This window comes from Gigantopelta aegis, chromosome 10 (assembly GCF_016097555.1).
Source record: "Gigantopelta aegis isolate Gae_Host chromosome 10, Gae_host_genome, whole genome shotgun sequence".
NCBI lineage: Eukaryota > Metazoa > Mollusca > Gastropoda > Neomphalida > Peltospiridae > Gigantopelta > Gigantopelta aegis.
Genome location: NC_054708.1, coordinates 66,394,453 through 66,538,631, shown reverse-complemented (window position 1 = coordinate 66,538,631; position 144,179 = coordinate 66,394,453). Strand labels below are relative to the sequence as shown.

At 37.5% G+C, this 144,179-nt stretch overlaps 4 protein-coding genes and 1 long non-coding RNA gene across 9 annotated transcripts in view; 1 reads left to right on the top strand and 4 right to left on the bottom strand.

The window, feature by feature from the left end:
• Positions 1 to 27,540: 27,540 nt before the first annotated feature.
• On the bottom strand, positions 27,541 to 63,030 carry LOC121384159. Its single transcript, XM_041514415.1, has 7 exons — positions 62,913 to 63,030; positions 58,596 to 58,650; positions 57,924 to 58,092; positions 50,443 to 50,654; positions 37,343 to 37,600; positions 34,019 to 34,210; positions 27,541 to 27,890 (listed from the first exon to the last, which is right to left on the bottom strand). Exons 1-7 carry the CDS (start codon positions 62,931 to 62,933, stop codon positions 27,607 to 27,609), a joined length of 1,191 nt encoding a protein of 396 aa, XP_041370349.1. The 5' UTR covers positions 62,934 to 63,030; the 3' UTR covers positions 27,541 to 27,606.
• Positions 63,031 to 70,143: 7,113 nt separating this feature from the next.
• LOC121384002 lies at positions 70,144 to 79,293 on the bottom strand. The gene is made up of 2 exons (XR_005959324.1): positions 78,489 to 79,293; positions 70,144 to 72,491 (listed from the first exon to the last, which is right to left on the bottom strand). It is a non-coding gene; the product is annotated as an uncharacterized LOC121384002 (long non-coding RNA).
• Positions 79,294 to 79,412: 119 nt separating this feature from the next.
• Positions 79,413 to 110,846, bottom strand: LOC121384024 (pyridine nucleotide-disulfide oxidoreductase domain-containing protein 2-like). Its single transcript, XM_041514166.1, has 16 exons — positions 110,679 to 110,846; positions 108,165 to 108,184; positions 106,930 to 107,023; positions 106,333 to 106,406; positions 101,844 to 101,999; positions 100,811 to 100,964; positions 100,018 to 100,079; positions 99,446 to 99,543; positions 98,705 to 98,846; positions 96,061 to 96,195; positions 95,468 to 95,540; positions 89,861 to 90,017; positions 88,560 to 88,714; positions 85,482 to 85,588; positions 81,755 to 81,875; positions 79,413 to 81,233 (listed from the first exon to the last, which is right to left on the bottom strand). The coding sequence occupies exons 1-16, from the start codon at positions 110,815 to 110,817 to the stop codon at positions 81,160 to 81,162; spliced, it is 1,761 nt and encodes a 586-aa protein (XP_041370100.1). The 5' UTR covers positions 110,818 to 110,846; the 3' UTR covers positions 79,413 to 81,159.
• An 8,806-nt stretch (positions 110,847 to 119,652) lies between these two features.
• Positions 119,653 to 129,197, top strand: LOC121383333 (V-type proton ATPase subunit e 1-like). Its single transcript, XM_041513296.1, has 4 exons — positions 119,653 to 119,785; positions 124,364 to 124,411; positions 124,834 to 124,929; positions 127,949 to 129,197. Coding segments are annotated over exons 1-4 (252 nt in total). The 5' UTR covers positions 119,653 to 119,678; the 3' UTR covers positions 127,950 to 129,197.
• Positions 129,198 to 135,453: 6,256 nt separating this feature from the next.
• The window catches only part of LOC121383315, a 41,159-nt gene continuing 32,433 nt past the window's right edge, over positions 135,454 to 144,179 (bottom strand). For all 5 annotated transcript variants that reach the window (XM_041513264.1, XM_041513266.1, XM_041513265.1 and 2 more), the window contains 4 exons: positions 143,593 to 143,795; positions 138,013 to 138,181; positions 137,172 to 137,300; positions 135,454 to 136,630 (listed from right to left, as the gene is read on the bottom strand). In XM_041513264.1, the coding sequence (XP_041369198.1) occupies positions 136,152 to 136,630; positions 137,172 to 137,300; positions 138,013 to 138,181; positions 143,593 to 143,795 (980 nt within the window). In that variant the 3' untranslated portion in view covers positions 135,454 to 136,151. The remainder of the gene's footprint in view (positions 136,631 to 137,171; positions 137,301 to 138,012; positions 138,182 to 143,592; positions 143,796 to 144,179) is intronic.

Sequence of the window (144,179 nt, the reverse complement as noted above, 5' to 3'; positions counted from 1 at the left end):
ACATATTCTAGATCTTGTTCTGGATCTTGTCCGTAATTTTAATGACTATAACACCTAACTAGAATCAGAGGTATTACATTTTGCTATACAGAACTATTTATCACTCAAACGAAGTGTGCATTTGCGATCAAACCTACATTACAATTACAGCTTGTAACGGGTGTTTATTATTCATGTACATACGTATGCCATGACCTGTTTCAACAATCCAATGCTTTACATTAAAATTAATGAATTCATGTTCTTTTTTTCTACATCGTTTTTAAGTTCCAAAATCGGCATCTCAAGCTGACGGGCGCGAAATAACGCGCCCCTAAACTGAACAAATCACGGTTGTATATATTTTTTTAACTTGCCATTTTAATTCTTTATTGAATCCCAACGCCACAAACCTTTCCATTCTGTTCACAATGAACTTCCTAGAATACTTTTTATAATTGTAACACGATTGGTTGGTTATCTTTACACTTAGCCAATCAGCTAGGAGTTCACTTATTATTAAAGGGATATACCCTAGTTTTTAAACACATGTTTTACTATTAGAGCCGTTTTTGATATTGAAGTCATACTTTACTTAGATTTTATTGTTTAGATTATCCATTTCCCTACATTCGAAGTGGGTTTGCCAGAGTTCGACAAATCCGCTAGCCCGACGCCCGTGGCTAGTGGTTTTTAAGTTCGGGCTAGTGAGAACCGCAAAACCACTAGCCCACAGGGCTAGTGGTTTCCACACCCCTCCTTATCGCTCGATCGTGGGTTTTTGTGGTTTTTCTCTCGACTGAAATTTCGTTTAATAAATTTGATTGTGACGTTTGTCATCGAATAATATCAACAACGCAATCAGTATATAATGATAATCCACTTGAACTAGGTCTGCAAACTGCAGTAACATGCTATCTCTACATCGCCACAGTTACAGCATGCATTGTATACTTTTCCCTTTCAAGTTTCTGGCACAGGAAATAAGTTTAATGACATGCGTGTTTTGATTGGTTGGACACGTCACGTGGTAGTTAATCTCGCACATATGAACTTGGAAATCTCGCACTTAAGAACTTGGAAATCACCAATTGCGACGACAGGTTAATCTCAATCAAGTAAACCCCGGTCATGCTTTGAATTTCAGTGTTTGTTTTATTTACCTGTTGTTTTCTAATTTTACACTTCGCTGACATGTGGTTATCGGCAATCAGGAAAACAATTTACTTTAATGGTAACGCACATGCAATGACTCTGCTTGACCTATTTGTGTATCGGTCTGGATAATGCGTCACAGCTGCCGATACAAGATGATACCTTTTTTGTTCATCAATTAACAACGGATTAGATGTCGCCGTTATATTATGTTACGGTTTGGTCATCCTAGTGTTTTTAATATCACAAAATGCATTTCTAATATTTTTTAAAAACGCACGTGCGTCTGAGAAGTAACAGTTATGGAGTACAGTTTTAATCTATTTTTAAGAGGGTATTTCACCATTTCAAAGTCACAGACTCATGTTTCACTCAATTGTAACTTTACACTGTCATCTTTTTGATCACGTACAGACAAAATAATAGGTGCGTTGTCCAATAATTCTATAATGTGTATAATGTTTATACATGTTAATATTACAGAAAATGTGTACACCAACAAAAACAAAAACAATTTAGTAAAGAAGGTTTTGTTTTTGTTAATAGCATAGCGACGTACTCCGGATATTTCTACTTTCTGTTATACGATACAGCCACGTGATTTAACCTTGGTAGAGTCAGATTTCTAGTACATGTAATCGGTTGACGGGCACCTGAAACAAACACACCGATTTAATTTCAACTCAGTAATTCAAATTTACCGAGTGTAAAGCATATACATTTTAAAATTAAATTTACATTAGGGTGGTTTTGTTGTTTGTTTGTTTGTTTGTTTATTTAAAAAATTTTTTAATGGGTTGCTATTATTCGAGTTAGTAGTATAATAAATGACGTGTTAACTACAGTACACCGATAATCAAAGTTAATCCTGTTTGTAAAAATATATATTTATAAATATATATATTTATAAAAAAGATATATTTGGGTAGAAAACAATAGATGTTGACATTTTCTCTGTTATGACATTATTATTATTATTTAAAATAGGGAATTTGCAGGCTCATAACATGTATATTATGATATGTGATAACCCTGTGCCATGTGGTTGTTACACTTTTACATTCGGTTCACAGGTTTGTGTCCATGGAGAAATCATATCATTCTGCGATGAAAACTAAAATTATTGTACTTGTTTTAAATATACCGGACTTGGTGGCGTCGTGGTTAGGCCATCAGTCTACAGGGTGGTAGGTACTGGGTTCGGATCCCAGTCGAGGCATGGGATTTTTAATCCAGATATCGACTTCAAACCCTGAGTGAGTGCTCCGCAAGGCTCAGTGGGTAGGTGTAAAACCACTTGCACCGACCAGTGATCCATAATTGATAATTGGTTCAACAAAGGCCATGGTTTGTGCTATCCTGCCTGTGGGAAGCGCAAATAAAATAGCCCTTGCTGCCTGTCGTACAAGAGTAGCCTATATGGCGACAGCGGGTTTCCTCTAAAAACCAGTGTCAGAATGACCATATGTTTGACGTCTAATAGCCGATGATAAGATAAAAAAATCAATGTGCTCTAGTGGCGTCGTTAAATAAAACAAACTTTGTTTTAAATAAAACAGAATAAGCACAAACAAATCAGTTTCAATTCCTTATTCATAAATAGTCAACAGATTATCATGATTCAGAATTTTAATGCAACATGACATGCATATAATACATAAGAAATCGATAAATGTTGTGTTCATGGTGTTTCTTTTCCTTGTGTAAGATTGCAATGGCCCATTCCTTCATCTTTGAGAACAACCATCATATTAGTTAAATTAGGATATTTATTTTGAAAACACAAAACATTAACCCTTAAGATATTTAATTTAGAAATCATTACTCCTCAAACTTAATCATGTTCATGGGTGCAATTTCTCTCGGTCTCTTGAGGGGTGCGATTTTCCCCTCCTCTCCTTCACCACCACCCCCACCCTCGTAAGCATTCTGTGGAGTACGATTTTTAGCACTCCTGGGTTTTTCAAAAACGAACGTCTGAAGTTACTTTGCAAATTAAAAAAACCCATGTTTCTAACGAAAAACAGAAAAAGAAATATTCTATCTTTAAATAGCCTAGTTTGTCGTTTTAAATGTATCATTTTCACACACAGCTATGCGTTTTCTGAGGTATGATGAATAGATATAAAAATCTACTACTCACGTTGTAGATGCGTCAGAACTCTGTCACAAGTAAAATGGCATGATTGATGACGTTGAAGAAAAATCGCTTTTCTTAAAATCGGTGATACCAACTGGAATCTCCTGGGGAGTGAAACAGAACAATGCGTTTACCAGGTCAGGATATGAAATGACATGCAAAGGTCTGCTGAGTAACTTAACAAACGTCCACATGGGAAAAACGCCTATAGTTTAAAACAACAAACGTCATGGTCAAATCAGCTGGCATACAAGTAATTAGATGCAAGTAATGCAGAGCTCACTATTGACAGCCCCCTCCCCACCCACCCCCACCCACCCCCCACCCCATAAAAAAGCAAATAGCAACAACCAAAATCATTTATTAATGCAGAATAATAGATCACGCCTACTGCATACTTTAAACGTGATAACCCATACTTTCTACTATCTTTAAAAAAAAGAGGAGATTTAATTGATACAAAAATATATTATAAAAAAACACTGCTGAAGTACATAATGAATCTCATTACGTTTTAAATTAGCAGCAACATGCAGAAGAATTATGAACTTAAAAAAGATGTTCAACAAAATCCCCAACTACATGGAAGACTGCTTACGTAGCATGTCGTACCGAGACCAATAGACAAATGCTGGTAAATTTTAACAAAATTGATCGATATTAACTAGCGGTATTGTGTACAGATCTAGCTGTAAACATCATACAAAAGAAGTCCAGAGCTTAAAGGCAATCAGTCACAGATTTAGTGGGCCTTATTTCTCTAAATATGGATTATAAATGACAATTACATTAATTTGAAATACCAAACCTCGCTATTGTATTACCCAAAACATTTTGAATGAACCACGATTGGAATATTAATGAGGTTATATATACGACAGCCGTGTGAAGTACCTTTGAATTTTATATACAGTGCACGACCGCCGTGTAGGCCTATAAAGACTTTAAAATAATTTAAAATATATTATTTCTTGACACCCCCCCTCCCCCCAAAAAAAAACAAAAACAAAAAACAACAACAAAAAACAAAAAACAAACAAAACAAACAAAACAACAACAACAACAAAACAACAACAACAACAACAAAACCCCAAAACAAACAAACAAATAACCGGCGAATACGCTGAAATAAATAATAAATAGTTGGAATATAAACTCACGATTTTTGTTTATTATTATTATTATTTGTTTTATTAAAAAAACATTTGGTTTATTTTTATTTTTATTTTTTTATTTTTTTTCTATTATTATTTGGGGTTTTTTTTACTGAGCTATCGTACACAGTACCACTGCGGGCGCGTGTGCAGTAATTTTAGCAAGGGTGGGGCGGGGGTGGGTGGGTCTAGACAGGTGAGCAACATTTACAGGGGGTGACACACTCCCACGGACAATTATCGGGGGGAAAAACAGAAAACAAAATTTGCTTAAGCAATTGATTGAGCAAGCGATTATTATTTATTTATTTATTTATTTTTTATTGGGGGGGGGGGGTTGGGGGAGGAGGGGGAGCGAGGGTTATTTTGTTTGTTAATTTGTTGTTGTTTTGTTGTTGTTGTTTGTTAGTTTTGTTTTGTTTGGGTTTTTCTTTTCTTTTTTGACAGAGCTCCGTACACTGTACCATTGCAGACGCGTGTTCAGGGATTTTAGCATGGTGAGGGGGTCTACACGGAGGCGAGCGAAGTTTACGGTAAGGAGTCGAGATATGTTCCCCGAAAAATGTATCACAAAAAATGCATTTCTTGTGCAAGGAGATGGGTATGTGCCTGCACCAACAAAAAACATTGTGGCACAATCACTTTTGCTTAATACACAACATAATGTCCTGCGTTACTATAAAACGAAGCCTTGTCTATTTGTTTACTAGTACATTGATTACAATGTAGTGTCAATAAAATTTACCTCATTGACCACTTAATGTACATCTAATTTGCAGTTATCGAATTTCGAACGTAAAAATATGGCTTGTGCCCCTCCCATATATACATTATCTGCAGGTATTTAGAAAATATTATAGAAAGGTTTCTCAACTATACCGTTACTATACAAATAGAGACTGGTCCGTAGTTGGTGTGTATTTATTTCTTTTTCAGATAATCTCTCAGCAGCTGATAATTTTATTATTTATATTCATTCATTCATTCATTCATTCATTCATTCATCATAATAATAATAATAATTATTATTATTATTATTATTATTATATTATTAGTAGTAGTAGTAGTAGTAGTAGTAGTAGTAGTAGTAGTAGTAGTAGTAGTAATATCGACTGTGGTTGCATCCATCAAACACATTGTAAATTTTTAATTTCAAAGCGCCATATCCAAAAATGTCTTTCCGGTTGAAACACTGGGTAGGTGTCTATGGAAAACGTATACAAAAGGGCCCGCTAGATTCATATTCAACCCCCATTCCCCTGTTTGTACTTAGTATGTATTCCTCCTGTTCCAGGTGGTTCCGTAATATGGATCAATCAAATACTTATTTACCGCCTATATACATGTTTGCTGTGTTGATAGGCAGCCCTCGTTAGCGGAGGCCATATACACGGCCGTTGTTTTTATAGCCACTTCGTATATAAACACCGTCTAGTTCACAGTATTCTTTAAAAATGTAATAATTCCTATCCCAAGCCAGCTGTAGTTACCCATGGGGCTATGGCATATCTTATATAATAATAAATTTCATAAAGTGAAAAATGAATGCGGTGTTTATATTTTTCCGCATACAACAAACGATAAATTTACCTAACTAGTCGGGATCGTCGCCGTTTAAAATGCTTCTGTTGCCAAAATAAATTACTGTATACGGTTATTATCATTCAGTACATGTTTATACAATTTTTTTATAACTTATTTTCATTGTTTTTCTTTCGATTTACCAAACGTCGCAGAGGACGGTCAAGAGTTCTCGTTTCACGAGCGTGGCAAATCGTTTTGACACTGCGGGTATTCGGGGGTTGCCTATCACGTGACTACAAAAATACTACGTCACACCTCTTCGCTCTGAATAGCCGTCGACATAATTTCAATTATTTTTACAAAATACCAGTAATAAGTGGGTTATGGTAGTTATGTAAATGGTTAAATAAAGTACTTTTAGCAACAAATCAAATGTATATATATTTTCAGATAATACTTTGTTAAATCATTAATTAGGTCAACCATCCGTGACAGAGCACCTTTAACGATGGTGAATAATACAATAGTTTAAGCTACTCGATACACACCATCAGGCGTGTGGTGCTAACATGTTTTCGCTGACTGACCACGAACACACTGATAATTAGTGGAATATGAAACGACATGGTAATAGACAAAGACTGATTTATTTATTTATTTTTATTAGTTATTAATGGAATATAAGCTTCCTGCTACTAACGTCGGGTCATTCTGACTTCCATGTTATTTTATTCTACTTATTGTACATAATATTATGTTGAAATCGTCTTGAAAATGTATGACACATCATCATCTCCTATTAAAGGGACATACCCAAGTTTTTAAACACTAAGACATATTTTTGACTCTTGTAGCCGTTGTTGATAACTGAAATCATACTTTACTTAGATTGTTATGGTTTAGATTATCAGTTTCCGTACATTTGAAGTGTTTTTGGTAATCCTGGTGTTTTAATATCACAAAATGCATTTCTCATATTTTTAAAAACGAACGTGCGTTTCAGAAATAACAGTTATGGAGTCGAGTGTTAGTCTATTTTTATACGGTATTTCACTATTTCAAAGTCACAAACTCATGTTCCACTCATTTGTAACTTTATCCAAATGTGTTACAGGTTTGTAGACTAACTAAACTTAGTGGTAATTCTCACGGGTTGAAACTAGGGTCTGTCCCTTTAAAGCGGCATTGTATACGCATAATATCCACCACGGAATGAGTCGAAGTCGCCTTTCGTCAGTTTGCGTAAAATAGCTAATGAAGTCAAAGTGTAAAAAAGAAAGAAAATACAGTCGGTTTTTTTTATATTATTATTTTTTTATTACGCGTACCTCACGTGTCTTCATTTTAATATTCTGTGTACAAAGCTAAATTCTGATAATAAGAAAGTAGTTTTATTCCATGTTTTGTGAGAGAGTATGGCAAAAATTAGTTATACTAAGCGAAAAATAGACGCCGGAATGTCCCACTTTCGTACCAAGTTTTTAACTGATGCCGTAATGTGAACTCGCGAAATACTGCTATGGTGTATATACGTTGATGTCAGCAAACAAATTAGCCAATAAACGCCTTAATTACTAGAGTTGGGCCGTATACCGCATATGTCGTTCGGTAACATTATCATGTCAATACCGATTTACCGTACCGAACAAATGTCAAAATTCAAACATTTTAGTATTGAAAAATGTTATCCGCCATTTATTAAAATACTAACAGTATATCTGACGAACGCAGAATACTAGTAGCTCAGTAGAAAAGAGACGAAGACCTTGTGTACGGAATTTAATTTGATTTAGATGAAATTGGCGGGTGAGACTTAACTCGGACATGCATTTAAAGCAGAGTATACCGAAAATATCGCTCGATATCGGTACTGTACTGATACCGAGGTAAATCACCCCCAAAATACCGATACCGATACAGGAACCTGAATTTTCAATACCGCCCAGCTCTATCGGTTTCAGATTCTAGTAAATGACAACTCCGATATATGTCGAATGTCGCTTATTTGATTGGAACAATTCAATTTGAAAACGAGGCTGGGTAACGGTGATGAACATGTTTTGAGGTACACGTTAGTCGGAGTTTCGCTACTAGCTCGGTTTCTTTCCTTACTGCTTGTGTGTTTGTCTCTCTCTAATATGACCCTATTCATATCAAGGAAATGAAGGTTATATTTGCCGTGGTAATATTAACACATCACATGCAACACAGGAATTACAGAGGTGTGCGGTTGTGTTGGTCTACTTATCACATTTTATTCTACATGAAATAACCTAAGGTAGCAGTATACAGTTAGCTCCCTTGTGTACCCGTCCCTTGTGTGTCCTCGTGCGCGCAAAGAGTTCGCTTGTTGGTTTTGCACAGATCCATTATTTGGAATAGGAAGTAAATTCTTAACCTTAGTGAACGCCAACGAGTTCTTTTTAAAAATGACAACTGGTTTGTCGCCGGCAGTAATGAGGTAATGAGGCTTGGTATTCATACACCGGGTTTTCCTTGTGACAAAAATGGGGCGCGATAATTTTGGGTAATTTTCAAACAAGATAATTTTGTGAAAAATTTAATAGCTAAACCTTTTTGGAAATGAGGGTTTTTGTAATGTTTGATGAGCAAAGTTTCCATAAATATATGCGTGATATCCGCCAACTCCCGCTTGGGTGTGGTTTGTATGAGTGAAAATTGTCAACAATGCACCCAAAATCATGCAGTTTGGACACATTATGATGAAAGTAACACAAATATTTAACTAAAAATATTTAAAATAAGTCCTCTTTATAATTATGACCTTTTTAGTAATTTCCTCGAGACTTAAAATATCTGTATCTTTCTTTATTTGTAAACCATTGGTGGTCTGGTATGTATAAATCTTAACTGAAGATTCACAAATAACTGTGGTCTGCTACCTAATTGCATTAAAATCTGCCATAACCCTTGCTGCTAATCGAAAAGAGTAGCCCATGAAGTGGCGATAGCGGGTTTCCTCTCTCAATGTCTGTGTGGTCCTTAGGCATATGTCTGACGCCATATAACCGTAAATAAAATGTGCTGAGTGCGTCGTTAAATAAACCACTTCTTTCTTTTTTTCCTATAAAAATCGACGTCATACCACGGGGGAAAAAATGAAAATGTTGACGCGCGAGACCAGATATTTATTTTGTTTGGCCTTATGTGAACAATCTATTGTCACCTGCATTCAAGATCAATCAATCCTTTATTCAGGATATTTAAGCTATTTAAAAATACCGAAATAAGAGTATTGCAGGTTTCACCGTGAGCCGTTTTCAGTTTTGGCTCCCTGACTATAATAGTCGAATAGGTCTGAGGGTATTTTTGAATACCCTGATATATGTTGTTTATGGAATGGAGGTTCTTAGTTGCCAAATCTATTCAAAAGAGAGAGAGTGTGTGTGTGTGTGAGAGAGAGAGAGAGAGAGAGTGTGTGTGTGTGTGTGTGTGAGAGAAAGAGAGAGAGAGAGAGAGAGAGAGAGAGAGAGAGAGAGAGAGAGAGAGAGAGAGAGAGAGAGTTAAAGTTGCAACGTCGAGATTTGTTTGATATTTATTTCTTTTTTCAGCCAGTGCACAACGACTGGTATATCGAAGGTATGCGCTATGATGTCTGTGGGATGGTGCAAATAAAAGATCCCTTGCCACTAATGGAAAAATGTAGCGAGTTTTCTCTAAAATTATATATTAAATTATCAAAGGTTTGACATGGAATAGCCAATGACTAATAAATCAATATTCTCTAAAACAAAATAAATTGTTTGTATTATTAGTTAGGTATTTAGAATACACTATGCTCCTTATGTTTCGTATTATCGTATGCTATTCTGCGCCATCTTGTGAATAAGTTATATAAAGTTTGTTTTGTTTAACGACATCACAAGAACACATTGGTTTATTAATCATCGGCTATGGGGTGTCAAACATATGGTAATTTTGACAGAAATAGAGAGGAAACCCGCTACATTTTTCCATTAGTAGCAAGGGATCTTTTATATGCACCATCCCACAGACAGGATAGCATACAACACGGCCTTTGATATACCAGTCGTACCTTTGAATAAAGCCAGTTGACGAGAACCGTTCATAACACAGGATTTTATTTATATTTTGGTATTAGTAAATGATGTTATAACATGGTGAGATGAGATTGTGAGTTTATTAAAATTGTAGTTGTGTTTGTATTTTGTATTAGTAAATGATGTTTTAATATGGCGAGGCAATATTATAGCCTTATAGTGTGTAGGTGTGGGTGCCCGCAGAGTGTATTTGAAAATGGGGGCGGGGATGGGTCGAATATCTAGATGTTAATCAATGTATTTGTGGGACCGAACCTGTTATTTGGGGGATGCTTCGCAAAGAAAACTTTGAATTTCAGATGTTAAAATAGGACATTTGAAGCCTTCTGAACAGAGGAACAAGGGAACGTGGGTGGTATGCCATGACTTCCGTGGTCCCCTGCCCCGCAACTCGTGCTATAGGCGTCCTTTGTAACGCTGCTCAATACTGGAGGTGCCCTTTTAATATATTGCAGCTGATCAGTATTAAATGTAGTAATAGAACATGAAGCAAAACTATTTAATAATATTTAATTTTAGTTAGTTTAAGGAAATAATTATTTTATGTTTACAGATTTATATTGTAACTTTATTACTAATGTTAGTGAAGGTGTTACTTTTTAAACAATGTTCTAATTTACGTCCTGTTGAACTATGCGACTTACGGGCTAATTTTATTTAGCCATTCAACAATCGCTATAATTTAATTAGACACGCCCGTCGTCTGACTATAGGATACACCGCGGGTAAAATCAAAGGGACCGACATCAAAGCGTGGTGCAATAATCGATATAATACTGTTAGTAGGACATTGTATAAAGGTCGAACCGAGTTCGGAACTCCCGCAAAAACAATCCCATATCATCCGAGTTCTGAATAATGTATACGTTTTAAAACGATGTAATACACTCGTTGTGGAAACTGTTGTTAGGGGGTTCTATCTAAAGTGATGTTGTTCAAACGTACAGCTTGATTTGCAGACATAATCAAGCCTTCAGGACCCGTCAATACAAATTTGTATTACAATTTATATATATATATATATATATATATATATATATATATATATATATATATATATATATATATATATATACAATGTGCTTTAATACATAATGACAAACAAGTCTGTTTTCACCTGTTTTCATTTCCATTTGCCCATCGATCCTTACCTAGCTACGGTATCAGCTAAATCATGTAGCATTTAATTCCCAGGCCATGCCCAGGTATGGTGCTTATAAAACATTTAGAGTCTTATAGAGTGACACACTAATGTCATAACAACGCCATACACATTATTGTATGTATCTGACATAATTAAAGGTTGAGTCTGGACTTTAAACGTTTTATAAGCACGGGCCCAGAGCTGTACCGAACCACATATTTTAACTACGATAAATTACTTTCCTACTTTTAATTACCTTTATATTTCCACAAAATTTTATTCAGACAGAAATCGAGAAAAAATAATTCCAACAACACATATGCCTAAACACTATCATGTAACATGCCACCTATATTGACTTCGGTGAAATCTTCTAGGACAAAAAAACATGTAGGCTGTTATTTTTCTTTTGTTATGTTGGTATAAATACTCCTACTGGCAACAGCTTGCTGCTGGATGGGGGGGGGGGGGGGGGGGGGGGGGGGGGGGGGGGGGGGGGGGGGGGGGGGGGGGGGGGGGGGGGGGGGCATTTTCTATTATATCAGTTGGTAGAGCGCTGGTCTCTCGCACAGAGAGTCCGTGTTTCGAATCCCCTCAGTGGAGGTTGTTTTATCTGTTACACTGGTTGTTTTGTCCACCACAAAGGCACGTTAGCTCTAAAGGCAAAAATCGTGATAGTTGTGTAAATAGTTACACTATTTTCATCATGAAAATCAGGCGAACTTTAATAGTGAAAATGAATCCACTGGACTAATTTCGGGAAATGTATTGTTACTTTGAGCAGTAACTGCTCATCAGTTATAATTACAGATAACATGCTGGGAAACGAATGAAAGGTGTAAAATAAAAATAGCATTATTACAATCAAAGGAGAATATAATAGAACATGTAAGTCACAATGACATAGGTTTCACTTTTTGTTAATACTTTCAATACGTATTTACCTAAATTACACACATTTTTTAAATGTTATTTGTACTTAGCAACTTAACAACTTAGCAACTTTGCAATTTGAATAGAGATGGACGCACTGTGACGGTACATGCTCTTAATTTCTTTTCGCCTGTGGCGATATTAATTGTTTTAGAGGACCGTGTGCAGTTCCAAATGCACTTAGCCCAGATGGGCAATGTGTTACATAATACCTTCGCGCGACCGTGCATTTCAATATGCACTTAGTCCAGCTGTGGAGGCCATGTGGCCAGTAGTTACGTAATACCTCTGCGAGTGCGGTTTTTACAACCGTGATTTTGACGAATGGCAACAGCCAGTCTGACGATCAGAGAAAGATATGCCGGCGTGGTGGCTGTGGAAAATCCACATGATAAGATTCAACACCGCCTTGTGCCCCCAGGCGATATTCGCTGTCTCTGAGAGTTTTGAATAAATAGCTAGGGTTTTGGAGATATCGGGGGGGGGGGGGGGGGGGGGGGGGGGGGGGGGGGCATAAGGAAGGCTCTAGGGGATCGCTGTCCGTCCGGACTGGTAAATAATTTTTATTTCTGCTCTGTGTATAACCTTGATGTGATTGATGTGACTTTAAATATTTTAATACTGTATTATACCAATATTATTTAGACGGTGCTGCCGGTCATCTGACGCAGTAATCTGTAGGCTCACTGTCCTAAATAATTATAAAAAGCTTAGCCAGTCATCCTAGAGGACCTAGGTAAACTGTAGGTTATTGTCTTTATTGTGATAGGTACCAGTATTAATTCTATATTACAAGGTTATTGAATGAGTAGTTAGGGTTAATTAAAAATTAACCAGTTAGGAATAGAGTTGTAATTCCTTTATTAATTAAGTTCCCCTGGAAGCGTTTCTCCATTATCACACGTGTGTGTGTTAGCGTTTCTCAATTATCACACGTTATTGAACGAGTATTCAGGGTTAATTAAAAATTAACCAGTTAGGAATAGAGTTGTAATTCCTTTATTAATTAAGTTCTCCTGGAAGCGTTTCTCAATTATCACACGTGAGGGTGTTGTGTCACGGTGAAGTGATTAGCAGATTGTGTAAACTAGACACCTAGAGATTAACTAATTAAGTGATCAGTTCTGGGTTGTTATTATTGTTGTTATTAATTAACTACTGCGGCAGTACATTTGTCAGCGTAGGTTAATACAGATTCCAAAGTGTATTGTGTTTTTGTTGTGTTTTCTAGTGAACTAAACATGCTATAATAATATATACTTTATATAAGATCTTATCTCTGATCATACCTAGACGAGCCACAGCGGGTATAACTGCCTGTTACAGAGAGATCTAATAGATATACAGTTAGGAGAGATATTTGGATAATCGTGTTTCATCCAGTTACGGGTATTATAGGATCCCCGTGACACGCACCCTATACATTTTTTTGTAATAAATAAATCATTAAAACATTGACAACCATAATACACAATAAAACTCATCCTCACACTCCCCTAGTTCACAACATATTCAAATTCTATTACGTCTATCAATATTAATATGTTATTATAACGACCAACTTCAATAGCTAAGCTATGTGAAAATAATCGAATTCTTGTTATCCGCCTTTTATATAAATCTGAAATAGATTTCATAACGTATTTCAGTAAAGTCATATCCTTTACTACAAATTAATAAAGATAAGAACATTATGTCGATATTTGTAATATATATGCTTGTAACATTTTGCTTTCACTAATCTATATATATATATATATATATATATATATATATATATATATATATATATATATATATATATATATATATATATATATATACGTTTCTGCCATAACATGGGCAAATAGAAGTTTCCACTTGCTAATGAATCCTGGTTTAACAAAAATCATAAATTCTTAGGAAGTACAATAATTGTTTGATATGAGTTTCCCAGTTATTATGCTTTTCACATTTAGACCCGAGTTCACCACAGGCGGTATGCAATATACAATTATTTCTATTAAGTAATTTGAATCAGTATTTTAACATACTATACTTGCGTACATAGGATATGGGAGTAGTATCACATGCACTCTGGGTTCATTTTTTTTAATGTGTACTTGGTTGACATAGTGTGTGTGTGTGTGGGGGGGGGGGGGGGGGCGACTTGGGGGTCCTCACACCTCTGGCCCAAAATACAATCACTTTACACAATTTAAGAGCATGCGTTACATGATTTAGTCACATAACGGTCTGCCATTTAATTTTATATTATAGTAATAGTAAGGCAATGCATTTATAAATATTCAGTGTAAAACAAGTTCACCATCCATTCTCAATCTAAATATATAGTATAAGAATTGGGATAAATTCAGTAAAAAAAATTCGTTTTGAGATGACATGAGATTAATGAAGATAATTGTTAATGGTAGACCAGGATTTACTTTCACAAAGGGTAAAATGTACATATATGTACCTGGGGTGACTCAGTACTCACCCCACCTGTGTCTAGCTGGGGGTGAATCAGTACTCACCCCACCTGTGTGTAGCTGGGGGTGAATCAGTACTCGGGGTGACCGCGTACACTATGGATAAAAAATTCCAGTATTAAAAGGGGGTAAAAATGTTTTTATTGTACATGCCCTGAACATGGCCCTGTGGCCCTGAGTGTGGCCCTCGTATGACCCTGTGGCCCTGAGTATGGCCCTGTGGCCCTGAGTATGGTCCTGCGGCCCTACATGTGGCCCTGAATATGACCCTGTGGCCCTGAGCGTGACCCTGTGGCCCTGAATGTGGCCCTGAGTGCGGCCTTGAATGTGTCCCTGTGCTCCTGAGTGTGGCCCTGAGTATGGTCCTGTGGCCCTGAGTGACCCTGAGTGTGGCCCTGAGTATGGCCCTGAGTGCGCCTGAGTGTGGCCATGTGGCCCTGAGCTTGGCCCTGAGTGCCCCTGAGTGTGGCCATGTGCCCCCAAGTGTGGCCCTGAGTGTGGCCCTGTGGCCCTGAGAATGGCCATGTGACCCCGAGTGGTTCTGAGTGTAGCCTTGTCGGCATGTTGAACGCGGGAACTTCAGTAGCTGACGTTGCAAAGGCGTTGGGTTGCCGTTTATAATCTGCGGACACAAATACAACAAACAGGCACCACGGCTGATCGCCCCCGACCGGGTAGACCACGTGTGACGTCACATCCAAATTATTATGTTACGTCACATCCGCAACCGTTTCATGACAGCTACAGCAACCAGTAATGAACTTTGCAGATGTTGGGTGTCCGCGCAAACGATCCGAAATCGGCTGAGAACCATCTACCTCCACGCACGGCGCCCATATGTTGGACCCATTTTGACCCAATTTCATCGACGTCAACGTCAACTGTGGGCACAACGCCACTTTCGATGGAGTCAGAGGGAATGGAATAGAGTCGTGTTTAGCGATTTATCAAGATTCACACTGCGATTTGCCGATGGCAGGCAGAGGGTTTGGAGACGACGTGGTGAACGTCATGCTCAATGTTGTGTCAGTGAAGTTGACAGATTCGCAGGCGGAAGTGTAATGGTTTGGGGTGCTTTCTGTGGAAATGGACGTCTCGACTTCTTGTCATCCGTGGCAACCTCAGCGCTGCTGCAGATCGTGACCAGGTGCTGGCCCAGGAACATGTGTCCTTCATGGCAGCTCAAGGTCCAGACTTGATCTTTCAACAGGACAACACCAGACCCCACACGTCCATCTTGACAAGGGATTACCCGAGGAACGCGGGCATCAATGTTATGGATTGGCCTTCATGGTCGCCCGACCTGAATCCCACCGAGCACGTCTGTGACGTGTTGGGAAGACGCCTGCGCACTCTTAGGAACCCTCCACAGACTTTGCATGAACTTGGTGCCTCATTAGTGGAACAATACAAGAGGTGGCCATGTGGTGGGTTGGAATATATACACACAAAAAACCTGAAACACCATATATAAGAAACATAAAATTGCCTCACATATGGCATTAAACATGGCTTCGAGATGTCAAGTTTGATCTTTAAATATTTTTAAAAACTTTGTTTCATTTATTATATTGTGTTTCTTAATAGTTTATTGTAATTTAGAAACAGGTATCACTGTAACACATATCATTAGAATGTTATAGGAGCTATTTTACAAATATATATATATATAAAATAATGTTATAAATGAACTTATCTGTATTATGACTGTCTGAGGTTTGAGAATCAATGTACGAATAATATGTAACAAAAACACACCGAGAATGTGAATAACGATTGCTAATTCGAGACAAAACACTTATGTTTTGTTATTAAAACTGTATTTTCCTAATTTTTGCAATAGAGTATGTGTCTATATCAACTTGATGTTTTGCGTCGCTTAGTCAAGACACACACACAGCGTCATCGAAATCCCTGACTTAATCTTAGTTATCCTATATGATGACATTGGGTTTTCCGTCTATAACTGCTTGAAGCCTGACAACTATTGATCATTCTTTGTGTTTGAGGAATCGCTAAACTAACCAACTGTGTCAATGCTATTATGTACTGTTATTATTATTATTATTATTATTATTATTATTATTTTTTTTTTTTTTAATAATCCTTAATTTTGTTTTTGTTAATATTACCCTTACATTTTTTCAGCACTAACTTTGAGGACATGTCAGATATATGGATGTGTGTAAAGCATTTTTTTAAATCTATACGTGAGTATATAGAACATAAATTATTAACGTGACCATTAAATAATGCTTTGGAAAATAAATCTGCCTTAGCGTGATTTAATTACTGCATAAATGTTAAGATCAACTGTTGTTTGTGCAATCTAGAGGCCAAATCATTGACATGGCCAAAAGAGACGGCAGAGTCGAAGGGACGTTAACGGCAAAATGTATACAGTAATGTATACAAGACCCGTGAAGATTTATCACTTTAACAAGATTTCATAGGTTATTAGTTTTATATATAACATGTAACTATAGATCTTAGGTATCTTTTGGATATTCACCGTATTAATGGACTTACAATAAGCATTTGATTGAACGACGTTTTAATACTCGCTTGAGAGAAAATACTGATGCAGGATGAACTTAATGCATCAATTGTCTACACGTTTTTTTTGGCTTTTAGTTTTCAATCTTCCATTAATTACATGCTTTTTTAAAAACATTTTAAGTAGCTGTTTATTAATTTAAACATACATTTTTAAGTTTAGTGACAGTGCAGCTACACTAGTTGCATCAACGTCCTCGCATGGGGGATGGGGAGTCCCCATACAAAGAAAACACGTGAGTACATGTATATCTAATAATCAAACATTACACACACACACACACACACACACACACACACACACACACACACACACACACACACACACACACACACACACACACACACATTTGTTTTTTAGGAAGATGATGAAGAAGTTTAAAAACAAAAACAAGAGAGAGAAAGAAAAAAAAAACAAGAAAGAAAAATAAGAACAAACAAAGAAACAAGAAAGAAGGGAACAAGGAAAAAAGGGAACAAGATCAAAAACAAAACAAAACAAAAAAGAAGAAGAAGAAGAAGAAAGAAAGAAGGAAGGAACAATAAAAGAGAGAAAATCCAGTTTGGTGACCAGTTGTAAGCACTGTATTTACTACGTACATATTGTGACAAAATCTCCACGTCGTTGTTACGCGACTGTGGTGATATACATGGTGTTGTGTGATTCGTGTCGAGCGGTCGCCACTGTAACTTATAAACTCTTTCCCCTTATTCTGTATTATTTGTCTCTTTCCTGTACTATATATCTTTAATCTGCATCTCTTTCTTGTACATTACTTCTCTTCTCTAATCTCTATTCCTTTCCTGTACTATATCTCTTTAATCTGTATCCCTTTCCTGCACATTACTTCTCTACGCTAATCTATATTTCTTTCCTGTACTATATCTCTTTAATCCGTACTATGTATTTCTTTCCTGTACATGACCTCTCTACTCTAATATCTATATTTCTTTCATGTACTATATCTCTTTAATCTGTTTACTTACAGTGACCTTAATTCACAACACAGGTTGTCAACAGAAAATAATGTAATAAATTTGAGAAATGTATTCTCAAATTGGTAGATAGGAGGCACACAAAGTGCAAGATAAATAAAGAGTAATTATTACAGTAACTGTCCTGTAATATGAAGAAATTAAATGAAAGAAGAACAAAGTCAGGTAGAGTTAAACTCAAGAAATGTATCCTCGTAAATAATTAATAATATTAACAACAGCAGTATAATAGTCAAAATATAGCCAATATATTAACTACACAAAATACATCGATTTAGTATAAAGAATTAAATTATGATTTCATTAATAAACGTTCTAATACCTTATATAGTTCATTTATTTATATTTATTTACACAACACCCCGTCACTCAGTTCGTCAACCGTCACTACGTCAAGGAGAGGGGCGTAACTTTAACGTGAACCTAACGCTGTGAAAATCTGTAATCTATATCTGTAATCTTCAAATACGTTTTATCTGTTCTATGTGTATGTGCTGTATCTGTGTGATAATATTTCTGTATTTCTTTATTTGCTGTTACCTTTGGAGCTCTAGTTTTTATTTCTTTACAATCTGTATGGTCCGAGAGACTGAACGCCAACCGTCATGACGTCGCGCTTTTTATACCCCGTACCAACCCCTTATTTAGGCAAAAAGGTCGGATAAAAATAGGAATATTCCATATACGGTAAAGAAGGTCATGTTATAAATATCGCATACTATATAACGTAAATAATGTCAAGTTAAAAATAGCACTAAGTCGTAAATGCCGGAAATTAGTAATTAATAAATACAACAAACTAATATTTAAGAAAACCACTATTTTTCTAATAACTACTATATACTAGCATATTTAAATAATATCCTAAATTATCTAAACAATAGTCCGTTTACAACCTAATTAATATAGCAACAGGCTGAAAATCGTTCATATGTAAAGTTCAAACATGGCGGCTTCCATGCAAATAAAATTGTGCTATTTTCACAGCTTCAACTGGCTAGAAATGGAAAACACGGTAACGACAGGTAGTGACTGATACATCATTTGATTACATAAAAATTCTATAATATTTCTTAAATAGTAAGAGTAATAATGACAAAGAATATTTTAATATTTTCCTTAAAAGCGATCTCTGAGCCGCTAGTCGGCGGTCCGTTAAATAACCGCAAAGGCCCGCAGTGGAGACTTCGTCATAAAACAACAACATTAATAATTACTAAACGTCCACATTTTGTTACAATATATCTAAGCACATATACTGTTATCTAAAATATCACATTACCAGTGAGTGTTTTTTTTTTTTTTTTTAAATAAGTGTATTTACTATTTTCAGGGGAAGAAAAATGAGACAACCCCTGCCACTACGGTCAACAAGAATGGCCTGCAAGGCCATAACGAAACATTTACGTAGTGTACATAACTTGCTGGAAGCTATTGACAAATGTTTACCTTTGTAGACATTTGCCAATTGCTTCCATATATATATATATATATATATATATATATATATATATATATATATATATATATATATATTTGTACATGTTTTGTATTTAATCAGTAAAAAAACACCCTAGATTAGGGTAAATTATTTATACAGTATGATGAAGTTTGTTTGTTTAACGACACCACTGGAACACATCGATTAATAATCAAAAGTTATTGGACGTCAGACGCATGGTTATTTTGAAACGGTGTCTCAGAAGAAACCCACTGTCACGGCGTTTTATCTTCTGTATCTAGATATTAAACATGGTGTCAGAGAACGGTATTAAAAAAACAAAAAAATCCAACGCCAAACTAATGAAAAGCATGGCAGGTATAAACAGCAACTATAATTGGCCGGTAATGAACTGGTACACGACTGATCTAGGAAAGGAATAGGAGCGATTCTACCAACATTGTGAGTTCGTTTTTGGTGGTCCACTAAGCACGTGCTCTGAAAAATAAAGGATCTGCAATTTAATGAACTTTGTGGGCGATAAAGGACGAGAAATGTACCTTACCTTTCAATGGGACATAGTGGAACTTCGGCAAAGTGAAAATATACGAGAAGTTAGTAAACAAGATGTTCTCGATACAGTGGCCGAAACATTTACGATAAACCAATTCTATCAGCAGAAGCATGTCAGTTACTAAAGTTGGTACAACGAGTACATAGACTTGATCCTGATGGTGCTAAAAGTTTGCAAACATATCTCAACTTGGAAAAAGCAACCAGACAGATGCCAGGAACATACTCGATCAAAATAGATCCAACAATAAAACCAGAAGTCCATGGTCCTAGAAGATAGGCAGCAGCACTCCTGCCACTAGTCAAAGATAAGCTTCGTGAGATGGAGACTGAGGGTCATCTGATGAAAGTTACCCAACCAACGGACCAGGCCAACTCGATGTTTGTGTTATGTCGTGAAAACAAAATCCGGATCTACTTTGATCCCAATGACCTGAACAAAGCTGTGCAACGAGACCATTACCCAATTCTGACAGTTGAGGAAATAGTAGCCAAACTGCCTGACTGTAAAGTTTTCAGTGTTCTAGATGCTAAAAATGGCTATTTACAGATGACACTTGACTATGAATTTAGTCTGCTGACCACAATGAATACTCCAGTTGGTCGTTTTCGAACTATGGATGAAATGCTTGAAGGCACTGAACATGCATATGCAGTAATGGATGACATTCTGATAGCAGGACGTGATGTTTCTCACCATGACGATGTTCTAAGAAGAGTCCTTGAAAAGAGTGCTAGTTATAACTTGAAACTAAACTTTAACAAGATCAAGGTCCGTAAGAGTGAAGTACCCTATGTGGGTCACATTGTGTCGGTGAATCGTCTGCGTCCAGACCCAGCTAGTTATAACTTGAAACTAAACTTTAACAAGATCAAGGTCCGTGAGAGTGAAGTACCCTATGTGGGTCACATTGTGTCGGTGAATGGTCTGCGTCCAGACCCAGCTAGTTATAACTTGAAACTAAACTTTAACAAGATCAAGGTCCGTGAGAGTGAAGTACCCTATGTGGGTCACATTGTGTCGGTGAATGGTCTGCGTCCAGACCCAGCGAAAGTAAAGATGGTGCAGGAAATGCCAACTCCACAAACAAATGAGGACGTGAGATGCTTCCTTGGTTTCGTGCAGTATCTCTCCAAATTTCTACCGATATTGTCAGTAATTGAAGAACCATTAAGGTCACTGACCAGAACAGATGTTCTGTTCCACTGGGATAAACCGTGAGGCTGTTCAAAGACTTAAAGACATTTGCTGTGAGGTACCAGTATTGGCCTTTTGTGATGATCACAAGGATGTTGTGATTCAGTGTGACTCGAGCAAAAATGTAGTTGGTGCAGTCCTAATGCAAGATGGTAAGCCAGTAGCTTATGTTTCTAGGACGTTGAGTAAATCAGAGTACAACTGGGAACCCATAGAGAAAGAGATGCTACCAACTGTATTCAGCACTGAGAAGTTTCGGGAATACATCCTTGGAAACGAAACTGTAGTACAAACTGACCATAAGCCGTTAGAGACTATAATGCGCAAGCCTCTGATGTCTGCTCCTCTTTGTCTTCAGACAATGATTCTAAAAGTAAAAGAATATGATCTAAAGGTGGAATATATTCTAGGAAAGACACAATTATTGCTGATACTCTCAGCAGAGCTAGTCTTGATAAAACGCCACCGGGAGATGACACGGAACTAAAGGTGAACATGCTACAAAGGTTGTCAGTGTCACAGTCCAGATATGTTGAATTTCAAGAAAAAACTGCCAATGAACTCCATGAGCTGTATGCAATAATCCAGTCAGGATAGCCAGACACTAAAGAACAGGTACCACATGTTGTTAAGATAATTTTGGGATACACGAGATGAATTAGTAGTGCTTGGTGGTGTGATATACAGAGGGATGGGAATAGTAGAGCCACCAATGCGAACAGCTACGTTAAACCTGATTCACTAAACACATATGAGGATTGTGAAAACGAAACAAAGAGCAAGAGAAATCTTATACTGGCCAAGCATGACAGCTCAGATGTAGGAAAAGGTCTCAGATTGTGTAATTTGTCATGACTATGCTGCAGCTTAACATAAAGAACCATTGATTCTGAGCCAAGCATCAGACTTACCTTGGGGTTGAAGTTGCGTCGGACACTTTTACATTCAATGGAGGCAATTACCTTATTTCCATTGACAATTACTCCAAGTACAATAGAGTCATACAGCTCAATGACATGTCCGCACATGAAATTATTGAATGCCTTAAAGAACATTTCAGTCGTCAGGGAATTCCTGAGAAGCTGATCACGGATTGTGGTTTGCAGTATACTAGTGCCGAATACCAAACATTTGCCAAAAAACTACGACTTTAAACATGTTTTGGTTAGTCCAAAACACACTTATGCAAATGGAAAAAGCCGAAGTAGCAGTGAAAATTGTCAAGTCACTGAAAGAATGAAGACAGGCATAAAGCTCTTCTTACCTACAGAACAACTCCGCTTCCAACCATGAACTTATCGCCATCACAGATGTGTATGGCCCGAAGGTTAAGAACAAACTTGCCAATGTCTCATAACCTGTTACAACCGGAAGTAAACAATCCAAACAAAGTGAAAAAAATATTACAGTTTAACAAAACCAAGCAGAAATGTAATTATGACAAGAAATGTGTCAACGAGTTACCTCCCCTAAAACAGGTGATCCTGTGAGAATGAGATCGAAACCTTGATCTCGCGAATGGAAATCAGCAGTTGTAATTTGACATCACACAACTCCGCTTTCATATGTTGTGGACACAGGAACACAAAAACTCAGACGTTTGGAATGAATGAATGAATGAATGATGAATGAATATTTAACGAAACCCCAGCACGAAAAATACATCGGCTATTGGGTGTCAAACCAGACGTTTGGATTCAGAGTTATCCAACAAAACAAGTGTGTTACACAAACAATCATACAGACCACAATCACATGCAAACGTATGTCTCCAGAACTCAGCAGTAAACAAGATTGATTGATTGTAAGATGTCACCTGAAAGATCTTCATCTGACCGTCATCAAGTAGAGTCTGCAAAACCCTCCATTGCAGACTGTGAACGGCCCTATATCACCAGAACGGATACGATACCCAAGAAACGAAGTCTTTAGTGATTCTTCGTATGGAATTTAGTTGTGGGAAAGAAGCAGAGACAGCCATTTCATATTTAGTTTAGTTTTGTCTAGTTAAACCATTATCAAGAAGATACCTGGACTTTAAATGCTAAGTAACATAGTTTGAGTTTTATATAAGGATGAGTACAAACATATTCTAAATTCTGAAGTTTAAATAATAATTTCATTAAAGTGGAGTGACTTAGAGAGACATTTAATACTAGCTATACTTTAGACTATAAGATACTTTAAATAACATCTGTAGCTCAGACTTTGAAATATTCTAATCACTAAATATTATATTTTAAAAAATTGACTTGTGAAATATGTTTTTAAGGGTAAAAGAAAGGGGATGTTATGCACTGGACTATATGTTAAATAGATAGGGGATCTTTAAGAGTTTATACGTATATAATGACGTCACAACTACGTAATAAAAACCTGGGCATCCATTGTAACTAATAACGATGTTTTATCTTCTGTATCTAGATATTTTAATTAAAATTTTGGTCTGCATTAATAATAATTTGTCCATCCAGAAACAATATTCAATTTTTGTTACTTTAGTGTATTGTACAATATTCAGTAATAACAAATACTAACTCTGTCCATCCATATTAAGGTTTTTGTGCTCTGTTTTTTTCCTGCCAAATTATTATATTATGTAACGTTATAATTATTGCCACCATGTTTCAACTGTACAAACATTGTGTACGCCTATAAACAGAGGTTTTTGACTAATAAACAATACAATAGATATTAAACAAATACAATGTATGAAAATCCATCAATCATTAGCAGACAGCCATTCACAAACTAGTATACAGCTATCACCAAAACTCTTTTGCTGATTGATGTTGACATAATTAAACCCTGTGTAAATATATATTCAACCATCGTTACAGTGCAGTGGAAACCAGGAGCGATTTTAACGACCATCATTCACTATTGATATCCGTCAGTTATATTATTTCGAATACCGCGAAACAAATCATTAAAACTTAATGAGCTTACTACTTTATGCCACGTTATCGGTTTCTGAAATTGTTATTGTTGATTGCGGTAGCGTTCAAAGCGCCTGTTAATTACGAACCACTGACTTTCGGAAACGCCTAGAATTATCCACTGTTTGAACTGTGTTTTATGAGGGCATGTCATTACAACCGTTTAATGTCTAGTGAGCTTCGGCTTGTGCATGTTAAGATTTGTCTATGAGTGGCAGTCCTTCCACAGGAAAAGTAGGAAGTATATATATATATATATATATATATATATATATATATATATATATATATATATATATATATATATATATATATATATTGTCTTGTCTTGGGAAGTGACAGTTGTTCTACAGCCGAACCGGCCTCGGTGGCGTCGTGGTTAGGCCATCGGTCAACAGGCTGGTAGGTACTGGGTTCGGATACCAGTCGAGGCATAGGATTTTTAATCCAGATACCAACTCTAAACCCTGAGTGAGTGCTCCGCAAGGCTCAATGGGTAGGTGTAAACCACTTGCACCGACCAGTGATCCATAACTGGTTTAACAAAGGCCATGGTTTGTGCTATCCTGCCTGTGGGAAGCGCAAATAAAAGATCCCTTGCTGCTAATCGGAAAGAGTAGCCCATGAAGTGGCGACAGCGGGTTTCCTCTCAAAATCTGTGTGGTCCTTAACGCCATATAACCGAAAATAAAATGTGTTGAGTGCGTCGTTAAATAAAACATTTCTTTCTTTCTACAGCCGAAACAACTGACAGTTAACTTTGGGTGGACACAACCTTGTTATACAGACATTTTGACTGCTTTGAGGAAAGATACGATATTGAATGTGTTAATGATTTTGTTGTTAAAGATTAAGCCTATCTTATCTATACTATAGCTCTTATTTCTATATATTGTTTAAAATGTTTCTATTTGAACAAACTGAATTTCGCTATATAAATAAATTACTCGATCACGCCGATTCGTACATGACCGTTACAAGGATAAAAAAAGGCTATTTATGTGTGACACAAGGGTCGAATATTAAAAGTGGTTGAAATAGTATATCAGGTGTGCCATTTCATATGTGACACTGTATAATCTATGATGAAAAACTGCAGCAATAATGGAAGTATACGAAGACAAGAATTTAACACTAAATGAACTCAAACATTTTCATATTTTATTTCCACTTATAAGGACATTTTTGTTTATGCTTTTAAAGTTAAGATAATTAAATAAACAACATAGAGATAAAAAAAATCAAAAAATCGTTGAGCCATGTCAAAATGTTCATTGTTGAACATTTCCATAATAATAAAAAAATTACAATGTGACTTCAAAATGTTTGTGACACAAAATAGTTAGGCAAGCTGAACTATATTGTTCTAGTTTCCTAAATAATACAGATCATTTTGAACAAATGACCAAAAATATGACTCAGTATCGCTTAAAACACCACGTTAATCACCTAATATGTTAAATAGTTGTATATTGTTACACTCGTGACATATCAAGTTAATTCCGTATGCCCATTTCATTGCTTGGTTGTTAAATTATGATATGGCACGCCTTGGTTAGACAGTAGTACGCAAATAGAATACACAGAAATATTGTGGTATAAAGCTACATGTAACAATAAGAATATAATTAGGTCAAATATGTCAAGTTTGCATGCATATAAATGAACAATGCAGTCTTCGCATTAAGAACAATGAAGCGACATCTGAACTGAACTGAACTGAACTGAACATTTATTTCTCTCAGGCCGTAATCCACGGCATATGAGGAACAATATATAATACAACAATTCACACTTTTTAACAAGATGACAGAGTAAAACTATTCACATAAGTATATCTACATAAAACGAACATGGGAATATAATTATAAATAATTGGTTTGGGTTTGCATACACAATAATAATACAATAAAGCTATGAGCCGGAGGGCTTGAAAGTATTCATAATATGTTTACAAAATATTGCAAGTTTTCGGAGGACACCAGTTTTTTTACAATTAAATAATTCGTGAAATTTATATGTGTTTGGTTTGGATCGATAATATTTCGGTATATATTGAAGTCTGAATTGGTTAAAATATGGGCATGTAAAAATATAATGGAATTCATCTCCGATGTCGTTAGTGTTGCATAAAAAACACAATCTATCATGTAATGGTTTACGTATCCATCTACCTGTCTCTATTGGAAGATTGTGGTTTGATACTCTAAAACGTAACAATGGGCACCAATGTTTTTTTTTCTAATAAATTTAAATAATTTTCGAATGCTATACTGCTTTTAAATATTTTGTAACAAGATGCTTTCGATGAAGTGTCAATATGACTGTACCATGTTTGCAAAAATTGATCTATGAGTTTTGTTGAAATAAACATTTTCAACAATGAAGCACTATTAATACGCTCACAATGTGACCACCATATGTATGTGCAGCGTAAAACCAGAACTGGTCGTCATGTCTACGGTTTGTGTTGGCAATTGTGTTTGTACGGATGCCAACACTCCGATAACAATGTAAGGGATCCTATCCAACAAATAAAAACACATTTCGGCCCCAAGAACTGTGAGTTTTCGGACACTCGACCCTACCTAGAAAAACGAGGGCCGTCCCCATACTGTATGTATTATGTTTTTCTCGATTTTATTTTATTAATGAGGTGAGAAAAGTCCAAATATACTATTTTATCTGGATCCGTAGGAGTGAATATAGTAGAACAAAAGAGCCGAACTACCCTGCCTAATTGTTTTTATATGCTCCTGGAGACACAAATTAATTATGCTTTATTGTTAAAAATACTAATATTCAAAGAATCGGTGGCAATGTTTAAGACTACTACACCAAATATTCTCTCTATGTATGTCTGTCAGTTTCTGTTTCTCTGTCTGTCTCTTTATATCTCTCCCTCTCCTCCCCCATCTCTCTCTCCCTCCCCTTCTCTCTCTCTGTCTGTCTCTCTCTCTCTCTCTCTCTCTCTCTCTCTCTCTCTCTCTCTCTCTCTCTCTCTCTCTCTCTCTCTCTCTCTCTCTCTCTCTCTCTCTCACAGTTAACATCTGCATGTATGCCAAGAACAGCATGCCTGAACCTTAACAGAATTTGAGTATGAAGAAAGGACAGTGGAAAAACATTAGATATCTTGAGAATTATTTACACTGTCACTTTCATTATCAACAGCATTACAGATATCGAAAATTGAAAACAACATAACAATTTAATTTCACCCCCCCCCCCCCCCCCCCCCCCCTTACCACCCCAACTCACTCCAAGTAACCTGTCTACACCCAAGCATCCAAAACTTCAACAAATAAAAATCTTCTTGATGTCTTATTTGTTTACATCTTTTATAAATCTATCACTGTGGATGATCGACTGAAATAACTCCACCAGATTACTACAGTCCAGAATGACAAGTATGACGAAACACAACGCTATATTTCCGCAGCCAAATGTGCCAAGCATAACAGCGCTAGGTCGGCTATCCTTTGCTGACGTCAACTTCCGGCGGTGCGACGAAAGGTTGGCTTTGTTCAGAATTAGTTCACTGGCGTATCCGGTGCCTGATGTGTCATTAATACCTCTGACTGAAATTGTGTTGTTGCACAGGCATTCTGAAAATATAGTGATCATTATGTCATAATACAAGATATGACACCCCAGCATATATATATATATATATATATATATATATATATATATATATATATATATATATATATATATATATATATATATATATATATGTATATATATATATATATATATATATATAGTATATATATATATATATATATATATATATATATATATATATATATATATATATATGTGTGTGTGCGTGTGTGTGTGTGTGTGTGTGTGTGTGTGTGTGTGTGTGTGTGTAACAAATACTATATAAAACATCACCACCACCAGTTCAGTTTAATGACATTTTTTCAGTATTTTTACCTTTTTTAAATTAACAATAAGATGACATACGTCATCCTGAAATCATCGAGACAAACAGATTAATTATACATTCTCATTTCTATTAATATCATTTCATCATTATGTTCAGGATCTGTAGTAGATACAAAAGTAGTCGAAAATTAGCAGGTTGATGCATAGACAAACATAAAACCGCTAACTGAACATATTGAAATTACAACGTCACATTTCAAGCAGAAAAAAGTAATAATTATTGTGCATTTCTTAGCAATGTCTTTAAATTACTATAATGACAAGATTATTGAAATGTCTAACATTATATATATATAACATTGTTTCAATGTACATAAATACAAAGTAGTGCCACTGTATTACATTGCACATTTGTAATGTTTCTAAGTGATTAAGATATGCATACATTAAATAAAGTGTTCTCATTAAGTCCATATGGTGTTTCAGTTCGTATTTCGTGTATCCAAAATGTTTCCCTTACTAGGCGGTGAGGGTCATCATTACTGACTAACTGTTTAGTTGGGGTAAAAGAAAAGTTTGATATGTAATGACAATTTGTATTAAAGTGTGTATTAATTAATGTAGATGTACAGGGATATAAACTGATGTCGCTACGATGTGCACTAATTCGTAAAGACAGCTTACAAGATCTATATATTGCATACCACTTCTTTTTTTGCAAGCGATAAGATAACATACATTTGAAAAACAGAATGTCATAGTATGTTTTATGAGATAAACCCTTCCAGTTTGACTACTTTTAAAGTTTTTTTGTTTTTTTCTTCAAGGAATTTATAATTTTTACATTTACGTTTGCCACATTTTAATGCAGAGTGATTTTTATACATATCATTAGCTTGTAGTTTAGAATGGCCAAGCATGTCTTTACGATTGAGAAGTCTTGTAAACAAGAATTGGTTTGCTTTGGGTTTATTTGACTGTTTCAGAAGTCTCCAATACCTATGTACTGTGTGACCAATATTTGTTAGAAATGGGTTGTATGTTACGATGAAAGGTATTATAGGGTTTTTTTGTTCACAAGTAGATGCAGGTGATTCTGTAATAATATTGACTTGTGGATATTTGTATATAATTATTGTTTTATATTAATGCATTGGTTTTATTTGTTTTCATGTAATTAATTATTTTATTTCCATAAACAGGTAATGAATTACAACAGATTGTGTACCTTTAATTATTTTATTCTTAATGACAAGTTGATTTACTATTTTCAGGTATCTTGGCTTGTTACAAATTGCACAAGCATGTATGACACTTGCACAACTTAGTAACAATAGCACTATCACCCATGCGCCGCGCCAGTCCTATTGTTTCCAGCTTGGGTACAGTGTAAGCTGATGTGGTTTAAGTGTTATTATCTGAAATGATAGCTTATTACAGTTCACTGTTTCCTTAAATACTGGTGTACGTCTGGTATTGTGGTCCACATTATAGTTTGCTCTTCTGGAGTTAATACTTCATTTTTGGCTCAATTTATTGGAAGATATTTCTAGAGAAGATTTAAGGTTAGTTATAGTTAGGTTATTTATTGTTTGGCTACACTATAATAACATATACTTTAATGTAAATGTAATTGACTAAATCATGCTTTACAACAAGTAATTATTATATATTTCTGTATAACGTTATAAACTGTACAGCGTAATATTAATTCTTATTAATTCAGTAATTTGATTAATCTATATCTAAATATGTGATAAACATAATTTAGTATGAATGCAGTGTGTATGTTTGTGGTGATGAACACTTTAGAGATTGTTGTATTTTATTATATATTTTATGAAACATAACGTGTCTGCGTGGTTATTTATTATTGTAATTCTTTTATGCAGATACGTCAATCCTTTTAAGTGTGACCAGTTCCATTTGCCCTGGTGTCACATACTTGGTATGTAATATATTTGTATATGTATTTTTATAATATAATTCTTATTTCAGGACATGTATGTATTTCACATGATTGATAATATCTTGTGTATTGTAATTTGTGATAATGGAGACACATGTTAAATCATTATTTGGACATGTGAGTGATAATGTATATTATGTATGTATGTATTATAACTATGTCTGTTGTAATCATAAGACATATTTTGTATTATGCATTAATTACTTTAATATGTCATGTCATGTTAAATACTATTATTTAAATGATTGAATGTTATATATTGCGTATCCTGAGATTTATATATGTATAATGAATGTATTGTTATATTGTATTTTAATTATATTGTTACAGGGATATAAAAATGGAAACTTGTCAGCCATTAAAGTGCCTTTAACCCAAAACAATGCAGTTGTCATTTCTTCCAAAACGATGATGCTACTACATTTGGAGCCGACGTAGGGACTAACAACGGGCTGACAGATGGTTTGGATGGAGTGTTGACAGTACAGGATTGACCTTCACCCCTCTACAGAATGACGTCCTAACATGAGTATCCTTGACATTTGTGATCTTGACTTTTCGTGAACATTTTAAAGGAATTCCACTTGGACATTATTGTGTGCTGCAGTGTTGACTTTTCTATGGACTTGTGTCATTTGTGAGTTTTATTTTTGTATTTTATGTGATCATGTGATTAGTATTTATTGAGCTCTCAGATAAATTATATATTTTTATTTTGCGCAATATTCAAGTATTTTGATACATTTGGACTATATTACTTAGCACGGGCATAATTGTTGATTATATTATTTTTTTGTATTTTTCATTTTCTTTGGTCTTTTGATTATTGTCTTGGCTTTATTTTATTTTCAATAATTTTTGTTTTGTTTTGTTTTGTTGTTTTTTCTTGTGTATATTTACAATGCCGGCTATAATACCTTAACAAATGTTTAACGATGTGTTCATCTGAGCAGATGTGTTGAATGTTTACTAAGATAAAAACAGTAAAAACTATGTAAGTTTAAACTTAAACAGTTTAGGTTGTAAGATCTATAGTTGTTTCAGTGGTATTAGTTGCTGGTTATTTTCTCTTTGGTCTTTCTTATTCCTTTCATTTTTCTTTTCTAAATTTTATATGCACATGCAATACTAACCATGTAATTCATTGTTTATTTGCAGCATATTCCAGTTTACTCGTTGTTTGTTTCAGTGTCATACACAGGATAAAACGGGCTGAATATATTTAGTTACTTGTATTCTGGTGTGATATATCATATTTCTTTACATAATTTTTCATTTTAATTTTTATGAATTTTACGGTTTCACCATGTCTGAACCTACAAGCGAGGAAGTTAGACAACTTGTTTCAGCATTCCAACAGTTAAAAACATGGCCCAAAGCAGATAGTGCTGAAGAGTTAGTTGAGTGGATGTCTAGCTATGTACAGTCAGCAGATACATCAGGTTCTTCGAAAACTGATTTCCCAACATCCATTACTTTAAATCAACCTCCAAAATTGCCTTTCTTTTCAGGTGACTCCAAGTGCGAAACAACTTTCGATGTTTGGAAACATCAGTATTACTGTTTATTGAAAAATGAATCTTTGTCTCGTAGGGTGTTATTTAGAGTAGTACAGCAGTCATTGCGTGGTAAAGCTGCTACAGTTGCTATGAGTGTGGGACCTGATGGTGATGTAAATGAATTAGTTTCTAAGCTTGAAGATATGTTTGGTAGTGTTGTCCGTGGTCAAAGTCTTCTTTCAGAATTCTATAGAGCACGTCAGACAGAAGATGAAGATGTTACATCATGGGCATGTCGACTTGAGGAGATACTCAACAGAGCTTCAGCCCATGATGGTCTCACGCCTACATCCAGGGATGAACTGCTGCATAATCAGCTGTGGTCAGGACTCAGGGCAGATCTTAGAGACAAGTCAGCATACTTGTTCGACCAAGGTGGAAGCTTTGGAAATCTTCTGAGGTCGTTGAGACGTATGGAAGCTGACATGTCAGAGAGACAGCCAACAAAGAAGACTATTAGTAAAGCTGCCACATCAACTGAGACATCTGAACTACAGGAGATGAAAGGTATGATAAAACAGCTATCAGCCGATGTTGCTAAACTTAAGAACTCTTCTGGTAGCTATGCTAAACCTACGACACAGCAGCAGCCACATCGACATGTATGTATTTCACATGATTGATAATATCTTGTGTATTGTAATTTGTGATAATGGAGACACATGTTAAATCATTATTTGGACATGTGAGTGATAATGTATATTATGTATGTATGTATTATAACTATGTCTGTTGTAATCATAAGACATATTTTGTATTATGCATTAATTACTTTAATATGTCATGTCATGTTAAATACTATTATTTAAATGATGGAATGTTATATATTGCGTATCCTGAGATTTATATATGTATAATGAATGTATTGTTATATTGTATTTTAATTATATTGTTACAGGGATATAAAAATGGAAACTTGTCAGCCATTAAAGTGCCTTTAACCCAAAACAATGCAGTTGTCATTTCTTCCAAAACGATGATGCTACTACAATTCGAGATGCTTTTTGGGGGGGGTCCAATAATTAATTGTGTTATTTTTTTGTTTTTGTTTTGTTTTGTTTGATTTTCTTATAGCGTTATCTACAATGGGAGGACGGTAAAGTCTATTTAAGAAGTACTTTTTTCAAACTTTTTAATTGAGTTTGTAACGAATGAATGAATGAATGAATGTTTAACGACACCCCAGCACGAAAAATACATCGGCTATTGGGTGTCAAAATATGGTAATGGAAACAAACAAGGTGATGATCAATATCAACAGAAAAATTCAAGATATAAATAAAAACAGTGTAAAGAACTGTGCAAAAATACAAATACAAATATCACAGATAAGATACTGACTTTTACCTTAAACTTCAATTTGTGCTGTATTGGCCATTCTCAAAGAGAATGTTACACTCCTGCACCACGGTGAGGTTACAACACGCGCAGGGGCAGTTTGTAACGTGTCACTGTTCGAAATGATTCGGGTGTACCTTTTAGCTTAATTGAATGGAATTCCTTTTTATGTGCTTTTGTGTGAGCTGCTTTGAAATGTAAATATTGGCGTGTGTGTGTGTGTGTGTGTGTGTGTTTTGTTTCTGGATGAACAGTTGTTGAAAAAGACACACTATCTGTTTTAATAACATCAACATCTAAAAATGTCACTTTATTCCTTGAATATGTGTATGTAAATTTAATAGTTGGGTATTGTTGATTAGAAGACTAAATGAATTTATTTAGATCTTGCTCAGAATTAATAAAGAATATGTCATCTGTATATCTACTCCAAAGCAGCGGCGAGTTAACGCATTTGTTTAGTAGAAACGTTTCAAAACAACCCATAAATCAATTAGCATAACTTGGGCCATTCTTGTACCCATTGCAATGTCTTGTATTTGGATAACGCTTTGACCATTAAATTGAAATTTATTTGGTTCTAATATTGTTGCAAACTAGTTTACATGCGTGTGTTTACGCGCGCGCGCTCGTGCGTGTGTGCGTGCGTGCGTGCGTGCGTGTGTGTGTGTGTGTGTGATTATGAATATCTGAAGGAAAAACAATTAAGTAATTCCTGAATCCGTTTTCAAAATAAATCACTATTTCAAATTAAACTAATCAAAAACTTCATACTGGTTTTGACATAAACATTCCAACAGTTTCAAAATAAAGCAACTAGCTTTGACGTATACTAACAACTTACATTATTTTCCATCTGCAGAGTTTGGAAACAAAGCCAACCAATCACTTTAAAAATAAATTAGTTGGTTTCTCAATAAAACTTCCTTTTTGTCATTATTATATCCTTGTTTAACATATGATAGTACATCACCTGAACAAACAGTTGACGGTGTGGACAGAAGACTTGGTTCAATTGATGACGAGGAGGCGCAAAGCGATGACGGACTCAGGGAACATAACTCTGGTGACGATGATTGGGTCGGTGCTGGTGGAGTAATTGGACAGGTAAAGTTAGGGAACTGACCAGAATCAACATACCTCGAATTGGTGTTTGTCGAATAATCTACAAAATAAAAATCAGGATAGCAATAAATCGACTATTATTATTATTAGATTAGCAGGGACGGCGTCTGTGTTTTTCTGGGGATGGAGAGTGCGGTGTCCAAAACAAGAGGGTACCTACAGGTTCTGAAGTACACTAACATGCATTATGCATGTATAAAGGAAATGTCCCCCAGACCTCCTTTGTGGATGCATTCTTAGATGGGCTTTGTTCTCGTCCCAACCAGTACCCTATAACAGGTATATCAAAGGTCGTGGAATGCGATGTCGTGTCTGTGTGAAAGTCCATATGAAAGACCCCTTACTGTTAATGGGAAAATGTAGAGGGGTTTTCCTGTAAGACTTCGTGTCAAAAATGACCAAATGTTTGACACCCAATAGCCGATGATTAACAGATCAATGTTCTCTAGAGATGTTGTTAAACAAAACAATGTTTGCTCTTCCCACAGAAACACCCAGCCAACACAAATTGTTTCAAACATATTTTACTGCAAAATTATTCACACAAATTATCCAACCAAAATATTACATCTTCCCTGCCAAAAGGAAGTTACGCATTCGATTTTCGGAGCGTTTTGTATGTTCTAGGGAGGGGTTCGCACCACTAACACCCTCCCCTAGACCCGCGCCTATTTGATATGTTTAATATGTTAAAATACTGGAGGTAATACTATTTTATAAGCGTACAATGTGTAGCTTGAAAAACAATAGAACATGTAATATGGTTCAATATAATCGACCGGCCTTGGTGGCGTCGTGGTTAGGCCATCGGTCTAGAGGCTGGTAGGTACTGGGTTTGGATCCCAGTCGAGGCATGGGATTTTTTAATCCAGATACAGACTCCAAACCCTGAGTGAGTGCTCCGCAAGGCTCAATGGGTAGGTGTAAACCACTTGCACCGACCAGTGATCCATAACTGGTTCAACAAAAGCCATGGTTTGTGTTATCCTGCCTGTGGAAAGCGCAAATAAAAGATCCCTTGCTATCTGTCGTGAAAGAGTAGCCTATGTGGCGACAGCGGGTTTCCTCGGAAAATAATAATAATATAAAATATAATCGGAAAGTCAGTTTGTTTTGTGTAACCACACCTCTAGAACACATGGATTTATTAATTAACGGCTACTGGACGTCAAGCGTTTGATAATCCTGACGTAGGCTTAGAAAATAAACCCGCTGAATTTGTCCATTAGCAGCTATGGATCTTTAAATGCACATTCCCACAGACATATCACGACCGTTGATATACCAGTCATGGGGCACTGGTTGAAACTGAGAAATTCCAATTAAGAGATGGACCCACCAACGGGGTTTTGATCCTACTACCTAAACACCTCCGCCGATCGTTCTGCCAACTGAGCAAACCCCGCCCCTTTACCAAAACGTCAAATTGGAGAAAGTTGCGTCATGAGTATAGCTGTCACCAAGTAATAGTATCAAAAATTGCCCATAGGCGTAAGCTGGGGGATTCGACTACAACTACTTTTTACAATATAATATTAAGCTGTTCATGTAGAAGGAAGGAAAAATGTTTTGTTTAACAATGCACTCAACACATTTTGTTTACGGTTATATGGCGTCAGACATGGTTAAGACCCACACAGATATTGAGAGAGAAAACTCGCTGTCGCCACTTCAAGGGCTACTCTTTTTGATTAGCAGCAAGGCATCTTTTATATGTACCATTCCACATACAGGGTAGTACATATCACGGCCTGTGATATGCCAGTCGTGGTGCACTGGTTGGAACGAGAAATAGCCCAATGGGCTCACCGACGGTGATCGATCCCAATCCGATGTTCATGTCCAGGACAAATGTATACAAACAGGGTCCGCTGGTTCATATTCGCTTGTCCCAAGGTTCAGTCTACGCTACGCCACTGTCAGTATAACAATGCCTTGTGAATCTGAACGAGAAAACCACATTCCATTATCAACATCGTATTTCTGCACAAGACAGGGTCGAAAGGATGTTGGTCAAGGTTGTAACTGCTTCCATAATTCACAATTAGGAGGACCGCCACTCCCCTAGGAGATCCGTAGCGTGATGTTTTATCCCTCCCATAGGAGGACTAACCTGGATATGCTTTCACCATTATGTCGATAGAATTTTGGCAGGGGCGGGGCGTAGCCTAGTGGTAAAGCGCTCCCTCACGACTGGTATGTACTATCCTGTCTGTGGTATGGCGCATATAAAAGATCCCTTGCTACTAATGAAAACATTTAGCAGGTTTCGTCACCAAGACTATATGTTAAAATTACCAAATGTTTTACATCCTATAGACGATGATTAATAAATCATTGTTCTCTAGTGGTATCGTTAAACTAAAACAAACTTTAAGTATTGGCAATGGTCGAAATGTTGACTGTCGTTGAGTTAATAATAATGGAAACTTAATATTCATAATATTATCACATGATTACTACACCATTGACATTTGGCCTTAATTCCTACCAGTTGTTTGTACTTTTTACAGACGCCATATCACCGTAAATAAAATGTATTGAGTGCTTCGTTAAATAAACCATGTCCTTCCTTCTTCCTTCCTGAACGTTTTTAATAAATGAAGAATCCCAAGTAATTAGAAACATAAGCGTACGAGACGGGGCAAATTCGGACAAAAACTCGAGATCTTTTTGCCATGCATTTCCATCATTCTACACGCAAAATTAGCTGTAATCCATGTAATCATGTGAAGTGATTTGTTTGCAACCACATATAGGTGTTTACTAGTAATACTAATATGAATAAATGTTGTTTTCCCGATTCGGGCATTGTTTAATTCGGGCAAACATCAGCCTGCCCCATGATAAAATGGGAGCCCGTACGCCTTTGATTAGAAATATGCTTTTCAACATATTGAAACTGTTCTTCTATGAGTGCTATATAATACTTACAGCGGTAATTATGACATAATATGACGTAATTGTTTATGGATTTACTTCAGACAGCAGAAACAGTTAAATGTAACACAGAATATTAAAGACGTTATAAATTATATGTTCCTCGTTAATTAATGCTGTTTTTGCATTATTTTGTAAAAACATTTACTATGATTACTTTTTTTTTTAAATGTGATCACAAATACGCAGTTATAAATGAATGTGGAATCTTAAAATACAACACAGGACTCACAGACAAAACATCGCTTGATTCCAGAAACACTGGGCGTGTTGAACTCCATTCCAGGAACGGTATCATTTTCTAGAAACAGCTTGTTCCTCATCAACAGCAGACATTCATCATCCCCCGTGAAGGTAAAGGCCGCACACTCCTCATCTGGCACGTCTTTAGTCAGACAATGGTTCTTACATCCGGGGAGGTTCATGATTCCTGCACTAACCAAACTTCCCGTCAACGTCTTACGTGGGTATGTGTCGTACCAGCAGCAATCTAGAAAACATATCTATCTATCTATCTATATATAGAATGTGTGATTCGATTGTATATGTGTACACACACACACACACACACACACACACACACACACACACACAATCAAACCTGTCAAACACACACAGACAAACCCGTCTTAAGCGGTCACACAAGGGAGTCGAAAAAAATAGTTGTTTTTGTTTGTTGTTTTGCCGTCTGTACTGCTAAGCAACGGATGTGTGCTTCACAATTGACAATAAATCAACTTCAGAAAAAATGCAACTGGAATATATTAAATTAACCATTCTCAACAAGTTTTTTCTTTTTCCATTTCATAGTGAGTCAATATACGCATGTCAAGCGTAGCCTGCACAGAGGCAACAAGATTCCAGAGTCATACTTGTTTAAGTGATACGCAGTTGAGATGTCGGGCCTGAATGATTGTGAAGATCGGTTATTTGCTGCACCTTATCGCTGTTGTATCCCTTTTATTTAACAGTAAACATTTAGTATGGCCGCTTAATACAGGTATTTTAGCGATTTGGGATCCGATTTAGGCGACCGCTTATTACAGGTGCGTTTACATTATAAATCGTTTGAGAGGGTAAAAAACGTGGCCGCTTAAGGCAGGTGACCGCTGATTACAGGTGGCCGCTTGGACAGGTTGACTATATATATAATTTATTGCAATAGGCCTACTGGCCTTTAAGAATTCATAATATACATACATATAAAATAAAATAACATAAATTATAGTGGCATATGAACACACACACACACACACACACACACACACACACACACACACACACACACACACACACACACACATATATATATATATATATATATATATATATATATATATATATATATATATATATATATATAATATATATATATAAATGATAAAAGAAAACAAGTGTACAGTATATATGTATTTAAAAAACAATTTTAAGAAATAACTATCCTTTTACATGTTTCATCTTATCTTCAGAAAGGAACTGTTAAATAACTGCTAAATATGACGTCATATATATAGCATTGAATAGCATTGAAAACGCACCACCAGTTGATGATAACAAATGTGAATGGGGCGAATATCAGCATTAAAATATCAATAAATAAGTACCATACTACCTTATAGACCACGCATGACGACAAAAACGAATGCCTGAACACTTCATGAAACACAACATCAAAATACAACATAGTCCATGCATATAATGAAAAACGTAAATCGAATGTGCAAATCATGCTGATTGGGGCTATAAAAGATGGTCTCTGAAAAGCCACTTTCATTTATGAAGTAGTCTTTGAGGGAACGTTAAACAAGTGATGACAAGGTTGACAGCTGAGGAACGTGAACGCGCTTTAGGCATGCTTCAAGTCATTTCGAGTTGAGTCATCGCACAGCGGTTTGGATGCCACCATTCAACAATCACCGAACAGCACTCCATGTTTGCCTTGGCAGAATTAATGACATTTACTACCGGGATAACGTTTTGCAAAATCACGTCATTCCCTTCTTTCATCAGCATTGAGATATGCACACATTTCAGCAAGACAACTCCCACGCGCACACAGCACGTGTTACAACACAGTATTTAGTGAACGATAATGTCCAGAACACTATTCACAGACTTATAGGGTCGATGAGAAGACGTTGCATGGCTTGTGTTGTTGCAGCTGGTGGTCATACGCGCTATTGACTTTTCATTGTGACCCCACGTGTCTTTCATACGTAGATGAATTAAAACTAATCAATGATTGTGCACCCTGTTTTGTTTGTTGTCATTATTAATCATCCATCTATTGCTGTTCACAACAAAAACATTTATTGCTCAAGTATTCTTTTTGAAATCCAAACATTTCTTGGTGGTGCGTTTTCAATGCTGTTGTATGTATGTATGTATATATACATATGGAAATAAATTAAGCAACACCCAATTCATAGACCTATAATTCTGTGAATTAAGAAAACAGAGCATTTTCCTGAATGATTTATTGACATGTGGCATCTTGCTGAATAGCATGACTTTCGTGGAGATATTTAATGCACGTGCAACGACGAACAATGCATGTGAAATGTCATACCCTCAACAGTGTTGAAATCAAGTTTGTAATGATTACATGTCACACTCTCTCCTGTCAACTCTCTCCTGTCAATTTGCATCGAATGTTCAGTACCATAATTGTCATGGCACGTCGTAAATTGTCAGAGGCTACAAGGTGGCAAATATTGGCATGAGAAATACAGGAATGTCCCTCAGACAAACTGGACGTCAACTTGGGCGCAATATTTCCATAATTTCAAGACTGTTGAACAAACACAGGGCTACCAATGATGTTAAAGATCGTCCAAGACCTGGCAGACCCCGTAAGACAACAATAAGAGAGGATAGAGCATTGCTGAGACTGGTTAGGCGCCGTTCATGGGATTCAAGCGCATCTTTAAAACAACAGTGGTTACCAGGGAGAGCCATTTCCTGCAGGATCGTCAGAAATCGGCTGAAAGCAGCAGGATACAGGGCCAGAAGACCAATCAAGTGTATAAAACTGTCTCTAGCTCAGAAAGCAGCATGACTTGCCTGGTGTAATCAACGTGTTCGCTGGAACATTGCATCATGGCGGAGGGTTCACTTTTCCGATGAGAGTCGTTTCTTATTGCATATGGTGGATGGTCGTACTCGTGTCTGGACACAAAGGAACACAGCCATGGTTCCCCGCAATATCCAGGAGACGGTTCCCTTTGGGGGAGGGTCAGTCATGGTATGGGGATGCATTTCCTTGGGTTGCAAGATGGACCTCATCACCATTCGTGGTAACCTTAATGGGCCTCGGTATCAACAGGAGATCCTTGAGACAACTGTTGTCCCCCATTTTGATAATCATCCTCTAGCCACAAGACCCATCTTCATGGGTGACAATGCCAGGCCTCACAGAGCACGTGCTGTCACCCAGTTCTTGAAACAGAATGCTGTTGAGACCATTCCATGGTCAGCCTTGAGTCCAGATCTCAATCCCATTGAACATCTGTGGAACATTTTAGGCCGTCGTGTTCGACAGAGAGACCCACCTGTCCAGACTCTCAATGAATTGACTGCTGCTTTGCATGAGGATTGGAACAGGATTCCTCAAAATCAAATCCAGAGATTGATCCAAGGAATGAGGAGGCGTCTTGAAGCAGTTGTTCGTGTGCAGGGAGGTTACACGAGATACTGGTGGAAAGTCGATATTTGGACGTGCCAGACATTATTCTTCAATTTCGTGAATCAGATGTGTACATGATACTGACAGTTAAGTCTGTGCAATAGCAGTAAAATTCGTAATGTTTTTGAATGAAATGAAGTCATTTTCCAAATATGTACCATCTTCAAATACACCATATTATGTCATGGTATTATTGGCTATGTTTCTCCTCATCCCTTTCTGTTCAACGAAAATTGCATATGGTATGGAAATCTTTGACACATTTCATGCACCAGTTCATTAATGTTGCTCAGTCTGAGCAAACACGGGTGTTGCTTAATTAATTTCCATATGTGTGTGTGTATATATATATATATATATATATATATATATATATATATATATATATATATATATATATATATATATATTATATATATATATATATACAGTGAAACTTCGATAACTCCACTTTCGATCTCTTGAACATTTCGATCTCTCGACCTGAAGCGACGGTCCCTGCCGAATTTCTATACAAACTAGTAATAGCGAACTTCGAAAACTCGATAAACTCGATCTCTCGACCTAATTCTTTGTTCCCACCATAAATATTTAATATATTATGCACCTCTAAAACTCGACACGTGTGGATTGATCAAACTGTCGTTGCCGATAGTATTTTAAAGACAAATGAATTGTCAATCAGGTCAATCGGACGAAACGTGCCTGCCTCAGGTGGTCTGGGCTGTCGAGTATTAAGGTGATAATTACACAATATAATAGATCGTCGACTAAGCGGAACGAAATGATCCTGTGTTTAGTTGTCGGTGTTCGTACACGGCGGAAGGCTTCGCTACGTAATACAAATTTACGGACACAGTCTGGTTAACTTCAAAGACCACTTGTAATAATTGTTAGCGCTATTCCTTGTTTTATATAAATGTTAATTCCTGATTTGCATTAGCGCTTTTTAATGATGTTTCTTATTTAAAATAATTAAAATAATTTTGAGAAAAACAAATGAACTGAGTGTTATTCGGCATTCAGTCTTTTATTTGTTAGTTACGTTCCGCCATGTTTTGAAATCTGCAAAATACATCAACGTTCATTATATAATTTACTTCCTCTTATGCATGTAAATGCCTTCGTTTTTTGTTGTTTTTTCTATCAATAAATACGAGTATGTGCCCAAGCATATGTATTTCAAATTCATCTGGGTTATATTTTTTGTTTTGTTATTTAGTTACTTTTACAATATACGCAAAATAAATGTATCACGGGTGTCGGAAGATGCCAACAAAAGTGGTGGGTGACAGTTATATATTAATAGGCGTTCGAGGTGCGTCAACTCCTAGATAGTAGGCGTTACGCAACAACAGGGTCCCACGTGACACTATGAAAAACAAGGAAGTAAACGACTTTGCGTCTATAACATTTTGTAAAACGTTCTATAAATAATGCCTTCTTCGTGTTTTTGTGTTCCTCAATACCACGGAAGAAGGAAACTTTCCAAGTGACAAGATATTGTAAAACAAAACACGGATTGTTGCTATGAGATAAGACAAATGACACTTGAAAGTCGACCGTCAGTGTTGTTTGCTTTTACAGACTGCATATATTCTGTGACAGAAGATTATAAAACATGTAAGTCCTACTGAATTTTTATTTTACTATTTTCTCCTGTAGATTCTGTTAGAATATAGTTTAGGTAATGCTAAAATATAAAATATTAATAACACGATGATATGATTTTTTTCTTTTTGCTTAAAGGCACACTATCTCTATCACTGATATTATCAGTTTTCATGTGCTATTTTTTCACCACTTTTACATTATTTAGGTCTAGCCTATTTGTCAATTATAAGTACACATTTAATTAATCAATCTTACAATTAATCTTTGCATAATTAATGCAAGGATATCAAATTGTAATGTGCAGCCAATCAATATTTTATATAGAGCCAGGACATATACCAGTGGTACGGCAATCACCTAATGTGCGGTAGGTTTAATATTGATTTCCGCAATGGGTCCATTGGGCTATTTTTCATTCTATTCAATGCTCCACAACTGGTGTAACAAAGGCTGTGGTATGTACCATCCTGTCTGTGGGATACTGCATATATAAAAGATTGCTTGTGCCCATCAGAAAGAATAGACATTGTGGTGGAAGCAGGTTTCCTCTCTCATTATCTGTGTTGTCCTTAACAATATAACCTTACATACATGTGTACCATGCATATAATAATAAAAAAATTAAAATAATATTTGGATAGTGGGGGTATTATTGTGGGGTTTTTTTTTCTTCAAATTACTGGTAGGATATAAATGTATTATATTTGTTTGCACAGAATCATCCCCCACCTCCTCCCGGCATCTTTATACTGATTCCAGTAATAGTATTATGCTATATAAATTATAATGTTATATTTTTATAACATCTTTTATGATGTTGTTTTGCCCTTGTTACCAGTTTGCCCGAGTCATTTCACATTTTTTAAAGATTTATAAATAAGGAAAGAAAAGGAACAATAACCCAATAACACCCCCTCCACCCAAATATTATTTTAATATTATTTTGTGTATATTTGATAGATGTTTGGCTGTGTAAAAGCTGCAAGTTTCTTTTCTCACTAGTCCAAGTGCCAAAAATACCATATATGCATGTCAAATACTAAGTACTAAAGTACCTATACTATAGGATCTGCGGAGGCTCTTTAAACAGACATTCCTGTTGTTTCCTATTTGTTGACTTAAAAATAAGTGCAAAACTTATTAAGCTTAGCTACATGAATACATTTGTATTATAATTGAATTTTGCATTTCAGGCACAGAACTAGTACGGTTCCTTAAAGACTGAAGCTAGAAGCCATTCCAAGCTTGTTTTTATGGATAGAACCTGATGTATTGTCTTGTTGGGACAGGACAAGCAGACTACAAAATGGAAACAATACGAAAAGTGCCAGATTCGTATTCAGATGATGAAACAAAGTTTTTTTTTATGTTTCATGATGATTGTTCCTTAATAAAAAAAGAGTAATAAGTGTCAATGTGTCAGATGTTAAAGTTGTGAGATACAAGTGAATATCAGACTGTACTTGAAACATTGGGTACTGGAATTTTTTTTATGCTTTGAATGACTAAACATTAGTCCACTGAAAGTTGTCATCCAATGTAAGCCATGAAATGATGGTAATAAAATTGATATGAAACAGGGTTTTTCCACCTAGACTATTATTCAGTACCATTTCACCTGTTACATGACATTGGGTTCTGGATAGTTAATTTTTAAATTTGTTTTAATTGCCCCAGATGAAACAGACAATGGCATGGTTGGGGATCCTCGAATCATTGCCTTACAATGGTAATACATATTGTAAGGATGTGTCATGAATGAAAATCAAGTAAATACAGAACTTCCTATAATATAAAAATATGCATGTCCAATGTTCTGCAACAGAGAAAGTGAATTGTATCACATGTGCTTGAACGTTTTTGGGGGGTTTGTTTTACATAAATGTGATTTATATTTCTAAATTATGATGCTTTGCATGTTGTTGGTTTTATATTTTTAGACATTTATAAATGCTTTGTTTACATACATTTGTGTTCATACCCCCCTCCCCAACCCCCCCCCCCCCCCCACACACACAAATTCATTGACATTAACTGGCTTTGATTTGGGGGAGGGAGATAAAAAGAAGGAAAGAGAAAGAGAGGGAGAGGTGAGCAGATGGAAGACCTGGATAGTTATTGCTGGGGATAAATACACTGCGAAACTATGGATTGCTTGTCGACATTTGTTTTCTGTTGTGTACTGTATATATAACAACATGGTGACAGATGTAAAAAAAAAACTCCACCCAAAATATGTTGATGACTAAATAGAATTCATCTAAAAATAGTTCACCCTTCACAGCTGTTGCATTAGTGGCACTGGTACTCAGGGCTTTAGATCTCACTAATTTGGGCACAATATATATATATATATATATATATATATATATATATATATATATATATATATATATATATATATATATATATATATCAGAGATGGGGTAATCGTAATTAGTAATCGATTACATGTTGTCATGTAATCGCAATCATAATGGATTACATTGTTTGAGAATGTCATGTAATCGCAATCGTAATTTATTACATTGCTAATGTAATCGTAATCAGCGATTACTTTCATGATTACTCATAATTATTTACTAAACTTAGATGTGTTTAGCATCAACTCCAGTAACAGTGCCTATAGTTAGAAGCAGTACTGGTCAGTCAGTAGAACTGATCTTCCATTGTCTACTACTCTCATAGTAGAACTATTATTTGCCTTGAGAAACAGGGGATCATAACTCTGGATTACCAAATGAATGTTACCCAGGGGATGAAGACACACATTCTCATAATGGTATCTATCGTGTTTACGTTTACTGTAAAACCACTTGAATTAATAGAGTGTTCTAGCTAGCAATATATAAAAGGGCGCTGCATCATGTCCCAATTTTGTGTCCTAATTCATTGCGGTAAAAAATGAATAATATATATATATATATATATATATATATAATTTGTTTTTATAATAAAACACTTGCGTTCCTCTGAATGCATATACAGCGTTATCACGGATCTGAATTCAACTAAGAAACGCTTGACAATATCTCGTTTTGTCACAGGTGTGAAAGTCCACGAATGGTACCGTGGCAAACTTTCTTTTCTTTTGTTAGTGGTTACGACTGCAGACGGGCAGCCAGCCAGTCGTATTAAGCTTGCTTCCATGGGCAGTCATCCTCACCCTGTCGCAGACACAACCACAAATAACGTAACTAATTAAGCAAACACCCAGTTGAAAGTAGTCTATCACGATAAACCTTGGTTTATTTTTCTTCAAAATAGCTTAAAACACTAATACGTCTGATAAAAATTCCCGAAAGCTGATTTTAATAGATGTTCTACGAAACGCGGCGCTTCTAATGATACCAAAATAAACACACCAAGACCAAGATACTTGTAATCTTCACCGATACAATTGGATCCTTATAATATGGCACAAAACAAGCATAACTGCAAATCGATTCATTAATAATAGTCAATTTTAGAATGTCAACTATTAAATGCAATGAGCAACTTGTGCATATGTATATGTATGCAAATATCAATTTAATTATTTATTTACTTGTTTGTTCTTTTGTTTCGTTCTTTATTTCTTCATTTATAGATTTTGAAAAAGTAATAATTGGTAGATGGTATTAAATGGTATACATTCTACAAACAATAAAAAAAAAAAGTAATAGTGATCAGACAGTTTGCAATTACTAATTATGGCTTATTTCAATAATATAACAATATATATATGTTATGCATTTATACAATCATTATACCTATGGTTATGGGTAACTTTTCGTCAATAATCCAAATTTAAGAATAATACATCTGGTTTTGGAAACTGATTCCCTCCTTGCAGTATACATACGTTTATAAATGTTTGAAATAATTTAATAAATAATCCAAAATTATCCATTATGTCTTTCAATGAATGAAATCGGTATGGTTGTAAAATTGTAATCATAATTGTTAGACAATGTATTCGCAATCGCAATCGATTACTTTCAATTATCTTGTAATCGTAATCGTAATCGTAATCATGACATTCTAAAGTAATCGTAATCGTAATCGATTACTTTTGTCAAGTAATAGCCCCATCTCTGATATATATATATATAAGTTATTTTAATCTAATTCAAGCAAAATATGTCAGTGGTTTTGAAGTAAACTGTTTTGAGGTTAGCGTGTTTGTATTTAATTTGGTATGTTTATTTTGGGCACAGCATTTAATACCTTGGCTTAGTTGCAATCTAAAGCCCTGGGTATCGTTTTCTTAACTAGACATCTCAGTTTACCATACCATGATGATGAATTGGCCCATGGGCATGCGGGCACACTTTTTTTTTCTTTTTTTTGGGGGGGGGGGGGGGGGGCGTAACTGACCATCCTTACCCGAATGACCAGAGAATTTTTGCCCGAATAGATAAATTATCACACAATGGGGGGGGGGGGGGGGGGGGCTGTAGCGTATACTTAGTAATAATGCTGCTAATCGAAAACCGTCAATTACCAAATGGTTGACATTCAATAGCTGATTAATTTATCAATGTGCTCTAGTGGTGTCATAAAGCAAGAATTAATTTTAACTTAAAAGGCATTCACAGCATCCAAGTAAGTTTGAAGACTGATAATAAAATTTGCATCCCCCCCCCCCCCACACACACACACCTCAAATATGTCAAATATCTTCATCCCCAACAAAAAATCGATAAGGAAAAAAAAAAAATCAAAATTATGAAACATGACTACGTTTGTAGGTAAAATAGGTCATGTGACCACTAACACCCATGTATATTAATCAATGTCATCTTTACTGCCTAACATTAATATTGGGGGTGGGGCGAACCGACAAATAGTTGGGGGGGGGGGGGGGGGGCGAACTGGCTTGGAGAGGAAACGTCTGGTACCCAAGCCATTGACGATAATTTGTTTTAAAAAGTCATAATAAAGTTTTATGTAAATTCACAAACATTGTATGTACTTCATAATGATTATCACTTCTGAAAAAAATATTAATACAAAATAATAATTTTACTCCCATTTTACAGTTGGTCCGAATTAATGTTAGTCACGAAAAAACGTACAACACGTACACACCTTACCTACGTATATTAAGCCTACGGTACAACACACAAGAAATAAAACAAAATTTCGATCTGGACATCAGTTTCTACTTATTTTTATTTCGTTTCATAATTAATGCAAGTTGAATACGCTGTATTTTGTTTATTTTTAATTGTGTACGAAAACGACTTGCTAGACTGGTTTCCTTTTTCACGTAGAACCCTATTTCCGTGTGGCGTCACCTGGCGTTGACTTCACCTCGAAGCTTCATTTGCCTTTCAACTGGGAATGCATAGTTTTCAATGTTTAAAGGTAGGCAGTGATGCGCTCGCTTCTTACAACATTAAGTGAAATCATCCAGCTGCAATGTAGTTTCAAATTTGAACTCGTATATATATTATTTTCGAAAATTTGAACTCCCTGAAACTTGAACTATTTCCTCGTCCTCTTCAAGATCGAGTTATCGAAGTTTGATATATATATATTATAGAATATCAAATGACAATATGGCCGTAATAGTGGACCATACACGGATTGTACCATGGTTATAGCCTTAATTTGTCATACCATGGAGTTTCACACTTAAATCCCCTTTACACAGGGTGGAGGTCGTTGAGATATGAAAAAATGGCCAGATCTTTCAATGAGCGTCCAGCGATCACGAAGATCTCTCAATGACCTGTCAATGATCTTCCAGTGATCTCCACAGTCGCCACGGTTTCCTCAAAGTTTTTACTCAGTCCAAAACAATCTCTCAATGATCTTTCAATGAGCGTCCAGCGATCACCAAGATCTCTCAATTACCTCTCAATGATCTTCCAGTGAACCCCACGGTCGCCACGGTCTCCTCAAAGTTTTTACTCAGTCCAAAACAATCTCTCAGCAATCTCCAAGGGAAGCGATCTCTCAACGATCTGAATGAATGCTCAACAATCTCTCAACGATCTCAATGAATGCTCAACAATCTCTCAACGATCTCACCGATCTCCTAATGATCTCTCAGCGATCTTTCAATGAACGCCAAATATTTCCACCCGAAAATTGCATTTTTGATCACACAACGAGCACACAAGGATCTCCCAAACATTTACACAGAAACGGCTTGTTCGAGGCTTTAGGAGATCGTTGAGAGATTGGGCCAATTTTTGATCTTTCAGTGGTCACCCAACGATCTCCGTGTGTGTAAAGGGGGCCTTACTGGAGTTCATTAGATGGCTGAATGTTATTCTTTGTTGTACATTTTTATGACGTCATAGAGCGACTGTTTCGACGCCATCTGTAAATGAGCTCAGATTGGGGTTTTTTTAAAAGTATGTTTTCCCATTTTCTGAGCATAATGACCAGCTTCTCTTCCAAAGACAAGTTGCACTGCCAAGAGTTGCGCTTGAACGTGTTTGACTTTTTCAGCTTATTGTGCACTTGGTACCCTTTAGGTGCTTTTTGTGTGATGCGATATAACTCCCATATGTGTTTGGACAGTTCTGTTTTGATACTTAATGTAATTGAAGGATTCCATGTGGTTATTATATCTCTGCTTGAAGATTTCCCCAGACAAAACTAGCTCTACATGGTTTATTCAGAGCCAGATTTCATATTAACCTCGTATACTAGTGAGCTTAATAGACACTTCCATCGAGTGTGATTTCGTCTAAAATAATAATAACCGTACAAACCAAACTACAAACTATTAATTTATTTTTCATCAGAACGGAATAACTGATATACAGTACAATCTCGTTGGGACGAACCTGGACATGTCGAATACACCGCATCGCTCGAACCAAAAGTCCCGAGTGTTTTGTTCTGTAAAGACTTATATTAAGTATTGATAGATCGAACGCGTCCTGAGTCGCATACAATCCTTCACTCAAAGTAAATTATCGGTCCCGTCAGTCTTATATTTTCCTCGAACTAGTGATCCATGAAATAGGAAATAGGAAACAACCGAACTGGACTATATCTTTTTTGTATGTTTTACTTAATTAATTTGATCTATATCAACGCTATGATTTTACTCTACTATAAATATTTGATTTATTTGATAAATGTGATGTAATTAAAATCATACTGTCATTGATCCAGGGATACATATATGTATGTATGTATGTATGTGTGTGTGTGTGTGTGTGTGTGTGTGTGTGTGTGTGTGTGTGTGTGTGTGTGTGTGTGTAATGTATCATCATGGCATTGATATGCGTCAAATTAATATGTAAAAAATATATATATATATATATATATATATATATATATATATATATATATATATATATATATATATATATATATATATATATAAAGAAAACCATAGCGAGAGAAAAGAAGAAAGAAAGATAGCATACTGAGTTATCAATGTGAAAGAAGGATCTGGTGTTGTTATTTTGTTTTATTTTGTTGTTTAATTTATTTCGAATCAAACCAAGATTAAAATAAATAAATAAACAATAAGCGTTTCTTTTTCTATATAGACTGTACACTTATTTATTTGAAAAGATTAAACCACAGTGCGCAAGTTATAATTGCAATTTTTAAAAGTATACTTTTCAAATTTTCTTTGTGCAATATTTATAATAGTCTTTAATAGATGTTTAATATCTTTTTGTGGATTTTCATACTACAAATATAATATTTCATGTTAGTCATTAGCCATTTTACAAATTTAACTTTTCACTAAAATATATTTATTTGAAATATCACACGATTCTAAATTAAATGTAAAAGAAGTAAGAGACACTCCTGAAGTAAATCTAACAGACATGACAGAAACGCATACAATATTTAAAAAAACAACAACCCAAAAACAACAACAGAAAGACAAACAAACAAGTAGACAAACAAACAAACACAAAAGTAAACACAAACAGTGTATTATCGAGATTTAAAAATAAAACAAAAATTTAAAGCAATAATATAACAACAACAAAATAAAATACTCATGGAAAAGATCACAAAGAAATGTGAAGAAAATGAAAGAGAATCCCCAAAATACTACAGACCTAATGCAATTTCACAAATGTAGTTGAACTCTTTAGCACAATGTCTGGTCCTCCATTTGAAAGAGTCCTTCTGTATTCGATTACATTTGTCTGTGGCTTGGACGTCTGGTTCACGTCTATCCCACGAAGTCCAGGTTCCCAGCACTTCACAGTCTGTCCAACTATAATTACCTGTACTTGTATCGAACAAACCAAACCAGAAATCGCCACTTCTGTAATAATAATAATAATAATAAAATTTCAGTTCTGACTTTGAGTAAATAAGTAAAATATATAAATAATAAAAGTTAAATAAGTGAGCAAACCTGTATTAATTTAAATCAAATGAATAAGTAACATAAACAACATTAAAAAAAAAGAAATTACTAAGCAGAGAGAGATAAATAACAAATAACAATGTCTTTGACACATTTCATATCAGACACAATATTCAATCCGTCGGCGTTATAATAATTTATCATTGCTTTTTATTTACGTTTGTAAAGCTTTAGCTCTTTGTCAATGGTGCAGAGTTAGGCCTTCCATTTTTGTCATCTACGATTCTACAGGGCAGTAGAGTATTCTACCATTCCCATTAAATAGTATGCACCATTCTGTTTGTAATATTAATTATTATGAATATCCATTCCTTCAATTGTCACCCGTCTTAAAGGTTTAGGAAATAGTTCTTCATTCAAAAAATTATTTTAAAATTCTAAAATGCCTTTTGAAGTCGTTCGTTGATGGCAAGTAGGATGCCCTCTGCAGGAAGTTACTTGTAACGTTAGTACTTCGTGATAACAACTCTGCAAGTTGTATTCTGCCACTTGTACAACGGCAAAATGAGGTGATACTCTGGCATAATGGTGGCTAAAATGTTCATGGTCAACCTATGTTGATTTTTTGCAAGGTTACGTAGTTATCAAGGGAGAGTACTCCCATAAATAGCAATGACCCAGCCCTCTCGATATCGCTGTATATTTAACACAATATATTAACACAAAAATTGTATTGGAATGTATGCAAAAGTGAATGGTGTTTGTTTGTTTTATCCAAAATTCATTAGATATATATATATATATATATATATATAAAAGTTATTAGAATGAAGTGTATCGGATGAATATATAAAAAGATAGAATTTCACAACGTTTTAATGGAATAAGCGCCTTTCACCCGTAACGAGTTCATCAGTTCCAAATATGGTCATGTATTTGGAACTGATGAACCCGTTACGGGTGAAAAGCGCTTATTCCATTAAAACGTTGTGAAATTCCATCTTTATATATATATATATATATATATATATATATATATATATATATATATATATATATGTGTGTGTGTGTGTGTGTGTATGTGTGGCATATGGTATTTTTAACACTCTTCCCTCATCCCCCAAAACGTTGTGATATATATATATATATATATATATATATATATATATATATATATATATATATATATATATATATATATATATATATATATATGTATATATATACTCTTCTAAAACGAAACTTGACATTGGTTAAACAAATAATTCTATCGGATTATGAGCGAATGATGATGCAAAAACACTAGAAAACACCATCGATTCGCATAAACGTAGCCACAGTCAACGTTTGTACTGAAACGCAAAAGCGCAACCCTCAGAGAAGCATGTGCATCATGAAGTTCTGTAACTTTGCATGCCGAACCCTCCGTTGGTGGGGCATAAAAGGTCACATCAGCAGTGATTCAAACAGACCGCATAACGACACTGTAGGTAACGCAATAATGCCAAGATTGACGTCACCTCAAAGCAATAATGCCATTAAGAGATTGCAAGCAACTCAACAAGCAAGCAACTCAACAAGCTGTGGCAAGGTACTTTGGCGTCTCCAGACAGACCATCTCTGCTTTATGGGCATGGTACAACACCACTCAAAAGTGTTAATGACAGGCCGAGGTCAGGTCGTCCCAGAGTAACCACCGCCGCTCAAGATCGATACATCCGGGAGTTTCATCTTCGAAATCGAACCTCAACAGCAACAACCATAGAGACACAAATCCCTGCACTACGCAAAATTTCTGACCAAACAGTTCGTAATCGGCTGAGAGATACAGGAATTCTCCCTAGAAGACAAGTGCAACGTAACGTTTTGACCCCACGTCGCTTAGCAGAGCGTCTGCAGTGGTGTCAGCAGAGGGTGAGATGGACAAGTGCCAGGTGGAGGACTGTTTTGTTCTCAGTTGAATCTCGTTTTCTCCTGTCACGTGCTGATGGACGCACACGTGTCTATAGACGTCGAGGGGAACGTTATGCTCCAAACTGCGTGCAACAAGTCGACCGTTTTGGTGGTGACAGTGTCATGGTGTGGGTAGAAATCTATCATAGTGGTAGGACAGCTCTTGTGCATATGGCAGGTGCACTGACGGGTATCAGATATCGAGACGAGATCCTGCAGCATCACGTCATTCCGCACATGAACGTCAACAGTGGAATGTTTCAGCATGACAATGCCAGACCACAAGCTGCATGTGCTAGTCAGAAGTCTCTGCAGCCCACAACGTCCAGACATTACCTTGGCCTGTCCGTTCGCCGGATTTAAACCTAATAGAACATCTATGGGATGCACTGGATCAGCGTGTGCGCCGGAGGAATCCACCATTCCAGACACTTCCGCAACTTCTTACGGAACTGCAGCATGAGAGGCAGAACATTCCACAACGTGTTGTGTAACGTTTGATTGCTTCTATGCGTCGCCGTTCAGTGTTTCTGCCAGCAGGATAAAAGGGTAAAATTACGTACCAAAACATAATTCTAGGGTAAAATTACGTACCCAAAATAAATCCTTTTCTGGCACCATACAGTCCATATGAGTCTCACACTTTGGGGTTTTAAGTTTTCAACAAAGACTTGTATGAAAACTATGTTGTTTGTTGAAACAACACATTCTCTAGAACAAAAATAGAATATGAAAAGAAGTCCATCATGTGCAACTGAGTCACAAAATGTGGATGCGCTGATAACATTCTGCGCATTGAAACGAAACTGTGCCAAAACGGCTCCAAATGTAAATATTAGACAGAATCTAGCGTTGACTGAAACGGCACCAAAATCTATGGCTAAAATGAAAACAAGTTTTTTGTATGTCTGCCCTCTCCCCCCCCCCCCCCCCCCCCCCCCCCCGCCATAAATAAATAAATATTTTTTTTTTATTTTTTTAAATGTTTATAATAATGCTTTTGTGTTCCTGGAATGCTTAAAGTTACATTATCTGGTTACCATATTATAACACCATGTACAAATGTGAAATACAAGCTCAAATGCACTTTTTAAAAAGTCGTGTGTGTTCGCTATGAACGGCTATCGTCAAACGTATACGCTTCATTCGTCGCCTGTGCCGCCATAGCTCAGCAAAGTACAAACGACAGCCTGTTGTCAGTTTCAGTTAACACGTGCGTTTGCCGATTTCAAATTGTAGGGTTCGTCTCAAAACATTAAAAGAGAAATCTTGAGCTGTACCAAGAACGTTCGGTTGAGGATACGGTACTAGAGTCTTTAGTTAAAACCGGTTTGATCTTGACAATGTATTATCGACAGTCGTACCTTCCTATTTTAGAATTGATATTTTATAAAGTGTTAGTAGAACTTTCAAAGTTTAGTTTGTATACTAGTAACACATTAATCATGTATATATTTTTAAAATAAAATATACTAAAGTAGACAATGAACGTTTTCACTTCTTAATTTTATGTGTTAAAATCGACAAATTCAAATAAATATTATTTTGTTTGGAAAGGGTCAAGTTGGGGGGGGGGGGGGGGTGGGTTAACGACATCAAAGATAAAGCATATTGATTTAATAATCATCCGACGCCATACAACCGTAAATAAAATGTGTTGTTAAATAAAACATATCCTATCCTTCCTTCCATCTGCTGTTGGATGTCTAACATTTGGTAATTTTGACATATAATCTTAGAGAGAAATCAGGTGCATGTGCAGGGGGAGGATATTGGAGGTCGAAACCCTTACTTGCCTAAGCTTAAAAAAAATTGAAATGTATTTTTGGGGGGAGCATGGCCCCATATAAACTTCACTCAACACAGTCTATAATCCCAACCCGGCTGAAATTCCTGCACACGCGCCTTGGAAACCCGCTACATTTATTTTTTTAACAAGTGATCGTTTATATGTACCATCCCAGAGACAGGATATCACTTACCATGGTATTTTTGTATACCCGCCGATGGGGATCCATCCTAGACTGACCGCGCATTTCCAAAACCCCCCACCTTTTTAGGTCTAAGTAATGAATAAAAATAACATATAGTCTTGAAAAATGTTACGTAAATCGAACACAGTACCCTCTTCCTCTACCCCTAGAGCGTTACGTAATTTGTAACACCCCCTTACATGTAACGCGTATGCCACTGTCAAAATTTCACCGGCCTCGGTGGCGTCGTGGCAGGCCATCGGTCTACAGGCTGGTAGGTACTGGGTTCGGATCCCAGTCGAGGCATGGGATTTTTAATCCAGGTACCGGCTCCAAACCCTGAGTAAGTACTCCGCAAGGCTCAATGGGTAGGTGTAAACCACTTGCACCGACCAGTGATCCATAACTGGTTCAACAAAGGCCATGGTTTGTGCTATCCTGCCTGTGGGAAGCGCAAATAAAAGATCCCTTGCTGCTAATCGGAAGAGTAGCCCATGTAGTGGCGACAGCGGGTTTCCTCTCAAAATATGTGTGGTCCTTAACCATATGTCTGACGCCATATAACCGTAAATAAAATGTGTTGAGTGCGTCGTTAAATAAAACACTTCTTTCTTTCTTTCTGTCAAAATTTCAAGGCAAATCTCCCACTCACCAACCCCTGGAAAGGCGTTGTACCATACCTCTATGGATATAAATATGTTTTGGAGATATGAGACGACCCCTCAATCAAGACATTTAAATTTGTTCAAAAATTGCGAAATCTAACGTGATCTCTTGTTGGGGAATTCTATACTTGTGATAAACCAAGCCCGTCAAAAGTGTCCCACTTTCAAAATACTGGCTTTGTTTTTGATCTGGATAAGCCAGCGTAGTGAAACCAATGCGGAGTGCGGCGTCATATATGCACCAAACGTAATTGGATTTTCTGTTTTATATGCTTAAATAATTAAAATATTCCAGGGAATGTAGTTTTAATACATTATCGGTAGTAATTTCATTACATGAATCCATAATTAAGTACGAATAGCACTTGCTGTAGGTTACGTAAGATAAACTGTGTACATTTGTGAAAAATATTGTATTAATATATTTAATTTATACATTCAGGTGCTTACAAGTTTTCTATCATTTGTTTATATGCCGGAAACTAAATAAATAAGTAAATCGGAAAATCTAAGGTCTCACTACACAGATGTCATCTGCCATTGAAACCCATGTTAAACTGCCCAACTTCAAGCGAAGATTGCCCATAGAACGGGTTCTCGTTGGCACTAACAACATACACCATTGCGAACATACATTATACAAGCATTTATTTTCACTCCAAAATTGAGAACATTTCCGTCTCAGTTTTTAGCTATATTACCGCATCTGGCAGTAGTACTGGTCCGAACAGGTGGTTCATTAACCGATTCACACCGGCTGTCACTTGCGCTATATACCCATGTCCCAAAAGGTCGATGCACAATATTACAAAATAACATGGGCAAAATACAGCCAGAAGGCTTACCATTAAACATACATATTGTTTTAATTCTTCACCATTTCCTTGAAGTGAATATGTGAACCATAACATGTGTCACAATTAGGAACTATAGTGGACCGTGATCAATGAACTCTCACCCGGAAGTGATCTGTGTTGTGAGACCTAAATAAAATATGTACGCGCCATGAATGGGAGGGGTTGAATATCACACGCAATGAGCGTATGGGAGGGAGGAGTTCATGACATACTCTTAACAAAATGTACCAGTGTAACCGGTCCGGTTAGGGTAAAATAAAAAATAAAAATGAAGTTTGTTTAAAACGTTAAATAATTGTATTTCGGTGTAGACCTGCACGTGAGAGGGCAGGATGAATAGTTATGAATATTTCCTGTTTATTATATGCAATAATAAGAATATGTTTAAAAGGTAGACTACCGTTTTAACCATACTGAGCCAATACTTTGAGGTACGTTTTTGCCAAATCGGTTCCGTTTCCACCAACGAAAATGGTTAGTTTTTTTGTAGTGGTTCCATTTTAACCTGATCCCAGTGGCTAAATCTCAGCCAACTGTTTGTGGCTTACGTTTGTTAGACTTTTTTTCTTTTGTTTACACAACACGTGAAATCGAATGACCTTTTCGAGAACAGTCAAATTAGTTCTGGAAAGTTTCCATCATTCGCTGTCGTTGAACGCAGCCTACTTCATGAATAATCGGACAATTAATTCAAAAATATGAAGGCATGTTTACAAATTTCCTGCTGACTGTCATTCATTCTCCTACGAAACATGAACACTATCACCATGAGCTGGCCCGAATTTCAGACTCCAAATACCGGGAAATCTACAAATCCATTTTTTTATGGGCAGGGCCCCCATACAACCCTTCCAATAAGGCGCCTTCGGCGACCATGGCAGGCTTCGCCTGCCAGCTCAGCGATCACAAACTCACAACTACGTACCCAGTCTACGTACACAACTACGTGCCGTTGTCAAGCTGTCATCAGGACTCGTGGTGGTCATAACCGAGACTGACATTTTGCCCACCTCTATGTCACACATATGCCTGTGTATATGTTTCAGGTGGATTCCCATAGATACTGTTTCGGACATGTACACAGCAATCCCCTTCCCATGGCGTCTTGATCTTTGGTTGCTTGTATCATGTCTACTAGGATTTTTTTAAATTATTATTAAACTCTGAAAATCAATGTCAAGTAGTTCTTTTTTGAAGAGTATACATACATATATACACATACATACAGACAGACAGACAGACAGAAAACATACGCACACGTGTAATGACAAGTAATCAGGTGACTAACCAAACCAATGACGTAATTTTAGAAGCGACGTCATGACATGAGTTTGCTTCCCGTCTTAGCTCTATGTATGTGGAATTTGCAATTACATTTTATATTTTATTAATAAAGTAATGTTCATTGTAAGTTTATTTTGTTTTGTTATTGGATGGTTATGATAAGTAATTTTCTATAAAGGGACGATACTAATATAGATAGTAAAGAAAATATTACACTCGCGTTTGAATCATACTGATTTTACGTAACTGTGTCGTAAAATCAGTACGACACACAAGCTCATATAATATATACATTTCTGAATTTGGCCCTATAGATTTGATTTAGATAATTTAGAAAAAGTTAGGGGTTATTCAGTTTTCGTATTACAAGGGTATATGCTAGATTAAAACGTGTTGTTATGTTATCGAAACTAGCAGGATGAAAGTGTTTAAAAAAACCTAGCTATTGCAAAGAAACAGAACAAACATATAAACAACAAAGCACTCGCTCACATAAGGCCCTGTGAATTCCACTCATCATAAATGTCTTGGAGAATCTGATGTTTAGTACTATCTTTCATAGTGACTAATCGCATGTTGTCTTTTTGGCAGTCGTGGTTAGCCTCGTTCCAGCTTCGTTTTTCTGTATGAAGATATAACGCCACTGGTTCCGACGGCTTCCCTGTAACATCTGACCATTTACAAAACAACAGAAACAACAACAAAAGGGGGCAATTAATTATTGTAATAACTTTATCTCAGAAAAATAAATAAAAGAGAGAAAAAAGCGTTTTTAAATATAATCATTTGTTTTTCAATTGTTATTTAAAAAAATAACAATATAGTAGTAAGGCCTAAAACAATTGTTTGTTTCCGGGAACCGGACCCCATCCCCATCTTACTCTCACTACCCAATTAGACTAACAAATGACGTGGTATGTACTATCCTGTCTGTGTGGTGGTGCATATAAAACAGCCCTTGCTTCTAATCGGAATAGAGTAGCACATGACGTGGCGTCAGCGAGATTCATCTCGTATTATTTATGTGATATTGAACCATATATCCGATACAAAGTAACCGTTAATAAACGTGTTTTAAGTGCGTCGTTATATAAATCATTTCTTCCTCCATTCGTCTTACTACATGAAAAACATAAAGTCTATTTTGATCAACTTAGCCCATACCTTGTAACATGACAAGAACGTTGCAGACTAACAGTGCCAGAGTGAACTTCTTCATCTAGGAGGGGAAAAAAAGGAAAATTGTTTTGTAATGTCTTCAAATCGCACATAACAAATCGAACATATGAACCTGTTTTAACTGTCTTAATTATGTAGAATCTGAAGAACATGTTCTTATTACTGTCCTCTTTATGATGACATTAGAGTAGATCTTTTGAAAAAGGCAGTCGCTGATGTAGTAAACTTTACAGGGACATACCCTAGTTTTAAACACTAAGGCGTATTGTTGACTATTATAGCCGTTTTTGATAACTGAAATCATACTTTACTTAGATTGTATGGTTTAGTTTATCAATTTCCGTACATTTGAAGTGTTTTTGGTCACCCTAGTGTTTTTAATATCACAAAATGCAGTCTATTTTTAGAGGATATTAGACCAATTCAAAGTCACAGACTCATGTTTCACTCGATTCTAACTTTATCCAAATGTGTTACAGGTTTGTAGATTAATTGAACTTAGTGTTAATTTTCACGGGTTGAAACTAGGGTCTGTACTTTTAATAACCTTTTAGATAAAGAAAAAATGTCATTACTTTTAAACCACCCGGAAATTGTTAAAATTACAGCTAAAAGTTGCCATCTTATTTTATTACGTTGTCAAAGATTTGTTTATATAAGAATTGTTTCTCATTTTTTAGGAATTTATTGATGTATAAAAGTCACAAATGTAGTATAAAATCGCTTCGCCACGCTACGCGATTTTATACCATTTGTGACTTTATACATCGAAAAATTCCTAAAAAAATGAGAAACAATTCTTATAATTACAAACAGTACAAGAAGTGTACCTTAAAACACTCAAAAATAATTTCTTTCGTTCTTACCGTCAACCATGTTCTGTAAATAAGCGTAGGAATACATGTATACATACTATTGGAAATTGTCCGCTAAAAATAAAAATAAGTATTGAATCAACAAAACAGTGTATATATCTTTATTATAACTTCTTTTTTAAAAATGAAACAGTTTCATGTGCAGATTTGTCTTGTGTTTTTCTATCGCAAAGTGACCTTGATATTAACTTTTGTTTACGTGTAGTGACCGTTGGTGTTGTGCGGTTATTTCGATCTTGGTCTTCCGTGATGACGTATTTTTATGAGGTTTATGGAAGGATAACGCTTGGTTTTTTAGTGACGTCAGCCAATCAGAATACAGTAAATCGTATAAATTCGGAAAGTTTGTAATTATATACATATAAACACACACAAACACACACACACACACAAACACACACACACACACACAACACACACACACACACACACACACACACACAAACACACACACACACACACACACACACACACACACACACACATTTTAGGGTTTTTAGTTTTACTTCTTGTAAATACAATACAATACAATACTTTTTTTTAATGTTTTTAATAGTTTTAAAGTCTCTCATAACTCCGTAGGAGTACCTTGGGTACCTTTACTGCTGTATTACTGTATTATTACTATGGAACTTAGTTTTTATTTTAATATGTACACAAGGTTAGATGTAAATAAATAATTTTTCTGTCTGTCTGTCAGTCAGTCTGTCTATGAAACACCACATAATATATTTATACTTTTATTTCAAACACTGAATTGTGTTTTATAATATAAATGCGACAATTCATTAATGGATAAAAATGTTTTTTTAACATTTGCATACATATAAATATCACTCCTCGCATTAAAATCAGACAGCATCAGAGCAGTTCTATATAACTACATCCTATACCGATCTTCCAATCACACATAAAAGAAATATAAAAACAATATCTTTCAGTTTCTTCTGCCAAGCATTTTACAATAATATGAACCAACATTACGTATGTGGTGTTATTACACTTCTGACCTGCCACAAACGAACGTATATCTAAGCCAAAACACGTGAAACTTTATTAAATATCATGCGCCATAAATGTTACAGTGCCATTAATTAATTTTATTAATTAAATATTTTAAAATTCATTAACAAATGTTCAGCTTTGCTAAAAAAAAGGAAGTAAAATCTCCATGAACAAGTGAGTGTTGTTCGTTGACACACAATGAAACCGTAACATCTCTTCTGAGCTATTGTCTAGATAACTTAAGGCAAATAAAGAACTTGAAGATACAAAATGCACTTTATAAGTAAGTTAAAAATATACAAAAACCCATTTGTTCACTGTGGGTAAGTATGAATAGTTCATACCAGGAGTGTAATATTCAGCTCCAGATATGATTTCAGGACTTAATTAACAGTAAATAAGACTTCGTGTATTTAGACAGGCTGGTAGGTACTGGGTTCGGATCCCAGTCGAGGCATGGGATTTTTAATCCAGATACCGACTCCAAACCCTGAGTGAGTGCTCCGCAAGGTTCAGTGGGTAGGTTTAAATCACTTGCAACGACCAGTGATCCATAACTGGTTCAACAAAGGCCATGGTTTGTGCTATCCTGCCTGTGGGAAGTGCAAATAAAAGATCCCTTGCTGCTAATCGGAAAAGTAGCCCATGTAGTGGCGACAGCGGGTTTCCTCTCAAAATCTGTGTGGTCCTTAACCATATGTCTGACGCCATATAACCGTAAATAAAATGTGTTGAGTGCGTCGTTAAATAAACACTTCTTTCTTTCTTTCTTTCGTGTATTTAGTGGTAATTAGTATTTACATTCTGATTTGCAATTTCGTTTGCAAACAAACCTAACTTTAATGTATAGCGAACGTGTCGTTTGCAACTGGTGAAAAACATCAACTGGTGACAAAGATTGTTTGACAAAAAGAATGCCCTTAAAGAAAACTGTAACGATTTCTAGTATATCTAATATATAATGCTAAAACGTAGTATGGTTGATTGTTTGCAATATTTGAGATCCATGAAATACTAATGCAGGAATATGATGTTATTACGATCCTTCATCTCTGGCTACGATATTCCAGTGAATAGAAAACCAAATAAAGGATCGAATAATACAATAGGAAACGAAATACTCAAAAGAAGGATGCACGTTACACTACTTACATTTGAGCGTAGCTGGCATTATTATTGCATTAAACATGCACAAATGTATACACAAACATTAAAAGCTCAAGGATTTGCAGGAGGGATATGTTTAAAACAATCGATTTGCTTTTAGAGAAACATCACGTTCGTTATGTTTTAAATAACAGAAACTCTCAAGATTTAATTTTTTAACCGGTTTTCGTTCGAGTAGAGATACATTTTTCGGAATCTGTTTGTCGATTTTCAAATTTCAATATATCCATTTATTGTGTCACAATTGTGAAAAGAAGTTGTCCCCCAACAAACCAGTATGACTAAAATCATTGTATGGAGCATTAATTCCACCCAGCAATCATCAAAAGTTATACTTTCAGTGGCTATGTCATTGAAAGTTGTTACGCTCCTGACATAACTAACATAAGTTTTGTTTATTTTGCAATGAATGCATGGAATCATACTGGTTTGTTAAGCAATTTACCTCAGAGATGTACCATCAAAATCACATTAAAAAAAAAAAAAAAAAATATTGCTTTTGGAGCCAAAAATATGAAAGGAGCCATTTGTTTTGTTTTTAGTTTTATGCGAATAATATTGTCTCGCTTTTTTTGCGGCCATGCATATAGTTTCAGCTAAAGACTGGTCATATATACGGCGGTCGTATTAGGGAAAGCCCAGTATACAGCCACCATACGCATCTAGTTTCAGCTAATGACTGGTCATATATACGGCGGTCGCATTAGGGAAAGCCCAGTATACAGCCACCATACGCATCTAAACGTCCCTGTGCTAAGTATGGGTTACATCTAGTCCAATATAATACTGATAAATATTATTGAAGACGCATTTAAAAAAAATACTTATTTAAATTTATAAATATTTTTATTTTATTTAGAAAGTTAGCTTGTGACTTGATTGAATAAACGTAAATGCTGAACAGCAATATAAACGAGAACCTAACCTGTATTTATAGTAATAGCAAAATGAGAATCAGATATTGTGGAACTAATTGCCATAGTGTGCGTATGCAATGAAATAAAAACAGAACCTGTTCAGATTATAACTTAGCCCAAATCAGTATACATGGATATGTAATGCAATGCTCAAATTTACACATTATACATAGAAAACAAATTCTGATTAGAAAATCAGCTGGATATTTTATACTTCTGTTGATGAATTCATACACTTTCTACTCATTTATTTTCCATTGCCAAAATGGGTGAATGTTTTTAATTAATGAAAACAAATGACAAAAGTACAAAAAAGAAAAAAGAAATAAAGATTGTACCTTATTGCCTTGTCTAAACATCCACCAGATTTACATAGCTAAAAGTCCAAACTGCACTCTCTTGAAAAGTGTATCACAACGATGCTTCTTCCCCATCAGATTGTTCTAGTAAACTTGCCAATGTTTGGTGGCATACAACGAATCATTGTTGATTGGTTACTGCTGATAAAATTAATCATAATCATATAGCTGTTAAGCAATTAGTTCGCCTCCATCGATACCATCATTACCATGCGACACGTTTTCCCAGACAATAGATGTTTTTCAAAAGACACATGACACTCTCTATTCGTGGAAGTAATCCGATGATGGGTTGTTTTATCTACGGAAAACAACGATGTGTCCTTAAAAGGGATCAGGACACAAAAAGACAAGTAGTGCGTCATGGGTTTATGTACCGTCAACGACCGCATTACCAGAAGGCGCAGGTCACTAGGAAGCTCGGAGCAGCCACGTTTCTTAGGTTTGATATAAAGACTGCAGCGGGCGGGATTTACAGAAGACTTCCATTAGTACTAGTACCACCCTCCCACCCCACCCCACCCCCGTCGCCTGTTAACGAAAGAAAGATGTTTTATTTAACGACGCACTCAACACATTTTATTTACGGTTATATAGCGTCAGACATGTTTAAGGACCACACAGATAATGAGAGAGGAAACCTGCTGTCGCCACTTCATGGGCTACTCTTTCTGATTAGCAGCAAGGGATATTTTATATGCATCATCCCATAGACAGGGTAGTACATACCACAGCCTTTGATATACCAGTCGTGGTGCACTAGCTGGAACGAAAAATAGCCCAATGGGCCCACCGACGGGCGCCTGTTAATGATTCCGGTCAGGCTGCTGGTGCTCTCTTGCATCTGCCAGTGCAGGCGGTCCCTTCTCCAAACACCCCAACCTTTCCTGTCCTGGACGGAGGAGCTGGACCGAGCCCATGACAGGCGTGCGCTAAAACAGCTTGCTCTTAATGTGCACGTTAAGCCCTATGACTTGACCTGACCTAGTACTGGTACACGCTTTAAGATTTGTTGGTCGTGCGTCATTTCTAAATTTCAGATTTATGTGACCTATACATTTCTATATACTTGAATACGCTATAGATAGTTATGTACCAGAAAAATAAAGCTTCACTGAGGGGATTAGAACCACGGACACTCATTACAAGAGTCCGGTGCTCTACCAACTGAGCTAACAGGAAAATTCTCACTAGCTACTGGATGGATGGAATTGTTTAACGTGCACATTCAGAGCAAGCTGTTGTAGCGCACGGCTGTCCTTGGGAAAGTGTATATAAAAGATCCCTTGCTGCATTAGGAAAAATGTAGCGGTTTCCCTCTGATGACTACGAGTCAGAATTACCGTATGTTTGATATCCAGTAGCCGATGATTAATTAATGAATGTGCTCTAGTTGTGTCGTTAAATAAAACAAACTTCTATATACGATGGATTTTTTAGTACATCTCTTTGAATTTGGTCGTAACAGCTACAAAGAGCGCTTCGTGGTGTCACGAAAAGCTCCTTCGCCTGTTTTCTTGTCTCTATGTTTCTTTGTTTGTTTTTTAGTTTGTTCGTTTCTTCCTTTTTCGTATTTGTTTTATTTGTATTTGCTTTTGTTTTTGTTTTGTTTTATTACATTTTATTTTTTTGTTTCGTTTCGTTTTATTTTGTTTTGTTTTCTTTGTTTTTTGTTTTGATTTTGTTTGGTTGTTGTCTTTTGTTGGGTTTTTTGTTGTTGTTTTGTTGTTATGGTTATTGTTCTTTTGCGTTTAACGTCAAATGAATGTGGTAGATCGCAATCATTAGCTGCAGAAATTAATTTTGTAATTAACCTAGGAAACGTATTTGAAAAAAAAGGCTTTTAAAAAAAGAAGAGAAAACATAGTTGCATTTCACTGAAGCATATACACTTAATCTTAATGAAAATTTAATTTCCGAAGCTTTTGCAACTGTTGGGAATATTCGATTAACCACAGCACTGGAACCTTTTTGCATGCTCAAATTGTTATATCTGGAAATGGATGAAAGAAGACATTAAAATACAATAATGATGCGACTGAAGTGTCCCATGGTTTCAGCCAAACTGAACCAGATTAACCAGTGCAGCAAGGTGAGACATAGAGAGTACTAAACGAGTTCCCGTGTGAGACCATTTATGTTAAAACAAGTGTGTTTTCAATCGTACATCACGAGCGAAAGCGAATGATTTATATTATTAACGGTCTCACGCGGGAACGAGTACAGTATTATATTTATTATCAATGATAAAACATTGCTGACAATTATTTCCAAAATAACTAAATCAATGCCATTTTGCATTCCTACTCCAGAGCTCTATCAATAAAGTTTACACAAACAATATTATAAACATGTTCAAGGCTAAGCAAAATGATAAAATATATAGTTTGTTGCTGCTAACATTAATTATAATAATTGACAGCAAGTATTTTTTCAGATTTAAAAATATGAATCATGCGCACACGTTTTGAATAAAAATATATGCGGGGTTGTACCGTGTGACACAGTCGATCACCTGCCACCGTCTCTTAGACTATATGTCAAAATTACCAAAATGTTTGACGTCCAATAGCCGATAATTAAAGGGACATTCCCGAGTTTGCTGCATTGTAAGATGTGTCCGAATAATAAAATATTTCTACGATTAAACTTACATATTAAATATATTTTCATGTTTAGAATATCAGTGTCTGTATATTCAATGTGTTTCTGATCGTCATAATATTTGTAGGAAGCCCAAACTGGATTTTGTCTTCAAATAATTTCATACGTACGGAAAAAATAATTTTTAGGAAATAATATGAAATTTAACCTAGTACATATATTAGAACGATCAGAAACGCGTTTAATACAGCTACTAATATTTTATGCAAAATAAATATATTTGATATGTAATTACAGTTGTTAAAAAGTCTTTGTTAGTCGATAACATCTTAAAAATTGCAGCAAACTCGGGAATGTCCCTTTAATAAATCAGTGTACTATAGTGGTGTCGTTAACCAAAACAAATTTTAACATTTAATAATTTTAGGATTATATAACAATCTATCGCTTATAATCACGGACCTGAGAGTTCACGTTTTGATGTAATAAGAAACCTTTCTTTCACATTATGAAGTTACATTTCTGCTCATCTCTGCAGACTCTTGACTCTAATAGTATTGAAGACGAATGAATGAAGAAAATGTTTTATTTAACGACACACTCAATACATTTTATTTACGGTCATATGGCGTCGGACATATGGTTAAGGGCCACAAAAATATTGAGAGAGAACATCTGCTGTTGCCACTTCATGGGCTACTCTTTTCGATTAGGTCAGGTCAGGTCATAGGGTTTTACGTGCACATTCAGAACAAGCTGTTGTAGCGCACGCCTGTCTTGGGCACAGGAGCCGGCCTTGGCCGGCCTCTCTGTCCATGACAGGAAAGGTGTGGGGGGGGGGGGGGGGGGAGGAGCTTTTCGATTAGCAGCGAGGAATCTTTTTATATGCACCATCCCAAAGACAGGATATCCTTGCCCACTGGCTGAATTAGCCAGCTTTTGCACGGTGGTAGATAAATCTTTCTAGTTTAATCAACCAGTAGAAACGTGCCAGAAAGCGGTATTCGAAAAACCGCCTACTAGCACACGTTCCCTAGATGGTAATGCGCCCGTCCCCTAGATGGTCAATTGAGCTCGTCGTTTAGGAGGTAGACGGCCGTTGCTAACTGTTGATTACGTCATTCTACAAGCACGGGTAGCGAGCAGGGTCTTGACGTCATGGTACAAAAATAAAATACAGTGAATTTTATAATAATTATACTAAAATTATAACAATGATTGAACTAGAAAATATTTAAAGAGACAGACCCTAGTTTCAGCACGTGAAAATTAACACTAAGTTTATTTAATCTACAAACCTGTAATACATTTGGATAAAGTTACAACTGAGTGAAACATGAGTTTGTGACTTGACATTGTGAAATGTCGTCTAAAAATAGACTAAAACGCTACTCCATAACTGTTACTTCTCAGACGCACGTGTGTTTTTAAAAATATGATAAATGCATTTTGTGATATTAAAAACACCAGGATGTCCAAAAACACTCCGAATGTACGGAAATTGATAATCTAAACCATAAAATCTAAGTAAAGTATAATTTCAGTTATTAAAAACTGCTATAATAGTCAAAACTACGCCATAGTGTTTAAAAACTAGAGTATGTCCCATTAAACTGATAACACTTTAATCATAAACAAATGTAACGCAATCATGGAAGATATTTGATCCAATATACCAAACGCAGGGAACTTTGTAATTAATTCTATACGGTGTCCATCCTAAAATTGTTCTTTCACTTTTCTACTTGTTTACTACATATATTATTTTACTAATTAGTATAGACGCATTACCATGTACATTTACACGTTTGTCAGCCCCAAGTTCAGCCAGCCGTTTTTCGCTAACATTTGCAAACTATTTTGAATGGTTCCTGAAGTGGCAATTCAATTTACTTTGTAGCGTTAAAATCCTGTCTAGTAGACGTCACCAACAAGCGGTTGACTGAACTTGATGTCGCTTGGTGTGTGTGTGTGTGTGTGTGTGTGTGTGTGTGTGTGTGTGTGTGTGTGTGTGTGTGTGTGTGTGTGTGTGTGTGTGTTAATTATGTAAATTTATTATATACAAGTATGTTTATGCCTATAGACAATTGCATTGGCAAAAAAATGAATTAAATTCAATTGATATCTATGTTTCTAGTCTGTTGCCTAAGTGGGATTTACGCTCTGTTCATGATGCAGTCGTTTTAACAGAACTTGGAAGATTGTCTTCACATTACACACGAGAAAAAAAAGAGAGTTAAAATCGGTCTATTTATCTGACTGCCTGACTGCCCACCCGTGCCCTCTCAAAACCATCCATCCATCCATACTTCCAACCGTCTGACTTATCTATCTATCGTCAAGTAATCCAGCAATCCACCAGCTTCTGAATACACAACATAATGAATGAAGTGGTTGTGTGAAAAACTTCAATGTTTTATGATGTTGTTATACATTTTATTAATTTTATCCTTTTTAATTAATTTATTTTAGTTTTGTCCATGTAAACCGTAAGGCTTGAAAATCGAGTAAAATGTAAGGGTTTTTATATTTAAAGTTATATAAAAGTTTCTATTTCAGCAAATAGTACTACATGTATTTTGTAAAGCCAAATAGACATAAAACAAAACAAAACAAAACAAAACAGAGTTTTATTCTTATTTGGCCCTAAATGTTTTAAGAACTAAATATTTGTAGTAATAGTAGTCGCCTATAATGTTATAATATTTGTAATTAGGAGATGGCCTCGTAAGTTGAATAACTTGTGCCCAATCCTTTTGTATATTATATGCGATAAAATATGTTTCAAACAAAACTAAGCCAATATTTCTGAATAGAAGAGAAATATATAGGTCTACGGGAGAAGTGAATCACTACATTCTGGTTCCATTTTTATTTATAAAATATTTATTTAATCCATTGACAGGGACTCTATGAAATAATGAATTTCATTTCTGTTTTAAATCAACAAAACCTTAATGTTTAAAGCAATCTGCATTTAACTACAAATATGACTGGCTAATCAAATCCATTTGCGGCACTAATGAGGATTTCCTAAGAACCTATGTACATATCCACACGCAACTTTAAAATGTCACCTTTTCATGTTTTCTGAAGCAAAATGCGTGTTCCTCTAAACTTCATGACCTAAATGGCGCAAGTTCAGCCAGTCATATTTTGCTGACGCACGCTAGACTGGTTTTTACGTTATACTTTAAACTTCGGGAACCAGTCAAAACGGTACGCAAACGTTTAGCGAAAAACGGTTGGCTGAACTTAGGCATGGTGTTTATGAGAGTTAGGTGTAAACGCCACACGTGTCACGCTGACGGGAATGTCGTAGTAAATAACGGTAACCATGATGAATGATGTAGCATCACGATACGAATTATCATGATGAACGAGTTATCACGATACGAATTGAGAACAAGTAAAGTCGGTATTCTAATTGTATCTGCATAGAAAGCTAATTTTGATTGGCTAATCAAATCCATTTGCGACCCTAAAATCATCATTAATGTGTCGCACATTTTGGAGATTCCCAAGAGCCTGTTTAGATTCATACTCTACTTCTTGCTCTTTGGTTGGACTTACTTAAACTTTTAAAATGCCAATTTTGATACTTTTCTGACGCAAAATGCACGTTCCTCTAAATTTTCTGAAGTAAATGTTGTTTATAAAGGTTCGTTTAACGTCACTTGTGTGCCGATCAGCGGAATGCCGAAATAAATAACGGCATTTATGCCGATCAAGTTAACAGATCGTTACGCTCTTATTATTAGGTTACCAATTCATTCAAGTCCATGGTCATTTCGTACCCTAACAATGGTCGTTTCGCGCCGTAACAATGGCCGTTTCGCCCGTATATCTTATTTTGTTAATACATATGATTTATTCATTGATTTATCCTATGTCTATTGATTTTTAGAGTTCACTCATTACCGGCAATAACAAGCCCTTCAGCTGACGTTACAAAAACGGAATTAATTGTATACACTAAATTTAGCCAGAGTACCCTTCCAAAGGTCCGCGTAACTCTAGAGCGGCAGAGTACTCGGGCTACATTAAATTGTAAAAAAAACCACTGCAACGCTTAAAAATGTGTGTAGCTTTATCAGGTTTTTTTTTTTTTTTTGCTTGTGCAGTAATTATTTTATAAGGCAAATAATTTGAAACACGATAGCTATTGTTAACATTGTGTTCTTTCTGAAAAATAGTTATGCAACGCACAAATAAAACAAATAATTCGCATCGCCGGTGACTCTTAGTTGAATTTGTAAACTGTACACAATTGTTTTTGTGTAGTTCAATACATTTTATTATTGCGTAATTTTAAGAATGTATTAAATCCATGTATATACTAAAATCTCTCTTATCCCCCACCCCACCCCCCCCCCCCAAAAAAAAAAAAACACATAAAAAAAAAAAAAAAAAAAAAACTACAACAACAACAACAAAAACTAAAAAAAACCCCACCCAAAACAACCCAGAAAAACCCTCCACAAAAAACAACAACAACCCCAACCCTCCAAAAAAGAAAGAAACAAACAAACACATAGCCACACACAAAGACAAACAAAACAATACGAATCAAAACAAAATAAATTATTAAGTGCACCTGTAAATCGATTTTGCACAAGTCTTTTTTTTATTTCTAACCATGTTTTAATGCTTGTCCAAAAAACAAAAACACCCGTAGTTCATCAACAATTAATATAATCTAAGTGTTGTTTCTTACAGGTATTTCAAGACTGTTGGCACAATTACTAGATGCTATTAATCGACACATTTAAGCACTTTATCCTGAGCCAGATTAAACACTACAGCACCATTAATAATAAGACACGCACGTTTAAAGACATACAATACAAACCTACAGGAGACCGTTGCTTTAGGTATCTACCGACAAATCACAAACAATAGGGGGATGATAGCCGCCACAATAGCACTGGAATATTGATGAAATCTCGACACCGTCTCTAGTATCACTAATGGAAGACATGAACGGTCCCTCAGCATAATAATGACACATTTGTGCATGAAAATGGGGCTCATTCAAATTAATGCAATGTATAGTTGTAAACACGTATTACAATAAATTATGCCCGTTACTATTGGGGAATAGAGAATACTACGTGGCTGACCGTTAGGTAATATTTATCTCATAACACGAGTCGTCTGAAGACGTATCTCGGCATAATTTTTAATATTAACATTTCAACACATCAAAAACATACAAATCAACTATCTAGACATCTTAAATTTATTGTTGATATGCAGAAATTATTTACTTAGGTAACTAAGAATGGCAAAATGCAAGCTTAATCTTGAACAATTAGGCTATGAAAATTTAAAGTTGGAGAATAATTGTAATATGTTTCCATCCTGTTACCACTATCAAGAATTTTTGTTTTAAATACGCGTACGGATCCATTGACAACACAAAAGGATCGATAGATCCGTACACATTGAGAAACAGCATAGCGTGATGAAGTGTATGATCACTACCAATAGTATGCTTCTTAACATCAAAAGTATTGTTCATATTACTATCAACAGCCTCGGTTGCGTAGTGGTCAAGCCATCGGACTATAGGCTGGTACGTACAGGGTTCGTAGCCCAGTACCAGCTCCATCCCAGAGCGAGTTCTTGAGGGCTGACAGACAACCCAGATAGCTGAGATGTGTGCCAGGACATCTTAATTGGATATAAGCACGAAAATTTGAAATAAACCATGTTACTATTGTCCTGGTTATGTTCCCTTATTTTACACTTAGTGGAATTGATACATCCTAGAATAGCACTGTTTTACGTTTTTCAAACGTAAAGGATACTTGAAATATATATTTATAGTACACGTATGCTCTCTTGCTAGTTTCTCATTTATTTGTACGCATGCTGTAAAATAAATAGAAGATGACTGTGATGATAATAATAAAGTTCATGAGGACAATACCTTCTTTTTAATTATTAATTAAGAAAAAGTCCTGCTTGTTATTATTAACTAAAACGAAAAACACCAAGAACAAATTTTAAAATTATATTTGACTCACTACAAATGTTTAAGAAAAACATTAAATAACTGTTTCTTAATGCCGTTTTATTAACATTGAAAAAATATGTTATAGTAATAAACCAATTTACAAGTAAATATGACAGACAAATCAACACACGAGAGGCCATTAACATTAAAAGATGACAGAAATAAACTGATTTCAGTTTATACAAATGCATATTTAAACTATTTTGATGTTTCTGTATAAATATGGTACAATTAATTCGTTGTACGTTGTAGAAACAGAGCTATAAGTAATGCTACCAACTGTCACGGCGAAGTTGGCCAAGTTCCAACTTACGACGGGTGCGCTCAGATTAACAACTAATCGATCGTAGGAGTAAACACTCAGACTAGCAACTGGACAGTCGTAAAAGTCGAGAGATCGGTGAATTGGCCAACCCCGTCGTGATAGCTGGTAGTCTGACTCTTGCATAAGACGAGTTATTTCCAAAGTAAAATTGGGGATCTGGATACACATTCGTTCAGCGAAGCTATCCTACACGATAATGATCGCGCATGTTGTTTCACAAATACACTGAGCGTGCACTGAACTAAACCTTGTATTTCGTGAGTATATTTTCGATAGCCCTTAGTGCGATTTTCTATTGCTTGCCTATCCAATCGCCAATGAAAGTATACGCGTTCGAAGTAAAGCAGGTGAAAATTTCACGAATGTGTGACCACTTATATCGCACGACAGAGACAGTCATAGCGCGTGAAGGCCTTTGTGACATTAGTAGGGTACCTTTAATAAGTAAAACACTGATCCAAATCTCATTAATATGCCCGATAACTAATTAATATGCAAACATGTACATAACGTCTGAAATGGTCTCAGTTATTCCTTGTATCATGTAAGATGACCATCAAAATCAAATGGTTTATCTACAGTGTGTCTTCTATAACCCAAAACCGGCCTCGGTGGCGTCGTGGTTAGCCATCGGTCTACAGGCTGGTAGGTACTGGGTTCGGATCCCAGTCGAGGCATGGGTTTTTTAATCCAGATACCAACTCCAAACCCTGAGTGAGTGTTCCGCAAGGCTCATTGGGTAGGTGTAAACCACTTGCACCGACCAGTGATCCATAACTGGTTCAACAAAGGCCATGGTTTGTGCTATCCTGCCCGTGGGAAGCGCAAATAAAAGATCCCTTGCTGCCTGTCGTAAAAGAGTAGCCTATGTGGCGACAGCGGGTTTCCTCTCAAAATTTGTGTGGTCCTTAACCATATGTCTGACGCCATATAACCGTAAATAAAATGTGTTGAGTGCGTCGTTAAATAAAACATTTCTTTCTATAACCCAAACGGCTCTGACTAATACAAACAATACGATATCTCGTTCACATAGACTACGCCATCCCTATATCAACAATGTGTTCAGATATTAAATAAGGAAATGTTTTATTTAACGACGCACTTTATTTACGGTTATATGTCGTCAGACATATGATTAAGGACCATACAGATATTGAGAGAGGAAACCCGCTGTCGCCATTTCATGAGCTACTCTTTTCGATTAGCAGCAAGGGATCTTTTATATGCACCATCCCACAGACAGGTTAGTACATACCACGGCCTTTGATATACCAGTCGTGGTGCACTGGCTAGACATTAAGTAGGTGTGTGTCAAAGAATGTTTTGTTTAACGACACCACCAAAGCACATTGATTAATTAATTCTGACACGTAGTCATCAGAGCAAATCCACTAAAGTTTTCCTTATGCAGCAAAGGATCTTTTATCAGCACTTTCCCCACAGACTTGAATCAAACAACACGGCTTTTGATCGGTTGTGGTGCACTGGTTAGAATGAGAAAAATACCCAATCAGTTGAAAAGATCCACCGAGGTGGTTCGATCCTGCGACGCAAACACCTCAGGTGAGCATTCGACCAACAAGAACTAAACTCCGCCCCTAGTCGTGTGTGTTAAAGTTGTGGGTTTTTTAACGACACCACTAGAGCACATTGATTTATTAATCATCGGTTACTGGAAGAAAGGAAGGAAATGTTTTATTTAACGACGCACTCAACACATTTTATTTACGGTTATATGGCGTCAGACATATGGTTAAGGACCACACAGATATTAAGAGAGGAAACCCGCTGTCGCCACTTCATGGGCTACTCTTTTCGATTAGCAGCAAGGGATATTTTATATGCACCATCCCACAGACAGGGTAGTACATAGCACGGCCTTTGATATACCAGTCGTGGTGCACTGGTTGGAACGAGAAATAGTCCAATGGGTCTCCCAACGGGGATCGATCCCAGACCGAAAGCACATCGAGCGAGCGCTTTACCACTGGGCTACGTCTCGTCCCCCGGCTATTGGATGTCAAACGTATGGTCATTTTATCACAGTCACAGTGAGGAAACCCGCTACATTTTTTCATTTGTAGCAATGGATCGTTTATATGCACTTCCCACGGACAGAAAACACACACAACGGCATTTGACCGGTTGCGGTGCACTGGTTGGAACGAGAAAAAAACCAATCAGTTGAAAGGATCTACCGAGGTGGTTTGATCCTGCGACGCAAACACCTCAAGTGAGCACTCAACCGACTAAGCTAAATGCCGTCCCTAGTCGTGTGCAAGACAAGCGTATATTTTGTGATATTTTTCATTTTGTATTAAAGATGTATGTTGCGAGAAAAACGTTTTTCTTTTTTATTCCTTTATCCTCTGTAGTACCGAGTAACCCTTGAGTCATGGCACCGACTAGTGATTGGATTCTTAAAAATCTTTCAGTCATGTATCTAAACGTCCCTCAGGAGCTCGCTCACGTAACTACTTTTAACAAACAAAAATCTTAAATAATTTCCGACAGTGCCATACACAATGTAACGCAAACACAATTAATTTCTGTAACTAAATCATATTTTTCATCTCAAATAATAAATGGAAATAAAAAAATAATAAATAAAGCGAAACCGTTTTATTTTTGGTTTGTTTCGTACAAACAATATGATAATCCTTTCAAATAGACTACGCCTGATACGCCATTCCTACCAAGACTAACGTGAAAAGATAATGAAAAAAGAAAATCAAATTCACGTGCACCGAGCGTAAATAATCCCTTGAATTGATCGCCTATTTAAACACGGCCAACCGGTTTTAACATTAATAATCTGTCCGACTTTGTTCGAAACAAAACACATATCCATGAAATGTGTGTGCAAGTTGAGAAAGTACACAGTTAATGCTTGCTCACATCCTTGGAGCTATAGTCCTGTTCAATTGTATAGACCCTAAGTTTAAGCAAATGTTACGTTTAATTCCTATTCAATTCTTGTTTTCTTTACACTTGCATGGAAACAAACCCCAAACCCGACAGGTTTTATATACAATGCATCATCTAAAATGCACGAAGTTGACCTATTTCCATTTTACAAAAATCTCTTTATTTTTTTGAATGCAGATTCTTTCTCCTATAAATAACAAAGGCTATTTGCATAACAAACGATTAGGGTACAAGGCTACGTGAAAACCATTGATACAAGGCTACGTGAAAACCATTGATACAAGGCTACGTGAAAACCATTGATACAAGGCTACGTGAAAACCACTGTAGCTTGTTTCACTGAATCAGGTTAAGCATGTTTTGAATGTAAAATGTGTACCAGCTTTGTCTAACCTTTTCTTTAAACATCTATAATATATATGGTGGTGCTGGGGAGGGGTGGGTACTTTTGCCCAAAGCAATATTGTAAACCAAAAATCTATTGTTCAGACTTTTTCGTGGGGTTCCACCACTTGTCCATCTCCTAGACACGGCCCCGAATGTCCAAAATATGATAACATTGCATGTACATATCAAGTCGATGGTCAATAACATATTTTCGAAGTATAATCTATGATTGCACGTGTTGTTGTAGCATTGTGTAAACCACATGGAATACAAATTCGACGGGTATATAATTTCACAGAAAATGTACATATTGTTGCCATTTGAGTAAAATATAGGTATTTGGAAAAGCATTTCAGATGATGTAAAATCTTGTATTAACAACGTTTTTGATTATTTTGAAGACGAATATCAGCGTGGTAGACCTAGATATGCCGCTTATCGAATTGTCGAACGAGTTGCCGCTGCACTTAGTTTCGGTTTCAACAGTGAAAAGAAGTATAAAAAATCTAAACGCTTCCAATCCGAGCACAAAATGCATTGTTGAAGATCCTGACCTTAAACTCATCGATTTGTTTGATAAAGATGTATACCGATTTTATAAGTTACCTACATTACATAAGATTAGTTTGGCTTTGAGGGAGGAATGCGGAATGAACATATCGATATCAACATTACGTAGAACACTTCACCACCTCGATTTTAAATATCAACATATTTCTAAAACTGAGAAAGTGATTTTTGAGGACGCCAATATATCAGACAGGAGACTCTCCTATCTCCATGAAGTATCCAGTTTACGAGAACTGAAGTATTTAATAGTATATCAAGATGAGACGTGGGTGAACGTTAATAACCATACAACATCCCAGCACTGGACATATACTAAAACGCAAAAGAAACGCAGGTCCTGAAAATGCGAAAGAATTGCACTTTGTAAAGCAGTATCTTTGGTGGAATTGAACCTCAACTGTGTTAAAGGACATGGCACACACCCACACCGCAGTCCCACCTGCGTGTCAATTTCATTACCTGTGTGATGTCACGAATTCTCAAAACACATTGTTTGCACGTGCTGGATCATCCGTATCATGAATCCAGTGCAAACACACTCATTGAAATGCTTATAAAGCCTACACACCTGGATTTAATCGCATAAATTCAATTTGAGTAGTGACAGACAACAGAATCACATTTTAAAAATGCCGCGACTGACGCAACTCCAGCGAGGGATGGCCATCGGGATGTTGCAAGCCGGACAGACCCGTACTGCTGTAGCCAGACAATTGGGATGTCATGTTTCGACAATCGCACGCCTTTCTCAACGTCACCAAATCACTGGATCTGTGAACGATCGACCACGCACCGGCCGCCCGAGGGTGACAACCGCAGCACTAGACCGGTACATCCGGGTGACCCACCTTAGGAATCGGATGCTGCCAGCAGCTAACACCGCTCACCAGGTGCGTGGTCCACGTGGTCCAGTGTCCGCCGATACCGTCCGACGCCGTCTGAGGGCAGCAGGACTCCGTAACCGCCGTCCTTATGTGGGACCAATATTGACCCCTCGGCACCGCCAACAACGTCAACAGTGGGCGCAACAACATCAAAGATGGCGACGTGGCCAGTGGCAACAAGTTCTGTTTACTGATGAGAGCCGTTACAATGTTTCCAACGCTGATGGCCGAATCCGAGTATGGCGACGTCGACATGAACGTTACTCCGACTGCTGCGTTCTGCAGGCCGACCGATGGGGCGGGGGTAGTGTGATGGTGTGGGGTGGGTTCTCATTCAACCACAGAACACAACTTCATGTGTTCAGACAACGCGTTAATGCCGCCGTGTACCAAAATGACGTCATCAACAATCACGTCGTTCCCTTCTTTGCCGCTCACCCACGTGTGCGCTTGCTGCAGCAAGACAATGCCAGGCCGCACACTGCCAGGGCAACACAGGCGTTGCTGGCTCAGCACAACATCCCAACGTTGCCGTGGCCAGCCTTATCTCGGACATGGCGCCTATCGAACACGTCTGGGATGAAATCGGACGTCGCCTTCAGGCTCGCGGACAACCTCAGAATATGCAGGCGCTGGAGGCAGCATTGGTCCATGAATGGAACTCACTCCCTCAGGCATTCTTTCAACGGCTTGTCAACTCAATGAGGAGACGTTGCACTGCCTGTTTGAATGCCCAGGGTGGTCACACGCGATACTGACTTTGACAATGCTACAGGTCGTCTCTTTCACATTTTTAACATGGACCCCCACCCTACTTTATGACATGAAACAATAGCCAAAAAGGAATTCAATCAAAAATTTCCAACACCAATGTGTGCCGAATTGGTGTAGCTCCAAAATAAATGTTGAAATCTTCATTTCGTTTTGTTTTTTTAATATTTTATATCCAATTTAATGAGAACCTGCGTTTCTTTTGCGTTTTAGTATATATCCATCCGCGCACAAGCACCGCCAATCTTCTGCCTGAATTAGACGCTACTCATCGAGTTCCTAAACTCTGTTCGATGACTGGGAAGGGAAAACGACACATTATCTGTCATGCTGGCTGTGATAAATATGGACTGATAGATAGCTGCGACTTGGTATTTGAAGCTAAAAACAAAAAGACGGAGACTACCATGGTGAGATGAATCATGAAAAATGTATTAAATGGTTTGAAAAACAACTTATGCCTTCTTTACCAGAGCTTTCTGTCATCATCATGGATAATGCAAGCTATCACAACAAAATAACTGACATAACACGATATCCTACACTTAGCGCCAAAAAGGTCGACATTCAGTCGTGGCTTCGAACCAAGAAAATACCTTTTGAGAATAACATGACTCAAGTAAAAGGGCACATAGCTCGTCATAATGATGGCAACAAAAGAAAGAAATGTTTTATTTAACGACGCACTCAACACATTTTTATTTACGGTTATATGGCGTCAGACATATGGTTAAGGACCACACAGATTTGGAGAGTAAACCCGCTCTCGCCACTACATGGGCTACTCTTTCCGATTAGCAGCAAAGGATCTTTTATTTGCGCTTCCCACAGGCAGGATAGCACAAACCATGGCCTTTGTTGAACCAGTTATGGATCACTGGTCGGTGCAAGTGGTTTACACCTACCCATTGAGCCTTGCGGAGCACTCACTCAGGGTTTGGAGTCGGTATCTGGAATAAAAATCCCATGCCTCGACTGGGATCCGAACCCAGTACCTACCAGCCTGTAGACCGATGGCCTAACCACGACGCCACCGAAGCCGGTCATGATGGTAACATGACCACGGTAAGGAAAGAACTGTCACTTGGTTTGAACTCTGTCACACCTACAAACTTCTCTGACACCATTAAACATGTAATAAATATTCTGGCCACGTGTGTATGCAATATGTCACAATGAACATCACGAGATTAAGACCTCACCCCAAACCCACGTGCATTAGTAAATAATAAATATTATATATTATTCATGGACATACAACCTGACAGTCATAATGTATCAAGCTATCTTGTAGTTACTTTATAGTGTTTTATCCCCACACAAACGTATTTATTTTTGTATCAGTATATTACATTAATGAAATAGCAGGCGCGGATCCAGAAGTGTTTTTAAAAGCGGGGACCCAAAACCCGTTGTTGCTTTTGAAAAGGTGGATTGGATAAGTTTTTTGGGTATTCTGTTTGACAAAAATAGAGGGGGATGTGTCATCTGGACTCCCCGCCTGAATCCGCGCCTGGATTGTTTATTGACTTATGTTTCGAAATTGTTTCTTAAATATAGGTCATACTACAATATATTCCCATAGGAAGGTGGAAAAGAACATTAGTTTGAAATACACTATAGCCTTAGTTATAGGAAAAAGAACCTGCATTCAAAACATACAGAGATTTTTGTAAAATGGAAATAAGTCAACTTCGTGCATTTTAGATGATGAACTGTATATGAAATATGTCGGAATTTGGGGTTGTTTTCACGCGTATGTAAAGAAAACAAGTACTGAATAGGATTTAAACGTTTAAACATTTGCAAAAGACTTAGGGTCTAAACAATTGAACAGGACTATAGGTACAATCAAATTTTAAAAAAACAACGCTAAAAGTAGTATCTTATCTAATCGTATATATATATATATATATATATATATATATATATATATATATATATATATATATATATATATATATATATATATGTTTTTCAGTTGTAAACATCAATTTAAAACGAGTACATTAATTTTAATACTCTGTTTGCCAGCTCTTACAAACAACATTGTAATTGGAATGGGAAACTCATTTAACGTGCCCATATCCAAAAGAGGATCAGGTACACCCATCGCGGATCTGATCTTGTTCTCGGACGGAGGGGGGGGGGGGGGGGGGGGGGTCAATATTGTAATAAATTGCTATTAATCATGCCACATCTTTTAAAAAAATTTAAAATAAAATAATGGTGATCTAGCAAACAACAAAAAGGTCAGTTTATATCGCAGAAAAAAGGCCATTCAATGTACCTGAAACGTTGGGAGGGGGGCGGGGGAGGATTAATACCGAGTCTTGGTCGTGTCCACCATGTTTGCGCAAAGAAGACTGGTGTTCCCGTATTGATTTTATTGATTCGTCTGAAAACTATACACTTACTCATTCCATTTTTATCTGTGAGTGGCAATCCTCATTGTGGCGACACAAGAGAGATGAAATCACCAGTAAAAGATCACCTCGGGAGTGGACCTGACCCGAGTCAGCGTGTTCAAAACACGTCAAAATAGTTACTTACTTACTCGGGAGTGGCTGTCTTCCTACAGACGACGCACTAGATACAGAGTCGTGAAATCAAGCACTATTTTGCCAAACGCCTATTCCACTGCATTGTGCGGAGATACGGCCCAGATTATGTGTTACGGTTTTGTCGTTCAGATTCATACAACGGTCACACGTCTCGTACAGTTTTTCCGTATAAAACAATAATTACTATCCGTTGTTCTAGCTTAAGTAATGGACTGATCAACACAGGCATTAGTGCTTAAAATGCCCCGACCATTCCTCTATACAACTGACTTGTGACTTCGTGCATATATTTGCATATTAATGATTTATCATGCATATTAATGAGACTCCAGCCAGTGGCCGGGGCTTAACTTATTAAAAGTACCCTACTCACACTAAGAGTTTTATATGCGATATGTACCCACGTTGTGACCATGATCGCATTGAAATGGAAACGACCTATAAATACCGCAGTGGTCGCACCATGCGCATTGCGTTCATTCTGCGTTACGTTGTCACATTGCATTGGGATGAAAATGAAAAATGTTTCATTTCTTGACACATACAATGCCGAATACAAAATATCGCTGATGTTTATAGTCCTCATGGCTACCTTCACGTGATACATCAATGTCCCTCTTACACACAGCATGCCATATCCATGTACTTTATGTGACAACATAGAAATCACGTATTGCCAACGCAACGCTCATAGTGTGACCCAACCTAGCCGTATACGTAGCCAATGCGTATCCAGGCCTCAATACTCCATATCATCAAATATTTGCGTAGCCAGGATTGTATATTGGGGCCACTCATATTGAGAGTAGGGCATCCATTCTGTCTATAAGTCGTGCTATGGAGCGACAGGTAAGTAGAAAAGGTGGTAAGAAAAAAAGGTGTGTGATTGTGTGTGCGTACGTGTGCGTACGTGTGTGTGTGTGTGTGTGTGTGTGTGTGTGTGTGTGTGTGTGTGTGATTTGGAGCACTGGCGTAGCCAGTAGGGGAAACACTAACTCTGTTTTTACACGTGTTACAGAACGACAGGCAAATATAAAAGGTGGTGGTGGGAAATCGATGTGATTGGGGGGGGGGCAGGGGGGGGGGGGCCCGCCAGTGACTTCTGAGGAGTTATGTCCCCATGCCTCTCCTCCCTCGGTGACACCAGCGTCAAAGAGAACTGCACGTGCTACTTGAGTCTCTTGTAATCGGCTAGGACGGCCTGAGCTGCCAGTCTTCCTGGTGATCCCATCACTCCGCCACCTGCAAACAAACAACCACCATTTATTACGTGAACCGTCGGTCTGGGATCGATCCCCGTTGATGAGCCCATTATCCTGTTTCTCGTTCTAGCCAGTGCACCACGACTCGACTGGTATATCAAAGGCCGAAGTATATACCATCCTGTCTGTGGGATGGTGCTTAAAAAAGATCTCACGGCCTTTGATAAACTAGTCGTGGTGCACTGGCTGGAACGGGATTTTGCAATAAAGTGAGGAACTGCAATCGAAAAAATTCAGTTGTAAACTACTGTAAAGGGAGATCGACAAACATAACACAATTTCATAAAGGGAAGTGGTTTAAACGCTATATCGATCCATATCGGTATTGTATTTGTCTGTCAGTCTGTCTGTCTGTCGGTCTGTCTGAGTCTGAGATATAGATCAATAGACAGAGAGAGAGAGAGAGAGAGAGAGAGAGAGAGAGAGAGAGAGAGAGAGAGAGAGAGAGAGAGAGAGAGAGAGAGAGAGAGAGAGAGAACTTCTTTCCATACCCATGTTTACCTGGATGTGCCCCACTCCCACACAAATACAGCCCTTTCACCGGTGTTCTGTAGTTGCACACAGCTGGGTGCGGTCTCGCCATATACAACTGATCGAGAGACATGGATCCGTGGAATATATTCTGAAAGTTTAATATATACGATAAAGAACTATCTACCATAGCTGTACGGGTATAGTTAAAAAGAATTGGGTTGGTAGTGGTGGTGGCAAAAATAATATATTTGGACAGAGTAAGCTCCACTGACAATGTATGTATGTATGTATGTATGTATTATTACAATGTATGTATGTATGTATGTATGTATGTATAGTGGTTAAAAATAATTAAATAATCTTTTTGCAATGTTAATTTAATTAATTTACATGTAACTTTATTATTATTTTTGCCTGATTTTCAGTAAGAGACTTGTTTGAACTAATGCTCTGTCAAACCTGCACTAGAGCCCACCTCTGTTATATAACCGGAGACATTCGTTTATCCTCCGGAATCATCTAACATAGCACAAACTGGCGTATGTTAAAGGGTCATACCCTAGTTTTAAAACACTACGGCATATTTTTTACTATTAGACCCGTTTCTGATAAGTGAAATCATACTTTACATAGATTTCATTGTTTAGATCATCAGTTTTTGTACATTCGAAGGGAGTTTGGTCATCCTAGTGTTTGTAATATCACAAAATGCATTTCTCATATTTTTAAAAACGCACGTGCGTCTCAGAAGTATGAAGCTATGAAGTCGAGTTTTAGTCTATTTTTAAAGGGTATTTCACCATTTCAAAGTCGCAGACTTGTGTTTCACTCATTTGTAACTTTATCCAAATGTGTTATGGGTTTGTAGATTAACTGAACTTAGTGTTGAAAATGGACAGAATTTTGAAAATAGCAATTAGTAAAAAAGTTAACAGAATAAAAAATAAAAAAAGTAAAAAAAAAAGGTTACAAGCCAAAAATAAAAAGAATTGACTGCTCGGCCGAATATTTATATAATTTGGAGCATTTTAGAAGGACAGTCCAAAATTAAATAAGAGAAAGAAGAGAGGATCGGACTATTTAATAATATTTTTAAAAAAGAAGTAATTTCGACATAAAATTTTGAACGCAGATCTAAAAGTTTAAAGTCCGATCGATATGTCCACGCGAGTGGTCTCGTTAGGGCCGTTTGGGTGCACAGCTTAAAGGGACGAGATGGGTTGCATCCCGTCAAGAAAACCCCTAGATTGACAGTCGATAGACGTTGAAGGTGTAGTGCTGTGCTGAAATACAGATCTTGAGAAGCCGGATCCGTCTGAACGATAGAGAGAATATCAGACTACGGTATAGTCCAGTCGTCATGGTTTGGTATAGTGGTGCGGACGGGCCCGACTCCGGAGGATACGAGATGGTATCACTATAAAGCAAGGTAAAGTCTAGAAAAAGAGTAGTAGGGGCCGAGCCCGCTTCCTATTTCTTCTTAGAGTGGGGTGGTGCTGCTAGGACAGGCTCGGACATGTAGTGACTAAACGCGAACAACTGTGGCGTTCTGCAGAATGGCCGTCATACGAGTTACGAAAACAAAACCAAGTCGACAGTCAGACGGAGAAATGACGTGGAGGCAAGGAATCTCGCTAAAAAAGAATCCAACCTGGTGGTGCAGGCTGTCGAAACGAGAAGCGTTCCAGCGTTCAATCAGTTCCAATGGCCGCATACATCCCAGTAGAAAACTTCATTTCGCTGACAAAAACAACGAAATGGCACCAGTGAAATAGGTTTAGAACGCAGGAGTCGCTTGCTGTCGCCGAATAATGGACTAATGTGACTGTGTATTGTGTATTCAGTTGACTCCTCAAAGTCCTGAATGTTTAACACGCTCAATTAACATGTGTTGATAGCACTTACAATCAATTATACGAATACTAGAAAACAAAAGGAAAACGGAAAGCACGTGATGTGTTCATATATAATGTATGGAAGCAATTTGCTGAAACAGCCAGGCAGAAAGTAAAATTCTCTAACAACTTCACGTGTATCTGCACATGTATTATGAAAACGCATCTTGCATAAACGAAATGTCATTCTGTTTCAGGTACGGATACGTATGTACGTATGTGGCAGTATGTATAATGGATGAGTCTCCTGATGACGAGCTTGTATTTGTGTTAAATTGCTCAACTACAACAACGGTTCCCTTGATCAATACGTTATCAGTAATTATTAATTACAGTATAAGTAATGAGTGGAAAGGGGTGTTCAACGCCTGTAAATATGTTATATGGAGAACCGGGGCGTTACCCAGTCTCCCTTGATGTCAAATTAAGAATGATCACGTTTTGGTTTAAACTATTAATTCGAAAACAACCAAAGTTATCATTCTTGATACATCAATTATTGCTGAATGATTATAATAATGGAATATATGATCATAAATTGTTAAAGTTTATCGAATCTGTCTTGGATGACGTTGGATATAATAATGTATGGACTGCACAGTGTAAGCAGCTACCAGATGTAAATCTATTAAAACAAATAATTGTTTTAAGATTACAGGATCAGTTCTAACAAACATGGAACAATGGCACTGTTAACACATCTAAAGCATTTTGTTACGGACTGTTAGACTGTTTAAATCAAATACTGTGTTCCAGACTTATTTAACCAATTTAGAGAAAACATATTAGTTACCATTATTACATTTTCGAATCTTGAATCATTATCTTCCCATTGAAAAAGACAGATGGAAAAAAAATAACTTTAACAAATAGAACATGCTTTCTGTGTACAAATAACGAAATTGGTGATGTATTTCATTATATAATGGGTTGTCCTTTTTTAAAAATGAAAGAACAAGACTTCTGCCAAAGTGTTGCCAGTCCAGACAAAACGTTTACAAATTTAGAATGCTATTTGACAGTAAAAAAAAAACACCTGGTGTTCTTAGAAAGCTAGCAGTCTTCTGTAAACAAATTACGCATATTCTTAAAGTCCAGTGGCTGAAATCTATGTTTTTACATTTCATTTTATTTGTATAAGCAATGTATATCTTCAAATGCAAGTATGAACCCATAGATATACACTTGTTTTTTAGTTTTTTAAACATATATTCCTTTGAATATCTGATGTACATTATTATGACGAATGTGCCATCTTGTCATCTATTTATTTAATTATATTATTACAATGTACCTCATATGCCGTTGAATTACGGACAGAGTGTAAATAAAGTTCAGTTCGGTTCAGAAGAGAATAAAATTGATTACATATCCATAACGCTGAACAGAAGTATACACGTATACTCACAAGTAACACAGTGTATGTAGTGTGAGTATATTACATACATCTCTACAGTAGGGATACACGGCATTATCGGTATATTACAGGCACGGCGGAGCAGGGGCCGGGGGTCTCTAACCCTCCATCTCCAATAATTCTGAATCAAAAATATTACTGATAGTAAATCGTAAGGCAGAGATGAATTTCACTTTAGAATGCAGGCAATTTCATTTCAGGACATCTAGTATTTAAAACATTTACAGGTGAGTATACCCCCGAACCCTTCTAGAAACTTTGCTTTGCACCCTCGATCTCAGTCAGCCACCCTCCCCCATGTTTACTTGCTTCCGCCGTGTCTCTATTACGATTCAAAGGGTAAAATTATCATACTACAGATGCCTACTAAGCCTATATACGCATTCTGCAGATATATTTGAGGAATAGTACAGTATGAGTCAGAATCCAGACCGTGACTTACCCCGCCTGTTAATCCGAACTCCCTTTCCAGGTCCGGTGGTGAAAGAAGATCAGTACCAATAATACTTTCCTTAAAACCTGGTGCGTACTCTTCTATGGTGTTAAACACTGAAACACAAACACACACTACTAACTTTAATTCAGTAATGGAGATATTTATACCGATCACCCTCCTTAATCTAAATCAATTTGCCAAATTCTCAGTTAAAAATAAAAATATTATATACTGACACACAATGAAAACGCAAAAACAACTTTTCATTGCAAATAACGACAAACTATCAATGAATTGATGGATAATGTAATATGACATTAATGACTGGTATTCACGAGATACATTCACATGGAAACATGACCAGTTATCATCAGTAATCGAGTTGCATTCGTAATCGAAAAGTTCAAACCCCCCCCCCCCCCCCCCCCCCCCCCCCATATCAAGGTCAGTATCTGATGTGTCCACCATTGGCCCGTGAGCATGCGTGAAGACGACGGGGAAAGGATTGGCACAAACATCTCAAATAAGCCACAGGAATGTTCCTCCACTCCACCTGCAACGCCTGTGCAAGCTCAGCGACGTTACGCGGTGGTGGCTGGCGGTGACGTACACGACGTCCTAACTCATCTCACATGTGTTCAATTGGGTTTAAATCCTGTGAAACGGCGGGCCAGTTCATAACGGTGATACCGGCTTGTTGCAGGAATGACTGGGTAATTCTTGCAGTATGTGGACGGGCATTGTCTTGTTGAAACAGAAGGGGACCTTCTGGTCTTCGGTGACGGCACAAAAGAGGCTGGAGAACTGGTCTTAGAATAACGTCAACATAACGCTGGGCTGTAAGGGCATCATGGACAATGATGAAATCACAGTTGATTGCCCACCATACCATCAGACAACCGCCGCCAAACTGATCCCGTTCCCTCACACATCCGTCAGCGTACCGTTCATGGAGTCTCCTGTACACACGTGCTCTTCCATCAGCAAAGGAGACAGAGAAACGGGACTCATCTGAGAAAACAATGCTCCGGTAAAAGGCTGGTGGATGATTACCATTCTGGAGAGCAAACTGTAGTCTCGCAGCACGATGTCGCGGTGTCATGATGTTACCGTTGTTCGGGCGTCTGCATCTGATGCCAGCCGTTCTGAGTCGACGGATGACCGTCATCGGATGGATAGCCTTCCATGACGTCCTATCGTGTCGCTTGCTGTCATCGTCGCAGTTCTGAACCGGTCACGGAGGTGGTGTCGTCGAATCTGCCGATCTTAACGTGGGGTAGTAACGGGACGTTGACCAGGTCGAGGTCGATCACGGACACTCCCGATCTGTTGATGACGTCCAACAAGTCGTCCAATCGTTGATGGATAGACTCTGAAGGTCTTAGCAACTTGGCTTTGCGAAGTCCCCCCTTGAACCATGCCCAACGCTCGCCCCCTTTGTTCTTCTCTGAGTCGTGGTATTCTTAATGTGACGAGGAATAATGTGACGAGGAATACGTGACTTTTATGTGTCCACATACTGGCATTTCACATGCATTGCATGCAGCATGATTGAGCATGTAGTGAACGCATTTCACACCATTTTGTGTGTTTCTGCTATTGTATGTGTAACGAGAATAAAACCAGGATAAAAACCCACACAAAAGTACCAATCAATGGCTTCCTCTCATAAATTGTTATTTGAAGTCCAATAAATATATTTTTCATTAAACACAACAAAGTATTGAAAACTATCTTTTGCGTTTTCATTGTGTGTCAATATATATATATATATATATATATATATACACAGTCAAACCTGTCCTAGCGGCCACCTGTACTCAGCGGTCACCTGCCTTAAGCGGTCACTGTTTTCCCTCTTAAATGATTTATAATGTTAATGCACCTGTAATAAGCGGTCACCTGTCTATATAACAATATATGTGGCAACCTGTACTCAGCGGCCACCTGTCTTAAGCGGCCATATTTATCTACTCCCTTGTGTGACCGCTTAAGACAGGTTTGACTATATATATATATATATATATATATATATATATATATATATATATATATATATATATATCCTCTTCACAAAAAGTAGGGGAACTCTAATAAGTATTTAAAATTGCCAAAGTTGTAAGGTAAATTAGCTGTGGGAAATGGTTATATGATAATAGTGAATTAATTGGGCAAACATTACAACCGGTAGTTCAGTATTACAGTAGGTTTTATGACCACCAAAGATCTTGATGGACCATTGAGGTCAGAAGTGAAATGTGAAAGTTGACGGGTTTTTTTATTAGTAAATCGCAAATTCAAACAATAAAAATGACTAAAAAGAAAACAATAACAACTGTATGATCAACAGAATGAAAACGATTGACAGAAATAATGTTCCACAGTGATTAATGGACCTTCCTGGAAATTGTCAAAATCGAGAATGACACCCCACCGCACGTGTACGGGGCAACTGCGTGATACATGTGCAAACTATGGAATGTGTTTCGGTGTGTTGATAAACAGAAATGAACGTTCTTTACTAGGATGTTTTTTGATGAGTATAATATAGTATAATATATATATATATATATATATATATATATATATATATATATATATATATACACACACATACACACAAACACACACTCACGAGTGGCGGGCGCATGTGTCCACCGCCACCATCCCCCCCCCCCCCCCCGCCACCCCCCGGTTCCTATGGGCCTGATAAGTGGAGTCGGCATACATGCCAAATTTTGCAAGATCGCCACCTCCACCACACCTTCTTTAGTGGACGCATTTATTCATTTATTTATTTGTTATTTCCAATTTCACCCAGTGCTGCATGACTTGAAACAAATTGACAAGCATATAAAATAATATTTTGTGACACTAAATAATATTATATTAAAGTTCATAATGATTAACTTACCATTTTCCGACATCGCATCATCTGTTTACGTAATCGGGTCAAAGGTTAACATCCATAACCAAAGTAGCCCAGCTGAAGGTCAGTGATCAAAACAGCAGTTTATCCAGCCATTGTATCTTAAAAGTATCTACACAGTGACTGCAGAATTCAATAGCATTTTATAAACGTACCGATATCTGCGTATTCGTTCCTATGTTCGTCGTTCCAGACCTGACCACCAGCAAAGTTGTAAGGAGTGTACTGAGTGAACAGCAGTACCACGTGACTTCCAGAAGGCGCTAACGTGGGGTCCAACACGGACGGAATAGTCATTTCAATCATTGGGCTGAAAGTCAAATATTATGTCGGAATATTATTTAACGACTGTTTTAATGTTATGACTGTCCGGTTCCACGAAGTGATCTTAGGTCTAAGATCAACTTAAGTGAACTGCTACCTTATACACTTAAGGTGATCTTAGCGCTAAGATCACTTCGTGGGCCCCGTTCCACGAAGCGATGTTAGCCCAAAGATCACCGTAACTGCACAACTAACATATGCACTTAAGGTGATCTTAGCGCTAAGATCGCTTTGTGGAACGGGACCCAGGACCATAAAATAACTAGCATTATTCAGAACCAAGGTACAGTAAGTGTCGTACCGAACCCAAAATAACTAAAAGGTAAGTACCAAAAAAATAATAATAATAATAATAAAAATAGAATCTGGGTACTGCAACGACAGTCAAGGTAGGCCTCGTCTATGACACCTACTTGTAGGGGAAGTGGCCCCGCCGACAGTCCCAAGTAGGCCTCGTCTATGACACTTACTTGTAGGGGAGGTGGCCCCGCTGACAGATGGAAGAGGAGAGAAACACCAGATGGGAAAGATGGAAGAGGAGGACAAACGGACGAAGGAAGGAGGACAACATCAGGAACTACCGGCCTGCTCCCTATGCACCCTATGCATACACAATTGCTAACTAGTTTCGCCTGGGTTGTTATGCAACGAGCTGAACAGTTCAGGCCCTTGTAAGGGCCCTATGGGCAACCACGGGAGACATTTCAACGCCATCATACGTAGCTCCATTATTTACCGTTCAAAAATGCACCTAATTTCCTTCACATATATGCGCACCATTTCTCTTTGGACTCTTCCTTCGGGACTCAAAATTCCATAGCACCAACCACCCCTCCGCCTGTTACCGATCACGGTCGGACTGCAGGTGCTCCCTTGCACCTGGCAGTGCAGGCGGTCCTCCCTTCACCCTCCCCACCCCTTTTCTGTCCTGGACGGAGGAACCGGCTGAGGCCGATACCTGCGCCCAGGACAGGCGTGCTCTGCAACAGCTTGCTCTGAATGTGCACGTTAAACTTTCTGACCTGACCTGACCTGCCCCACTGACAGTCAAAGTAGGCCTTGTCTATGACACCTACTTGGAGAGGAAGTGGCCCCGCTGACAGTCCAAGTAGGCCTCGTCTATGACACTTACTTGTAGGGGAGGTGGCCCCGCTGACAGTCAAAATAGGCCTCGTCTATCAGCTTGCTGTGTTCGCAGTTCAGGTGAATCGTGGCCTGGTGGTGAGGCATTGCCTGGTCATCACTGGTGTTCGGGTCCGCAGTGAAGTTTGGGAGCTTGTTTACTGCAACTAATCAATACAGTAACAACTGATAAATACAGTGATAACTGATCAATACAGTAACAACCAATCAATACAGTAACAACTGATAAATACAGTAACAACTGATCAATACAGTAACAACTGATCAACTGATCAATACAGTAATAACTGATCAATACAGTAACAACTGATAAATAAAGTAATAACTGATCAATATAGTAATAACTGATCGATATAGTAATAACTGATCGATACAGTAACAACTGATCAATACAGTGATAACTGATCAATACAGTGACAACTGATCAATACAGTAATAACTGATCAATACAGTAACAACTGATCAATACAGTGATAACTGATCAATACAGTAACAACTGATCAATACAGTAACAACTGATAAATACAGTGATAACTATCGATACAGTAATAACTGATCGATACAGTAACAACTGATCAATACAGTAATAACTGATCAATACAGTAACAACTGATCAATACAGTAACAACTGATAAATACAGTAACAACTGATCAATACAGTAACAACTGATCGATACAGTAACAACTGATCGATACAGTAACAACTGATCGATACAGTAACAACTGATCAATACAGTAACAACTGATCAATACAGTAACAACTGATAAACAGTAATAACTGATAAAAACAGTAATAACTGATCAACTGATCGATACAGTAATAACTGATCAATACAGTAATAACTGACCAATACAGTAACAACTGATAAATACAGTAATAACTGATCAATACAGTAACAACTGATCAATACAGTAATAACTGATCGATACAGTAACAACTGATCAATACAGTAACAACTGATCGATACAGTAACAACTGATCAATACAGTAATAACTGATCAATACAGTAACAACTGATCAACTGATCGATACAGTAATAACTGATCAATACAGTAACAACTGATCAATACAGTAACAACTGATCAATACAGTAACAACTGATCAACTGATCGATACAGTAATAACTGATCGATACAGTAACAACTGATCACTACAGTAACAACTAATCAATACAGTAACAACTGATCAATACAGTAACAACTGATCAACTGATCGATACAGTAATAACTGATCGATACAGTAATAACTGATCAATACAGTAACAACTAATCAATACAGTAACAACTGATCAATACACTAACAACTGATCGATACAGTAACAACTGATCGATACAGTAACAACTAATCGATACAGTAATAACTGATCAATACAGTAACAACTGATCAATACAGTAACAACTGATAAAAACAGTAATAACTGATCAACTGATCGATACAGTAATAACTGATCAATACAGTAACAACTGATCAATACAGTAACAACTGATCAATACAGTAACAACTGATCAATACAGTAACAACTGATCAATACAGTAACAACTGATCAATACAGTAACAACTGATCAACTGATCGATACAGTAATAACTGATCGATACAGTAATAACTGATCAATACAGTAACAACAGTAACAACTAATCAATACAGTAACAACTGATCAATACAGTAACAACTGATCAACTGATCGATACAGTAATAACTGATCGATACAGTAATAACTGATCAATACAGTAACAACTAATCAATACAGTAACAACTGATCAATACACTAACAACTGATCGATACAGTAACAACTGATCGATACAGTAACAACTAATCGATACAGTAATAACTGATCAATACAGTAACAACTGATCAATACAGTAACAACTGATAAAAACAGTAATAACTGATCAACTGATCGATACAGTAATAACTGATCAATACAGTAACAACTGATAAATACAGTAACAACTGATCAATACAGTAACAACTGATAAATACAGTAATAACTGATCAATACAGTAACAACTGATCAATACAGTAACAACTGATCAACTGATCGATACAGTAATAACTGATCGATACAGTAATAACTGATCAATACAGTAACAACAGTAACAACTGATCAATACAGTAACAACTGATCGATACAGTAATAACTGATCGATACAGTAACAACTGATCGATACAGTAAGAACTGATCAATACAGTAACAACTGATCAACTGATCGATACAGTGATAACTGATCAATACAGTAACAACTGATCAATACAGTAACAACTGATAAATACAGTAATAACTGATCAATACAGTAACAACTGATCCATACAGTAATAACTGATCGATACAGTAACAACTGATCAATACAGTAACAACTGATCGATACAGTAACAACTGATCAACTGATCGATACAGTAATAACTGATCAATACAGTAATAACTGATCAATACAGTAACAACTGATCGACTGATCAATACAGTAATAACTGATCAATACAGTAATAACTAATCAATACAGTAACAACTGATCAACTGATCAATACAGTAATAACTGATCAACACAGTAATAACTGATCAATACAGTAACAACTGATCGATACGAGTAACAACTGATCGATACAAGTAACAACTGATCAATACAGTAACAACTGATCGATACAGTAACAACTGTTCAATACAGTAACAACTGTTCAATACAGTAACAACTGATCAACTGATCGATACAGTAATAACTGATCAATACAGTAACAACTGATCAATACAGTAATAACTGATCAATACAGTAACAACTGATCGATACAGTAACAACTGATCAATACAGTAACAACTGATCAATACAAGTAACAACTGATCAATACAGTAAGAACTGATCAATACAGTAATAACTGATCAAAACAGTAGCAACTGATCAATACAGTAACAACTGATCAACTGATCGATACAGTAATAACTGGTCAATACAGTAACAACTGATCGATACAGTAACAACTGATCGATACAGTAATAACTGATCAATACAGTAACAACTGATCAATACAGTAATAACTGATAAATACAGTAACAACTGATCAATACAGTAACAACTGGTCAATACAGTAACAACTGATAAATACAGTAACAACTGATCAATACAGTAACAACTGATCGATACAGTAATAACTGATAAATACAGTAACAACTGATCAATACAGTAATAACTGATCGATACAGTAACAACTGATCAATACAGTAACAACTGATCAACTGATCGATACAGTAATAACTGATGAATACAGTAACAACTGATCAATACAGTAACAACTGATCGATACAGTAATAACTGATAAATACAGTAACAACTGATCAATACAGTAATAACTGATCGATACAGTAACAACTGATCAATACAGTAACAACTGATCAACTGATCGATACAGTAATAACTGATGAATACAGTAATAACTGATCAATACAGTAACAACTGATCAACTGATCAATACAGTAATAACTGATCAATACAGTAATAACTGATCCATACAGTAACAACTGATCGATACAGTAACAACTGATTAATACAGTAACAACTGATCAATACAGTAAGAACTGATCAAAACAGTAACAACTGATCAATACAGTAACAACTGATCAACTGATTGATACAGTAATAACTGATCAATACAGTAACAACTGATCAACTGATCAATACAGTAATAACTGATCAATACAGTAATAACTGATCCATACAGTAACAACTGATCGATACAGTAACAACTGATCGATACAGTAACAACTGATCAAGACAGTAACAACTGATCAATACAAGTAACAACTGATCAATACAGTAAGAACTGATCAATACAGTAATAACTGATCAAAACAGTAACAACTGATCAATACAGTAACAACTGATCGATACAGTAATAACTGGCCAATACAGTAACAACTGATCGATACAGTAACAACTGATCGATACAGTAACAACTGATCAAGACAGTAACAACTGATGAATACAGTAATAACTGATGAATACAGTAACAACTGATCAATACAGTAACAACTGATCAATACAGTAATACCTGATCAATACACTAATAACTGATGAATACAGTAACAACTGGTTGATACAGTAACAACTGATCAATACAGTAATAACTGATAAATACAGTAACAACTGATCAATACAGTAATAACTGATCGATACAGTAACAACTGATCAATACAGTAATAACTGATCAATACAGTAACAACTAATCGATACAGTAACAACTGATCAATACAGTAACAACTGATCAATACAGTAACAACAGTAACAACTGATCAATACAGTAACAACTAATCGATACAGTAACAACTGATCAATACAGTAACAACTGATAAATACAGTAACAACTGATAAATACAGTGACAACTAATCGATACAGTAACAACTGATCAATACAGTAACAACTGATCAATACAGTAACAACTAATCGATACAGTAATAACTGATCAATACAGTAACAGGCATATACCAACAGACTTCTTAATCACAGTCATTATAAAATTTGAATGTGTTATTTATTAATCATAGGCTAATGGATGTCAAACATTTAGTTATTTTGACATATAGACTTAGAAAGGAAACTCGATACATTTTTTTTCATTAGCAGCAAAGAATATTTTATATGCACCATACCACAGACAGCATAGCACACACCATGGCCTTTGATATACCAGTCGTGGTGCACTGACTGAATGTTCAACAAATAAGTTTTAGAGTGATTTAATGTGAACTCTTTAACTGGGATTTGGCGCTATACGTATAATATCTGTTACACAGCTAAACAGAAGGAATGAAATTATGTTTTATTTAACGCCGTAATCAACACATTTGAATTATGGATATACAACTTCAGACGTGGTTAAGGACCACAGAGAACCTGCTGCTGCCACTCCATGGCTTACTCTTTTTCGATAGCAGCAAGGGATATTTTATATGCACCATTCCAAAGACCGGATTATGGTAGAACGTATATACCACGGCCTCTGTTGTACCAGTTGTGGGGTACTGGCTGGAACAAGAAAGAGTCCGGTGGGCGCTTTACGGGCTATGTCTCGCCCCTACAGGTAAACAGTGGCACATAGTCTATAACCGAACAGTGTTGAACATAATAAATATATGGAGCCAAATGTGCTATGCATTACTTTATGGAATAACACATTTGGGGCTCTAAATATTTACTAGGCATACGCAGGCTGTAGACAATAATAGTGTGAATTCATATAGAATACTTAATACTATTACCGATGCATGTATATAAGGACTGTTCTAGAATTTGTTATATGGTTGGAGGGGGAGAAATATTTTTTGGTATACCCACAATATAATTTTAACAATTTAAATCAAGCATCAGTGGCGTAGGAAGGTGCCAAAAAGTGGGGGGAGTACACTTTTATATTTATACACTTACACTATTATAAAGCAACTATAAAGCAAAATATCTGAAACGTGGGGGCACATGCCCCTTGCCCCCCCCTCCCCCCCCCCGCTTCCTACACCAGTGAGTATGCACAGAAAATACGATGCCTCCAGCCCGCCTCCCCCTCCCCTTGTGATAAATTCTCGAACGGCCCTAAAGCAGTTAATTTCCATACCATTAATTTTGGTAACAGGAGACTTGTAGTCTATATGAGATATTTCCTTTCTAAGGTCGGCTGGAATTAATCCCTGTAAACAAAAATCAGGTGTTAGGTCAAAATTCATAAGTTTAGACATTTAACAAATCATTGCATATATAGCCTGCAGTTTTTGGAGACAGTGAGAGGTGGGAGTAAAGACCTTTTTTTCAACGAGGACAAGTGCCATTTTTCAAGAGATTCCTCGTTAATCGTATAGGTCGCATACCTGTTCACTATAAATCTGCCTACTTCCATCTTAGCTTCAATCATTTTTGCACACAGATGATATAGCTAAGCTTTTCTCAAACACATACAATATTAATAATACATATATTGTTTGCCTAATCCTTTTCTTCTTCTTTTTTTTTTTTTTTTTTTAAAGCAATAAAAATATGTTTCAATCAAATATAATAACCATTATAGACTTATACACTATATTTCTTTAGTTTTGTGACCCTCCATAACAAACCGTGACCCTAATGTGCAAGCGCATATATACACTACATAAATCTATAGAATATGGTTTTGTTCCCTTTTAGGACAGGGTGGAGGGGTTTCAAGATACTTACCTCGGGTAGAAGATCAAGGAAAGTCACTTTCGGCGTTGCATTCGAAAGAACGACTTTTGCTTTCACCTCAGTACCATCCTTTAGAACCACCCCTGAGATTTTGTGGTCCGAGTCGTGTAGCACACTAGCTACCGGCTGAAACAAAAACAATGCAGATGCTATTACTAAATGGATAAATTTTGGGAATAGCAAATGACTGGGTTTCAGTTTTGGAGATAACGGCATGTTATAACAATAATAAATGTACTTAAGAAAGAAGACCGGTCTAGTGTAAACAACACAACCAATCAGATGACAGAGTTATTGTTGACATGATAAGCCAAAATAAATCCGTTATACATGTATTTGTATCACTGTTAGCTTGTCACGTGTGCTTATTTATCTATCTCAAACAAAAAACATTAAAACGAAAACAGCTTTTCAAAGACCAAAGGCAGTGCCCATTTGTTGTGCCATATGGCAATCTGTAAATACTCTTTTGTTACAAATGCTTGGATTGGTCCAAATGATATTATGTGAAGCAGACATTGTTATATCCGTGAACCTGTGTTGCACTACGTTTGGCAATGCTTTGAAAACATAATATATCGTTTCATCTGTTTTCTTTATTTCAAATTAATACAATAACTGTTTACATTATTTGTTAATGTTGAATCAATAAGTTTTATTAAATATTTAAATTTGTTTGCATTAATTTTGAAAAAACAATTGTTGGAATTTCCTCATTCGGTTACTTACGGAAAAAGCCGAACCGCAGAAATGTGATTCCCTTTACAAATTGTTTTTAGAATTCCATTGTAATTTCATAGTATTGTATATTGATAGAAACAGGTATACATTTGAACTTATAGAAACTAAGCATGATACTTTTCGACGTTCGTGCAATCATGAACCACAGAACTGCTTTACACACTTATGCTATGCAGTTCATACAGTGCAGTTCTTTGTTTCATACTTTCATGAACAATTATTATGTTCAATTCGTAAATAATATGTATTTCAGTTTAGCCAGCATCTAAATTCACATTACAGATACTACTATATCAGTGAATACTGCATCAGATTACATGAACAATAGCTGCAGATAAATTAGGGGAAACTGTACATGTTCCTTTGATTGTCTGGTACATACTAGAAGAAGTCTTTAGTGTTCATTTGAAAGAAAGAAAGAAATGTTTTATTTAACGACGCACTCAACACATTTTATTTACGGTTATATGGCGTCAGACATATGGTTAAGGACCACACAGATTCTAAGAGGAAACCCGCTGTTGCCACTACATGGGCTACTCTTCCGATTAGCAGCAAGGGATCTTTTATTTGCGCTTCCCACAGGCAGGATAGCACAAACCATGGCCTTTGTTGAACCAGTTATGGATCACTGGTCGGTGCAAGTGGTTTACACCTACCCATTGAGCCTTGCTGAGCAGTCACTCGGGGTTTGGAGTCGGTATCTGGATTAAAAATCCCATGCCTCGACTGGGATCCGAACCCAGTACCTACCAGCCTGTAGACCGATGGCCTGCCACGACGCCACCGAGGCCGGTTTAATGTTAATTTGAAGCACGATTGTTGGTAGTACTAAACCAAATAATTTCCGGCTGGGTCAAAGTTCTTTTGATAGGGAAGTGAACACCACAAGTCCTGTGATTGGTGATAAATGTGAGTGTGTTGGTTGTAAACAAATAGTTTCATCTGGGTAAAAAAAAACTATTTTATTTCATCTAGTACCACTGTGCCAAGTAGACTTGTGCTTGAAACATGTATGGGGTACCTGTATAAAAAAAGTACTCGAATTTTGTGCGGAACTAGGGTAGTCATAGACGCTACACGTTATCTCAGAAATGAGCAGCTTGACCCCCAATTTTTTCTGATTCACTTTAAGGGTGAGGGGTGGTAATATTTATATTCGTGGCGTTTATGTCGATTGATACGCTGCAGGTAGGAGTTTTAACCACACACGTTACTATTGTCGTCTATGGGATTTGATTTGGTAGTATACACCCTGTTTCTTCAAAGGTTGGAATATTCGGAAAAATATACATTAATAGGATAATTTATAGCGTTATAAAAGTCTAGTCCACAAAATATCTGAACTGTGTATTAGGTAGTGCTAAACCAAATAACATCCGGTTGGGTCAAAGTTCGAGGTGCACCTAACTTTTGATAGAGCAGTTAATACCACAAGTCCTGTGATTGGTGATAAATGAGACAGTGTTTATTGTCAAAATATTTAGCTTCATTTGGGCAATAAATGTATGCAGTTTTATTTCATCTATTACCACTGTGTCAAGCAGCCTTGTGATTGAAACATGTATCGTGTACCTGTAAACCAAGGCACCACACTGTCTGTGTGCAACTAGGGGTGTTATAAAAACATCCGGTTATATCAAATATAAAATGAGCCATGAAAGGTAATATTCTCTTCAGTTAAAACTTTTAGCAAGGGGTTTTATTACTGATATTTGTGGGTCATAGTTTGGTTGATATAATGCATATAGTGTTGTTAAACACAAACGTTAACGTTGTCGCCTATAGGATTTTATTTTATATTGTACAACCATTACCAAATGCAATTTCAACAGAAATTCTGGAAGAACTAATGAAAACACACACACAAAAAAAGTACTTATTTTGTACTCACCTTGTTTACAAATATGCTGGCCCCGTGGTCTTCAGCACAGTTTGCTATTGCCCGAGACACCCCTCCCATTCCGCCCTCCACGTATCCCCAAGCTCCTTTGATCCCTTCCAGTTCGCCCATAACGTGGTGAAGTAAGACATACCTGTAACGTAATACTTCCATAAAGAACTACAAAAATTAAAACAATCCATGCGCGGTCGGTATGGGGTCGATCCCCGTCGGTGGGCCCATTGGGCTATTTCTCGCTCCATCCAGTGCACCACAACTGGTATATCAAAGGCTGTGGTATGTGTTATCCTGTCTGTGGGATGGTACATATAAAAGATCCCTTGCTACTAATGGAAAAATGTAGCGGATTTCCTCTAAGATTATACAGTATGTCAAAATTACCAAATCGTTGACATCCAATAGCCGTTTATTAATAAATCAATGTGCTCTAGTGATGTCGTTAATCAACACAAAATAAAACTTTTTTCTTTATAAAAAATATGTGCTCCAGTGGTACCATTAAACTTTAACTTTATGAAAAATACAATGTCAACGATATCTTTCACACGTCATTAAACAAATACGAAAAATAAACCAGCAGATGTTGGGTGTTATCGTTATAAAGGTCATAAAATGAGATTTAGTTAGCACACTTATAAAGAAAAGAATAAATTAATAATACTCCATGTAGAAGAAATAGATTTCTAACACGACAATTGGTACATGTATAAATCTGAGACAAACTGGTCGTACCCACTTCCTGGAGTATTTGGCGTCATCATGGCGCCAATCACAGAGTCAGTTGCAAGTGTTGCCTTCAGTGGTTCCGACTCAAACCACTGGTCCAGAATCTACGAACAGCATAATATATGTTAGTCAAAGATGTTAATTTGACAATTCTTTTATTACTCTGTCTGTCTGTCTGTCTCTCTCTGTCTCTCTGTCTGTCTGTGTCTGTCTGTGTGTGTGTCTCTCTCTCTCTCTCTCTCTCTCTCTCTCTCTCTCTCTCTCTCTCTCTCTCTCTCTCTCTCTCTCTCTCTCTCTCTCTCTCTCTCTCTCTCTCTCTCTCTCTCTCTCTCTCTCTCTCTCCGACTAATATATAGATGATCTTATTAATATTTCTGAAGTCAAAAGTCAAGTTCATGGTACATAATTTTCTTGTAATTAGTGAACAGAGCTGAGTTACCATGCAGTTTATCCTAACTAATTTCATTTCTTGTTGTTCTTACATACTGTTTCAGGGAATAATTTTCTGTTACCGATCCCCTTTCCAGCCAGTATACAACATGTATTTAAATATGGATTGACAGTACATGTTTTCGAACCTTCTGAGCAGGAGCCGTCATGAGAGCATAGAAATGTGGCAAGTCTGACTTCAATGAGTTAACTGAAAAAAACACATTATACATATGTTAGACTGCACGGTGAAAACATAGTCAAAGACTGAAAATGAAAACAAAACAAAACAAACTGCTATTATAACGGATTTGGGATGAAATAAGAGCACTTTCAGATATTATCACTGGGAATGAGCCTAGAATATTCCACAGAATTATTTTGAAGGATTAAAAATGATTTTAATGTAATGAAGCAAATAAACCCCTCTCCCAAACGTCCTTAATGTGACCCCGTCGGTGGACCCATTGGGCTATTTCTCGTTCCAGCCAGTGCTCCATAACTGGTGTAACAAAGGCTGTGGTATGTACTGTCCTGTCTGTATGATGGTGCATATAAAAGATCCCTTGCTGCTAATCGAAAAGAGTAGCCCATGAAGTGGCGACAGCGGGTTTCCTCTCTCAATATGTGTGGTCCTTAACCATATGTCTGACGCCATATAACCGTAAATAAAATGTGTTGAGGGTGGAAACCCGCTGTCGCCACTTCATGGGCTATTCTTTTCGATTAGCAGCAAGTGATCTTGTATATGCACCATCCCATAGACAGGGTAGCACATACCATGGCCTTTGATATACCAGTCGTGGTGCACTGGCTGGAGTGAGAAATAGCCCAGTGGGCCCACCGACAGGGATCGATCCCAAACCGAACGCGCATCAAGCGAGCGCTTTACCACTGGGCTACGTCTCGCCCACACGAAAATAGAGCTCCGTCTCCGTATACCTGAAGCAAGCAACGCTTTAACTGCGGGTAGACTGTCCCATTTGTCTTTGAGAGAAGACTGTACAAAAGATTTGAATGAAATCGGTGGGCTGTCCAGTAGAGGTTCAATCGCAGTCACTATTCTGTCTAACATGTTCTCATACTCGCCGAATGCCTGCAAACAAGAGATACTTGGTCAGTATTCCAATTACACTGCGCATTACAGTCTATATTGTATTGTTATAATTTATACGTAAATCTTAGCAGGCTCGTGGAGGAGGGGGAGGGGGTTGGGTGTCACCCTACCCACCCCTTGCTCAAGCGAATTATATTCAGGTTTGTTTTTACATATATTTTCCGAGGGAGCATGGCTCGATCCCCCCCACACTAGAAACGTCGCTCGCCAGTCTAGACACCCCCCCCCCCTCGTATTAATTCCTGCACATGCGCCTGCTTAGAGAATATTTTGGTCTTTGAAAGAACAAGGTATGTTCAGATTTGATGTAATATTTGTAGTAGCACTAGGTGCCAGAGCTGATGCTTGTGTATTTGGCACCTTAGGCGAACAATGGGGTGTCGACACCCGTATCACCCGTTTGTTTTGCATGTGCCTACCCAGGAAATGTTTTAGAGAGAGGCCCAAGGACAAAACTGCACCTGGACCAACTCTCTGAAAAGGACACTTCAATGAAAATTGTAAACAAATTGTTAAAAAGGGACACTTTAATCATTTCTCTAGGAAAGACATATACTCCCTTCACTTGAATATAAAATTATTATTATTATTATTATTATTATTATTATTATTTTAAATCCACATCATTATACTTTGGTAGTACGTCACAACCTAATTTTTCTCCATGTAATAGAACCTTCTTGCTATTATGAAACCAGATATATATTCATGAAGAAGAGCGCTCACGAAACTATTTCCCTTCGTCTAATAAGTAATATTAAAACGAATATGGGTAGATAGAATATAGTGGAAACCAGTCAATTTGTCCGCGAGCGCTCACCTTCCTGAACACGTCACAGCTAGACCATGTGCACATACCTCGGCATCCTTGTGTGAGAACTGCGCGATCTGTTTGCGGTTCGCCTCATGGTCCCGTCCCAGAAGCAGCGATCTGGCTTTACCATCTCTACCCCCGGGCTCTATTAGTGGGGTGTACGAATTGGGGTTTCGTAGATACACCTTCAAACCATATTTCTGAAAATTTTAATGAGAACACGCTAAATTGAAGGCTGTGTAGCTATAGTCCTGTTCAGTTGTTTGCACCCAACGTTTTTTGCAAATGTTACGTTTAATTCCTATTCATTCCTTGTTTTCTTTACATTTGTATGGGGGAAAAAAAAAACGACGGTTTTTATATACAATTCATCATCTTAAATACACGAAGTTGACTTATTTCCATTTAAAAAAATATTTTTGTAAGTTATGAATGCAATTTCGTTCTATAAATAACTAAGGCTATTTGCATAACAAAAGCATCACTCTATAGTGTGTTTCAAACTAATGTTCTAATGCCCGGGCAAGTGTTAATCTGAAGGCCACGTTCCCTTTTAATGAGGGGCTTGGGGTGAGGTCTTAATCTTGAGGTTTGTTTTTAAATGGAAATAATCAACTCCGTGCATTTTAATCCCCAGTCACACTGTCCATGGGCGGATCCAGGAAATATTTTTAGGGGGGGACCAAAAAAGAAGGGCACATTGACTCGTCAAAAGGGCACCTTACTACAAGTTTTGATATTTACAATTAATATGAATTCCTACAGTTCTACGTCATAATATACTAGCAATAATGAAGTAAATTGGCGTCACTCGCGTTAGAACCTCAATGGGGCCCCATTGAGACTCAATAACACAGACACATATCTGCAAGCTTGCGCATGTACACGAAAATCTTGATTTCATTTATCTACAATATAATTATTGTTTACTTAAAAAAAAAAAAATTCTACAAACAAAAAGGGCACTTGGACATTTTGAGGGCACTTGAACAATTTTTTTGGGGGACGCGCCCCCCTGGTCCCCCCCCCCCCCCCCCCCCCTTGGATCCGCCCATGCTGTCAAGGATCAGGACGCCTGGTTAGCCACGGATACGATCCGGCATCATTCGTGACAATCCGTTGTGGTCCGTAGAGGTTCGTAGCTGTCTGCAATTAAATCCCTGATCAATCGTAATAGTACTTGTATGTCCATGAACATTTTGAACATGTCCAAAAATTCATCACGGATCGAATAACCGTAGTACATCCTTAATGATCCGTAGAAGAACGTAATAATCCGTTCTAATCCGTAATAAACCGTACTTAAACCGTACCTAATCGTAGTAATCCCTGGCCTCAAGCCCTGGTCACACTGTCAAGGATCATTCGCGACAATCCGTTGTGGTCCGTACTAAACTGTACCGATCCTTAGCGATCCGTAGCGAACCGTAGCGCCCCCCGTTGTCAACTAACTCCTATCCTTAATAATTCTTGGTTTATCGGTCGAAACCCGTAGTTAAACCGTGGTGCATCCGAAGAGGACCGCAGATAGACCACTATCCGAGGTCATCCGTGAAGTTTTTATCCGTCGTGGATCCGGCCAGACCATCCTTGACAGTGTGCTCGGGGCTTTAGATGATGAATTGTATATAAAACCTGTCGGGGTTTGGGTTTGTTTGCATGCAAATGTAAAGAAAACAAAGATCGGATAGGAATTAAATGTAGCATTTGCAAAAAGACTTAGTGTCTAAACATTTGAACAGGACTATAGCATTGTATTTAAACAAAACAGCAAAAAGTACAGAGAGACAGACAAAATCAATCATTTTCCAAACAGGAAGGAAGGAAATGTTTTATTTACCGACGCGCTCAACACATTTTATTTACGGTTATATGGCGTCAGATATATGGTTAAGGACCACACAGATACTGAGAGAGGAAACCCGCTGTAGCCACTTCATGGGCTACTCTTTTCGATTAGTAACAAGGGATATTTTATATGCACCATCCCACAGACAGGATGGTACATACCACGACCTTTGTTACACCAGTTGTGGAGCACTGGCTGGAACGAGAAATAGCCCAATGAGTCCACCGTTTTCCAAACAGAAACATACAGAAAATACATATGGTCTGTGGTCACACTGATGTCTTTTATTCATAATACTCTGTAAGTGCTACTGTTGATCAAGAAAATGAAAGAAAACGCACTTTCAAATTAGCAGCAAAAATCTTTTATAATAACCACACGAAAGTAAAATAACAAAAGTAATAAACAATATTATTATCGGTAGTCACAATACATTATACATGTATGGGGAAAAGTTTGTTTATTTCGTTGATAGATACCACTAGAGCACATTATTAATCATCGGCTATGGGATGTCAAACATCTGGTAATTTTAACATATGAGAAGTGCTACCATTTGATCTATAAAATAAAATAACAGACCTACACATTTACAAATTAGCGATTAGCAGAAAATATATTTTATAATATCTACCTCAACGGGAAATAGCAAAACAGACTCTGTGGGGTACTTTTGTGAGACAACTCGTGCATAAGGAAGGAAGGAAATATTTTATTTAACGACGCACTCAACACATTTTATTTACGGTCATAAGGCGTCAGACATATGGTTAAGGACCACATAGATATTGAGAGAGGAAACCCGCTGTCGCCACTTCATGGGCTACTCTTTTCGATTAGCAGCAAGGGATCTTTTATATGCACCATACCACAGACAGGATAGTACATACCACGGCCTTTGTTACACCAGTTGCGAAGCACTGGCTGGAGCGAGAAATGGCCTAAATGGGTCCACCGACGGGGATAGATCCTAGACCGACCACGCATCAAGCGAACGCTTTACCACTGAGCTACGTCCCGCACAACTCGTGCATAATATCTGTCACTAAACTTAAAACAAACTCCACTGGTGGAAACATTATACGTCGTCTGCTGTTTGTATTGAGAGCCCACCTAAGAAATGAATCGAACTTTGACCTGTCGCAGAGATTAGGACTACTAGAAACACACTGTATATAGACACCAGGGCCGTAGCTAGGATTTTTGTTGGGGGGGGGGGTTGGGGGGGATGGGGGGAGGGGGCAACTGAGTAGTTAATAGTCTAAAACTCCTTAAACGGTTAAGAAGAGAATTTTCTTTAAGTTTCTTTTTTTTTCCGGATAGCTACGGCCCTGGACACTGGTATTCTAAACAAGAATATATATTTAACTTTATTCGACCGAACCCCCCCCCCCCACCCCCCCCCCCCCCCCCCCCCCCCCCCCACCCCTGAAATCGCTTTTTTTATAATTTAATATATCTGACATTGATATCTGACATTATTATATTTACTCAACATAGAAATATATGCCCAATATCTCTGCAATCTATTGTTGAACCCCCCCTTTTCAAAATCCTATGTATTGGAACCTCCCTTTTCAAAATCCTATGTACGCCCATGTACTAGTCGGAACTCTCCTACAATGAAAGCAAAATCAGCCCAGTCGGTTAACGTGTGTAACTTGAGTCGATCCGTCGTGAACACTCGAACGGCTACCCTGTCTGTGGGGGGACTATATCAACAGTTCTGAATATTGGATATCAACACGAACTGTTCCTACCTTTAGTTATAAATCTTGGATATCAACACTAACTGTTCCTACCTTTTATTCTAAATCTTGGATATCAACGCTAACTGTTCCTACCTTTTATTCTAAATCTTGAATATCAACTGTAACTGTTCCTACCTTTAGTTATAAATCTTGGATATCAATACTAACTGTTCCTACCTTTTATTCTAAATCTTGGATATCAACACTAACTGTTCCTACCTTTTATTCTAAATCTTGGATATCAACACTAATTGTTCCTACCTTTAGTTATAAATCTTGGATATCAACACTAACTTTTCCTACCTTTTATTCTAAATTTTGGATATCAACACTAACTTTTCCTACCTTGTATTCTAACTCTTGGATATCAACACTAACTGTTCCTACCTTTAGTTATAAATCTTGGATATCAACACTAACTTTTCCTACCTTTTATTCTAAATCTTGGATATCAACTGTAACTGTTCCTACCTTCAGTTATAAATCTTGGATATCAATACTAACTGTTCCTACCTTTTATTCTAAATCTTGGATATCAACACTAACTGTTCCTACCTTTTATTCTAAATCTTGGATATCAACACTAACTGTTCCTACCTTTAGTTATAAAGCTTGGATATCAACACTAACTTTTCCTACCTTTTATTCTAAATCTTGGATATCAACACTAACTTTTCCTACCTTTTATTCTAACTCTTGGATATCAACACTAACCTTTCCTACCTTTTATTCTAAATCTTAGATATCAACACTAACTGTTCCTATCTTTAATTCCAAATATTCATTGTCAACAGTAACTGTATCTACTAGTAATTCTAAATCTTCAATATCAACAGTAACTTTTCCTATCTTTAATTGTGAATCTTGGATATCAACAATGACTGTTCCTACCTTTAATTCAAAATCTTCGATATCAGCAGTAACTGTTCCTACCTTTAATTCTAAATCTTGAATAATCTGAGGTCTCAGCAAACTCAACACGTATGACGCTCTTGAAAACTTGAAACCTGTTCAAATACATTAATCAAGCAAGTAGAATAAGTCAGTGATGTTATTAATGTAACACGATTGGACTCAATAGCCAACAGAAATGTCAAATTTAGAGAAAAATACACACTAATATACGAAACAAAACAAAAAACCACCATGAGATAGCTTCTTAAACAGATTTGTTTGATTTAGTAAGTATCATTTTATTTTATTCGATATTTGTATTTAATTGTATTTTAACCAGAAAAGGAAACGGCTCATTCGCTCAACACACAAAGTTAATAAATAAATAAATAAATAAATAATATAAAATCTGAACAAAAACTAATCAAAACGAGAATTTGTTTTTTTTATAAAATATTAATATTATAATAATGAAAATAAAATGTTAAAAACCCAACCAGATAAATAAACTAATAAGCAAAGATAAACAACAACAAAAACAACAAAGTTTTAAAAGTTTAAAAATTAATAAATAAAACTAATAATAAAGCGAACATAATAATTTGTAGACATCTGTGTATGCGATGTTAGACGTACCTGGAACAATTTCCTCGGTAACCGCAGCACCACCAATCACGTGACGTCTTTCCAAGACACATACGTTGAGTCCAGCCTTTTGTAGGTATGACGCCTGTGATACATTTTATATTATAGCTATGAAACAAAGATACACAATCTAAAACAAATATCGAGAAAGCCGAAACTAAATTCACAATGAAAAAGCCGTGGTAGGTAATGTCATGCACCTATGGGAAAATGTATATAAAAGATCCGACCAGTTACTGTTGGAGTAGCATGTGTGGCGGCAGTGAGTTTCATCACACACACACACAAACATGCACGCACGCATGCAACCACGCACGCACGCTCTCTCTATCTCTCTCTGTGTGTCTCTGTTTACCTGTGTGTGTGTGTTTGCGTGTGTGTGTGTGTGTGTGTGTCTCTCTCTCTCTCTCTCTCTCTCTCTCTCTCTCTCTCTCTCTCTCTCTCTCTCTCTCTCTCTCTCTCTCTCTCTCTCTCTTTCTCTCTTTCTCTCATCTATCTATATATCTCTTGACCAAGTAACTAAATGACTATATAGCCATAGTTTAAATTGTGCTGAAGTATATAGTATTTACAAAAACAAACGTCAATTACAAAGTTTTGCCGTTTCAGTATATTATTCATGTTTGCCCGTTATACTTACTACCTGTAGTGGAATACCAGTAGCCGTATGATGATCATAGCAACACATTATTTTTGGAACAAAAGAAAGGAAAGGCAAGGATGTTTAACTACATATCAGCTCATTTTAAAATAATACGTCAAAGACAAAGCGAGACAAAGACACACACACACAGAGCGATGCGATAGATAGATAAAGAGAGAAAGAGAAAGAGAGAGAGAGAGAGAGAGAGAGAGAGAGAGAGAGAGAGAGAGAGAGAGAGAGAGAGAGAGAGAGAGAGAGAGAGAGAGAGACAGAGGCAGAGAGAGACTAAGCCAGAGAGAGAGAGAGAGAGAGAGAGAGAGACGCACATACATAGAGACAAAGAGAGACAGAGACAGTAGAATATAAAATGGGATGTGGGATGTGGGACTGACTGCCAGTAAGACAATCCACTTTCTGATTCTATGGATGAGGGTTTTGGATATAGTCTATATTTGCTGTTACTATGTAGTGTTCCCTTATTTCTTTCCATCAGTATATTTACATGCATTACGTTATTATATCTAAAATTGGACAGAAAGGTTCCTCTATGTATTTGTACAGGTCAACAAATGACAGTACTTACCGATATTAATCCGTTATGTCCTGTAAAATACGAGAATAAAAAAATAATACATGGAGAGGTTTGTATATGGGACAACAATGGCACTAAGTTGAGTAACCATAGGTAGCGGAACATTTTCGACATTTGGGGATGGGCAACTTTTAAGGCACGAAATGTGTAGCCGAATTGCGCGAACAACTATTTAGGGGATTCGGCGCATACTTTCAAGGAAATTTTTGAAAGTTAGATGGTCTGAAATGTGATTTCCTGGCACCTGAATAACAGAATTAGTAATGTTAAAACTACGAGTTTCGACTATATTTTCTTTGTAATTTATAAAAATTAATGTTCATAGGCTGCGGAATAGAGAGGCCTAATATATTAGCGCTACAATATTGTAAAACCGTCATAAGTTTTGGCCAGGCGCGTGTACAGGAGTATTAGCAGGAGGTGGGGGGCTAGACTGGCGAGCGAAGTTTATTGGGTGTGTAGGTGGGGGGGGGGGGGGGGGGGGGGGGGGGGGGGTGGGGGTCGAGACATGCTTGAAGACATTGAAAAAACAAAAGAAAACTCGCTTGAGGAGGGAGGGGTTTCGACCCGCAAAAGCTTTCCCTGCACACGCACGTGATATATTTTGTCACGGTGCAGAGATACAGTTTTTACTTAAACGGCTGTCGTTCAGATTCAGTTAATAATCTAACCTGACCCAAGTTTAGCCAGCAAACGTCTCTATATACATGTCCACGACTGGTACATCAAAGGCCGTGGTATGTGCTATCCTTTCTATGGGATGGTGCATATACAAGATACCTTGCTGCTAATCGAAAAGAGTAGCCCATGAAGTAGCGGCAGCGGGTTTCCTCTCTCAGTATCTGTGTGATCCTTAACCATATGTGCGACGCCATATAACCGTAAATAAAATGTGTTGAGTGCGTCGTTAAATAAAACATTTCCTTCCTATATACATGTAGCCATATATACATATATGGATGACGTAACTAGGAGTTTAAAGAGAGAAAAAACTGAGCTAACAAATAGAATAACAAACTTGGTTTATGTAGTTTGACGCAAACCGTATATAACAGATTAATTGTAATCAATATACATATGAATATTTACAAACAGACTTGGCATACCTAATAAAGCGCCATACAAAATACCAAAGCTGTTATTGGGAGACTTGTGTCTGCCCTCACCACACCCCACCCCACCTCCACACCCGCACCCCCGCTTCCGTTAACTGGGAACACTGAGGAAAGCAAAGAAGACAATGTTTAACAACACCTCATCACATTTTAGGCAACGGTTATTTTGGTGTCCACACGGGCTACTCTAGTCTAAATGAATAAACAGCAAGCTATCTGTATATGCACTTTCTCAGACAGGACAGTGCATATTACGGTCTTTGAAATACCAGTGGTTGGGCACTCGCTGCATTAGGAAAAATGTAGCGGGTTTCCTCTCAAAGACTATATCAAAATTACCAAATGTTTGACATCAAATAGCCGATGATTAATAAATCAATGTACTCTAGTGGTGTCGTTAACCAACCTTATTCTTCTTACGGCACCTCTGTTGAAGGCGATCGATTTACAGTAACAAGTTTGTTTTGTTTAACTACACCACTAGAACACATTGATTTATTAGTCATCGGCTATTGGATGTCAAACATTTACTATTTGTTATTCTAAGTCTTAGAGGAAAACCGTTATAAAAGACCACTTCTATACCTAAAATATATAAAAGACAGTTAACCACACTACCCCCACCTCTAACTTGGTACATTCCTGATGACACATGAACATTATAAGAAAGTCAGGAGCGTGTCGAGGGGGCAAGCAAATTTTCTTTTTTTCCCCCAGTATATTTTTCGGAGGGGCATAATCTCGATTTCTCTTTAAACGTCACCCGCCACTCTCTAACCCCCACCCACAGGGGCGTACCCCCCACACCCCACCCCCGCTTTTATAAGAAAGTCAGGAGCGTGTCGAGGGGGCAAGCAAATTTTCTTTTTTTCCCCCAGTATATTTCGGAGGGGCATAATCTCGATTTCTCTTTAAACGTCACCCGCCACTCTCTATTGCGTCTCCCCCACCCACAGGGGCGTACCCCCCACACCCCACCCCCGCTGAAGCAAATGGTCCGCTTTCAGAACTAAAACATACAGGTTTATATATTTGGAGTTTCTGGTGGTGCAAAAACAAAATAGAAAAGGGTCCACTTGGTTCATATTCGAACCCCCCCAGGTCCTGATCACGTTACACCCCTGGTCCACCCTCTTACATAAATTCCTGCCTCTGACGGTTAAAGCTCATACAGACTGGATACGCCCGCGTACGACTAAAACAAATGGAAATACAATAGTTGCAACGAGAGCGTGCAGCCAGCCGCAATGAAATAATCGAATATGGTTTATATCCCAACCGCAAGACGCAGGCGCAACAGTCGGTACTGGCGCACGTGCCGCATCCAGTACATATGGACCTTTGTCTACGACCCTGACCAATATAACTTGTTTATCATTGCCTGGCCTACCTGCTCCAACAACTACTACATCGTAGTCAGGTTTCAACTCGGGTGTAGCAGCACCGTGACAGCACCTGGAGACTCTCAGAATCGTGGTACTGGGGCGATGTGTTTTCAGAGATTGAACGAGATTTCGAACACGAAACATGTCACTGTCTACAATTATCAATGGGCGAAATCCTCGCTATAGGTTACACGTTGTCAGATTTGCAAGGCATACAGTGGTGTACAAGTGGTCAACATTAAAGTATTTATAGACCCAGGGTAGCAGCCGTTGTTTCGACTAATCGTAATATGTGTCACTGTAGGAGCGGAGACAAAGATTTTTACAGGAGAACTGCAGCTTGTAAAAACAAAAGCGCCTCCAATAATATTCACGGGCGTAGGAAGGTGCTAAAACGTGTGTGTGTGTGTGGGGGGGGGGGGGCACATACACATATAAATACATGTTTAATCAGGCCCGTACGCAGGGTGGGGGGGGTGCGTACGCAACTCCCCCCCCATAGTCTGCCGAGGTCCGTCCGTGGATGTGTAAAAAAACAAAAAAATAGTCCGACGATGTAACAAATTTACTTCCCAGATTTAAAACAATTTCGGGGGAGGGGGGCATGCCCACCGAAAAAGCCCCTAGCAACTCCGGCCCTTTGGGCCGTTGATTACGCACCCCACCCATATACATTTCTGCGTACGGGCCTGAAAAATATATACAAAACATCGCTGCTCCCACAAAGTTGGGGGCACATGCCCCCACAAAGTTGGGGGCACATGCCCCCTTATAATAATAATAATAATAATAATAATAATAATAATAACTTTATTTAATGAGGGTGACAGGTTTAGCACAAGCTAATCTTCCACTTGGCCCTCAACAATACATTGAAATACTGGAAAAGAAAATACATATATACTAAGTACTATACTATTATAATAATGCATACATACATATTGACTAGAGAAATCTTACATTTAACAGACATTTGTTAGTTGTGTAATATTGACACTAAAGTCTCAAAACATAATTATTATATAGAATAAAAACTAATCAGCCAAATAAACATCCATGAGATATTGTTTCAGGCTGGATTTAAAGTCCGCAACTGACTTCTGGTGTCTAATATCAAGGGGTATTGTATTCCATATCTGAACATCTGAGTAACTGAAGGATTTTGTATATATACTGAACAAAATAAGAAACTTCCGCTAACTTTGCTTGAACATAACTTGATGAAACCAAACCGGAGGAATAATTGTTATACATTTGTGTGTATATGCAAAAAGCATGGCCATAGGTTAAGAGAAACTGGGAGAAATTTTGACCAAGTGTGGTAGGGGTTAAAAAATCAACAACACCCACTTAATAATGGGTATGACCACCTCTTGAATTGACCACTGCAGTGCATCGCAGGCGCATAGAATTGACTAAAGTGTTGATTTCTGCCTGTGGAATATTGTTCCATTCCTGAATGAGCGCTTGACGAAGTTCGTTGACGTTAGCGGGCGGGTTGGGACGACGCCTCAATCGTCTGTCCAGACTATCCCAGACATGCTCGATGGGGTTGAGATCAGGACTTTTAGCGGACTTTTACAGTGTCTCTAGCTGTATGAAAGGTGGCATTATCATGCTGAAAAATCGAGATGTTGGCGTTGTTATGGAATAGAGGAATGACGTGATGAGCGAGAATGTCATCGCGGTAACGTTGAGCATTTAAATTGCCATCAATGACGACTAGTGGTGAACGATAACCATGGGCAATGGCTGTCCAGACCATGACAGAAACCCCCACCCCCGAAACGTTCTCGTTCAAGAACACAACAGTCAGCATAGCGTTCATTTCTCCTACGGTAGACGCGCACCCTGCCATCACCACGTTGTAAAGAAAATCTGGATTCATCCGAAAAAAGAACGGTATTCCAGCGTCGCCGTATCGAACGAGTGTGTACACGTGCCCAATTAAGACGATTTAGACGATCACGTTGCGTTAAAACGCATCCGACGTAAAGACGTCATGCATGCAAACCGTTCTCCTGTAGACGATTACGAACAGTTTGCCCACTGATTCGGTTATTATGAAGTCCAGGTATGTTAGCAGCAGTAGCAGTGGCAGTTTAGAATCGATTGCGCAAATGCGTGTTCATGATATAGCGGTCTTGACCACGCGTTGTAACACGCGGACGTCCACGATGTGGCAAGTCGTTGGTGCTTTCTGTCGTTCGAAATCTTACGCGAAGATTTCGTATCGCTCGACTAGAACTCCCAACATGCCTTGCAACGTCTTCTGTCGACATGCCAGCATCAAGCATGCCAATTGCCTGTTCGCGTAAATTATTGCGTATTCTTGGCATACTAAAAATGCTACAATGTAAAAAACGTTAATTTTTTTTACAAATTTTGAAGCGTTTTCGTTCACTTGACAACAATGTCAATAAGACAAGTAAAACAAATTGACCGAATACTACACGGGACATGTCGAACCATGCATGCATGTGAAAATAGAATTTCACGTTGTCGACGATTAACAGTGCAAAAATAATCGATAAAATTCATGAATCCTGATAATACAGCTCAAGGCTAATACTACCTATATATTTTCATTACACAATGAATTCTTTAACACAACAAATACTATATGTACAAATCGGAAGTTTCTTTTTTTGTTCAGTATAGTTCAGTATGAAGCCTTGGTAGCTGAAGTTTGTTTTTGTTAGAGGACCTTAGGTTATAATTACAGGTTTCAGATATTGGGGTAAGGAGAGATGTAATGTATTCTGGGGAGAAGCAATTTAGCGCTTTATATACCATTATGCCGATGTGGTATTTTATTCTGTCAGGGAAAGGTAAAATATTTAGTTCCCTGAACATGTTTTTAGATGGAGTTATTAATGGTTTGTTTAAAATTATTCTCATTGCACGTTTTTGCATTTTTAGAATTTGAACCACTTGTTCCTTAGCACAGTGTCCCCAAACAGTAGCAGCAAAGTCGAGAATTGGAACAACGTATGCATTATAGAAAACTGTTTTGGCAGCTTCATTTAAATATATATTAAGTCTCCTGAGAAGTGAGATAGTCGAGGCCAATTTTGAAATCACTTTTCTAATGTGTACTGTCCAGGTCAGTGACTCATTTATATAAACACCAAGTACCTTTTGCGATTTTACTGCATTAAGTTTTTCATTGTTTAGTGTAAGTTGTATTGAGTGCTGCCTGGCTATTTTGTATGTTGTACTTACTAACATACAACTTGTTTTCTGAAGATTAAGAGCCATACTGTTATTTGTGCACCACTTTTGAATGCCCAATAAATCCACCTGCAAATTTAACTCTAGTTCTGTTAGGTTACTACCATATGTGTGCATGGTTACATCATGACCCCCTCCCGCTTCCTACGTCAATGAGTATAGGCGTATCAGTTTCCATTTTTGAAATAGGGGAGGGGCTGATTTTTTAAAATTAAACAAAAATGCCCGAACCTTTATATAGCAACTTTCAGTCATATTGGTATTACTACCAAACAGCTGTATAGGTTTGCGAACGAATCACTACGCACTACTCGTACGCTTATATTCAAAATAAACGAATCACTACGCACTACTCGTACGCTTATATTCAAAATAAACGAATCACTACGCACTACTCGTACGCTTATATTCAAAATAAACGAATCTCGGCACACATCGAAGCTTGGTGCGGGACGTGGCCCAGTGGTACAGCGCTCGCTTGATGCGCAGTCGGTCTAGGATCGATTCTCGTCGGTGGGCCCATTGGGCTATTTCTCGTTCCATCCAGTGCACCACGACTGGTATATCAAAGGCTGTGGTATGTACTATCCTTTCTGTGGGATGGTGCATATAAAAGATCCCTTACTGCTAATCGAAAAGAGTAGACCATGAAGTGGCGACAGTGGGTTTCCTCTCTCAATATATGTGTGGTCCTTAACCATATGTCCGACGCCGTGTAACCGTAAATAAAATGTGTTGAGTGCGTCGTTAAATAAAACATGTCCTTCCTTACATCGAAATTATGGGAGGATCACACCTCTAGCGCCCCTTGGAATCCGCGCCAGCGTGGTTTATTTGTACAGATAACCGGTCTCTGTTGGGTCATGGTTAAGTCATCGGACATAAGGCTGTTAGGTACAGGGTTCGCAGCCCGGTAACGACTCCCACCCAGAGTCGGAGTTTAACGACTCAATGGGTAGGTGTAAGGCCACTACACCCTCTTCTCTCTCACTAACCACTAAGAACTAACTCACTGCCCTGGACAGACAGCCCAAATAGCTGAGGTGTATGCCCAGGACAACGTGCTTGAACCGTAATTGGATTTAAGCACGAAAATACGTTGAAATGAAATGAAATGTACAGATATAGTTTGCATATTAAATTCAATCTATTAAATGATATGCATGCCCGTAGGAACGACATCTGGAGTGGTGGGTGTTGGAGGGACAATGTCTAGCGGAGGGTTGATTCCAAGCCCCACTCGCTGCCAGACGGACAAGCAAGACGGACATTTGGACAGCTGGTAGCAGTTGGCGCGTCAACCACTGAGTCTCTTGGTAGGGGCACCACTCGGTCACTTGAACGTGTAGATCAGGACTTGTTTTCGCACTGACCGTCGGGGGCTCCTACCTCCATTTAGACAAAGAAACCACAGGTCAGGTCAGGTCAGGTCATAGGGCTTAACGTACACATTCAGAGCAAGCTTTCATAGCGCGCGCCTGCCATGGGTGCAGGTGTCAGCTTATGCCGGCTCCTTCGTCCAAGACAGGTGTCGGCCTATGCAGGCTCCTCCGTCCAGGATAGAAAAGGGTTTGGGATGGGTAGGAGTAGGGACCGCCCGAGCTGACAGGTGCATGAGAGCGGGCGAGGGTTGGAAGAGAGCGGGTGAGGGTTGGAAGAGAGCGGGTGAGGGTTGGAACGACGGTTGTTGGCTTCTTTTATCCAGAATAAAATGGTCCAAGTGATCGTGGTGCCATGCGATATTTTAGACAATTTCTTAGTGATCACCGTGGGATCAAGCCAACATAGGCACCATGGGTGTGTGTTATATGACCGTATGACCTGTATGTGGTATATTAGTTCAGCACCCTGGTGATAGTTCCTTGCCGTTAAACTCTCCCGTGGCGGTCACAGCGGGGTCGGGGATGCCGTTATCTCAAATTCGTGTAGATAGTGCTGTTATAATCTTATAATTTACACCAATACTTGTTTCAGTTGTAAAAATAAATATCTGAGCTGATACATGTATAACTCTCTCTCTCTCTTTCTCTCTCTCTCTCTCTCTCTCTCTCTCTCTCTCTCTCTCTCTCTCTCTCTCTCTCTCTCTCTCTCTCTCTCTCTCTCTCTCATATCTGTCAAATAAATCAGCATACAGCGTTCAGAAAGGCAGGATAGCGAACGCCGTTTATTAACGTGCATGTCACTATGTGCTTACATGTTCAAACTAATGACGTCAGAACATATTATGACATCTTCCCCTCTTTGAAAAAAAGGATATCATCATTTAGTAAACTAGTCTGGGCGGTGTCAGAAGTATGACATCTCAAGGTCTCGACACAAAGGTGGATCCTGGACTGGCTCGAATAATGGATCAGCAATGATGACTGGAGACGGTGTTTCGAACGATGATATATCCTCAGCCATTATTATTATTATGTCGGTAGAGTACCATTGTCCGCTTACAGAGTATCTAGGCGTGTTCGAAACCATAGTGGTATATGGACACGTTAAACTAGTTACTAAGGCTAAAGGCTTACAGGATATATGAATGTGGTGTGGTGTGAAGTTAAACTACATTTGCAAACATTTTCCACTGCTTTCTGCATACGGCTGTATTTTTATATGATCATACCATGACCATGTTGTAATGGTTTCGTACCATGTCTTCTGTTGTAGTGATCAATATACGGGGCGGGACGTAGCCCAGTGGTAAAGCGCTCGCCTGATGCACGGTCTGTCTAGGATCGATCCCCGTCGGTGGACCCATTGAGCTATTTCTCGTTCCAGCCAGTGCACCACGACTGGTATCTCAAAGGCCGTAGTATGTGCTATCCTATCTGTGGGAAAATACATATAAAAGATCCCTTGCTGCATTAGGAAAACATGTAGCGGGTTTCCACTGATGACTACTTGTCAGAATTACCAAATGTTTGACATCCAATTATAGCCGATGATTAAGTAATCCATGTTCTCCTGGTGTGTCGTTGAACAAAACAAACTTCTTGATCAGCATACTTTTATTTGACAGTTCTGTCTTTCTCTGCTATTGTGGGTTTTTATTTTCACCAAAATTGGATTAAGGTGTTTCCACATGGTAGACTGTTGATCTAATACGACAACCCGTATGGGTTCTCTGCCGTTCGACAGCTAGACGGATATTTGGACGGTTATGATCGTTGTCTGTCCGTCCATGTTTCATTTATTTAAACCTATTTTCGTGCTTATATCCAATTAATATTGAAGCACGCTGTGCTGGGCACACATCTTAGCTATCTGGGCTAGTGGGAGAGAAGAGTGTGTAGTGGCCTTAACCTACCCATTGAGTAGTTAAAACTCACTCTGGGTGGGAGCCGGTACCGGGCTGCGAACCATGTACCTACCAGCCTTATGTCCGATGGCTTAACCACGACACCACCGAGGCCGGTTGCCCGTCCAATTATCCGTTTAGCTCTCGAAGGGCAGAGTACTCGGGCTAGGCTAACACCAGTCGCTGACTGTGGTGTAGCTCGGTAACTTAATGATGCAGTCGACGGATCGTCTTGTTTCGGTTTGAACACACACTCCGCTTTACCATTTAACTGAGCATTGTAAGGACTAGACATTAAATGCTCAATATCGAGAGTTTTTTTGTGTGAATTCACATAATTCCTCATAACTGGATTATTTGCTCTGGAATACCAAACCTTGCAAACGCGTTTTTCAGCTTCAGTATTACAATTTTTGTATCAGTAGTTGGCAGGCTGATGAAGAATTTCAATATGCCTTTATACAGACGTTTCACGGGATGGGAATTCTGTGGCACATTAGACACAATCATGTCTATGAGATTGCCCGATTCGATATCAATCTTTACTGCTGAAATTTGGACAGTCATTAAAATTTTGGAAGAAAGAAAAGATTCTATTCTGTGTGGTCCTTAACCATATGTCCGACGCCATATAACCGTAAATAAAATGTGTTGAGTGCGTCGTTAAATAAAACATTTCCTTCTATTGCATCCAGATTTATTATTTTCGCAGATTCTTATCCATGTCTCCGACATGAATCTGGAATATCCCCTAGTTGGGATGGTGATACGAACGAATGTGTGTCCTTTTATCCATTGCCAATAAAGACATTGTATTGTGTTGGGTGTCCAGCCATGTTGGCATAATGAAAAGACAGATTCAGATACCAAGTCTGTTCTTGCATTGCTTTTAAACGGAGCATTAACCAATGTACATTTAGAACTTGGCAAGATGATTGGAATGGTGCGGTTGCGAACAAGCTTCATTCTGTCAAGCCAGTCCTACGAGAGTGGCAGTCCTGCTATAGGCAGGTCAGGTCAGGTCATAGGGCTTTACGTGCACATTCAGAGCAAGCTGTTGTAGCGCACGCCTGTTCTGGGCACAAGAGCCGGCCTTGGCCGCCTCCTCCGTCCAGGACAGGAAAGGTGGGGTGGGAAGGAGAAGGGACCGCCTGCACTGGCAGGTGCAAGGGAGCACCAGCACCCGACCGTGGCCGGTAACAGGCGGGAGGGAGGGGGTTAATAATGCTATGGAATTTTGAAGGAGCAAAGAACAATGCCAAAGAGAAAAGGTGCGCAATTTTGATTAAGGAAATTTGGCGCAATTTTGAAAGGTCTGTCAAAAAACAAAGATCAAGGGCTAACATAGGTTTTGATTTTAGTGAGTCCTCCAATAGGCGGTGCAGGAAGAATGAAATAGGCTGGTGTCGTGCTCGCATATCGGTCACATATACTTGGCACATTCATTTATTTTTAAGAAGAATACTCCAACCTCAGTTTCAGCACTGTCAGTGTACTCGAACGGTGTGTCACATTAAGCACAATGTGACGAACTTGGGTTGAAATTTATTCGAGATACGGAATTTTATTATAAATGTTAATTTTGTATCTGTGATATTTATATTTTGTGCACAGCTCGTTACGCTGTGTATTAATTTAACTCTTGAATGTTTATGTTGATGTTCATTAAAGCAATGTTACCTAATAGCCGGTGTATTTTTCGTGCTGGGGTGTCGTTAAACATTCGTTCATTCATTCATTCATTCATTCATTCATTCAGAACATGTTAAATATATTCATTTATTATGAAAATCTAATATTTGACCTAAACATTTTATTTTTAAATCTTATGATACACGTTGTAAACCATTATTACATTCATTCATTCATTCATTCATCCATCTATCCATCCGTCCATCTATCCATTCATTCATTTATTCATTCATACATACATTCTTTCATTCACTCATTTATCACTGGTTGAAAAAATCAAATGTTCATAGTTACTTTTAGATGCATACATACATAATTTCATGCTTTCCTCCAAATGGTTAGAGGGGCGGAAAGTAGGCCAGTGGTAAAGCGTTCGCTTTATGCGCGGTCGGTCTGGGATCGATCCCCGTCGGTGGGCCCATTGGGCTATTTCTCGCTCCAGCCAGTGCACCATATGTGTTATCCTGTCTGTGGGCTAGTGCATAAAATAAAAGATCCCTTGCTGCTAATCGAAAAGAGTAGCCCATTAAGTGTCGACAGCGAGTTTCCTCCCTCAATATCTGTGTGGTTCGTAACCATATGTCCGACGCCATATAACCGTAAATAAAATGTGTTGGGTGCGTTGTTGTATAAAACATTTTCTTCCTTTTCCTATATTTTAGAGCACCCTGTAAATTACTGGCTTACGATCAAAACATTTGCCAAGAATCGGACTCAAGGCCCGCCGTGATGACCAATATTACCTTGCAGCTAGCATGTGTGACGAAAGTCATGTGATCACTAATTTAACAAAATGGACACCGCTGTTGTGGTCGGTATCATCACAGCTGTTTTTGCCTTTATCGGCATCGTGCTGCCGGTTTTGGTTCAATTCTTCATGTGGAGATCGGCTAACAAAGGGTAACGCATCTGAATGTTAAATTAGTTTAGTGACAGTTTTAAAAATAATGTCGATAAATGTTTTATGTTAATTATTTCCCGTTAAAAATCTGTCATTTCTTGCCTTTTCACTTTTGACCTGTCACTTGTGACTTTCTAATTTAGTTTCTGTATAATTGAAATGTTATCTGCAGTAGTGTTTCAAGTCAAATGAACGCGTTTTACACTGACAGGGTTTTGTCTGTAGATCTATCACAGCCACGGCGGGGCTGCCCCCCCCCCCCCCCCCCAAATAATTCTGAATAAAAAATATTATCGTCAACAATGTCCCTAACTGCGTTATGTGTCCAACTCCGTTCGGTTTGTTTTCTCGTCGCGCGTGGTTCATGCAATCAACATCCGATTTGTTGCTGTCAGCTTGTCGTTCATTTGACAATTTGTGAGGTTTTTCTTCACAGTTCATAAACATTTTCATTACCAATAAAGTTCAGACAAGTAAGTATCTCAATACAAAACTTTACAAACCCTTAAAACCATTAATTTTGCTAAGTTGTTTTTCATTATTCCTTAAAATTACCGATATCGGGTCCACTTGACTTGTAGAAATCGAGCTGAAATGGAAGAAGATGAATTAACATTCAGTGCATGTCACATGACCTCAAACGTACCAGATCAACAAGGCCAAATAATTTAATTTTGATGATTTTTTAGCCCCCCCCCCCCCATTTGTGTTCAATTATGAAATTCGATCTGCATTTAAGGTATGCTACGTTTTTGTGCCTCTACTGTAGTGAATAGTATTCATAATCCATTCGTAACAATCATAAATAATTTTGAGTGTATAAATTGTGTTAATTACAAATCAATTCATTTGAAAAAATTTATTTTACAATCTAGTAACTGGTATAAATGTAATTCCTATCTGTATTGACATCAACTTTTAGCGATGGGTGTTGGTAAAATGCGGACCAGACCAGATTGCTTGACAAACTGCATTTCTCCTTTTAAAAAAATATGAAACAAAGTTTTCGTCCACTGTACATATTTCAGAAACATCAATTTTTTTCATATAGTGGCCTTAAAAATGGAAAATGATGAATCGCACATATGCAGTTCGATACTTTTTGCAAACGCACGTACCTGAACGCAGTTAGAAACGTTGCATGTTTTCCTGTTTACTGGAGGATGCTTCACTTTTGTATACTAGAATGGATTTGTTTTAAGTCCACATTGTTGATTTTTTTTTACGTTAACTGATTGCAATCTATTTTGTTACACATATCGTAACTGAAAAACATAGAATAGTATTTCTGTAAATATCGTATTCATGTTTTTTGTCATTAGGTGAATGCTAGTAAATCTTAAGGCAGAGATGAATTTTACTTGTATAATGCAGGAAATTGCATTTGAAGACATCTAGTTTTCAAAATTTTACAGATGAACATAACCGCAAACCCCCTAAAAACTTTGGTTTGCGCCCTTGATCTCAGTCAGCCCACCTTCCACTCCAGTGTCTACGTGCTTCCACTATGCCTGTATCATATGGAAGGTGCAAATATATTCTGTTTTATGAGTTAAAACAACACAACTTAGTGTTAGTCGACTTTAGATAGACCTACATTTTATTTTGCTCCTCAGTATCTAATTAAAAAAATGTTTGTATGATGTATAAGCTGACTCATTTTTGATGTAGTTGAACCAGATATATTTTCAGTCAGTTATTTGTTTTGTGAACCAGTCAAAGTTTTAATATATTACATTTTAATAAAGATTTCAACTAATCTGGAAAAGAGTATGTTTAGAAGTGATCCTCTGATTTCTATTATAATTTTTTTTGTCTTAAAATGAATACATTGCTTTGATATTGCTAATTGATAAAGATAGTTTTGCTTTTAAAACTACATTCCCTGGAATATTTTTATTATTTAATAATATAGAACAGAAAGTCCGATTACGTTTGGTGCATATATGACGCCGAACTCCACATTGGTTTCACTATGCTGGCTTATCCAGGTCAAAAACAAAGCCATGATTTTGAAAGTAGAACACTTTTGACGGGCTCGTACCAATCTCGGTTTTCATTGGCTTATCACAAGTATAGAATTCCCCAACAAGAGATCACATGAGATTTCGCAATTTTTGAACAAATTTAACTGTCTTGATTGAGGGGTCATCTCATATTTTCAAAACATATTTATATCCATAGAGGTATGGTACAACGCCTTTCCAGGGATCGGTGAGTGGGGGATTTGCCTTGAAATTTTGACAGTGGCCAGCTGTTGGCATACACGTTACATGTAAGGGGGTGTTACTAATTATGTAACGCTCTAGGGCTAGAGGAAGAAGGTACTGTGTTCGATTTACGTAACATTTTTCAAGACTATATGTAATTTTTATTCATTAATTAGACCTAAAAGGGTGTTTTTTGGACATGTGCGGTCAGTCTAGCATCGGTCCCCATCAGCGGGTATACAAAAAGACCATGGTATGTGATATCCTGTCTGTGGGATGGTACATATAAACAATCCTTTGCTAAAATAAAATGTAGCGGGTTTCCAAGACGCGTTTGCAGGGATTTCAGCGGGGTTGGGGTCATAGACTGTGTTAAGTGAAGTTTATATGGGGCCATTCTCCCCCCAAAAATACATTTCAATTTTTTTTTAAGCTTGGGCAAGTAAGTGTTTCAACCTCCAATACCCTCCCCCTGCACATGCACCCGATTCCTCTCTAAGATTATATGTCAAAATTACCAAATGTTAGACATCCAACAGCAGATGGAAGGAAGGATAGGATATGTTTTATTTAACGATGCACTCAACACATTTGTTTTACGTTTGTATAGGGCCAGATGATTATTAAATCAATATGCTTTATCTTTGATGTCGTTAAACCCCCCCCCCCCCAACTTTACCCTTTCCAAACGAAAGAATATTTATTTGAATTTGTCGATTTTAGCACGTAAAATTACAAAGTGAAAACGTTCATTATCTACTTAGTATCTACTTATCATAGTATATTTTATTTAAAAAATATATACATGATTAATGTGTTACTAGTATACAAACTTAACTTTGAAAGTTCTACTAACACTTTATAAAATATCAATTCTGAAATAGGAAGCTACGACTGTCGATAATATGTTGTCAAGATCAAACCGGTTTTAACTACAGTGCAAGATTTCTCTTTTAATTTTTTGAGACAAACCCTACAATTTGAAATCGGCAAACGTACGTGTTAACTGAAACTGACAACAGGCTGTCGTTTGTGCTTTGCCGAGCTATGGCGGCACAGGCGACGAATCAAGCATATACGTTTGACGATATCCATTCATAGCAAACACACACAACTTTTTTAAAAGTGCATTTGAGCTTGTATTTCACATTTGTACATGATGTTATAATATGGTAACCAGATAATGTAACTTTAAATATTATTTGGGATCCAAGATAAATCGATTTAATGATAAACATTACCACTTCCGTTGTTTTATAAGTGGTGATATCCCTAACAAAATTAAGTTTCTGATCTTTTATGAGTAATTACTGAATTTACAAATGACAGTAAGTAAAAATTATTAGTTACTACCAATTAAATCTGCAATTGAGGACAAAATACCGGGCGACAATCAGGGGACACAAATGAGGGAATGACCATTCTGATCATGTGACATATTTGGCACCAAATAAGGGGTTTTTTTTAGCCAGAGATTAGTCACAGGCATAGAAAGGTGCCGGGGGGGGGGGGGGGGGGGGGGGCACACACACACACAGATATAAATATATATACATGTATAAATATATAAAAACCATCGTTGCCAGTTTTAGTGATAACAATAAAAATAAAATAAATGAGTAGAAATTTAGGTGCAATAAAATATAGCAGTTTCCATGAAAAAAAGAGGAGTGCAGCAAAATGTGAAAGGGAGTGTGGCAGAACAAATGACAATGATTTAAACTTGTAAATTGATCCACATTAATTAATACTTGATATATTGCCTGGCAAGTAACAATCCCTAGTTGGCTAGTGATTTTTTAATTTACTAGGCAGTTGGCAAGTAAATTAATACAAAGTGCTGCTTTGCACCCTGAGTACATGTGATACATATTTAGTTGATTACCAGAACATTAATTACTTGTTTCATATTTCATCATTTTTAAAATTCTTTCTTGTGGACAATCTGTTCTTTGATTATGGTTCATAGAAATTTTAGAGAGGTGTAACGGACAAAATGATATTGCCTGGGACAAACAGACCTTGGTGAAAGTGGTATGGGACAGACTGATGTCAAACTGGCTTGGGGTGTAATATCAGGCATTTAAAACATGCAGGTGTACACCTGTATACTGCAAGTCATAAATAACATTTTATTATGTAGATGTTTCAAGTATATTATTGTTAAATCAGCATATATGTACATACCTATGTATGTATCCATTGTATGATGATTTATAAAGAAATATTTGGCTAGTAAATTTTTAAAAAATCACTGATCCCATGGCTAGTGGATTTTTATAAAATTCTAGAAGCCCTGGAAAAAGTAGTGTTTTTAATAATTTATTAACAAATAGAAAACATGTAGATTTCTTTTTTTTCTTTCAGGATAATTCAAATAATGCTGATTTTAAGTGCTGTGTGTTGCTATATTTTGTAAGTATATTAATTTTTAACATGAAAGTTATTTTGAAAAATATTCATGTACAGTTTACATTTAAAAGCCTGTAAGTTGACCTTAAGGTTAAGTGTCATCCCTGTATATTTACTTTCTTTATTCAAATTTTACAAACATTACATTTTGGACATTCCAGAATAATACGCTGTAAGATATGCACAAAATGTTGGTCACCAGGCAGGCAACTCATGATACGGTTTTGACTTGCCCAACATTGGTTTTATGTGCCTCGTTGTCCAGGCTACCGTTAAATGCACACCCTGAAATATATTGTCACAGAAGCTTTTTGCTACATGCATTGTCATTTTGTTATTCATCCAAAATCTCATATTATCATATATATATATATATATATATATATATATATGACTGATGTATACTTGTTTTCTCATTCCCCCAGCTGGCTCACAGCATATATCTGTCAGTTGAACCCCCTGTTTGGACCCCAGCTGACGACAGAAATCATACGGGTGATGCAGTGGGAATGGGGTCAATGGTGAGTCACTGTGTTTTGTCGTTATACTCATATATAATATTTTGTTGGAGGGTTCAGTTCGGTTTGAGCTCCTACAAACATTAGAACGTATATACCAACATGCACTGGATGTACACACACAGATAAACTGAATAAAGTTTATTTTGTTTAATAACACCACTAGATCACCTTGATTTATTAATCATCGGCTTTTGGATGTCAAACATTTGGTTATTTTTAATTATAGTCTTAGAGAGGAAACCCGTTACAGTTTTCCATTTGTAGCAAGGGATCTTTTATATGCACCATCCCATAGACAGGATAGCACATACCACAGTCTTTGATGTACCAGTCATGGAATCGATCCCAGACCAACCCTACATCAAGCGAGTGCTTAACCACTGGGCTACATCTCACCCCTACACACAGATACACTGAATAAGAAAATGTAGTATGTTTAATATATAGTCATGGAAAAAAAGTGACACATAATGGTAACAGCAAATATTAACTGCCACCAAAATGCCCATCCACAGTATAACTACTTTATGCCATTAAGGTTACCTCATGAAACGGGTTCCAGGAAGATAACCACGCCCACTGTACTGGTATTCAATCCTGTATTACTTATCTGTCTTATACAGGCATAACTACTCTATTAGTATTAGTGAATTAAATGGGGTGTTAGATACCATGTGTTTTCCAGGGAATGTTTTGTTTTCAAAATCTTAATTAGTGATATTTCTAGTCAATTTAATTTTTATTAGCAACTGCTGTTTAATATTTTAAAATTGTGTAGTGATCTCAGAAAACCTGCGTAGTGAATACGATACTGAACAAAATATTCCTTGGTTTCTTTCCATCAGTATATAATTTTGGTAGTTTAAAAGACTGGGTTAGTTGGAATTATGTAACAGTACTAGTCGCAGCCTCGGTACAATCTCTTTAATACTAACAGCCGGGGTGAGCCGTAGTCCAGTGGTAAAGCGCTCGCTTGATGTGTGGTCAGTCTGGGATCAATCCCTGTCGGTGGGCACATTGGGCTATTTCTCGTTCCAGCCAGTGCACCATGACTGGAATATTAAAGGCCATGGTATGTGCTATCCTGTCAGTGAGATGGTGCATATAAAAGAATTCTTGCTACTAATGGTAAAATGTAGTGGGTTTCTTCTTTAAGACTGTCAAAATTACCAAATGTTTGACATCCAATAACCAATGATTAATAAATCAATGTGCTCTAGTGGTGTCGTTAAACAAAACAAACTTTTCTTTTTAATACTAATAGCCAGTTGTCTGAACATTGTCCAGCAATTGGTATATAGTTTTTGTCATTAAGTCATTCCACTAATGATTTCATTGAAACACATCCTATTACATTTATTTGACATTCTAATTCAACATATTTGTAAGAACCAATCTGATTGGATCCCTAATAAAATTTCAGGTGGTAAAACCGTCGTTGTACCGATCACATATTTCCAGGTGCTACCTACGTCACATGTATTCATACGCGAAGATTTGTTTGTCTACAACAATGTCAGACGTCGGCCACAACTATAACCCGTTTGGCACATGCTGGGGTAGAAACTCGGGAAATCATAAAAAATTTGGGGCATCGCAGTGAAACGAGTGTTAGGATTTATAATGCAGATTCCTCAGAAAACCAAATAAGAAAAAATATTCCTCAATTATTCGTGGCATTAATGTTGACGAAACGTCAGCACTGCTTCCCCCATACCCCACGAAAACAAACTCACAACCTGCACGATTTGCCTCGGGGAACGAAAATGTTTTTTAAATTATTCAAATGTACCAAAAAATAAGTCACTTAACAAAAATAATTTGAAATCCACAATTGAACAATCCACGTGTACAATTATGGCACAAATTTCCAACAGCAGTAAATGTTAACACGCTCACCATAGTTTAAAATAAATTATTATAAAACGGTGTACTTATTTGTTGAGCATAGGAATCATTTGTTGGTATGTAAATCGGTCTACATTCCTGAGTGACATCACTGTAATAACACTATATCTTAGGGAAGTCTGTTATAGTTTATTTCAGAAAAAAAGGTAATGAAACAGTTGAATTAGAATATGCATAACCCTACTGTCTTTTCCAATTTGCGGACGTATATCGGTGGTTTTACTGTTGCACATTACCATTTTATTGGCTCTGCTAACATGTCGCCAATAAAACTAAATTTGCAACAGTAAAACCACCGATATACACGTCTGCAAATCAGAAAACACAGTAGGGTTATTCCATAATTTAATCACAAAAAGCAGACTAACATTTTGTTATGCTACAGATGAATTTAGTGCAGGTTCCTTGTGTTTTAGCTAGTTAATACCAGTAAATGTTGCTAACAGCATGGAGCATTTGGCTTTAAAACTTTGATTAATGACAGAATTGTGTAGTGGTCTCTATTATTTGTGTAGCGAATCGTGATGCGATACTGAACAATGTTGCATGAACTGTCGGCAAAGATTATTTGTCTAATGCATGTATCTGAATTTCGTGGCAGGACATAGCCCAGTGGTAAAGCGCTCGCATGATGCGAGGTCGGTCTAGGATCAATCCTCGTTGGTGGGTCCATTGGGCTATTTCAGTGCACCACGACTGGAATATCAAAGTTTAACGTATGTGCTATCATGTCTGTGGGATGGTGTATATATAAAAGATCCCTTGCTACTAATGAAAAAATGTAGCGGGTTTCCTCTCTAACAGTATACATCAAAATTACCAAATGTTTGACATCCAATACCTAATGATTAATAAATTACTGCGCTCTAATGATGTTGTTAAACAAAATAAACTTTAAATTTGTATCTAAATCTAAACAGTAGTCAGTGATAGGGGAGATAACTTGGGTTATTTTGCAGTTAGTAGTTGTTTCCCTTTATTTATTGACTACAAACCGGTATTCAAATAGTTTTTTGAGGTTTGCAGTAAAAACGATTTACATAAATTACAATGTATCATAACTTTATTTTCTGTGATACTGTATAATTTGACTTATTTTGTTTATTTTCAGATCTGTGTTCTAGGATATCTGTAAACTTGTGACTGTGTAAAGACATCACCTTCAACCATTAAATATTTAAGATATTTGAACGTACATGGATGTTGTGTTAGAAACCAACGACACACTGTGTCGTGTGGGCAGGCTTCGTCATCGTCGGTCTAGTTCAGGCTGTATATATACTGGAAATACGTATTTCATTCCATATTTAATATATGTGTATGTTCTGTAAACCAGGAAATATTAACAAACTTAAAATATACTTAACATGGATTTAGTAATTAGCTAACTGGACCCTAAGGCAGGGACTAATAATGCGAAAAAAATAAAGGGATTTTCAATATTTTTTATATAGGCAAAAAAGAAACATCCATGTGACCTTTTTAGTAATAAATTAAAGTAATATTATGTTAGGTTGTCACTTTTTTATTATCTTGTCATAGGTTAATGGTTTAGCGTTTTATAAGCAGGACTTGTGAAATTTGATTCATTGACCTGTTGGCAACATACAAAGGAAGGAAATGTTTCATTTAACGACACACGTAACACATTTTATTTACAGCAACATAATGCAATAGCTAATTTATAATACAATCTATTGTCTGGGGCATAGACCGAGAGAAAAAAAAAGGCTGAGGCAAACCCAGACCTGTAAAATAAATATCAGTGTCATGGGAAAAATAAAATAAATCGGGGGAAATTCTAGATGAGGCAAGCAACTCGTTTGCCTCATGCTGGCTACGCCATTGATTGTGCTACATATAAAATGTGTTTTTGTGATATCAATATGATGAATTTTAATTTTATTTACTATAGTAGCACATTTCATAGTCATTACTATATATTATTTCATGTTTTACAGTATGTATTGGTAGGAAAGTCATTCAGAGTAATATCTGGATAATGGTTGTTTATGAACTTAAATAGTAATTTTTGTTTTGTTTGTCCATTGGTAAGCAAACTGTACATTCTAATCAAAGACTGTTTTGACATTATGTAAATTTTGTGTTGTAAAGCACAGGCTTCTGAAAATTGTGAGAATGGTAATTTCATGCTCGCGTCACCTGGGCAAGTTTAGTTTTCATAACGCATTTTTGGTTCACTCATACAATTTAGGATATCATTTTCATGGTCATGGTGAGTTACTCAAAAATGGATTATGCCAATTTATTGGAGGCCTGAAGCTCTGTATGGATAGTATAATAATAGAATATAGATTGCATTCCAATCAAGTGCATACAAATAAAATCATGTACATGTATTAAATTGTTGTGGGTTTTTTTTTTTTTGGGGGGGGGGGGGGGTGGGGGGGGAGAGGTTGGTTGGTTTTTGTTTGAGTTGTTTTTGTTTTTGGTGGGTTGGGGGTTTACTGTAGTGCAAATAGTTTCAGGATTTTTTATTAGATTATCTTTGCATTTATTTTTAACTTGATTTTTGTAGCTAGATCCATGTCCAAGTAATTGTATGGACGTGCATCTATCTAACAAAGGTTCAGGCACGTCCACCCAAGGCACGTCTCACAACTGACCCTAATGTTTGTCTTTTTTGTTTTTTTAGATGCATCGTATAGTCAAATTTTGGCCGAGTTATTTTCACATTTAGTTTTTACAGCTAGGTGACGGTTTGTTGGTATACTTTCTAACAACAGTGTAACGTTATGTTATTAGAAAAGGTTGACGTCAAAAGGTAACGTTGAATTACCAAAATAGCTCTTTTGCTTTGAAAATAATAGCTCAGTCAGTCGAATGCTCACTTGAGGTGCTTGCGTCGCAGGATCGAACCACCTTTGTGGATCCATTCAATTGATTGGGTTTTTTCTCGTTCCAACCAGTACACCACAGCTGGATAAAAACCGTGTTATGTACTGCCCTGTCTGTGGAAAAGTGCATATAAAATATCCCTTGCTGCTAACAGAAAAATGTAGCGGGTTTCCTCTGTTGACTGTTAGAATTGTTAAATGTTTGACATCCAATAGCCGATGATTAATCAATCAATGTGTTCTAGTGGTGTCATTAAACTATTTTTTTTTTGGTTGTTGTGCGTGTTATATTTATTCTATATGATGGCGCACATAAAAACTGCAATATACACCCTTTCAACAAATACTGTAAACAAATTTTATTTTTTCTTTCTGTTGCTGGTAAATCAGTAGCGTCTGCAGAGGGGAATTTCGGGGATCCAAACTCCGTTGAAGCAAATTTGTTTTTGAATACCTTTTCCGGATGAGCATAACTCGACCCCACTATAAACTTCGCTCGTCAGAATCTAGACGACCCCCCCCCCACCCCTAATTTTTTTTTAATAATAACAAAATAAAATAAAGTAAAACGTAAAGTAAAATAATAAAGCCCGTAAGAAACGGCGAGTGGTATGTGCCTCCCACACGAGGACGTAAATGTACGGTTTTTAAATAAAGGTAAAAATTCGGTTTTCTCCCGTCCCAACCATTATCTCCTCAACTGATAAATCAAGGACCGTGGTATGTGCTGTCCTGTGTGGAAAGTGCATATAAAAGATCCCTTCCTGCTAATGGAAAAATGTAGTGGCTTTGCTTTGGAAAAGAAACAAACTTTAACGTTTAATATCTATTTAATCAAAAATTCAAGTAAACAGTCGTGAGGACACGACCTGGATTATGGATGTTCGAGTTTTTGTCGAAATGAGAGGTAGATTTTTTAGTGGGGGGGGGGGGGGGGGGGGGGGGCTCGCTGACCCTCACAAACGGTGTTAAAGGGACGATCCCGAGTTTGCCGCCATTGTTAACATGTTTCTTGATAAAGCCTTTTTGGCGACTAAAACTACATGTAAAATACATGTTCTTTATATGAGAATAAGTGTACGAACCCTGATACCATTGTTTGTTTATCGACCGTGTTTGCGGTTGGGTGTTTAGGTTACCACTGTCAGTTTATTGAATGTGTTGACGGTCGGGTGTTGTTAGTAGCAATGATTGTTAATTTTTTCGGAATATATATTTTCGTACGTATAATTATTTGTAGTCTACAAACATTAGGACGACAACAAACACCTTGTTTTTATATATACTGATAATGTAAACAGAAAAATATCTATAATATGTAATTTGAGTCATCAAAAACGATCTGTTAGTGGTAAGCATGTTACAATGGCAACACATTGAGGACAGTCCCATTGTAAATAAGAATCCTAAGTTTAGATCTGGAATCAAATCAGTTGTTTGTTGTTTATTATCAGAACTGACGTGTCTCAATTTCGGTTTTCATTGGATGTTAGCTCGAGTCGCCCCTAAACCTCCCCTAATAAAAGTTGTACAACATATCGGAAATGGAAATGTTTTATTTAACGACGCACTCAACACATTTTAATTACTGTTATATGGCGTCAGACATATGGTTAAGGACCACACAGATATTGAGAGAGGAAACCCGCTGTCGCCACTTCATGGCTACTCTTTCCGATTAGCAACAAGGTATCTTTTATATGCACCATCCCATAGACAGGATAGCACATACCACGGTCTTTGATATACCAGTCGTGGTTCACTGGCTGTGACGAGATAACCCAACTGACCCACCGACGGGGATCGATCCTAGACCGCCTGCACATCGAGCGAGCGCTAACATCAATAAGGGAAGGGCTAGAGTTAACTCGAGCTAATTGGATGCGCGTGCGTATGCTTGTTTTGAGGGATAAGAATATTTTTCTATTATAAATAAACAAACATCACAACCATAGAAAATAGTCTTTATTTGCAACACAAAGATATTGATATATACTAATAGCACTGATGTAATTAATCAATGAATACACAGTAAATACTTATTTGAATCTAAGATGGTGACCTTTTATACAAGCCATGAACAATCAACTCTCTTCTTTTTTTTTCGAAACGGGCGTACTGCGCCGATTAGCATATAAAATATTTATTTGGACTTCGACTTGTTAAAATAGAACTCCACCCAGCCAACTGTCAGAACCAGATTATGCTAACAAGGGTTAATAATTTAAGGTACGTTCTTGCTGTGAGACTTGTAATATAGTATGAAGTCCAATACACAACCAGCTGCAAGACAATTAGAACCATATCAACTTCTGTATACAAGTAATTGATGTTAAGAAAATTGCAAGCTACAGTTCGTAACTGCAAGTCTCACCACCTTTGGTTACTAATGTTTTAATAACGTTCTTGATGATTAGAGCCCATGGCTGTCAAAATGTGTTTGTGGTAAAGTCAGAAAGTGTAGTCGATGGAATCCCATCCTACTCGCTGGCGAATCTGGATGGGACGGACGATGTCGCAACCACTTCAAAATGCCCACATAGCTATATTGGTTATTTTACATTTTATAGACTCGAGTGACTTAGTATTGACGGATCCGGAGGTGCTGGGTGGGTGTGGGGGGAGGGTTCGCAAGGGTCCCATCACCGCCCACCCCCGTCTCTTTTAAGTGCCCTTTTAATGATTTGTTTTTTGTAAAAATTCATCATCCACCATATTCAATATTAAATTGCCCCAAAAACGCAACTTGGAGCATCTTTATTTCAAACTTTTCCAGAGAGCATGCCCCGAATTAACCTATAGATCTCACTCCCTTTGGCAACAGACCGGTAGTCCATTGTTTTTGGTGTCTTACGCAAGTGCGGATACCTACAATACACGTGTGAACGCTCGCCATTTCCAACCAAAAGTGTTTTACTAAACCAGTTTAACTTGTGTAATTGTGAACACAGCTTTAGAATTTCCCTTCACAAAACCTTTTTTCTACCCCTACTTAGCATACTAGCACCGCCACCAAAACAAAACTACCAACAAACAAAGACCATGTAATGTTATGACGTGACCGCTTCTTCCGTTCCCCGAATCATTGCCCGTACCATCCATGTTCCTTCGAGACAATCCGTATTCGAGGCAATCCCTATTCCTTCGAGACATGACTGGGTCAGTTGCTGCTACTTGCAGAACATTTTAACCACCACTGCGCTAATACTACATAAGTGTCCACCACGACTGGTATATCAAAGGGCGTGGTATGTGCTATCCTGTCATGGTGCATATAAAATATCCCTTGCTACTAATGGAAAAATGTAGGGGTTATCTCTCTCAGATTATATGTCAAAATTACAAATGTTTGACATCCAATAGCCGATGAATAATAAATCAATGTGCTCTAGTGGTGTCGTTAAACAAAACAAACTTTAACACCAGTGTCAGAGTCGTAGACATCAAGAGTAAAGATAGATTTAGTATGACTTGCAAAAATACTTTTAAATAGGTCTGAAACAATCATTCTAAATGTGGAAAGGAGCTGTGCAATGTCACCTTTAAAACTACACAATGACACATAAAAATCGCCAGTGCAACCACAATTTATCTTCCAGTGTTTTTCCTTCTTTCCGTTTTCAGTGTACTATTTTAAAACAAATACTGTTAAACTGAAACAAATTTGTTGTATGCATTCGAAGGAAAAGGGGCTGGTTTCTTATTTAAGCTGTATTTAGGTCTACATAATGTTGATTACTATTATATTATATTAATTAATATACGTATACAAAAGTGTTCGTATTATGTTGTATAATGCTAAACAAGATACAAGTCATATTTATCGTTTATTCATAATCTAGATCAACACCAGAAAGAAAGAAATGTTTTATATAACGACGCACTCAACACATTTTATTTACGGTTATATGGCGTCAGACATATGGTTATGGACCACACAGATTTTGAGAGGAAACCCGCTGTCACCACTATATAGGCTACTCTTCCGATTAGCAGCAAGGGATCTTTTATTTGCGCTTCCCACAGGCAGGATAGCACAAACCATGGCCTTTGTTGAACCAGTTATGGATCACTGGTCGGTGCAAGTGGTTTACACCTACCCATTGAGCCTTGCGGAGCACTCACACAGGGTTTGGAGTCGGTATCTGGATTAAAAATCCCATGCCTCGACTGGGATCCGAACCCAGTACCTACCAGCCTGTAGACCGATGGCCTACCACGACGCCACCGAGGCCGGTTTCAACACCAGAAATGCACACATGTATTTCCGCAAATTATTTTAAAGAAAACTTATTTCATAAATAAATTAATTCATCATAATATTATATCAAAACGTTTCAGGAATATATATCTATACGTAAAAATATAAGGATAATCTATATGGTATTTTTCGACTTCTGACGGAAGGGATTCAAATAAGAAGGTATTCTAAAGTAAAAATATAAGGATAATCTATATGGTATTTTTCGACTTCTGACGGAAGGGATTCAAATAAGAAGGTATTCTAAAGTAAAAAGCGCTGGAAATGATGCTACAATTCATTATAGTTTTGAAATGAATATAAATATCAAAACACAATAATCTGTCTTTCAAACTTCGTACGGTACCCTACGCACGATTATAAAATGATTTCTTTAATTGCTTTATACGGTCACAGCAACGAGACAAAAGAAAATCATTTACAAATGGACATCAAGCCACACTTTCTTGGTTCCATTTGAAGAACATATTTCGGTGCATACATTTTAAGCTAAACAAGATCGGCAGATATACAAAAAGCTAGTTTGATTTTGCAATTGGTTTAATCAAACCAAATACCAAATAGGAAATTTAAGAGATTTTGGAGAACCATAATAATTATATGTACATGTATTATTTGTACATGGAATATGTATTAATTAAATGGATGGATTCATAAGATTCTAATTACACTACATAGCTTGATACGATCCTGCAATAGCTTGTGTTTTCTATTCAACTTATGCTAGGGTCAGAGTACCAACTATCAGCAGAAGGTTGGCCAACTTTCTGCCCTTACGACTTCTACGACTGTCCACTTGCTAGTCTGAGCGCTCTTACAACTGGATTCTCGTCATATACACCCCTACGACCCACTAGTTGTTAATTTGAGCGCACCCGTCGGGAGTTGGGGAAATTACAACGCAACCGTTGAGTTGGCCAACTTCGTCGTAACAGTTGATAGTCTGAGCCTAGCATTAAGTTGCAGAATATAACACTGTCATTTTACAGTATACACGTCATTACGCTCAGGGCCGGATTGTAGTCTAAAGTAGGGTCTCCACGAGTTCTCGAGTACTCGGGCACGGGCCGAATCTAGTCAGACTCGCCAGATTCGAGTCCGTTCACTGGACTCGAGTACCCGTGCTAGGAAAAACACTCATTTAATTATATATTTTAACGTCAATGCAATACAATGGCATGATTTGACATCCATTTTCAGCGCTGGAATTAAGATGCATAATGCTATTTTACATTATTCCTTTGTCTCATAATCATCTAGTGTAAGTGTCGGGTACTCGGGTCCGGGTCGAGTTTGACCATCGAATACTCGAGTCCCTATATTTTGGACTCGTGGAATCCCTAGTCTAAAGACATTAAAGCCTTCAAAGGTAAAGAAGCAAACCGTATACTCTATTACCGTATCAGATTTCTACAAATTAGAAATAGAATCAAAATTTGTGGTGTGGGAGCTTTAAGCATATCGCAAACGAGAGCTATCAACCAAGCAAAACATTACTCGAAACTTTAGGCTTTATCAACGGGGTCCTGCGCTCTCAACATGCATCCCTAACAAATTTGCCTACCTACATGTATATAGTATGTTCAGAAGTATTGATGGGGCCAAAGTCTCTTCTCCACTGATTGTACTGTTTCTGGGTCTCATTTTGAGTACACAGAACCTAGCCGAACTTGCTATAATGGTACCTTTAATAACCACCACCTCTCAATACGGTAATTAAAATAGTATGTCAATTTGTTCTATTCTCAAGTACCGTACATTTATTTTAGCTCGGTGCAGAGACCATCTTCTTATGAAGGCCACTTTGGTTATTTTTATGGGTTGCATGACTGCTTCTTGCCTTTAAAGGATTCGACTGCTTCAGATCTGTAAATGTTCGTCCCAAAATGGCAAAATGGCTTCGCGCTTGTATGTAGGTGATTGGGAGATCCTTGAGATCAGGGTCAGTATAGAGAATCTATGAGATATAATCGCGTATGACTTACTGAAGTATTATCCAAGAGCAGTCGAGAACCATATATGGCCCGGGTGTGTAGGGATATAGGTCATAACATAATGACTCTTTAAATTCAGGCCCTTCTTAGGGCCCCAAGTAAATTTCCTGTACGCTGTAGATTCAACTGATTAATCCGGCCCTGCTTCGACTTCTAGACTGTTTTTGTTTTTACACAGAAAACACTCTACTACGCACATTACTATTTGTTAAGAAAGTCGATACTGGCTTTCACACAGCGTCCCGTGGTCACGTCCAGGGCACTGACTTTAATCTCGGTGTCCCCGAACATCATCCTTGTCTGGATCTCTCGCCTGGCCGGAAACAGTCCGGCCTGCATGTCCGACACGTCGAGACACAGCGTCCCGCACTTCCGGACTCCCGGGTCCGTGATGAACTGTGAGTTCGCCGACTCACTGCTGTAGATGTTGATGATGCTCACCTGCTGTGTCGACTTGGCGGGGGTGTAGCTGCGCACCACCGTGTCGCCCAGGGTGATGGCTTCGTCGACTGTGACGTATTTTTCAAAGACGTCCGTGCACCAGTCCTTCCCCTCGCGGGTGACCAGTTTACTCTTGGGGTGCTTGTTCGGGTCAAAGCGATTGAGAACTCCTACCCCGTAGGTGAGGCGAGATCGCCGGACGTTCACAACAGTGGGGTCCAACCCAAACAAGACCGCTCCTGAAAAAAGAGACTGTTAGGATGACATACCGATACCTTGGATAATATTAATAGCAAGGCTGTTAATCATAATGACAGTACATGCATTATGACAACCTATAATGGGTTAAGAATCGCATCTATTTAAAGACCAAACCCATGTAGATGGACACAAACTTTTAAAACCTGCGCTAGTTTTAAAAATCAAAATTATGCAGTAAGTATACTGTTCAAGGAAACTGAGTGCTTACGCAAAACTTTTAGATCTGATTTAATATTTCTCCTACTGTTTCCTGGATATAGGTCTTGAAGTACATGCTCTGAAACTAGGTCAATGTCAGTGGCTGAGTCCTGGTTGACAATGCATGAACCTCGGTATTATGCAAGGGATCAAATACTACCATCACACTGATCCCTTCAACTTGGGCCTAAATCACCTTGCAGTGTTATTCAAGCGTCTCCAAAAAATGGATGCGCAAAACTGATTGCCTACTCTTATGAATCATTATCAAAACTGATAATAATAATAGTATAAAATAATGGGGATTTAATTAAGTTTTACCTTTGAGAATAGCAAGGCTGACTCCAGTTGGTATTAAAATTTTAAGAATGTGGGAAAATTCTCGTCTGATTTCCTGTTGTAGAACTGGTGATTCAGCAAAACCTCCAACAAGGAACATGTACGACAAATCTGAAAAGTAGGAATGTACTAATACCATTGTAACAGTTTACAAGTGGAATCCTTGCACACAATATCTTCTGTACACATTTTACTGGAATGAAAGGGAATTAGATGTTATTGTAAGCTTATATTTTTGCATTCACAATAGGAAAATACTTTTTTTTTTAACCTAAAACGATATAATTTGTATAGTCTACAGCATACTTCTTGCTCAAAATACATGTAGGCTACTAGAATCTTGTAGTAACAGTTGGTAGCATGCGGTCGAGGTGCAGTTTTTAGGTGGCAAACATCTGAATGTTACTTTTGTATATAATATTTTTCAAAAACATAGATGCTTCTAATGGGGCATAAATTCTCCAAAGGGGGAGGGGGGGTCCCTGTCTGGGTCACGCTGTAGTACTGTAACGCTTTTAGCAGTGTGCGTAGCTACACTCAAAATGTGTAAAGAAAGAAAACAAAAACACCCTATGAATCGCATGCTACAGTTCTTTGCGGCAAGGCCCAGCTAAGCTAAAACTCAGACCGTCCCTTACCTAATCTAAAATCGGTCTAGTCCCTTGTCATCCAGGGCTCCGTTTCACGAAGCGATCTTAGCACTAAGATCATCTTAGTGCATAAGGTAACTATGGACTTAAGGTGATCTTAAGGCTAAGATCGCTTTGTGGAACGGGGCCCAGACACATAGACTACATTGGTAACAGAGTGCACATAAACTAACCTCTGGCATATTTGTTGTTGAGGACATCTCCAATAGTTTGCTTGATCCTCTCTACTGTTGGCAAGAACAGTCGCTTCATGGCCATGGGACTCAGTCTGAGCATTCCTTCTGACGACCAGCAGATGTCGCTGTCGCCGTACTTCTTTACTGTACTCTCCATATGACCAGACTAGAAAATAAATAGCACTTTTAGCTTTGAAAACAGAGCAACAAAAAGGCACAAACAAACGAAACAAACAAAAGATAAAACACCCACCCCCAAACCACAAAAAACACCCAAGAAAAAACAACGAAAAAATATGTTTTTTTTAAATGTTGATAGTCAATCCAGTAGACCAGCTATCACGGGTTACTAGTATTTATTCATCATTACAGAACTCTAAATGTAGCTCACTGTTATGACTACAATAGCATTATTTCATATATTTGTCATATTAACAAATGTGAGTCGTCGGTGGTACAACTACCAGAGACGGTTAACTACGGTCATAGTTTGAGGTCTTTAAATACATATACGCGTAGACTACAAAGATAAATACAATAACGGCTTAAAATAGTGGTATTTCATGTTTTTAAATAAAGTAACTTTTGACCTAACAAACTCATTATTCTCATAAGATTTCTAAATGGGTAAACAATAACTACTCCCATTTCCACTTTCAAAATCTTCCCATACACCGTAACATACAATAACTACTCCCATTTCCACTTTCAAAATCTCCCCATACCCCGTAACATATACTACTCAAAAGAATTTAAGGGTCAAAAATGTATAACCAAATACGTTTCACAGTGTATTAGATTGATGATGTAAACTACACCAAAAATTTAATTTATTGTTCCATATTTACAAAAAACCACAAATAAACGTCACTGTATACAAGAAAGTCACATGACATGCTGTCAAAGTTGAAGGTTGTCAAACATGGATTTTACACATTAGAACATTCGTTTAATAGTGTGTGAATCCACTCCTGGCGCGAATACACTCGACACATCGTTGCCTCATGCTGTTGATCAGACGTCTGAAGAACTCTTGGGGAATGGCCTGCCACTCTGCCATAAGAAGTTGACCCAGATCCTGCCTAATTCGTCCCAGGCGTTCTCTATTGGGGCCAAGTCAGGCGAATATGCTGGCCAATCCATCCTGGCGATACCTTGTTGTCTGAGAAAGTCCGTTACCACCCTGGCGCGGTGGGGTCTGGCATTGTCATCCTGCAGAACTGCCCCGCCGCCAATCTGCTGAAGGCCTGGGAGAACCAACGGCCGGATAATCTCATTCAGATAGCGTATTCCATTCAGATTGCCATCCACCACATAGAGGGGGTTCCTGTGGTGGATAGAGATGCCGCCCCACACCATGACGCTGCCACCACCGAACTGGTGACATTGTCTAACGTTAACGTCAGCGAAGCGCTCCCCAGGACATCTGTAGACACGAACCCGACCGTCGTTGAACTGGAGACTGAACCTTGATTCATCAGTGAACATCACTCGACCCCACTGAACACGTTGCCACCGCAGATGAAGTGTGCACCAGTGACGTCTGGCCGTTCTGTGACGTGGTAGGAGTGGTGGTCGAACAGCCTGGCGACGGCAGCGTAGATTATTGGCTCTCAGACGATTGCGTATGGTTTGATCAGACACTCGAGTTCCAGTGGCAGTCCGCAGATTGTCACGTAATCGGCGTGCAGTGGTTGTGCGTTGACGTAGAGCCATATTGGTGATGTAGCGGTTCTCTCTATTTGTAGTGCTTCGGGGTCTTCCCGAAAGTGGACGATTTCGAACAGAATTCGTTGCTTGGTACCGTTGCCACAGTCGGCCAACGACACTCTGACTGACACCAAGTCTCAGAGCAACATTTCTTTGCGTATTGCCATCCTGAAGCCAAGCAATAGCTCTTCCTCGATCTTCGATAGTCAGTTGAAGTCGTACCATTGTCGAATTTGGAGTGTGCACCGTACACGAACGCAAGCTCCAATTATACGGAAATTCAGCATTGGGAACATGGAATACACATGCAAAGCGTGCAAATGAAGCGCTTTGTGAAAAAGCAAGTTATGGGCACTTAGCAGACCTTTCGCTTTCGCCCTAATTTACGTGCAAATGTAAGCATGTTTTCGCCATTAGAACTAGTCGACAGTGTCAATGACAGTGGATTTTAATTCATTTATTCATTTATTCATTCATTTCGTCAAAATGGAACAATACCATGCGTGACATTATGGTCTAGCTAATATAATTGACATTCAGAAAATAATGTCGAAAATATCGTCTGACCCTTAAATTCTTTTGAGTAGTATACAATAGCTACTTCCATTTCCACTTTCAAAATCTCCCCATACCCCGTAACATACAATAACTACTCCCATTTCCACTTTCAAAATCTTCCCATACCCGTAACATACAAGAACTACTTCCATTTCCACTTTCAAAATCTCCCCATACACCGTAACATACACTAACTACTTCCATTTCCACTTTCAAAATCTCCCCATACCCCGTAACATACAATAGCTACTCCCATTTCCACTTTCAAAATCTCCCCATACCGTAACGCACAATAACTACTCCCATTTCCACTTTCAAAATCTCCCCATACACCGTAACATACAATAACTACTCCCATTTCCACTTTCAAAATCTTCCCATACCTGTAACATACAATAACTACTCCCATTTCCACTTTCAAAATCTCCCCATACACCGTAACATACAATAGCTACTCCCATTTCCACTTTCAAAATCTTCCCATACCTGTAACATACAATAGCTACTCCCATTTCCACTTTCAAAATCTTCCCATACCCCGTAACATACACTAACTACTCCCATTTCCACTTTCAAAATCTTCCCATACCCCGTAACATACACTAACTACTCCCATTTCCACTTTCAAAATCTTCCCATACCCGTAACATACACTAACTACTCCCATTTCCACTTTCAAAATCTCCCCATACCCGTAACATACAATAACTACTCCCATTTCCACTTTAAAAATCTTCCCATACCCCGTAACATACACTAACTACTCCCATTTCCACTTTCAAAATCTCCCCATACCCGTAACATACAATAACTACTCCCATTTCCACTTTCAAAATCTCCCCATACACCGTAACATACAATAACTACTCCCATTTCCACTTTCAAAATCTCCCCATACACCGTAACATACAATAACTACTCCACTTTCAAAATCTTCACATACCTGTAACATACAATAGCTACTCCCATTTCCACTTTCAAAATCTTCCCATACCCGTAACATACAATAACTACTCCCATTTCCACTTTCAAAATCTTCCCATACACCGTAACATACAATAACTACTCCCATTTCCACTTTCAAAATCTTCCCATACACCGTAACATACAATAACTACTCCCAATTCCACTTTCAAAATCGTCCCATACCTGTAACATACAATAACTACTCCCATTTCCACTTTCAAAATCTTCCCATACACCGTAACATACAATAACTACTCCCATTTCCACTTTCAAAATCTCCCCATACACCGTAACATACAATAACTACTCCACTTTCAAAATCTTCACATACCTGTAACATACAATAGCTACTCCCATTTCCACTTTCAAAATCTTCCCATACCCGTAACATACAATAACTACTCCCATTTCCACTTTCAAAATCTTCCCATACACCGTAACATACAATAACTACTCCCATTTCCACTTTCAAAATCTTCCCATACCCCGTAACATACACTAACTACTCCCATTTCCACTTTCAAAATCTTCCCATACCCGTAACATACACTAACTACTCCCATTTCCACTTTCAAAATCTCCCCATACCCGTAACATACAATAACTACTCCCATTTCCACTTTAAAAATCTTCCCATACCCCGTAACATACACTAACTACTCCCATTTCCACTTTCAAAATCTCCCCATACCCGTAACATACAATAACTACTCCCATTTCCACTTTCAAAATCTCCCCATACACCGTAACATACAATAACTACTCCCATTTCCACTTTCAAAATCTCCCCATACACCGTAACATACAATAACTACTCCACTTTCAAAATCTTCACATACCTGTAACATACAATAGCTACTCCCATTTCCACTTTCAAAATCTTCCCATACCCGTAACATACAATAACTACTCCATTTCCACTTTCAAAATCTTCCCATACACCGTAACATACAATAACTACTCCCATTTCCACTTTCAAAATCTTCCCATACACCGTAACATACAATAACTACTCCCAATTCCACTTTCAAAATCGTCCCATACCTGTAACATACAATAACTACTCCCATTTCCACTTTCAAAATCTTCCCATACACCGTAACATACAATAACTACTCCCATTTCCACTTTCAAAATCTCCCCATACACCGTAACATACAATAACTACTCCACTTTCAAAATCTTCACATACCTGTAACATACAATAGCTACTCCCATTTCCACTTTCAAAATCTTCCCATACCCGTAACATACAATAACTACTCCCATTTCCACTTTCAAAATCTTCCCATACACCGTAACATACAATAACTACTCCCATTTCCACTTTCAAAATCTTCCCATACACCGTAACATACAATAACTACTCCCAATTCCACTTTCAAAATCGTCCCATACCTGTAACATACAATAACTACTCCCATTTCCACTTTCAAAATCTCCCATACACCGTAACATACAATAACTACTTCCATTTCCACTTTCAAAATCTCCCCATACACCGTAACATACAATAACTACTCCCATTTCCACTTTCAAAATCTCCCCGTACACCGTAACATACAATAACTACACTTTCAAAATCTTCACATACCTGTAACATACAATAGCTACTCCCATTTCCACTTTCAAAATCTTCCCATACCCGTAACATACAATAACTACTCCCATTTCCACTTTCAAAATCTTCCCATACACCGTAACATACAATAACTACTCCCATTTCCACTTTCAAAATCTTCCCATACACCGTAACATACAATAACTACTCCCATTTCCACTTTCAAAATCTTCCCATACCCCGTAACATACAATAACTGCTCTTTAGTCAAATACTATACGTTTTTTCAAGAATCCGAGTATACAATGAGATGGATCAACTGATTTGCTGTTCCCAGAAATCACCGAACTACTATGACTGTGATGCATTAAATATTTCTCTCTGTCAAAATGTTGTACAAATGATCCTAACATGTCTAATGGCGCAAGGTCATATAGAGACAAGAATTGAGAAGCCCTTAATATTTACCTGATTTGTCCTCCCAAAAGAGAAAGTTTGTTTTGTTTAACGACACCACTGAAGCACTTTGATTCATTAATAATCGGCTATAGGATGTCAAACATCTTGCAATTCTGACATAGTCTTAGAATGGAAACCCGCTATATTTCTCCATTAGTATCAATGGATCTGTAATATGCACCATCCCACAGACAGAATACCAGTTGTGGTGCACTGGCTTGAACGAGAAATAGCCCAATGGGCCCACCGACAGGGATCGATCCTAGACAGTCCCGCTCTTGCCCTCCCCAAGGAACATAAAATAGTTCAGTATGCGTGCTTACCTTCTGCTTCTTGTGGTAGTCGATGAAGGAGAAAGGTATGGAGATGTTGAGGGGATTCGATTTATAGGGACTGGCCGATCTCTTGCGAGACTCGAAGTTGATCATCAGGTTCACCCAACCGACGGGATACTTAGCTTTGTAGTTGTCGATGAAATCTTCCCCAAATACGGCATACAGCAGCTTCTCAAACTCTATGTCAATACCTGAACAACAAGTAATATTTTCGATTTGAGAATATTCCCTCGAACAACAAAATAAATGTCACTAATATTTTAAGATACAGTACCGTATATCACTAATGGAAACAAAATAAAATGTGTTTTTCAAAAATTACATTTCTTCATCCATTAAATTGCATACACATATACACGTAAATGGGGGAAAATCGCCAGTAGAACCAAAATTACATACCAACCCAATATACCCCTCTCAATAAGTGACCACAGTCTGTCGTTCTTAGTCAAAAAAGAATAGCGTCTATGATAACTGCTGTTGGATAATGTCTATAATAACTGATTGTTGATAAAGGAAATTACAATGTTTCACTGTTTAAAAAACCAAATGATCTAAAAACTTAGATAGTCTTT

Excerpts from the sequence above, each read along its gene's own strand:
- LOC121384024 (XM_041514166.1), bottom strand. The coding sequence starts at position 110,817 with ATGTTTCGTGTTCGAAATCTCGTTCAATCTCTGAAAACACATCGCCCC. Across the intron at positions 98,847-99,445 it reads CCAAATACTCCAGGAAGTGG|GTATGTCTTACTTCACCACG; the intron begins GTACGACCAGTT and ends ATTACGTTACAG. Across the intron at positions 81,876-85,481 it reads AGTTCGGATTAACAGGCGGG|AATATATTCCACGGATCCAT; the intron begins GTAAGTCACGGT and ends TTAAACTTTCAG.
- LOC121384159 (XM_041514415.1), bottom strand. The coding sequence starts at position 62,933 with ATGTTTAGACAAGGCAATAAG. Across the intron at positions 50,655-57,923 it reads TGGAATTCACAGGGCCTTAT|AAGTGGCGATTTCTGGTTTG; the intron begins GTGAGCGAGTGC and ends TTATTATTACAG. Across the intron at positions 34,211-37,342 it reads AATCAAGCGATGTTTTGTCT|ATTATTCGACAAACACCAAT; the intron begins GTGAGTCCTGTG and ends TTTATTTTGTAG.
- LOC121383333 (XM_041513296.1), top strand. The coding sequence starts at position 119,679 with ATGGACACCGCTGTTGTGGTCGGTATCATCACAGCTGTTTTTGCCTTT. Across the intron at positions 119,786-124,363 it reads TGGAGATCGGCTAACAAAGG|GATAATTCAAATAATGCTGA; the intron begins GTAACGCATCTG and ends TTTTTCTTTCAG. Across the intron at positions 124,412-124,833 it reads GCTGTGTGTTGCTATATTTT|CTGGCTCACAGCATATATCT; the intron begins GTAAGTATATTA and ends TCATTCCCCCAG.